The following is a 107488-nucleotide window of genomic DNA, read 5'->3' as shown; positions in this document are numbered from 1 at the left end:
TAGATTTTTCATAGCTGTTCAGCTGTTTCCTATCTTGATGAGATGCTACATTTTTTGGTTTCTTCCCTCAACTGCCCACCCCCACCCCAATGCCACCTTATCCTGTTCCAGGCCACAGACAGCTTTAAAAAAATCACAGGTAGAGGACAAAAGTAAACTTTACCTCTCGTTATCATGCTTCACTATGGGCAAAATGAAGGCTTATGCTGTGCAGATAGATCTGGTTCCATTTATTTATTTATTTTAATGTTCATTTAAGAGTTGTGAAAAGCTTGTGTTTAGCTATACAGAAATTCTGATGCATAGGTCTTGTGCAAGATCTTGTATTATTATTTTTAAAGACCTGATGTATGTGTTGTGATTGCAGTCCTCAAGGGACTCCCTCACATGCACTGAGATCTTGGGAAAACAGCTCCTCCAAACTGGGCTGTTGAAAATTTTGACATGCCTTCGGCATGTGGTCATTGGCAGAAGTAGATGGGGAAACTGAACTTGAAAATGTAAAATAAAATAAAATTGGGTCATGGGAAACAAAATCGCCAAGTTGTGCTCAGGTGAGGAGCAGATAGAAGCAGGAGTGTGGCAATGGGGACAACCTACTAAAACATTTACCACGCATGTGACAAACAGCCCCCCCCCGCCCCCCATCTGCTGGCAAGCTTCTGCTCCAGTAGTCACTGCAGGTATATAATGGGTTATTTGTACTGAACAGCTTTTTTACAGGAGATATGGATTAAATGTAAAAAAAGAGAAAGAGAGACTTTGTGCCACCATTTTGGTGGCAAGAATGGTCATATGAACGGTGCAAAAACCTTGCATGTGTGAACAGCAACAATTCCACAATAAACTTTCACCTGGAAGTCATGTAAGGCTGCTATGCTATATCCATTTACTAGAAAGTAGACCCCAATGAACTCAGTGGGACTTACATCTGAGTAAAAAGGTAAAGGTACCCCTGCCCGTACGGGCCAGTCTTGCCAGACTCTAGGGTTGTGCGCCCATCTCACTCAAGAGGCCGGGGGCCAGCGCTGTCCGGAGACACTTCCGGGTCACGTGGCCAGCGTGACATCGCTGCTCTGGCGAGCCAGAGCCGCACACGGAAACGCCGTTTACCTTCCCGCTTGTAAGCGGTCCCTATTTATCTCCTTGCACCCGGGGGTGCTTTCGAACTGCTAGGTTGGCAGGTGCTCGGACCAAACGACGGGAGCGCACCCCGCCGCGGGGATTCGAACCGCCGACCTTTCAATTGGCAAGCCCTAGGTGCTAAGGCTTTTACCCACAGCGCCACCCGCGTCCCCTTACATCTGAGTAGATGTAACCAATTGAGCTGTAGATTTCTTATTAACAGTTGCCCTCTCATTTGGATTGGCCTCTTGGTGCCTGAGTTTTCCTTTCCAATGGAAAGCGGGGAAGATAATGGAATTTCCCCAGCTTTAAAGAACAACTGCCCCAAAGGCCTGCTTGTGATTATTTGTGTTTGTGATTGTTCAGGGAGTCTGGAAGATCCCCAAAGCTACACAGGTTGGGGATGAAGGAGCCCTTAAAGCCCAGGACTAGCAGGTGGGGGGGGTGTTAAATAGATTCTTTCCACACTAATTCTGTGCAAGGTTTTGGGAGCAATCACCATGGCGGGAAGAGTGCTCCGCAGAGGCCAAATGTTTAGGGTCAGCCTGATCCTGATCCTGGAATAATCCAAGCCTGCTGCAAATGATTTTTCAAATCCTGACATTAGATCACGGGTGTCAAACACAAGGCCCGCGGGCCGAATCCGGCCCGCCAGACCTCATCATGTGGCCCGTGTAGCGGCCGCCAGCCTTCACCTTTTATTCTCGCTTTTTTTTTTTTTGACACAAGAAAGCCGCCTCTTTAGCGCATGCGCGGCAGCCTACAAGCCAGAGAACGTCTGCCCTCTAGCGGCGCCAGCCGTTCTACACAGGAAACCTCCACTTTACATGCATTCAGGAAACCTATGTTTCTGCTTTCAGAGCTAGTTATTACTTACATTATTACAAAAAACAGTAATAATTGAATGCAGTGACAATAATTTATGATAATAAAGAGTGGACACATAGTCCTACAGATACAACCGGCCCTTTGAGGGTGACCAAACTGCTGATGTGGCCCCCGATGAATTTGAGCTTGACACCCCTGCATTAGATGATTGCATGTGGCATCAAACCTAAAATGCTTTTTGAGCATTATGCCCCACTGGTCTTGGGCTGGGTGGCAAAGATACATGCACTGAGAAGGCGAGAAGAAAGAGCTGAGGGCCAAATGCAGCCTCTCTAGCTGGCCCTCGGAGCTCTCCTTAGGCTGCCATGGCCTGCTGGAAAACATCCTTGAATCTGGATATCTCTTGCTTGCCAGAGTGGATGGAGGACAGCAACATGTTTGTCTAAGTAGAAACTAGCCAACTGTACAAGGGGGAAATTGACATTTGTTGCTCCACCTACTTTTGTCTCTGGCTCCACCCACCACTGACATGTGGCCCTCAGAAGGTTGCCCAGGGGAATGTGGCCCTTGGTTCCCTGCCCCTGCTGTAGATGAAGCCAGTGGCGAAGCTACATGCTCTGGCACGGGGGGGGGGGGGACGGAGAGCAGGCTGGGGGGTGGCATGCGTCCCGAGGGCGTGGGGCCCGGCACAGTGTGGGGGGGTGCGGCGCATGTCCAGGGGTGTGGCTGTGTTGGTACCCCCCTCCCCGATGATGCGGGCGGGGGGGCGCTTCCCCACCCCCCCCATTCCTCCACCAGTGGATGAAGCACAATGGGGAATTTAAGAGCCAATACAGAATGCAGTGCACCAGAATGACATAGGTAAGGCTGCAAGCCTTTGCTCACTCACCAGGGAATTAGTTTCAGTGAACTGACTGGAAATTAATTCCTAATAATAATAATAATAATAATAATAACAATAATACCTTTATTATCAATGTACAACCTGTGTACAATGAAATTAACTGAGCCTCCCTCCCCGCCCCCCACAAACACTCAATCTCACTGCACTCATTGCACCTTAAACATGCAGAGATCAGGCCTACCACCAAGATTTCTCCCATTGAACTTAGTGGAACTTTTTCTTAGTGAAAATATTTGAGACTGGAATGTCAGGATGCAAACAACAAACATAAATACTGCTCCTTTTTCAGTCGATTCTATGGTGCTATACTGCGGGTTTAGCAATCTTGCAAGGTGTGGGATTGGAGGACTCTAGGCCAGTGTTTCCTAAACTTCGGATAGCTGAGGCACAAAATCTATCTGAATTGAAAAGGGAAACGCAACACTCTTAGATCTGCAAAGACTAAAAAGAAACATACCCCAAATAGTAACTCATGCAGAGATGCGACAGGCAACCTCCTATGAGGGCTGGTAATTCTGGTGCATTTGTTCATCAGGTATGATTGAATTGTTTGCATATTTCAGGGGTGGGACCTGGCACTAATAGTATGTTCAGAAGCTGAGCCCTGGCTCAAATCAAGCTTTTCACAGAGCTTCATTTGAGCTAAAATATGGCATCTGTTTTCACCACTTCAGCTAATAGCTGCTCTTGTGGGGTGGGAGGGTTTGCATCAGGGAACGGATGTGGGGGAAAGGGGAGAAAGGGTTAAACCTCTTCACTTTGCTTCCTTGATCCAAAGCTCTCTCTTCTCTCTCATGTGTACACACACAAAGAACAGCTGTTTTTCAAAAGAGAAAGTGATTTTGGAGATGCACTCCTGGCTCTCCACCATCATGTATAGTTTGGGTATGTTTCCCTGGTGCAGGGAAAAGAGTGCTGGGGTCAGTCGCCAGCAGTTGCACTATCCCTCTGTATAATAGTAGCTAGTAATCACAAGTGTGGGGGACGCGGGTGGCGCTGTGGGTTAAGCCACAGAGCCTAGGACTTGCCGATCAGAAGGTCGGCGGTTCGAATCCTCACGACGGGGTGAGCTCCCGTTGCTCGGTCCCTGCTCCTGCCAACCTAGCAGTTCGAAAGCACGTCAAAGTGAAAGTAGAGGGGTGAGCTCCCGTTGCTCGGTCCCTGCTCCTGCCAACCTAGCAGTTCGAAAGCACGTCAAAGTGAAAGTAGATAAATAGGTACCGCTCCGGCAGGAAGGTAATCGGCGTTTCTGTGCGCTGCTCTGGTTCGCCAGAAGCGGCTTAATAATGCTGATCACATGACCCGGAAGCTGTATACAGTGGTACCTAGCAAGACGAATGCCTCGCAAGATGGAAAACTCGCAAGACGAAAGGGTTTTTGGTTTTTTGAGTTGCTTCGCAAGACGAATTTCCCTATGGGCTTGCTTCGCAAGACGGAAACGTCTTGCAAGTTTGTTTCCTTTTTCTTAAAACTGTTAATACAGTTGCGACTTGACTTCGAGGAGCAACTCATAGCATGCGGTGTGGTAGCCTTTTATGAGGTTTTTGAAGACTTTGGTGATTTTTGAAGCTTTTCCAAAACTTTTCCGAAACCGTGCTTCGCAAGACGAAAAAATTGCAAGACGAAAAAACTCACGGAACGAATTAATTTCGTCTTGCGAGGCACCACTGTACTGGCTCCCTCAGCCAATAAAGCAAGATGAGCGCCACAACCCCAGAGTCGGTCACGACTGGACCTAATGGTCAGGGGTCCCTTTACCTTAATCACAAGTGTGCTGCTGCACTCATGTGCTCCTCGTGGGTTTCCCACAGGCACCTGAGAGACAGCAGATCCAGGAAGGCTCTTGTTACATTCAGTCCCCCTAGCACAGGGGTCCTGAAACTAAGGCCCGCGGGCCGGATAAGGTCCAAGGGACTCGTTTATCCAGCGCACAGTAACCCCCGCCGCCTGCTCTTATCAGCGCCACGCTGCCCACTTCCAGGTCGGAGGAGCACTGGAAATAGCTTGTGCACATGCGCAAGCATTATTTGTGCATGCGCAAGTGTTATTTGTGCATGCACAAGTGTTATTTCCAGTGCACATCCGGGTTGGAAGAGGCCCGTGCACATGCACACAAGCTATTTCCAGTGCTCCTCCGACCCGGAAGTTCGCCGGAAATAGCGTGCGCGCACGTGTATGGGCACACGCATCCCCACCCTCTGGCCCGCTGTGAGATTGGCGCTGGAGACACTGGCCCGAGGCGCGGTAAGTTTGCTGACCCCTGCCTAGCACAAGCAACCAGGATCTGCCACCTAAGGGACTTTCTTTCTTTGGAATCTTTCCTTGCCATGCATAGCGACACAGGCTCGCTCCCCATCTTCCGTCGCCTCCTATTCCAAACAGTGGCGCAGCTCTGTTGCATTATGCAGCTACTGCATCTCTCCCCTCCTCTGTAGAGAGGCCTGCGTCCCACTCCTGAGCCGGGAAATCACGGCCACGTGCAATTTGCCAGCTCAGTTTGCAGAGCTTGGTGAGGTTAATTATTACAACAGCTCCCCCCCCTTTTCCGTTTCTTTCTTTTTGCTGGGAGATTCCAGAGCAGCGATAAGAAGAACCCGGCCAACACATCTCAGAGGGCTTAACGTTCATTAACTGAACGCCACAGTCTGCCATGATGAAGCAAGCTGAACCAATTCTCCTGTGTCAAGGAAGGGAGACTGAGGCTGGGAAAACGGGGTGGGAGAGTTACCCAAGGTCACAGAGTGATTTATCAGGCAAGACAGGAACAGAAAGGTTTGCCAGAATCACCATGTTTTTAAAGGGACTGTCCCTATTACCCCAGAACATTTCAGAACGCTACAGCACTAGAGAACAGACACCACAACTTATTTTTAATGCTCCCCCCCTCCCTCACTCCCTTAGCAGCACTTAGGTCCTGGCCTCTAGCCATCTGTTTTTCTTCCTTGTAATTTAGGTCTTCTGACATGGAATTCTCCACACTGAGACTCAATTCTGGAATCTGGAGTTAAATGAATGTGTCACATCACATGTAAGCATTGCTGTTTAGCTGTGGAACCATTCTCCGTGCTTCCCCTTACAGTTCTACAATGCAGTGGTGCCCCAGAATGAGAGAATAATGGACAGCTGAAGCAAAGTGCTGGGCTTCTACAGACATAAACCAGTTCCATAGCCTTTCCCTCTTCCTAGGAACTTTTAATTCTGAGGCAGTGAACAATGGATCAATTCAAATGCAGACAACAATCTGGTGTGCAAAAGAAGTTAGCCATCCCTGTACTAGATATGAAAACAATATATTGTGGTGTTGGAACAGGATTGTGCACATGCAGTCGGTTGATAAGGTTGGGATAAAGGTGGCAGCCCTAAACGCTCCCCCCCCTTTTAAAAATAGGTCCCCCAATGTGATTCTGTGATGCACCAAGAAGTGTGGTGGGTTGTGATCCCACTCCCCACCCCCCGCAAAGGTACATAGGAGAAGAAGATAAGGTCCCATCACACAAGGAAAATCTCCAACATTTCCTAGGCAAAAACTGGGACATTTGTAAACTGTCCTCACCCAAAGTAACATAAGGCACACCTCATTTCATTCCGTAAGATGCCCTTTTTTGAATACCATATATATTTAACTTGCTATAGCCTGACTTACAATGTGTGTTAAATACCCCCTTTAAAAAACAAATCCCAAACCTTTAGAACAGGCATAGGCAAACTCTGTCCCTCCAAATGTTTGGGACTACAATTCCCATCATCCCTAGCTAACAGGTCAGGGATGATGGGAATTGTAGTCCCAAACATCTGGCAGGCTGGAGTTTGCCTATGCCTGCTTCAGAATATATATTATTCAATTTATTCATTCAGACCAAGAAAGCCTCATTTCACAGGGTCTGAAATGGTTTGTTTAATCTAACAATGTGTCTGGTTGTACTTATGATGGGACAACTGCAGTTCAAGCACATCAGCAACATGCTGTGAGTGGTGGTGGTGAATGGGCAGCTAGGACACGCCTGAAGATGCTGCAAACATTTTGAAAAAGGCTTCCCACAAAGGCGTGTGACTTACTTGGGACATGTACCAAAAAAGACAGACTGTTCCTGGTAAATAGAAACAGGGAGCGTATGTGAATGTTGGGTGCTGGGGACACACAGAAGGGGAAGGAGTGCTGTCCTTGTGCTCTGCTCAGAAACTTCCCAGAGGCAAATCTGGCTTGGCTGCTGTGGGAACAGAATGCTGGACGAGGGGGACCTTTCATCTGATCCAGCGAGCCTTTACACCATAAAGCCTTTCGTTTGAGGTTCCTGGAAGGGTTGGCGTTAGGAGAGCTGCCGTGATTTAGGCAGTACCCAGCTTGGACTTGCTTTCTGCAAATTTCTGATGGCAGAGGGCAGCTCTGAATTCTGCCCCCTAATGAGCGGAGGTCACAGCCTTCTGGCTAGTCTCTCATTCCATTAGAGAGAATTAAGAGGGAGACCAAAAGTCATGGAATGAGGCTTTGACCCTGGGCTGGCCTGCGCTGCATTCCCACCCTGAGCGATCTGATCTAAGGGGGCTTCAGACTTCCCTGAAAGGCTTCTGTGTAGAGGAGCAGAGGTCAGAAGTGACTTCTTCCCAACTCCCGTTCGCAGTGCGTTTGTGCCAAGCTTTAAAACAGCAGCAGCTGAAGCAGGAAACGGGCCGCTTGAACAATAGCCCTTTGCAAATCCATGTCCCCAAGGGTTTCAATCCGAGATGGAGCCAACCCGGAACTCTCCAGGCTTAAACCATCGGGGACTTCAGGGGATGAGGGTGGGGGAGGGAGGAGAGTGGGAGAGAGAATCCAGCCCTGATTGGAATCTTGAAAGATGAATCATGTTAAGATTTTGAAGAAACTTTCTCTTCTCCACTCCTCCCACGCCAGACGCTTTCCTGCGTTTTACTGAAAGGAGGATTCATGGCCTCTCCTCTCACCCCCACCCAAAAGTGACTGCTGGTGTAGTTTACTCCTCTTATGCTCAAGTCCTTGGAAATTCATGCGGCGAGAAGCCCACAAGCCCACGGAAATAGTGCTGAACTGGCTCCACTGAGGAGCGGAAGGGAGATGTCGGCACGTGAGAATGAGAACCAAAGTATGCAGGGAATCAAAAATAAAATAAAATCTGCCCAACAGCCCAGTGAGCTAAGCATGGAGTGCAGAACAATTTCAGTTAGAAAGCTGAAATGGAAAACATGGTTTCTCTATAAGGGAAAAGGCAGTCTGGAGTGCTCCTTTCAGGTGAGAAGGGTATACAGCATCGTTTAGTATATAAAACGTATTAACTGTATCTTCAGAAGACAGCACATACATGTGTGGCTCCCAGGCAAACAACCTTCCAGACTGCCAAAACAGCAGACAGATCTTTATTTTTCTTCTAAAGAGAGAGCTGTAGGCAATTTGGAAAAGAGTGCATGCACCACTTTTGTGCATGCACCACTTTTGCCTACAGAAAGCATATTTTTGTGCCTTCTCAAAAATATGCAAATACACAAAACCTGTTCAGCCAAAGGAAGCAAAATGCACGAGGGCAAAGCATACCATGGAAAGTGAAGAGTTTCTGTGTTCACCACAGTGCCCTCCATCGGGATTGACTAATAATTCAGTCCCTTGTGGCGCCCACCAGCCCAAGTGCTTGGGGAAAGGCTTCCTGGCTTCTCTTGCAAAGTCACCATGCCTGAAGGGGCTAACCCTGCTCCCAAAGCAAACCTCCCCAACTTGGAGGACAGGGAAGAGCCAACACCAAGGATCCACAGGCATCCAGGGCTTCTGGTCGCCTAGCAACCGGCCCCATGCCTGCTCAGCTTGGGATTCCATTGATCCAAATTACGCTGTCAACAAAGTTGCTGTGGCAACCGGTGGAGGGGGTGAAAGTTGGTGGAGGACATCTTGTTTCAAGAAGGGCTGAAGGCCCCCCAGCACAGGGGGAGAAAGAACGGAAATCCAGAGAACCAATCAGATGCAGATCACTCTGAGATCTATGAATGAAGGACAATATACAAATTCAATCAATAATAATAATAGTCCGTGGAAACCCTCAGGGGCAACCAAGCCTCTCATGTTCTCCATGGCCTTTGCACATTTGCATCTATCACTCCATGGGAAAGGAGTCCATGGGGGTGATTATGATGGGGAGAAGTCTTTGGTTCTGTCTTGGGCCCGGTCTTATTCAACATCTTTATCAACGACTTGGATGATGGACTCAAGGGCATCCTGATCAAATTTGCAGATGACACCAAACTGGGAGGGGTGGCTAACACCCCAGAGGACAGGATCACACTTCAAAACGACCTTGACAGATTAGAGAACTGGGCCAAAACAAACAAGATGAACTTTAACAGGGAGAAATGTAAAGTATTGCACTTGGGCAAAAAAAATGAGAGGCACAAATACAAGATGGGTGACACCTGGCTTGAGAGCAGTACATGTGAAAAGGATCTAGGAGTCTTGGTTGACCACAAACTTGACATGAGCCAACAGTGTGACACGGCAGCTAAAAAAGCCAATGCAATTCTGGGCTGCAACAATAGGAGTATAGCATCTAGATCAAGGGAAGTAATAGTGCCACTGTATTCTGCTCTGGTCAGACCTCACCTGGAGTACTGTGTCCAGTTCTGGGCACCACAGTTCAAGAAGGACACTGACAAACTGGAACGTGTCCAGAGGAGGGCAGCCAAAATGGTCAAAGGCCTGGAAATGATGCCTTATGAGGAACGGCTAAGGGAGCTGGGCATGTTTAGCCTGGAGAAGAGGAGGTTAAGGGGTGATATGATAGCCATGTTCAAATATATAAAAGGATGTCATATAGAGGAGGGAGAAAGGTTGTTTTCTGCTGCTCCAGAGAAGCGGACACGGAGCAATGGATCCAAACTACAAGAAAGAAGATTCCACCTAAACATTAGGAAGAACTTCCTGACAGTAAGAGCTGTTCGACAGTGGAATTTGCTGCCAAGGAGTGTGGTGGAGTCTCCTTCTTTGGAGGTCTTTAAGCAGAGGCTTGACAACCATATGTCAGGAGTGCTCTGATGGTGTTTCCTGCTTGGCAGGGGGTTGGACTCGATGGCCCTTGTGGTCTATTCCAACTATGATTCTATGATTCTATGATTCTATGAATGGACTATGGCAGGATTATATCTAACCCTCGTGTGGGTTCAGGAGGTGATGGGAGTGAAGGCAAAAGAGGCTAGCCTTGGTCTAATCCAGGGGCGGGGAACCTGTAAACGAAGAATCAGGATGAATGGTTCAGGCACCAGGAAGAAGGGCTGTGGAGTGTAGCCATACTGCTGCTGAAATTCCATGCTCTTGCTGCTCAGATAGACTGCTCTTGCTCGGAAAGCCTTTGGGTGAAAAAACCTGCTAACTGTTACTGTACAGGGTCTCTCCCCACTTCTCCAAACAATAGCTGGATGTCTTTTTATGGGCTAGACTGCACGCACTTGGCCAATGGAAACATGCCAATCAGTCTGGTCTGCTGCCCTCACTAAGCCTCCGAGCAAGGGAACACCGCATTATTTAGCATTCATTTAATACCTGTCAATATATTGCATTATCTTGGATGTTCAATATGGCCCATCACCATATTGGGTTGCACCTATGGCAGGTGCACCTATTGCTCTAACCAAACGCTTTAGTTAATTACTGAATCCTGCTGTGGGTGTTTACAAGTGTCTATATATGAATGTTTGGTTGTGTGGGAGTGCCTACATGTTTGTAAGTGGATTTGTACATTTGCACATCAAATTCCAGAAGTGGTCCAGCCCAGGTAAGGCTTAGCTCAGTAACCTACATTTTACTTATTCATTTATTGCATTTTTATCCCATTTTTCCTCGAAGGACCTCGAGGTCGAGTACTTGGTTCTCCGCTCCTCATTTTACCCCCTGTGTGGTAGGATAGGCTGAGATACAGTGACTGGCCCCAGATCACCCAGTGACATTCATGGCTGAGTGGGGATTCAAACCCTGGTTTCCCAGGTCACAGTCCAGCACTCTAACCACTACACCATGCCCTTTGCCATGCAATGTTGCCAACTTTCCCCCTGGGCACTGCAGCTGTGTTTTTCCAAAGCAGCTTGATGCACAAACATTATCTTCACCTGATTCTTCCCATTGAGCTGTCTTTTCTTTTTCAGGCACAGGAGCGGGCCTGTCGGGATCATTTTCTGATCAGTTGGCAACCTGATTGCCGGGGAACCTTTGCACGAACATTGTGTTGAGTCAGAAACTCCAGCCCTGAGCCCGCCTATTAAGTTGCCTGTAAAATGGAGGTATTGTTCGTTGCCAAGTGAAATTCTTTCCACTGAGCATAGCCATGCACTGTGGGAACAATCACACACAGGAAAGCTTGATCCCAAAATTAACATGTGCAGTCATCACATTACTGGATGCCATAAAAACAAATAAGCTAATGATTTATATATGCTTTCTTCCCAGCCATTGTGGGTATATTTCGGTAAATGACAAGCAGGGCTGAGCAGGCAGCAAGTAGGCAGGACTCCATGGCTGAGTTTGCTAAAAGTCACAAGGAAACTTCCTCGCCATTGAATAACCATTGTGTACAGCCAGTACACAAGGACTTAGATGTTTACACTAGATTTGAAAACAATCCCTTTACCTGTGTACTCTGGCTTAGACATTCCTCAAACACATTTTTTCAGACAGGCTTCCAGGTCCTTCTGAAAAGCTTCTCAAGTTTTGCCAGTTAAGTTGCACAATCAGATAAGCCCAATGATAGCAAAACTCCCAGAGCCTCTAAACTCAGGCTGCCATTTTTAAAACCACTGTTGCTTTTGGCTATAAGAGTTTGCCTAGTGGTAGAGCAGATGTTATTAGTGCAGAAGGTCCCAGATTCAATTGCCAGCATCTTTAGTTGGAGAGGGGGGGGAGACCCCTGTTTGAAACCCTGAAGAGCGTTGGCAGGCTAGATGAGCCAATGGTTTTACTCAGTGTAAGGCAGCTTCCTACGTTCCTGTGATCCTGATCCAGCCCCTCTGCAGACAACGGTCAACTGCTGAAGTTTCACAAAATGTGTAGAAGAAGTTTGATTGCTCAGAAGTGTGAACACGGCCAACACCCAAGGCCTGGACCAGTAGAGAAGATTCAGATAGGCAGCATTTGTGTATGGAGTCCAGGCTAAACAGATGCAGTGGCCTAGTAGCACAAGTGCTCCTCTTGACAGTCCCGCTTTGCCACCCCAACTCCCCGAGAAGAGTCAATAGCCAAGTCCCCAGCGAGAGTCCAACAGTGTAGGCAGCTGTGTCGATCCATTATGATTACATGCATAGACAAACGACACACACACACACACCAAAGGGGAGCAGTACATAGCACAATACCCATTTAACAGGATCATCATGACTGCAATCCTATACATGGTTTCCTGGGAGTTGTTAGCTTCTGTCTGTCTTGAGAGGCAATGGAGAGCACTCCCGAGGATGAAGACCTCCCTGTACCATAGGGACCTCCCTGGGGCACAATCCTGGGCAGTGTGTATGGAGGTCCTGGGCTGTCCGGACAACAAGACCCCTCCACCTTGGCCTTGCTGCGGTGGTCCAAAGCAGAGCAATACGTTTGGCACCAGCTTGGCTGCAGGAGTTGCAGGAAGGAGGCAGACAAGGCACCATCCAATCATCTGAGGGACTCCACTCTGGATTTGTGTAGGGTTTGCTCCTTCGCCTTTTCTTCTCCTGAAGATCTCCTGCAAGGCAGTGGAGGTTTAGGATCAGAGTTCTTCTCCCTGATGGCCTACCTTCCCAGGTGGATGAGCCCCACTTGCTCCTCACAGCATGTGCAGAATCTGCCTTCTTGACAGTTGGACCCACGACTGGTCTCATCTGCTCAGTCTGCCGGAGCCTGTCTTCACATGCTGGGGAATAAGCTCCATTAAATCCAGGGGTGTTTACTACTGACTGCATAGATTCAACTCACAAAACACATTTGAGAAGGGGTGGGGGAATTGTGTCCCTTCAGGTGTTCATGGAATTCCTATCAGACAGGCTGACCAGTGGTCAAGGTTGATGGGGGCTGAGGTCTAGCAACCCCTGGAAGGCCACAGGCTCCCCACCCCAGCATTTAACAAAAGACAGTCTGCCAAATGCAACCTCTAGCTTTCAACTAGAAATGCCTACAAACCAGCAAATAGGTATTACGGCTTAAATTTTCTGCCTTCCTCTATGCCAGGCATGGCCAAACTTGGCCCACCAGCTGTTTTGGGACTACAGTTCCCATCATCCCTGACCACTGGTCCTGTTAGCTAGGGATGATGGGAGTTGTATTACCAAAACAGCTGGAGGGCCAAGTCTGGCCATGCCTGCTCTATGCTGCTCAGTCACAAACAAACTTCAAAGCCACATTACCACCTCATTCACTTTCCAGGGCAAAGAGGGTCCATCAATGGCCCTGCCACTCCTTCTGATTCTGAAAAACAGTCCTGGATATGTGCTCTCTTGCATTCACCTTCCTCTACACCTCTGGGAAAGCTAAGGCTAGGACTTGATGCAACTCACAAGACAGAGCAAAGAATTGAGCTCAACTGAAAGCCAGGAGGGATGTAGTAGTGGTTAGAGTGTCAGGCTAGCAGAGAAGATGTGCTCCGGTTCTGCTTGCAGTGGTTGTCCACTGTGAGAACAAGATGTTGGAGTAGATGGACCATTGGCCTGATCCATCAGAGCTCTCTTCTCGGGTTCTTATGACAAGAGTCACATCTGGTTGGTCTGCCTGCTATTACATCCTCTGGAAAGCTGCCCAAGAGGGAATGTGATCCATGGGCTCAAAGAGCCTCGCGCATCCCCATCTCTGCTGTGCCCACAATGCTAGAGTGGGTGCCCTTCAAGCAATGCAAGCACCCATCTAGCAGGAGGAAGGAACTGAGCCACAAGGAAAGAAACAGTTTTGGTGTGAAGATCTCAACTGTACGTGCCATAGTTCCGATAACCACAACAAAACGCTGCTCTTGGGATTTCATCTCAAGTTGTGCAGATGAGATCAAAGGTATGGAAATATGTTACTGTGGTATGAAATTGCCCAGGAACCGTTGCCAGGCTACCTTGGTGTTACTCTTGGTAGAACGCCTACCTCTCCACAGCACATTAAGCAGGTGAGCAATGCAATCAACTCCTGTGTGAAAGTGATCCAGGGGCTGACAGGTGCAAGGAAAACGGGGAACATCTATGAAGGTGCCTTTCTACTGAGTCAGACCATTGGGCCTCCAGCTCAGTGCTGAAGTGCCGGGGCTTGAACATGGGGGCTTTTACACAAATGTGCTTTTCCTGGTGAGCTAAAGCCTCATTCCTGCGGTGCCTGGGCATTAGTGCTCGTCACCAGCAATTTTATGGCTAGACAACATCAATGCTCATTTGCAGCCATGCCTGGTTTAAGGTCGTACTGTGCTGTCCCCTGCACTCCCAAAATTGCCTGTGTGTGGGAGGGGGAGTCAGGAGAGCCCCCAGAACAGCATAGGGGAGGAGGACAGGGCAGATAGTTCCCTCAGGCAAGCACTGATGGAGCAATTTGCTCAGTGCTGTGTTGCAACTTCTCGCAATATTTAGAGCTGGCATAGGCAATGTGGTTCTCAGTGGTTCTCAGGCTCCAACTCCCACCAGCCCCCACCAGCAAGGACAATGGTCAGGGGTGATGAGATTTGTGCTCCAGCAGCATCTGAAGGCACCCCTAATTTGTAGCCTTCTGGATCGATATGAGAGAGAGAAGCTTGCCGGCTTTGGGGGGAAATCTAGAAAGGGCTCTCTCTCTGATAAGTATAAGGATTCCTCTGAGCGTAGGGTGACCGGGTGCAGGAGAGGGCAGGGCTCTTGCACTTTCATCGTTGCATGGAAAAGGGGAATGCACCTGCTGATATTCCCTCTTCTGCACAGATATCAGAAGATGCAGGATCCCTGCCCTCTTTTGCAGCTGAGCACTCTGTCTGTGTGCAAGTTAATAAAGTGATTCCTGCATTGCAGGGGGGGGGGACTAGATGACCCTACACAACGTTGTAATTCTATGATTCTGTGATTCATGAATTAATGCCATCTCGGTGACCCATAGCCTCTTGCTCCTTTGTGACAGAATGTGACTATTAATCACATTAAGTCATCAAATGGCAGATGCGGCTATGAAGTTGCACAATGAGCTTGAAGAAACCCTGTTGTGTGAGCGAGGAAAACCCTCCAAGTCCCCTACCTGCCCGCGCACTGTCTCGCCAGAGTGGTTGCATGCTCTAGTTATCTCTCACTTGGACTACTGCAATGCGCTCTATGTGGGGCTACATTTGAAGGTGACCCGGAAACTACAACTAATCCAGAATGCGGCAGCTAGACTGGTGACTGGGGGCGGCCGCCGAGACCACATAACACCGGTCTTGAAAGATCTGCATTGGCTCCGAGTACGTTTCCAAGCACAATTCAAAGTGTTGGTGCTGACCTTTAAAGCCCTAAACGGCCTTGGCCCAGTATACCTGAAGGAGCGTCTCCATCCCCATCGTTCTGCCTGGACACTGAGGTCCAGCTCCGAGGGCCTTCTGGCGGTTCCCTCACTTTGAGAAGCAAAGCTACAGGGAACCAGGCAGAGGGCCTTCTCAGTAGTGGCACCCGCCCTGTGGAACCCCCTCCCTTCAGATGTCAAAGAGATAAACAACTACGTATCTGACATTTAGAAGGCAGCCCTGTTTAGGGAAGCTTTTAATGTTTAACAGACTATTGTATTTTAATATTTTGTTGGAAGCTGCCCATAGTGGCTGGGGAAACCCAGCCAGATGGGCAGGGTATAAATAATAAATTATTATCATCATTATTATTAAGTCAACCACAGCAGAGCAGCAGCTCAACAGAGGCCTTCCTGACCCTGTCCTATCTGAAGCTGTGGAAGTTTCCGCTCACAGCATATAGGGTTCCCAACTTTTTTAAAGATTGTCCCTCCCCATTCCTGTGCCTCTTCCAACTAGGTGTGCAGTCATTTGTACAGGGTCTACTGACCTCCTCAGACTTGTGGGCACACCCCCTGGATCACTACTCTCCTCCTGCCCCCCCAAAAGACAGAAAGCATGTCACACAAATTTTGCTTCTCCGTTTGATACAGTTGGAACCAGATGTATGCTTAATCTGAGTCTTATCAAGCATCTAGAGCTGAAAAAGGAAGTGGGAGAGAGCATCACTCTTTCAACTTCCCTCTTTGGCTCGATATACATTTCAAGAGAAAGAAAGGACACCATCCTTACCACCTGATGACCAAAGGGAGGTGGTGCTGGTGAGCTCAGAAACTTAGTGAGTGAAGAGGGAAAGCTCTCAAGGGCACCTTTGCACCCACTGGGAACACATTAGCAGCTAGTAATGTTAAAAGACGCCTGCTTCTTGGGAGAAAAGCAATGACAAACCTAAACAGCATCTTAAAAATCAGAGACATCACCTTGCCAACAAAGGTCCGTATAGTAAAAGCTATGGTTTTCCCAGTAGTGATGTATGGAAGTGAAAGCTAGACCATAAAGAAGGCTGATGGCTAAAGAATTGATGCTTTTGAATTCTGGTGCTGGAGGAGACTCTTGAGAGTCCCATGGACTGCAAGAAGATCAAACCTATCCATTCTGAAGGAAATCAGCCCTGAGTGCTCACTGGAAGGACAGATCCTGAAGTTGAGGCTCCAATACTTTGGCCACCTCATGAGAAGACTCCCTGGAAAAGACCCTGATGTTGGGAAAGATGGAGGGCACAAGGAGAAGGGGACAACAGAGGACGAGATGGTTGGATAGTGTTCTCGAAGCTACCAGCATGAGTTTGACCAAACTGCGGGAGGCAGTGGAAGACAGGAGTGTCTGGCGTGCTCCGGTCCAGGGGGTCACGAAGTGTCGGACACGACTAAACGACTAAACAACAACAACAATGTTAATTTCCATGCCGCAAAACAAAACCTTCCCCAGCTTACTGCTGCACAGCAATATTCAGAGCATCAGAGCGGGGCATGCTGTCTTGTCTTTTGAGAGCAACTGGCCTCCTGCCCATTATGGCTTCCATGGGATTTCCCCATAGCAAACTGTAAGAGACAGGTGTATTTTGCTTTATAATTACAGATTCTGACTAAGCGTCAGGTAGAACTTTCTGACCTTAGGAGCTGTTTGACAGCAGAAGAGACTCCCACGAGAGGTGGCACACTCTCCTTCCTTGGCGGTTTTTAAGCAGAGGTTGGATGGCCATCTGTTCTGTGTGATCCAGATCAGATTGCAAGGGGGTTGGACTTGATGACCCCTGGAGTCCCCCCAACTCCACAATTCTGTGATTCTATATTGTTCCTGAGCTGTCCTGTCTGGAGGCACCTGCCGCCACCTCCCTCCTGCCTCAGGTCAGGTGATCTGAGGTGAGCCATGACAGCAACCCTGCTATCCAAAGGCACTTGGGCTGAGGGCTAGCTTTTGCAGTTAGATCTTAGGGGACAATTTGCCCGGTTGGGATCAAAGCAGCAACCGCCTTTTCACACTTCTAAGGCAGCAGCGCCTCCTCGTGGAATAGTTGTGCATTGACTCAGTGCTTCATAAAAGCACGGAAGGCGGGGCTGGAAACGGCTTGAGCCCTGGCCAGTCTCAGCGATGGATGGACCGCATCGGTTACGTGAGGCAGGAAACGCCCTGTTTTCTGTGTTTTAAAAGAGCTTGTGGGCCTATGCATGCAGGTTTGGGTGTGCATACTGCAGTTGCAGCCTGTGGGTCTGAGACGGCAAGAGAGCTTGGTGTTCTGGGTGAAGTGACGCATTTTTCCCACACGGGGGCGCCCTCCGCCCTCCTTTTCCTGGCTGATGAGCTCCAGCTGGGGAATCCTCCCCCGAACATTCCAGAGATCCTACAGGGCTTTAACAAAACCGGTTGCTCAGCACAAGCGCAAGGCAGTGGCCAGAAGTAGCATTGTATTCAGACAAAGTGGTTGTGGGGCTACTGTAAGCATCACTGGGCAGGAGTCTTGCTGCTGCCTGTCCTGGGTTCCCCTTCCAGAACGCGGCAGCTAGACTGGTGACTGGGAGCGGCCGCCGAGACCACATAACACCAGTCCTGAAAGACCTACATTGGCTCCCAGTACGTTTCCGAGCACAATTCAAAGTGTTGGTGTTGACCTTTAAAGCCCTAAACGGCCTCGGCCCAGTATACCTGAAGGAGCATCTCCACCCCCATCGTTCTGACCGGACGCTGAGGTCCAGCGCCAAGGGCCTTCTGGCGGTTCTCTCGCTACGAGAAGCCAAGTTACAGGGAACCAGGCAGAGGGCCTTCTCGGTAGTGGCGCCTGCCCTGTGGAACGCCCTCCCACCAGATGTCAAAGAGAACAACAACCAGACTTTTAGAAGAGATCTGAAGGCAGCCCTGTTTAGGGAAGTTTTTAATGTTTGATGTATTATAGTATTTTAATATTTTTTTGGAAGCCGCCTCGAGTGGCTGGGGAAGCCCAGCCAGATGGGCGGGGTATAAATAATAAATTATTATTATTATTATTATTATTTACATCCCCAGCCCCACCTGTGGTCTGAGTAGGGCTGACTGGCTGGATCTGGTCACCATTTAAACTTCCCAAAATGGCACCGACAATGCACACACAGTCCCACATCCGCTCCAACATTACTTCCACGAAAATAAAAAGGTAAAGGTCAAGGACCCCTGACCATTAGGTCCAGTCGCGAACGACTCTGGGATTTAAGGCGCTCATCTCGCTTTATTGGCCGAGGAAGCCAACGTTTGTCCGCAGCCAGTTTTTCTGGGTCATGTGGCCAGCATGACTAAGCCGCTTCTGGTGAACCAGAGCAACACACAGAAACGCTGTTTACCTTCCCGCCGGAGTGGTACCTATTTATCTACTTGCACTTTGACGTGCTTTTGAACTGCTAGGTTGGCAGGAGCTGGGACCGAGCAACGGGAGCTCACCCCGTCGCGGGGATGCAAACTGCTGACCTTCTGATCGGCAAGCCCAAGGCTCAGTGGTTTACACCACAGTGAAAATAGGGACATCCTATTCTATTCTTATTCTGTTTATACCCCACCCATCTGACTGGGTTGCCCCAGCTACTCTAGGCGGCTTCCAACATATATAAAAACAATAAAACATTAAACAGGAACAAAACTTCCCTCTACAGGGCTCGCTTCAGATGCCTTCCAAAGGTTGTATAGTTACTTACCTCCTTGGCTCGGGGAATGCATAACTCCATACCCTCCAACATTTCTCGAATGAAAATAGGGACTTCCTACGGAAAAACGGGAGATTATGGGATCAAATCGGAAACTGGGATGGCTTCTGGGACTGTCCCTGGAAAATACGAACATTTGGAGGGGCTGCTCCTGTCCACTCCCAGAGTATTCCTACTGCTGGTTTGTGTATGCACAACTTTTGCCAAACCTCTATCCTGCTGTTTCTCCACTCTCCTAAGAGGTTTTTCATTCTGAAAAGGGCCCATCATGTTGCAGTTATATGTGCATTTGTGTACCCTGTGTGGTTTGGCTCCCAATGGAGTCCCCTCTCTTGGGTATTTGTGCACCTGGAGCTGGAGGAGGAGAGGACAGAAGGGTGAAGATAGAGCTGGGAGTGGAGGGACCCCCTTTCCCCATGGTTTGGACCCCTGGGAAGCTCAACAAACCTGCTGCCCCTGGAACTGGGTGTGCAGAGTGCACCTGTGGGCAGCCTGAGGAACTGCCCTCCACCTTGGCCCTGTCGATAAAAAGTGAGACTAGAATGAGAGACCAGGGTGATCGCTGCTGTTTCCAGCAGCTCTTCTTATTGTGAGACTTCTGTGGGTTCATTGAAGGTTTGGACCCTGGGTGAAAACGTGGTGGCTGAGAGGGAGGGTATGTCAGAAGAAAAACGTATTGATATATATATATAGCTTTGTATTAATGTAACATTTTTACATGCAACTGTGTTTTTTTGTAATGCTTTGTTTCAGTTGTCTGTTGTTGCTTCTTTTTTGTACACCACTTAGAGATATTTCTAATGAATTAAGCCATATATAAATTAAATAATCAACCAGTATAATCACAGAAAGGGTGTTTGGCTTTGTTGAACTGTAGGGACACTCCACTTCTGGGTGGTATTGCAACTGTTGTTGTTGTTGTTGTTGTTGTTGTTGTTGTTGTTGTGCCAGCCACCTTGGGCTCCTTCAGGAGGAAGGGTTGGATATAAATTCAAATAATAATAATTTTGTTGCAGGTTTCACTAGTTCCTTCTGTTAGCGTGCTAAGTGGCCTGATGTCAATCAGTGAAATGGGTGACTGCCCTAAAAAAAAAAAAAAAAAGGCAGGGTGGGTGGTGGGTGGTAATTCTGTATATACAGGAAAATATTGCTATATTGTTTTTACAAGGAAGGTGGATGCTACATTGTTTTAAACCAAGCAGGTGGATGCTACATATGCATAAAGTACCTGGCACCTGGTCAGGAACCAGAGTCAGGTGTAGGTCAGCAATAAAGAAGACCAGTGTCAGTGAAGTTAACTCTTTATTGAAAGAAACCGAAACAGTGCAGGCCTAGTGATCACAGCAACCCTTCCCAGTAGGTCTTGCCCCAATGAGGCTGTTGCAAGGAGGCCTGAAGGTCCCCACCTTCCCACCATGCTCTAAGGCAGTGTTTCCCAACCTTGGGCCTCCAGCTGTTTTTGAACTACAATTCCCATCATCCCTGACCACTGGTCTTGCTAGCTAGGGTTGATGGGAGTTGTAGTCCAAAAACAGCTGGAGGCCCAAGGTTGGGAAACACTGCTCTAAGGATCCTCCCCTCCAGGGTCTTTCCCCAGCAACCTAAAACTCTGTTGCCTCGTATCTCATTGCTCCGCCCTCTTCATGTTTGGGGAGACCAGGGGAGAGGGGAGCCAACAGTGTGACACGGCAGCTAAAAAAGCCAATGCAATTCTGGGCTGCATCAATAGGAGTATAGCATCTAGATCAAGGGAAGTAATAGTGCCACTGTATTCTGCTCTGGTCAGACCTCACCTGGAGTACTGTGTCCAGTTCTGGGCACCACAGTTCAAGAAAGACACTGACAAACTGGAACGTGTCTAGAGGAGGGCAACCAAAATGGTCAAAGGCCTGGAAACGATGCCTTATGAGGAACAGCTAAGGGAGCTGGGCATGTTTAGCCTGGAGAAGAGGAGGTTAAGGGGTGATATGATAGCCATGTTCAAATATATAAAAGGATGTCACATAGAGGAGGGAGAAAGGTTGTTTTCTGCTGCTCCAGAGAAGCGGACACGGAGCAATGGATCCAAACTACAAGAAAGAAGATTCCACCTAAACATTAGGAAGAACTTCCTGACAGTAAGAGCTGTTCGACAGTGGAATTTGCTGCCAAGGAGTGTAGTGGAGTCTCCGTCTTTGGAGGTCTTTAAGCAGAGGCTTGACAACCATATGTCAGGAGTGCTCTGATGGTGTTTCCTGCTTGGCAGGGGGTTGGACTCGATGGCCCTTGTGGTCTATTCCAACTCTATGATTCTATGATTCTATGGTCTCAGGAGGGTGAGAAGACTCCCTAGAATCTTCTGCAGCCTGCCTCATCTCCATCTCCTGTCTCCGATTCTGGACTGCTCTCTGCCACAGACTCTTCTTGCTCACTAAGTCCTGTTAGCTCTTCAGCTTCTGACACCTCCTCCTCCTCCCAGTCTGCTGCCTCTTCTCCCTCTGACCGCTCATTCTCACCCCACCACCAGCCCCCTGGCTCTGAGCCTTCTTCTCCTGGGGATTCCTTTTGGGGTTCCCCATCTGGTGCCTCCCACCTCTCCTCTGCATCCCTATAGACTGGGGATAGTCAACGTAGTGCCCTGCAGATGGCTTGGATTCTAGCTGCCTCCATCCCTGATGATTGGGCATTTTGCCTTGGAGTCCAACAACATATGCAGAGCACAACCTTGGCTCCCTCTGCTGTGAACGGTTGCAAATTGTGGCAATGGCAAAATGGAGAGATGGGCGATTTCCTCCACCTACTTCCCTTCAGAGAAAAAAAACAATAAGGGGGAAGGGGGAGATCTGGGGCCAAATTCTCCCCCCTGCACACACTTCAACAACTGCTCTGCAGCTATCGGGAAGGGGGGGCAGGAGGCAGCCAGGTGCCCCTCCATTGTTCCTGCATTCGGCTCCAGCTGAGAACCTCCCTCAGCTGCATATTGTGTTGGATAATTGCTGCAAGTTGCTTGGGGAGCCAATTTTTGGCTGAAAAGCAGGATAAAAATATAACAAACAGAGCGGGGGGACGGACGACTCTCTCAGACATAGTGGGGTAGAGGAGCAGGAGGAGGCGGCAACCCACCCTGAAAAACCACCCACCCCTCATCCCCTCCCCTCCTATATGGCTCAAAGTGGGGGTTGGCTATGAGGCCTCCTGTTCTAACACACCTCAGGAGGGTCAGGGCTGGTGTCTTCTGGTGGCAGCACGATTCACCTAAGCTCCATGATGAACCTTGTAAGTGGGTGGGGGCTGCCCCCCTGCTGCTCTCCCCCCTCCCCATTATTGCTTTGGAGAAGGAGGAGAAAGTAAGTTTGCTGCTGTGAGAGCCATTGTTTTTACCCCTATGCAAATTTAATCAAGAGTTTAATTAACTGCATCAACGGGAAAACCCCCCATTGTGCAATTCAATGGCTAAGATCTCTTTTAATGGGGTGTCAGACCTTGCTTGAGCCCATGGGAAACAGTCCTTGGAGGGGTTCTAGCAGATCCTCCACCATTTATCTGAGTCCAGATCTAGTCTGCACAGCGAATTGCCAACTGATTTTTGCTCCCCCGGTCTCTTTAACAGAGGTTTTGAACTGCAGGAATCAGAAGGGGAAGCTTTTCCCAGCACACAACTTGCTATCTGCTGTATCGTCTGCTAATGTCCGTGCCTTAAGTTGCTATTAGACTTCAGAGTCAATTTGAAACACTGGCTGGCCCCCCTACCCCATGACACAATCATATGGGGGTTGAATGCAAGGCCACTATTAATCAGGGTGGTCACGCACCCTACTTTACAGGGGACGGTGCTCTGAAGGCATGTCTGGTCAAGAAGCAGGGGGGAGCAGGGAAGGGGGCCATGAAGCTGCCCCCCAGCAGTGAGTGCCTAGGCAGAAGCCTGAGCAGCTTCACCCAGGGGGACACCCAGGTCACAGCCTCCCACCCCAACACCCCAATGGGAAGATACATCACCTGCCAACAAAGGTCTGTATAGTTAAAGCTCTGGTTTTCCCAGTAGTGATGTATGGAAGTGAGAGCTGGACCATAAAGAAGGCTGATTGCCGAAGAACTGATGCTTTTGAATTATGGTGCTGGAGGAGACTCTTGAGAGTCCCATGGACTGCAAGAAGATCAAACCTCTCCATTCTGAAGGAAATCAGCCCTGAGTGCTCACTGGAAGGACAGATCCTGAAGCTGAGGCTCCAATACTTTGGCCACCTCATGAGAAGAGAAGACTCCCTGGAAAAGACCCTGATGTTGGGAAAGATGGAGGGCACAAGGAGAAGGGGATGACGGAGGACGAGATGGTGGGACAGTGTTCTCGAAGCTACCAGCATGATTTTGACCAAACTGCGGGAGGCAGTGGAAGACAGGAGTGCCTGGGGTGCTCTGGTCCAGGGGGTCACGAAGAGGCGGACATGACTAAACAACATGGTCTTCCTATTTAAACTACAGTAATTATTTCAAAATTTACATCTGACCAGAACACTTAGCATCTGCAAGTTTCAGCAGTGTGTTGCCTTTATTTCACAGAATCATAGAATTGTAGAGTTGGGGTCCTGAGGGCCATCTAGTCCAACCCCTGCAATGCAGGAATCTCAACTAGATCATACATGTCAGGTGACCATCCAATCTCCGCTTAAAAACCTCCAAGGAAGCAGGTTTGGTTAGTTATTTAGTTATTTATTTTGGGTGAAGCATAAGTGACCACCCTCCTTTAAACAGGAAGCCTAGATGCAATACTCTTAGTGCTCCTCTGCAGCTACAGATTCTAGGTAATAGTTAGTGACAGTGGAAGTTGTGTCAGCCCTTGCAGTGATGATGACAAAGAAGTCTCTACGAAAGTCCTGAGGAACACCTGAGTTCACCTGACACAAAGTGTGAAAAACCACTTGTTGGCAGTTAGTATCTGTTTATCAGGGGCGCCTTCTCCCCTTCCCTCAAGGCTGGCCTCCCATGGTATATGTGATCCAATTTTATCCTTGTGACGGTTCTTGTGAAGTAGGTTGTTTTGAGAGAGAAAGGAATTCACTCAAGGAACTTCATGGCTGGGCAGAGATTTGAACCCAGGTCTCCCCAGTCCTAGTCCAATACTCTGTCTGAGGCAGCAGACACCCCATGAGTTCTAGCTGCCCTGAGGCACAAGCTAGTTGAAGCCTGGCACTCTGATGCCCTGGGGACAGCAATGGCAGGAGGGTGACTTTGTGCTCATGGAGCAAGGAGCCAGCTAGTCTCTGGGTGCTGCTGTGGCCTCTTGCCTGTTGCCACAACATGTTTTTTTAAAAAATAAAGTTTTTTATTGATACAACAAGAAAAACGGGAAAAAACCACAAATACCAAATTACACACAAGAATAACCATAGACACATAATTTTCTTAGCGAACAATAAAACATCTATTGGTCTTAACACTAAAGACCCAACCTCCCGTCTATTCCATATTTCAAATTCATATTACTTATTGCCAATAAACACTTCTATCATAATTAAACTTATTCTTAATAAATCTAATTTCTTATATCTACCTTGCAACTATTACTGAAGTTCCTCAAATGCTGCAACAGAATTTAAACTACTATATTTATTTTTCAGATATTCTTTGAAAACCTCCCATTTTGAAACAAATTCCTGTTTTGATTTATTCTTTATTTTTTCTGATAAACCATCTAATTCAGCATATTCTGTCAGCTTTTGGATCCAATCTTGTATAGAGGGGATTTCATTACTCTTCCATTTTGCTGCGATCAAAACTCTTGCTGCCGCCGTCGCATATAAAAAGATACCCTTCCTCTTTTGCCACAACATGTTAAAGGCAGTTGCTCTCTCTTCGCTGCGCAGGTGAAGAATGTGCCGTTTGAGTGAATGCTGAAGCCCAAGTGGGTGATTCTGTCCATATCCATTTCTCATTTTTCCAATTTCGAAGTTCAGTTCTTCACTTTTCCATGTTAGTTGGTGGTGGTTTGTTTTTAAAGTCCTCATGAAAAGTCGCCAGCAATTTTTGTACAGGTTTTTCCTCTATAGACACATTTTTGTATGCAATTTTGCCAAATATGCACATTTTTACAAAGCACTGTTCCCTAATATAATGCACCTTATAGGTTATGTTCACAAATAGATGCATCTCTGTGCACATTTTAACCTTAGCAGACACGTTTTTGTACCAGAGAACTGCATTGTAAAATTCAGAGTCATGTGAATCTCAAAGGAAGGCTGTGTGTCTGCTTGCAAATTGTTTCTGAAAGTGAAAAGTCAGTAGATTCGCCTTTAAATTGCAAACTGAAATGAAATTCTCTCCCATCCCATCCCGGCTGGATACACAGTCCAGGAAGGAAGCAGACCATCTGGATCTAACATGCGGAGTGGTTGTACAAATTGGCCCTAACATGGCCAGTCTTCTGGAATTCGCCTCTGGGCTTGCGAGCCAACAAGCGGCTCGTCTCCCTCCATTTCTTGAGGGCCAGCTGCTTCTGGTACTCAATATGGCCTCAGCTCAGTGGCAAAGCACATGCTTTGCACGGAAGTCCACAGGAGCCGGTGATGAGAAAAGTCTTTCTCTGCTGAGACCCTGCAAAGCCGCTGCTTGCCAACTGGCTGCATTCATTTAGATGAACAAACAGCCTTCTCTGGTATCTGTGCGGGGTGTGTGTGTGTGTGTGTGCAGATTGTGGCTCTTTTCTGGCGAGATTCACCCCCATGCCGACAAACTCAGGTTGCAAGGTTAGAGTTGATGGGGGGGGGGTCACGCGCAACAAATCCACTTCCCCAACTGATCTGACTTTTTGCGATAAGGAAAAATGGCAGCAAAGATTCGCGGGAGGGTGTGGGCTCACACATGCTTTGACCCAACGTCCTCTGGCCTACCCAGTGAGAATGAATGCTCAGTAAACTGGTCGTCCAGAAGCAACCTACTGTATTTTTCGCTCTATAAGACGCACCAGACCACAAGACGCACCTAGTTTTTGGAGGAGGAAAACAAGGAAAAAAATATTCTGAATCCCAGAAGCCAGAACAGCAAGAGGGATCGCTGCGCAGTTAAAGCAGCAATCCCTCTTGCTGTTCTGGCTTCTGGGATAGCTGCGCAGCCTGCATTCGCTCCATAAGACGCACACACATTTCCCCTTACTTTTTAGGAGGGAAAAAGTGAGTCTTATAGAGCAAAAAATACGGTACATTACAGAACTCATCTGGATGGATTGAGCAGGCCTGGCATGCCATTAAAAGTCACAGCGCCCCCTACAGTCTCTCTGTAGCATCTCGATATCCCAAAAACGTCACTGTGATGTCACCGCGCTCTGGCTTTCCCAGCTCCATGTTACATTCAACTGACTGCTGATTGCAGGGAAACTCGCCGTGCGATGACATCACCACCCCACCTCGCAGCTGCTGTTGCTGTGTTACAAGATGATACTGTGAGAATGGAGGGGAAGATGCAGTTGTCCTGCTGCTTCTGGCACAAGCCCAGGACACATTAGGGCCTGATGGGAGTTGTAGCTCAATGACCACAACATTGGCTATCTCTGTAAGCTGACGAGAAATGAGCTGGGCAAGCCACATGCTGTGACGCGTCTCCTTTCCCTCCCTGTGGTCACTTCTGCCATAATCTGTGTGGCCGCCAGTCCACAGGACTAATCTGCTCTTGACTTTGGCTTTTCAGGTCTGCTTTCCAGCTACAATACTTCTCAAGTACTGCTTGCTCTCTCCATCACTACCCAAAATGCCCATCTTATGACACTCTCAACCAGCTCCCACCCGTCCTTTCTCTAGAACAGACAGTCTGGAGCCAGGGCTAGCTCAAGCTATTTTGCTGACGTTGGCAAAAATTGATTATTATTTTTTTAATTGCTGCTCCGCACCTGCATCTAGTTTTATCTAGCAAAGGGTGGGAGGAGGTGGGAAGGTAATTCTGTTTCTTCTACAAGGGTCTTCCTGAGAGCAGTTCCCATAATTTCATTTAGGAATTGCTGCTTAGGAAGCCCCGCAAAGCAATTTCACTGCACAATAAAAACACATACAAAACAAATCGCCTCTATAACGTCAATTAAACCGACTGCATCCATCAAAGCAAATTAAAATGAGTGAACAGATATATGATCAAAAATAGAAAAAAATTGCTTCCAAATGGGAGGGCCTTTTCTCACAACCATCCCTACACAGCTCAGACTGGGTAGTTCCAAAGGCCTGGATTAGTGGGAGCAGGGCGGAGTGGGGCAGAGATCACTTGTGATTCCCCGGCAGAACTTTTCCAGATTATCTTAGAGTCTCTGGAATTCTGCCACCAAGAAAGCTGCTTGGAGACTGATGTGGTCGGGCCGCAGAGCGCCCTGCACATTGGGGCTCTTCTCAGCCCTGCCAGCTGCATCCTAATGCTCCCCACCCATCCTATTCTGCCCAGATTCTCTCCCCGGCCCCACCCGGCCCTGCTGTGCAACCCCCTAGCCTGCTTCCGCCTGCATTCTTTCCCAAACCACCTGGCAGACTTCTTTTTCTCTACAGTCCTCAATAATTCATACGCTGCCGAAGCTGTTTTGCAAGATGTCCTAATTTTTGAGACTGTCTTGGCTTGGGGAGCTGCTCCTCCCCACTCCTCCCCCCCTCTCTCCCCACTCCCCCCCCCCCACAACAGAGAGAATTCAGGAGACACTGGAATGCAATGAAATATTAGGGAGACTAGAAGGGGAATGATCACACACACACACACACACACACACACGGCTTGTCATTTCTACATTGGGCTTTGGTGCCTTGGGGCAAGAGTTAGACAGACCTGCCATGGTGTTTATTGCATGGGCCTTAAACCAGAACATTTAACTCTACAGTGCGAAGGATGTCTAATTAAATATATTTCACCCCAGATGTCCAATTAGTCAGTGGCCTACTGAAAGTGGAAGGAAAGCAAAAGAAGGGATTTATTTTGGAATGTGAGGAAGCTCTGTTATTGGCCTGTTGAAGCTGAGCTAGGGGTTTAAACTAGGGCTGCCAACTTTGCAACTGGTCATTGTTGGTCAGGACTGTAGTTCAGTGGCAGAGCTTGTGCCTTGCAGGCAGAAGGCCCCGGGTTCAGTCCCCGGCATTTCCAAGTGTGGCAAGGAGAAAACCCCTGGAGAGCTGCTGCCAGTCAGTGTGGGTGATCTTGAGGTAGATGTTACACGGTTGTTTCCTATGTTCTGCTAGCTAAGATCTTCACAAAACAGTTCCAATGGTTCCTTGCAGAGATGGATTGACTATTAAAACCAGATGCACAGGGCAAGCCTATATAGCTCTTCTACTAAAAAATCAGCCTTGTTGAATTCCACAGGATTTGCTTTCAAGTGAGTCTAGGATTGCAGCTGGGTAAGTAAATCTTTAGTGCAGATGTTCCTGTGTCTGCTCCACTTAGATGCTAGTATCCAGACTAGAACCCATCTTCTCAGCAGATTCCCTCCACCTTTCTTTTCTAAAGCATCTTTTGTTTGGAGATGCAGGAGGTGCTTTCATCACATTTTTTTAGCTGTTTATTTCATTTACAGCCCACCTTTTTCTCTAAGGAACTCAAGGAGGCATACATGGTTCTCCTCCTCCTCACTGAGTCCCCACAACAACCCTGTGAGGTAGGTTAGGCTGAGAGGCAGTGACTGGCCCAAGCTTCATGGCCAAGTGTGGATTTGAACCCTAGTCTCGAGGTCTTAGCCTGACACTCTGACCACTAAACTACACTGCCCTCCTTGTTTACCCTGGAATCCTCTGGTCGTTAATATTGGCTGCACATGCTGTCACCTAGCGAAGGTTTGCTTTTATAACTGGAATGGTAATGCAGTTTTTAATTATTTTTATTGCTATGCTTTGTTTTGTTTTCATAAGGTTGTGGACCACTTTGGATACCTTGTACATAAAGCAGTATAACATTTTCTATAAAAATAAATCGCCTGCTCCTTGGGAGAAAGGCGATGGCAAACCTAGACAGCATCTTAAAACGCAGAGACATCACCTTGCCAACAAAGGTCCGTATAGTTAAAGCCATGGTTTTCCCAGTAGCGATGTATGGAAGTGAGAGCTGGACCATAAAGAAGGCTGATCGCCGAAGAATTGATGCTTTTGAATTATGGTGCTGGAGGAGACTCTTGAGAGTCCCATGGACTGCAAGAAGATCAAACGTATCCATTCTTGAGGAAATCAGCCCTGAGTGCTCACTGGAAGGACAGATCGTGAAGCTGAGACTCCAAGACTTTGGCCACCTCATGAGAAGAGAAGACTCCCTGGAAAAGACCCTGATGGTGGGAAAGATGGAGGGCACAAAAAGAAGGGGAAGACAGAGGACGAGATGGTTGGACAGTGTTCTCGAAGCTACCAGCATGAGTTTGACCAAACTGCGGGAGGCAGTTAGCGTGCTCTGGACTAAACAACAACAACAAATAAAAATAAATAGGTAGACATTGTGAATTTGCAGCAGTTCTTGCTTTTTGGATCACAGGGAATATTGGGCCATGATCCAAACTGGCAGCAACTCTCCCCCTCCCCCACAAAAACCCCCCACACCTTTAGTTTCTTCCTAACCTTGCTCTGCAGGATGATGAAGAAACGTCAGAAGTTGCTGGAGTCTCCAGGGGCATAAAACTCTGTGGTGTACTCCCATCACCTGCTGTTCTTACATGCACTCTTTAATTTCCAGCTGCCCTCCATATCCAGTATGCTAGGACGTGGGTGGGGGACCCTCCAGATGCTGTGCTTGGACTCCCATCAGCCAGCATGGCTCTGTAGCCAGGGATCATGGGAACTGTAATCCAGCAACTTTTGCCAAGGTTAGAGCATCCTCATCCCTGAGGTTGCAAAAGCAGAAGCAACCTCTGAGCTCCCACTCATCTCTTTTTAACTTGCTAAAGCTGTTTGGAGTCAAACGCCCCCACGAAGACTCCATTGTGATGGTGACACTGAAGGAGACCACGGTGAGGCCTCTGGAATATCAGCCAGGAAGGGGCCAGCGTTGACTTTGCTAAGCACATGGCGGAGCCACGGAGGACTTTTGTGGCATCCGTCAAAGCTTGTGAGAGTCAGCAGGAAGCATGCCGGCCAGATAGCGCTGCCTGGATCTGTCTTGCTATTTTTATATCTAGCAAATGCTGTGTCAGAGGACAGCATCCGGAGCTGCTGAGCCTTCTGAAATACCAGCTGGCAGGGTGACAAGGTGGGCAGTTGCGCTCAGCCCAGCTGGAGACAAAGGAGGGAGGTGCGTGTGGAGCCCAGGCTGAACCTCCCAGCTAACAATCCAAATGCCGCCATTTGATGGTGACGGTGGGGGAGCATGTTGGAATGTTTAGTCACAGTGTGCCTTCTGAGCACCGGTGGAGTTCTTGCGGGTTGTTTTAGCACATTTGGTGAAACGTTAAAGCGATACTTCCTCCCTTGCACCACGCATCAGAAGTTGCCTTGGACTGAGTCAGAACACCAGTCCATCTAAGCTGCATCCCTACCCCACTTACTGGGAGTAAGTCCCATAGAAATCAGTGGGATTTGCTTATGTGTTTTTGCTTTTGGGCAGGTATACATAAGATTGCACTGTTAGCCCCTTATTCTAACTGGCAAGAGCTCTCCAGCCCATCAGGTTTGAGTCTTTTGGGCCCCTAAATCCCAGGATGCCAGGGAAAATTAACCTTGCCTTGCTCTGTAATACAACCCAGAATGAGAAGAAGGTGGACGGGTTCCGCTGGTAGATCTCTGAGTAATCTGAAGTAGATCAACAAGGGCTTTAGACTCCTAATGTTAGCAGGAACAAAAAGCCTTTCCCCTCTCCTAAATTAGGCTGGTGCAGTCAAGCAGGAGAAGATTTGTATAAAAGGTAAAAGGGTTTGTGTTTAAGCTCCAGTCCTGGTACCCAAAACTAATTTTGGGGTTAAGTGTTTTGGGGAGCTTAGATGACATTCTGTTGAAATAAGTGCCATTCCAAACTTCCCAGTGCATTGCCCCATATCATTTCCCTTATCACAAAAGCCTGTTCCTTTGAGGAAGCAGGTTTGTTGTTCAAGACCCCGCAAAACGGCAGTCTGAAAGTGCCTCGCGTCTGCCCTCTTGAACCACCATTTTGCATTCAGCTTCACTTGATGCATCTCAGGGCTCTATTGAGGGGGGAAAGTCGATCCTGCAGGCCTACAATCTGCCCCTGCCCGATATCCCACAACTGGGAATTCCTTGTTCTAGTGGTCCATGTCACCACTGTGTCCTTTGAATCCAGAAGGGGCCACCTTCACAGAACAATTTACCCTGGGGAAAGGCTGTCGCTTAGTGGTGCAGCATCTGGTGGGCCTGCAGGAGTCCCAGGCTCAGTTTCTGGCAACTCCAAGTAGAACTGGGAATGCCCCTCTCTCATTCCCTTGAGTCCCGTATGTTAGGCTCCCCGGCTCCTCCCACTAGGCTAGCCTGCTGTCCCCAAGTGTGATGAGCCACTGCTTGTGTAGAAGTAACATTCATCTGTCAGTCCAGCCTGATTCTATAACAGGGGTCAGCAACCTTTTTCAGCCATGGGCTGGTCCACCGTCCCTCAGACCTTGGGGGGGGGGGCGGACTATATTTTGGAAAAAAAGATGAACAAATTCTTATACCCCACGCTGATTCCTGGACCATTCGCGGGATGGATTGAGAAGGCAATTGGGCCACATCCGGCCCCTGGGCCTTAGGTTGCCTACCCCTGTTCTATAATGTAGAACAGGAAGGCGCCATCTTGTACCCGGCAGCAAAATGTGTTGGGCAGGTCCTGAAAGACCGGTGAATCTGACACAGCTGCTTAGGAGGAACAGTCCTATAATTTGGAACAAAAGCAGGGAAATACTCTCCCTAAATGGCCCTCCTGCATAAGCACAATCTCTGGCTTAAGATCTGGCAGCACTAGGACATTAAAAAGAAGAATGGCTGAGTGTTTCTCAGCAGAGAGGTTATTTTTGGTAGGGCCCATTTGGCCAAGAACCCCAAAGCCCTAATGGGGCTGCCGGTATAAGTTGTCCACAAACAGGGTTGGGGGCTGGGGAGCCACCGGTTGTGTACGCGGTTCGATATGGATCCCTGACAAAAGTGAACTCAGGATCTGTCCTCCCTCCCCCAAATGCAACGGGAGGGAGCGAAGGGCCCCCCCCCACTGCCTCCCCTCCTCCCCACATTCCCTTCCCCTCTTCTCCTTCTCCTGGAAAGTGAAGATGCTTCTTGCATCCCCAGGGCCTGCCTTGGCATAGGAGAGCATCCATTAGCAGGCCACTCTGAGGGCCCCTCCCCCGCCCTGCCTGGCTTTGTGTTTTCTTATTTATGAAGCTGCTCTGAGGCAGCCAAATGGAAGGATTCTCCACACACACAACACACACTTCCAGCCCTGCCTCCCCCACTCTTCTAAGCGGAGTGACTCACAGTGTGTGAGGGGGGGGGCGCAAATAATTTAGATCCAGGCTCCTTATCCTTTTACGCCTTCAGGGTATAACTGAGCACAAGTCCCCCAATGCTGTCACACTGGGGCAGAAGAGGAAGGGTCCCTTAGGAGGAGATGGAGGAGGCTTTCTCAGGCACCTGAGATGGCCTGAGTTTTCTGCTGCTGGGGTGGAGTTCTTCATGCCTGGAGCACCACCACCTTCACCCACCAAGTGCCTCCAGATGCCCTCCAGTGCCAGCTGGGAGGTGATGGGAGTTGTATACCAAAACATTTGGAGGGCACCAAGTTGGGGAGTCCCATGGACTTCAAGAAGATCAAACCAATCCATTCTTAAGGAAATCAGCCCTGAGTGCTCACTGGAAGGACAGATCCTGAAGCTGAGGCTCCAAGACTTTGGCCACCTCAGGAGAAGAGAAGACTCCCTGGAAAAGACCCTGATGTTGGGAAAGATGGAGGGCACAAGGAGAAGGGGACGACAGAGGACGAGATGGTTGGACAGTGTTCCTGAAGCTACCAGCATGAGTTTGACCAAACTGCGGGAGGCAGTGGGAGACAGGAGGGCCTGGCATGCTCTGGTCCAGGGGGCCACGAAGAGTCGGACACAACTAAACGACTAAACAACAACAAAGGTTGGGGGAGCCTGCCCTACTGAATCCGTGGGTTTTCTCAGTAAGGTGCCATCCCATGAAAGAGCTGCAAGGCTTCCCAGCAATCCCTCAGTGGTTCAGAAACCATTTCACTGGGAAAATAAATTGCTCAACCTGTCAAATGGGGCGGGGGTCTTTACTTAGGCCAAAATCAGCCAGAATAAAGCAGAAGTTGTCGAATATGGTGAGGGGGGTGGGGGGAGGACCTCAGTATTTCTGGTCTCGTGTGCTGTAGGGAAAGGGGGGGGGGGTCTCAGTTGCAGACCAGCATGCAGTTGCTTCTGGCTCACCAGCAAAGTGCAGAAGAGCGGTTGCCTTGAAAGGATGCAGGAGTGAAGGAGCGCTCCCCCTCCCCACCACGCTGTCCACAATATTCCCAAAGGCCTTTTGCTCATCTTTCATATAAAAGGCAACTTGGATCTTCTGTTGGGTGGTTACAAGGGACAGCTGGTATCTGGGAAGAAGTACTGTGACTCTGGGCTCTTCCAGATATTCATTGAGCATGCACCCTGATTTGTTTGCAGGGATGTTAGAGAATGCATTTTCCATCTTCACTTTCCAGATTGCAAAGTCTGATCTTTTGGGGGAAGCGAGCTTGTTGTGCAAGACCGCCCAATCCACTACAACCCGTGTGTGATTGAATACCAGCCCAAAGCAGCACCAGCCCGGAAGCTCCCCTTGGCTGCAAGCCTTCAGTGGTGATAGCCTGGAGGAGTCCTGGAAGGAATGGCAATGGAGAGAGCAAAGGAGCCTCCTCTTGCTCTCACATTCTATCTGACGGGTTCCCAATATGCCTCAGTGATCCATGCGACAGTCATCTCCAGGCTTGACTACTGTAATTCGCTCTACGCGGGGCTGCCCTTGAAGCTGTCCCAGAAACTCCAGCGGGTGCAGAATGCTGCAGCGAGGCTCCTCACGGGGTCTTTGCCATGGGAGCATATTCACCCAGTGCTTTTCAAGCTGCACTGGCTCCCGGTGGAGTACAGGGTCAGATTTAAGGTGCTGCTTTTGACCTTTAAAGCCCTTCACGGCCTAGGACCCTCGTACCTACGGGACCGCCTCTCCTGGTATGCCCCACGGAGAGCCTCAAGGTCCATAAATAACAACACCCTAGTGGTCCCAGGCCCTAAGGAAGTTAGATTGGCTTCAACCAGAGCCAGGGCCTTTTCAACTCTGGCTCCAGCCTGGTGGAACGCTCTGCCTCATGAGACCAGGGCCCTGCAGGATCTGATTTCTTTCCGCAGGGCCTGTAAGATAGAGTTGTTCCGCCTGGCCTTTGGCTTGGAGCCAATTTGATTCCCTCTCTCTCTTTCTTTTTTCTTTTCCTTCTCCTCCTGCGATGAGGCTGCATTTTAATATTTTAATGTTTCAATATTTTAATGTTGTATTTTAATCTTGTTTTTAAGTTGTAATCATTCTTCTTGTTTTTATTATTGCTTGTAAGCCGCTCCCGGCCTTGGCTGGGGAGGGCGGGGTATAAATAAAAAATTATTATTATTATTATTATTAATTGCTGAACATGTACTGAAGATAAATATCAGTCCAGCTGAGGGTGATTTGAGAGCCCATCCGTGGTCTAGAAACTGAGCCAATGGTGGGAAGAAGCCACAGCTGGAAGAGAAATTCCAGCAAGGTGAGGGGAACTAATGCCGACCAACGTGGGTGCTGCTGTGTTGGGTGGCTTGCTGATGATGTACCATCTTATAGCAGTTTTACAATTTAGAGGGATCTCTCAGGAAGGTTTAGGCCAGGGTTTCCCAAACTTGGGTCTCCAGCTATTTTTGGACTACAGTTCCCATAATCCCTGACCACTGGTCCTGCTTAGCTAAGGATGGTCCAAGTTTGGGAAGCCCTGGTTTAGGCTTTTATTGGGCACTTGTTGGCATCTTGGGAGACAGTGGAGGAGTGCTCCTTTGGGAGTAAAGTCAAACTGTTGGAAGGGAAACCAATTCAAGAGAGACATGTTTTGTTGCAGCTGGGGCAGGTGAAGGCGTCCAATTGTGCTGCTGCAGATGCACCATGGCGTTTCTCCTCTCTGCGCTCCTCCCATCAGTCATGCCTCCTCTGATCTGTCTCCACTGCAGTCATATGGGGCTCACTTACCAGTTTCAACAATTGATCCAGAAGTGATTATTAGACGGCATCATTTCTCAGTAGCCACTTTTGACAGCCCAGAGACCCATGGCGCTGAGATCCTGCCAAGCGACTGCCTCCACCCTGTGAGAATCTTTGTCATGAGAGCCATTTGCACTATAGGCCCGCGATAGTCATGGGCTGCCACCGAACTGCTCCTGTTGGGACCCACAAGAGGCTGTGAGCTGATAAGCTGCAAGCTGATGCCTGAAGCCAGCGTCATGTTTAAATGCATTGCTGCGGCTGGTGCGCTGTTTGTGCTTGGTGCTAAAAGATGATGGTCCACAAAGCTGGCTTTGTGATGCGCACTCCCACACCCATCCACACCCACAGTGTCCCACAAGAGCTTGGGAGCCAATGGGATGCTTGCATACGGCGCCACAAGACAACAGTGTGCACGGGGGTGGGGTGGACCTGTAATGCTCGTGCACCGTTGCACAATTTGCTCGTGCCCCTGAGCTTGCAGGCTGCTGGCTCTCCATCCCACGAGAGAGTCCCTGTGGGCAGGGCTTCCTGTCTGCCCCGTGAGCTGGGCTGGGTTCATGTGAGGAAGGTAGAGGAGGTGTGTGAGCCAGGCAGAGTCAGCTACAGTCCAGCAAAGCAGACACTCTGCATGTCTCTCTCCAACTCCAGTGTCTTCCTGCTCAACGAGGTAAAGTGGCGCCATCCTTGTCTCTTGGGGGGCGGGCTGGGAAAAGAGGAGCGGGTGAGAAGGGGGTGAGGGAGCAGCCTGGCGAGTGGGCCGCCTGGGTGGCAGAACTGCAGCAGAAGAAAGTGGAGTCAGGTGCAGGAGATGGGGGTTGAGAGGCTCGTCAGAGCTGTCAAGAAGAGTTAGGTTTTCCCAGGTAGGCAGATGGCACCAGCTGCTGCAGCGATTCAAAGGTGTGTTTGAGCTCTGCTGTGCCCCTTTCCCCCTTGCCCTGAACTCAAGGCCTGTGCCCTATAGTGCCCCTGCTGAGTGAAGACCACCAAGGCAGGAGCACTGCCTGCCCCCTATACAGAAGAGTCCAGCAGCTGAATATTTTCTGCTTTAACTCTTATAATAACTAAAATATTCCTCCTCCATCTGTGCTCTCTGCAGATTTCATCCCATACACAGCATAGTCAGAAGCTTCCCCTCCACAATACCTAAAACTATTGACCCTCAATCCATAGTGCCCCCTGCAGGGCCGGAACTACAAAGGCTCCATTCTAAAATGTTATTTTCACAGGCTTATTCTGAACAATTTCCCATTGCACTGACCAGGGTGGCACCAAAGTTTGTTTTGCCCTCCTTTCGCTCCTCACCAGTGGCGTAGCGTGGGTTGTCAGCACCCGGGGCAAGGCAAGTAATTTGCGCCCCCGAACCCGTGGATTTTAGTAGGGGCAGAGAGCTGCGAGTGCGAGCGCCCCCCCAGATGTTGCGCCCGGTGCGGCTGGCCCCCCCACACCCGCACGCTACGCCACTGCTCCTCACCCCCTGGGCTTCCTTCCCTCCCCAAGTTAAGAGTGGTGGTCCTGCCCAGGTTGAGCTAAGCTTTTCAGTGATTTGTGTCCCATCGCCCACCCTCAGTAAGAGGGTCCAGTGGCAGAGCTGATCTTCCCTCTGCCTCCCTTCTCAAATCCAGCTGTTGTTTCATACTGTAAATAAATATGGGGTTTTATTTATTTATGACCGGCATTTGCACGCCAGTCTTCCTGGCCGAAGCCTGTCTTCCCTGATGACAAAAGCCTCGAACTGAGATTAAAATAGGAATCTGCTTTATTAATCCTGTTTTAAACGCACCAAATATTCCCTAGCAAGGGAAGTCGAACCCCGATTGTCCTCTTATCTCCACCAGGGGGCGCCCCAAGGAGCTGGGGCAAGGGACTAGATGCAGCCACATTGAAATCCCTGGAAACGGGGCGGGAAGGGTCTGGAGCAGCCGAGAGAGAATAATGTGCCTTGATGTGCCTTGCTTTTTAACGGTCGGGGGTGGCGTCCGCGGGAAATGGCAAAGCTTAAGTTCTAACGCAAGAGATGCTATAGGGCCGGAGGGCCTTCAGACACAACTCTCCGGCGGTGGCTGATTTCTGGCAATTATCTGCAGCCACTCCGCGGAAATGCACTCTGCTCCTGCTCTGGGGTCCTTTCCACTGTTCCCTTTCCCCCAGGGATGAGCCTCTGCCGTGCCAGGGCCGGCTGAAACCCCGGGGAAAGGCGTGGTATACGGGCAGGGGAGAAGGGCGGCGGGCGAGCGGCTTCGCCCATCTCCAGCTTCTCGGATTTGCAATGCCATCGACGGGCGGGGGAGCGGGAGCGATGGCCTTAAAACCCCGGGAAGCTGGAGATCTCTCTATCTGCTGGATGAGCATCTGGAGCTGGTCGACGGCTGGAGCGAGGCGCATCCTGCACGCCAGCGCGCCCCCCTTCTTCCTCAGCCCAGAAGCGCCCCACCCGGGCGAGAGGGGGAGAGGGGAGCCCCGAGCTGTGCGCGCGGAGAGGGCGCCATCGGAGAGGCTCTCGCTTGGCAGGGCGCATCCTCGCCCCCCCCCCCCCCCCGTGATTATATAGCGCCTGGCACGTCCCCGAGCCCAGCCTGGGAAGGGCGCGTGGAGCGCGGCGGGAGGAGGGCCGGGAGGCGCGGCGGCGCGCACCGCGCTCGTCGGCAGGAGGAGGAGGAGAGCGCGGGCGAGCGGACGAGCGCAGGCAGCCAGAGCCGGGCAGGCGCTTCGGAAGCGGCGCAGCGGGGCCGGGGGGGCGCCTCCCTCCCTCCTCCTTCCTTCTCCCCAGCGGGCAGCGCACCCCGGGCCCGCCCGCCCGCCGGCCGGCCGGCTCCCTCCCCCGCCGTCTATGTCTTTTTCTGACTCCAGCGCAACCTTCCTGCTCAACGAGGTAACCGACCAGGCAGCGCGCCGCCGCCGCCGCCCCCCGCCCCATGGCAGCCCCGGCGCCAGGCCCGCCCCGCTCGTCTCGCGCGCCTCTCCCGCGCCAAGCGGCAGCTTCCTCGCGCGCCCCAGGCATCCCTCCCCACCCCCACGCGCGCCATACAGCAACTCCGGGAGGATCCCGGGAGCCCGCCAGGGAGAAGGGGCGGGCGGCTGCGCGCCTCGCCCGCCCCTTCGCCGGGCTCCTCGCCTCTCTCTCTCCCGCGCCTTCAGTCCCGTTGCGCTTCCTAGATTCGCGGCTGGGGTGTCAGGATTGGTGCTGCGTCCTCGCTGGCAAAGGGCGGAGGGGTTTCTTTCTGCAGGGGCTGCCCAACTTCCGTGGGACGGGGTGGGGGTCCAGCCTGCACCCCTGGCACCGGGCTTGGAGAGGCATCTGGAGGCGCAGCTTGGGGGAATGGCAGGGGGAACCCCACCGGGCCCCATTTCCGGCAGAGCCGGAGGACCGAGTCCAGATCAGCGGGCAGCAGCACCTGCACCGAAGTTAACGGGGGGGGGGGGAGGCGAACGTCCCCATCTGCCCTTTAGGGATGGAGCTGTGAGACCGTCTGGGTGGGCAATCCGGAGCGTAGAGCCGGAGGAGAGACCCCCCTTGATGCCTTAGGGAGAGGCGCTGCATCAGGGAAGCTGGAGGGAGGCAGAGGGTGGCATTGCCAGGGGTCGCGCGGAGAAGCACCCAGTTGGTCCTGGTTATCCAGTGACCTGCAGGCAGTTAGGCAGCCGGGGCTAGGAAAACAGGGGCACTCAAGGAACAGGGTGGGGCGCACGTCGTGCCGTGGTGGTGGCCTGGACTTCTCACCCTTTCACTGCCCACATTCCTTCGCTTGCCCGCTCTTGGTGCCCGGACCTCTCCTGGCCCAAGCAGGAAGGCTGTGTCTCCCCAACCCCCAAATCCATTTTGTTTGGCTGCGTATCCAGCAAGGCATCCTTCTCTGCCCTCCCTGTCTCTGGAGCCAGAATAAAGGGCAGAGCTTGGTGGGCACCAAGAATGCACTGACAACGACCCCTGCCCCCCAAAAACCCACATCACATGCCCTCCGGTCGTGTCTTCCCTCTCCCCACCCTGTTGTTCCCCTTCTGCTCTCTGCACCGCGCCCCTTGGCACCCCGCTTTGGTCTTGCCCCAGGTGGGTGCAGACGCATCCGGACAGTTCAGGAGCTGCCGCCTGCCCCACTTCTCTCTTCTCTCTCTCTTTCTCTCTGCCCGCCCCCCACCTCCCCGCTTCCTTCCGTGCTTGCCTGTCTCAATGCCTGCCCCCAGGGGAGGGCTGGTGGGTGGGCGCTATTGTTTTTGCCGTCGTTGCTGAGCGGAGAGAGCGAGCGAGCGAGCGAGCGCATCCAGGGTGGGGAATCTTTCTCGGGGAGCAGACAGCAGCTCTGCCATTGCGTGCCATCCGCTGCCCCCAACCCAGCTTGGGGCAGGGGGCACAGCGCTGGGCATCCCTCCGATTGGAAGAGCTGCCCCCTTTCACCCCCCCCCCCACCTTCACCCTGCTGCTGCTGCCACCACCACCACCTCTGTCTTGGTTCCTGAGCGATTCTTTCATCCCCCATGTATGACGACTCGTGTCTCCATGGATTCGAAGACTCCGAGGTGGTGAGTCTGGCAGAAGCCAGGGGCTATTTTCAGCAGGGGAACCGCCCACTTACAAGAACCTGGCACCGTCCTGGTTCGCTGGGTGCGGGGCTGGATGGCAGGGGGTAAGGTGGGGTGAGCTCTGGGGCTATGGACTAGGTGTTAGAAAGTTGGGGCAGAGGACCCATGAGGGCGCTGGGGGGTTGTGGCCGGGGGTGGGGAGACAGTGGAGTAGGCGACTGAGCTCAGGGCACAATCACAGATGCCACGAGGGTTTAACTGGGCACCTTTGGTGGAGGAGGACCAAGGCATGTTAAGGGTACCCCTTAGTTATGGGGTGGTGGTAAGTTGCTTTCCTTGGCTTCTGTTTGGCTCAGGGCTGGAAGACACTTGGAGGCTTGGTCATCTCCAAGGAGTGGAGGAAAATGCTTCTGGATAGATGGGGGTGCTCTAAATATGTCCGGGTGCAAGCGGGCAGGAGGTTGGTTGCCCTGGCATTCTAGGGAAGTGGTGTTCTTTCCCCTAACAGCTCCCCCTGCTGGTGGGTGAATCCAGCACGCAGGAACATGGGGCGCTTCCTTGCATACCTAGTCAGACCATTGCTTCATCTAGCTCAGTCTTGCAGGGTTTCACTCTCTCCCAACCATGCCCAGAGATGCCCTGGCATGGTGTTCCTTGTCAGCAGCTGGTTCTTGGGAAGGGCTTGTGCTTTCCTGAGCCAGGAGCGGCGGGAGCGAGTGCAGAGTCCCTCAGACCACACACCTGTTTTGGGGTAGATCCTTGGTTGGAGGTCCTCCTACATGGCTTGGGTAAGGGGTGGAGAAAGTCTCACGTCTCCCTTCAAGTGGGATCCCAAAAATAACTCCTTCCTGAAAGAGGAGGAGGAGGTGTTTCTCTTCTGCACTTTCCCTGGCTGTTGTCACCCAGGCATTAGAGCTCGAAAGAGGAGTTGCGGAAATCCTGGATGGAGAGTTTGTGGAGGGCTTTGGCTGGAGGATGTGGGCATAAAGGAACCTGCTTTGTACAGAGCCAGACCATTGGGTCCACCTGGCTCATTACTGGCTGCGCTAACTAGCAGTGAGACTCTCCAGGAATTCAGGCGGGGATCTTCCTCTTAGCTGGGGATGCTGAGGATGGGACCTGGAGCCTTTTGCATGCAAAAGAGATGCTCTAGCCACTGGACAATGGCCCTTCACCTAACATGTGTAAGCAAACAGGGGCTATAATCTAGATAGATGACAAGGGAAGAGGACACATGGCTAGGAAAATCTCCACCCAGTAGGCTAGTTCAGCAGGTCTGGAACGAGCCTCTTTGTCAACCTCTGTAGGAGCCCATCAATTATAAGTCAGGTGTGGGGGCTCCCCTGTGTGATGCCAGCACAGTTTTTATCATGCCCGGTCCTTGGGCTTCCTGCCCACCTGGTTGGGGTTAGGCATCCACAGCAGGCACAGCTGCTCCGCTTTGAAATGTGTGGGTGGGTGTCGGCAGGAGGAGGTGGATGATCAGCTGACATGACGGAACTGGGCTTTGGAGGGGGGAGGGGGCTGGCATTTCCTAGTGTCTGCCTGAGCTGGGGGGGGGGGGAGAGAAGAGAGACGCTGCATGCTGTAAGTGCGAGATGTTCACCTCTCCCCCCGCCTCCATTTCTAGCACCTCTTACCTAAGTCATAAAAGCACTTTTTAAAGACTGTTGCAAAGTATTTTCTTCTTCTTGGTGTCTGTTGATCACACTCCATGTGCAGAGGGAGGGGAGGAGAGTGAAGGTGCAGAATGGCGGGTGGTAGCATAGGGCTGCGAGTTATTAGAGGCCTTCACCTTTCCATTCGCATTCCAAATTCTTGGGAACCAGAATCAAGTTGTGCCCAGAAATCCTCGCTCCTGGTTCATACCATCTCCAATCTTACTTCTTGGTTTATGGGAGCTGGATTATTTACATTTATTTTTGCAGGGGCGGGGGACCAAATTTGGCTCAGTGGCAGAGCATCTGTTTTGCGTGCAAAAGGTCGTGGGTTCAATCCCTGGCATCTCCAGAGAGGACTGAGATTGTCCCCTGTCTGAAACCCTGGAGAGCCCCTGCCCAAGAGACTCTGTATAAGGCAGCTTCCTATGTTCCTGTGTTACACTTGTAATCTGACTTTCTCAAGCTCAGGTTGGCATACATGGTTCTCCTTCCCTGCATTGCATCCTCACAAGAACCCTGTGAGGTGAGTTAGGCTGAGAGAGAGTGACTGAACCCAAGGTTTCCTGGTGATCTCAATGTGGCTGAGTAGTGATTTGAACGCGGGTGGCGCTGTGGGTTAAACCACTGAGCCTAGGACTTGCCGGTCAGAAGGTTGGCGGTTCGAATCCCCGCAACAGGGTGAGCTCCCGTTGCTCGGTCCCTGCTCCTGCCAACCTAACAGTTTGAAAGCACGTCAAAGTGCAAGTAGATAAATAGGTACCGCTCCAGCGGGAAGGTAAACAGTGTTTCCATGTGCTGCTCTGGTTCGCCAGAAGCGGCTTAGTCATGCTGGCCACATGACCCGGAAGCTGTACGCCGGCTCCCTCGGCCTATAAAGCGAGATGAGCGCCACAACCCCAGAGTCGGCCACGACTGGACCTAATGGTCAGGGGGTCCCTTTACCTTTACCTATCTCCCGTTCCAGGCTGGTGCTCTTAATGACTACACAACATGCTAACTCTGGTTTTCAAAGGGCAAGGTAGGAATGGGGTGGACAGCAAGGCTGAACTGGATCTGAATTGGCGGCAAAGGGAGAGGAGGAAGTGGGGTCCAGACAATAGCCAGCTTTGGTCTTCAGGCTATTCTGAATCCTCCAATTCTTGTAATGGTAATCTGATTCAACGGTCTGGAAAGGGAGCAGAAGATGGACTGCTTTCTTATTTAGCTCATCATCATCAAATTTATTGTTCAAGTTTAAAATTCAGAATTAAAAACAAATTACTGTCACAAGGATCAGGTGTGTTGTGAAAACACACATTTCTGGTGTCGCAGGCCAGGGTGAAGAGGGGCAGACTCAGCATTCGCTGAAAGCTGTAAAGGGAGGCGGTCAGACTGAGGCTGGGGAGGGAATGCCAAAACCTAGGGCAGGGGTAGGCAACCTAAGGCCCGTGGGCCAGATGCTGCCCAATCACCTTCTCAATCCGGCCCACAGATGGTCCGGGAATCAGCATGTTTTTACATGAGTAGAATGTGTCCTTTTATTTAAAATGCATCTCTGGATTATTTGTGGGGCATAGGAATTTGTTCATATTTTTTTTCAAAATATACCGTAGTCTGGTCCACCACATGGTCTGAGAGACGATGGACCGGCCCACGGCTGAAAAGGCTTGCTGACCCCTGACCTAGGGGCTGTCACAGAGAATGCCTTATCCCAAGCCACAGACACACACCCCAATTCCCAAGGGAGGGAGAACTACCAAGACGGTTCCCTCTGCAGACCTTAACACCTGGGAGGGTCTGCAGGGAAAGAGGAAATCTTTCAGATATTTGGGGGCCTGGGTTGTTTAAGGCTCTGGTATCTGAGAGGCAGAATACCAGGGATTGTCACTGTGGCACTTTCTGTTTGTTGTTGGACTCCAACTCCCATAATTCCCACGATGGGTGTTGCAGTCTGGCAATATCTGGAAGGCACTGCACTGGTCCTCTTCCTTCTCCCTTTCTCGTGCCCTTCCTTGGTGTAGGAGTAGCGAGTTGACAGTGCAACCCGTCTCCCTTCGCATTGATCTCCCAGGGTGGGTGTTTCCCCCCTGCAAAAAGGAGAGGCAGACAGAGAAGGGAGCTGGGTGAAGTGGTGGAGCTTTTCGTTGGGGAGAGGAGAGGAGAGAGAGCGAGGCACTGTTGCTCACTGACAGCTTGGATCTTAAGCTCTTTGGCCGAGATTCATCCTCCTCTCAGGGGGGGACTGTGGTTGCAGCTGTGACAACACAGATTGGGCCAGAAAGAGCCTCTCTCTCTTCCGCCATAGCAGAGAGGGTGACATTTTAAGGATTTTCCATTTTGTGCCTCCAAGTCCAGTTCCTTTCAGCCTGTCTGGAGAATGCCATGTCAGTACATAGGCGCTCATCTTTTGGGTGTCTGTAAAGTGGGAAGCCCCTCCAAATCTTAGGACTACAACTCCCATCATCCCTGACCACTGGGCCATGCTGGCTGGGGCTGCTGGAAGCTGGAGCCCAGCAGCACTGGCTCTCTTAGGGAACAGTTCTCAAAACTGTTGGATCACTTGATAAACTTTCTCCCCATTCAGCCTCTGCTTCAAAACCAGTGCTGCTTTATACAAATTGTTTGGCCTAGGCCAGATGGTTGAGGAGGGCCACTTTTATGGGTCAGTTTTAAGGGGCGAAATCCATTGTGAACAAACATAATAAAAATAAAAATATAATAATAATAAAAAAATTTAAAAATTATTCATACCCCGCCCTCCCCGACCGAGACCGGGCTCAGGGTAAGGTAAAGGTAAAGGTACCCCTGCCCGTACGGGCCAGTCTTGCCAGACTCTGGGGTTGTGCGCCCATCTCACTCTGTAGGCCGGGGGCCAGCGCTGTCCAGAGACACTTCCGGGTCACGTGGCCAGCGTGACAAAGCTGCATCTGGCGAGCCAGCGCAGCACATGGAAACGCCATTTACCTTCCCACTGGTAAGCGGTACCTATTTATCTACTTGCACCCGGGGGTGCTTTCGAACTGCTAGGTTGGCAGGCGCCGGGACCGAACGACGGGAGCACACCCCGCCGCGGGGATTCGAACCGCCGACCATGCGATCGGCAAGTCCTAGGCGCTGAGGTTTTACCCACAGCGCCACCCGCGTCCCTTCAGGCTCAGGGTGGCTAACACCAAATATATAATATACATTGAAAAACAAAATCAAATGATTAGATTAAAATACAATTCGAATCACATTTAAAATCAAAATAAAATTAAGTGGGAACCCATGAATCATAACCGTAGGGGTAAGGAATCAAAAGTTCACCAGGCCCGCCCACCCATGCTGGTCCCATATGGGCCGATAGAAAGAGCCATGGAGGCCACTTACATACAGTGTCCCATAGAAAGAAGGGGGTCAGACTGGGCCTGGACCAAAGGCCTGGTGGAACAGCTCTGTCTTGCAGGCCCTGCGGAAAGATGTCAAATCCCGCAGGGCCCTGGTCTCTGGTGACAGAGCGTTCCACCAGACTGGGGCCAGGGCTGAAAAGGCTCTGGCCCTGGTCGAGGCCAGTAGAGAGATTTGTGATTGTTTTGCAATATTTTTGTGGACTGCCTGAATGGAGCTTGCAGGTCACCAGAGATCACAATTTCAGAGCCTCCGCTCTAAGGCTTACTTTGGGCAAGGACTCCAGGGTAGGGGATCTTAAGGTAGTAGTGAATGAAGGAGACACGTTTCTTAGCCACATGCAATGTGCCTTTCTCTCGCCACTGATTAAAATATACGCTTTGGATGCATTTGACCTGACATTAGGATGACTGGCATCCAGGGCAATGGGCAAGAATTCTGACTAGGACCTGGCACAACTGTTTTGTTTTGCTTTAGCTGTGATTGATGAAGCACAAAATATCACCCTGCTGTTTCTAGACTCTAGAGCAGCGGTCCTCAACCTGTGGGTCCCCAGATGTTGTTGAACTACAACTCCCATCACCCCTAGCTAGCAAGGCCGGAGCTCAGGGATGATGGGAGTTGTAGTCCAACAACATCTGGGGACCCACAGGTTGAGAACCGCTGCTCTAGAGTCACTCCTCTCCCTCTGTCCTTTCCCTGGCCAATGTTGAGGTTCAGATATCAGTAGAATGGAGGCTTGATTCTCTACGCCTTGGGTTGTGTTCAACTAAGTTTTCCTCAGAGTACTGTACTAGAAATTAATGGACCCAACTTTTTCATGGTTATTAATTTCAGTGAGTCTTACTGAATGTGAATCGAAACATAATAGATGTTTTTCATGTCTTGTTTCACCCCACCCCACTCCCTCTCATTTCCCAGACAGTCAGAGTTCCATAAAGCAACCTTTGCACAAGGATAGGGAATTTGTGACCCTCTGAGTTGCTTTGGACTACAGTTCCCATCATCTCTGACCCTTGTCTGTGCTGGCAGGGGCTGATGGGAGTTGTAGTCCAGCAACATTTGGCAGACCCGGTTTTACAAGGTCCATTTTCTTTGGAGGAGAGAGCATTGGAGACTTAACAGTCTCTTCATCATGCTGCATTTATGCACGGATAGGTTGAGCAAGCATTACAAAGCACACAGGCAGATAAAAGTCCCAAAGGAAACATCGGCACACGAGAAGCCCAAAAAGTATTCCTTGAATACCTGTCCAAACTGTTGGTTTTTAGCTGTCCAGGCACATGGCACATGCAAATGTATGTGACAATTTCCTGAGTTTTTAAATAAATGAAATGAGGTTTGGGGAAGCTGCGGTTTTGTGGGGGAAAACAGCAGCAGGAGGGGCTGATTAACCGTTTCATCACCAGTCATTTTCTGCTCAAAATCATGCCCCCCAGGAGTAAAGGGGAACAGCTTAAGCAGCCCCTCACCACTGTTTCTGCAACTCAGAAGTGGGGATGATTATGATAATAATAATAATAATTTTGTTATTTATACCCCACCCCCATCTGGCTGGGTTTCCCCAGCCACTCTGTGTGGCTTACAGCATATCTAAGAACATAATAAAACACCTTCTAAAAGGTGTGTAATTGTTTATCTCCTTGACATCTGAAGGGAGGGCGTTCCACAGGGAGGGCGCTACTGTCGAGAAGGCCCTCTGCCTGGTTCCCTGTAACTTCACTTCTTGCAGTGAAGGAACCAGCAGAAGACCCTTGAAGAAGGACCTCAGTGTCTGAGCTAAGCGATGAGGGTGGAGACGCTCCTTCAGGTATACCTGAAACCGCTTTAATTTAGCGAAGCAGAACAAAAGCTCTGAGGGCTCCATCACATCCATTTGCACACAACTGTGCATTTGCTGCTTAGGCAGTCCTAGTTTGAAGCCCCCCCCCCCTTACTGGAGGCTGAAAATCACATTCTGGATGCTTGGAACAGCAATTATGGTGTCCTATTATCACTGATCTGATGCCAGTGCAAAATGGGGCTTTGAATCTGAAACTCCTTCAGCTCGTGATGATCTCTTATGGGCTTCAGAGCGGGTACACAGACCTCAACTTGGGAGTCTTCCTGTAGCCCAAAATGTTCTGTGTCAGGGTGGATGAAATGCAAGAAGAAGAGCGGGTTGTAATAACCCCTTTCCGCTAGCAGTAGCACCCGATCACTTTGGACTTTCTGCTCTCTTTGTTAAATCTGAAAGGGTGCATTTACAGCTTTTGTTCCTGCTGCCATGGCCCGCTTTTGTTAACCGAGCTAGCTGATGCAAATTTGCTATGCGCTCTGTTCCCTCACTCGCTTCTGGAGCTCCTCTTGCTTAGCAGTGCATCCCAGTAGCATCACAACAAGCTGCCATATGCATCCCTGCTCCCCACTAGTCAGCTCTTCCAGGCGTCCTTGATGGGCCCCATCGCATCCTTGTCTTTGAACAAGTCTTGCCCAGATGCCTCCTCTGGACGTTCAAATGCTGTTTACCTTTTCCCGCCTCACCTTTGGAAACTGGCCCACTCCCTGCTTCATTTTATTCATTGCACTTATGTTCCACCTTTCTTCCAGAGTGGATCTCAAGATGGCATAGGTGAGGTTCCTAGATGGTCTTGTAGAATCATCCCCCCCAAACGGCATCTAGTCCAATCCCTGCAATGCTGCTATCCTGCCCACAGCTGTCTCTGGGTGGCCTTGAACCACCAACCTTCTGGTTAACAGCCAGACACACTGGCCCACTGTACATGTCAGGCTCCAGGTTTGCTTAGCTTCACTGTGAGGCTGCTGCATCATGTGGCTTTAGACCAACAGTGGAGAGATGGTGTTGGACTACAGCTCCCTTCATCCCTGACCACTGGCCGCGCCGGTTGGGGCTGATGGGAACTGAGGTCCAGCAATTTCTGGAGGACCACAGAGTTTGCCACACCCTTGCCTTGCTTTGCTTGACTTTGCTTGGAAAGGCTTAATTTGAGTCAGGGTTTAGGCCTAAAACTATTTTTGAATACTGTATAATAATATTTTCTTGGGACATGTAATAAAAAAGGCAGGGAAATCCATAACATAAACCAGTCTTCTTAAAAGTGTGAAAAGAACAATAATGGTTTAATAAGTGCTAGATTACTGGGGGTTTGCTCATGAGTTTTTGAAATGAGCAGTGTCTGGCACCAGTCTGACAGTCATTGTAAATATGCTGTAGATGCTTGAATTTGAACCTGTATTGAGAAATCAAAGTGCATTTATTATACCGTACTAGCAGAAGGTGACATATGCATTTGACATTTCATTTAACAAAATTATATACTGCCTTATTGTAAGAAAATGTTGAAGCGGTTTACAAAAATATAAAATAAAGCATGACAATTTGAGTTAAACACAGGTATTTTAAAACATTCAAAAGATGATTAAATCCAACAGTAATGAAAAAGAAATAAAACACATGTAACTTTTACATGTCTGGATAAGCTTGCCTAAACAAAATACGTTTTAAGCAGGTGCTGAAAAGTGAAGGCACTTGCCTGGTGTCAATAGGCAGGGAGTTCCAGGTTGCAGGTGCTGCCACACTAAAAGATGGATTTCTTACAAGTGCAGAACAATGCCAGTTCTGCAGATTGAAGCTGTCAAAGCATTTGTATTTAATCTGGTGGTTATTTATTGATTTAAAGCATTTTTACCCTGATCTTCAGCTGAAAAGGTCCCTAGAGCAATAAAAAAATAACACTGTGTCATTAGGCAAATAATCTGAAACACACAACACAAAAGGAAAAGGGGAGGGAGAGGGAGGATGATAAAAGCAAACTCAGCCACCAGTTCTGAAAGTTACTCATAGGAAGCAAGAATATGAAATATTTCAAAAATCTTGTGTTATCTCTCTCTATCTCTCTGCCCGCCATTTAAACTGGCCAACTGTACACAAGAAACATAATCCAAAATGTAGCTGACCTGAATGTACTTCGGAAAACCCACCTAAATTACTGATTTCCATTTCTTCCCTTCATCAACACTCTCCCATGTTAATTTAACGTTGTTTCCCAAGTCTGGTGCTGAGTTTCCTGCTTAGCACTTCGGAGTGTTTTAAAGCGCTTCACATCCCCATGCACAACAACCTTGCAAGGTAGGCCAGGATTACTAGCCCCATGACGTAAAGCCCAGAGGAAGCGGCTTGCCTTCGGCCACCGAGTGAGTTCACAGCAGAGGTGAAATTCGAACTTGGCACAACTGGAGTTGCACGTCAGCCTTTCGTCCTTGCACCACACCGTTATTCTCAAGCAAATGAAAACCCATAATAAATTAGGGGCTGGGGTGGAAGAGGAGCGCCAGCACGCATGTGCAAAATGTCAAATGCCTTTTCAACCCATTTGGCTTTTTGGGGAAAGATTTCAAGGCAGATGCGTGTCTCCTTTTGTCAATTAACCCTGGGAAACGAAGCCCCTTTGGATCCCCCTGTGCTTCGCAGGCCCGATTCCCCTCCCCAGTTTATCTACGTCGCAGGCGGTTCACTGCAACGCCAAGCTCGGGAACAGGCAGGGCATCGAGGATGCGCGAAGAAGCATCTTCTCTCTCACCCACGCGCGCCTTGCCAGACTCCCGCGTTGCGGAAGAACCGTGGGCCGCCGAGCTCCAGCCAGCAGAAACGCACGCGTCGTACACGTGTGGGGCGGGCAGGAGAGGAGAGGGTCTGAAGGCTGAACACGGGGGCGCCTAGACGCAAAGGCTCCTTTCCCGTTTGCACCAGAGACCCCCACTTCCACGCGTGATCTAAGCTCCGTCGCGGGCCCCTCTTGCGCGCGGCTTCTGCCACGTGCCTCTTGGGCCGTGTGGACGCGCGACACACGCCTGGTGGTGGCAGCTCCCTGTGGAATCTACAGGCAGAGACACGCGTGGGCGATTGGTGCGCATCCTTACCAAAGGGGCTGGGCGCGCAGCAGCAGCTCTGAGCCAGCCAGCGCGGCGTGTTTTTAAAACGGTGCCCCACTCCTCCTCCATCGCCCTCGCCCCTGCCCGGCTTCGCTTCTTCTCCTGCGTTCACACAGGCCCTCGTGCTGCCACCTCCCCGTGGCGTTGCGCGTTGCTGTGGTGCTAGCAATCCCAATTCCCTTCTCCCTCTTCGTCTCTCTCTGTCGCTCCTTCCCCGGGGAGGGACGCCACCTTCCCCGCAGTCGAGACGAGGGAAGATCGGAGGCTGCTGTTCTGCCCCTGCACCGGTTCAGCATGGCGGTTTTTTCGTGGCATTTTTGGTGCCACGCTGTTGGGCGTGGGAAGGGAGGGCAGAGAAGATGGCTTCCGGGAGAGGTGAGGTGAGGGGGTACCCATCCTCCTCCTCCCACTGGAATCTTAGAGAGTCACACTTAGGTATTCATGTTGTTGTTGTTTAGTCGTGTCCGACTCTTCATGACCCCATGGACCAGAGCACGCCAGGCACTCCTGTCTTCCACTGCCTCCCGCAGTTTGGTCAGACTCATGCATGCTGGTAGCTTCGAGAACACTGTCCAACCATCTCGTCCTCTGTCCTCCCCTTCTTCTTGTGCCCTCCATATTTCCCAACATCAGGGTCTTTTCCAGAGAGTCTTCTCTTCTCATGAGGTGGCCAAAGTATTGGAGCCTCAGCTTCAGGATCTGTCCTTCCAGTGAGCACTCAGGGCTGTTTTCCTTAAGAATGGATGTGTTTGATCTTCCTGCAGTCCATGGGACTCTCAAGAGTCTCCTCCAGCACCAGAATTCAAAAGCATCAATTCTTCAGCAATCAGCCTTCTTGATGGTCCAGCTCTCACTTCCATACATCACTACTGGGAAAACCAGAGCTTGAACTATGGAATTGTAGAGTTGGAGGGATCTCCAAGAGTCATCTATTCCAACTCCTGCAATTCATGAATCCTGCCCACAGCCGTCCCTGGGTGGGCTCGAACCACCAACCTTCTGGTTTACAGCCAGACACACTGACCCATTGCGTATTTTACAATATTGTAAAATACCAAAATAATAAATACACATTTTATGTGTGTAAGGGGTCAGCAACCTTTTTCAGCTGTGGGCTGGAAGAAGAAAAAAGAACGAATTCCTCTGCCCCACAAATAACCCAGAGATGCATTTTAAATAAAAGCACACATTCTGCTCATGTAAAAACATGCTGATTCCCAGACTGTCCATAGGCCAGATTGAGAAGGTGATTGGGCCGGATCCAGCCCACGGGCCTTAGGTTGCCTACCCCTGGTGTAAGGTATCCTTCTGGAAGCAGTTGGCGCCAAAACCAGGCATAGGCTGCTGCTATGTTTTCCTTGCAGCTTAGGTTGCAGCCCTAGTTTCACTTTCCTGGGAGTAAGCCCCATTGAATTCCACAGGGTTTGCTTCTGAGTAGACATGCCTACTATCAGTGGCGTAGCGTGGGTTGTCAGCACCCGGGGCAAGGCAAGTAATTTGCGCCCCCTAACCCGTGGATTTGCACCCCCTAACCCGTGGATTTGCACCCCCTAACCCGTGGATTTGCCCTAACCCCAGATGTTGCGCCTGGTGCGGCCGGCCCCCCCTGCACCCCTCACGCTATGCCACTGCCTACTATTAATCTGTGAAAACGGAAGCGGAAGGGGGATTAAAAGTGCAAACCCCACTGATGAACTACCTCTTTTCTTTTAAAGTTAATGGGGGAAGCAGCCAGGACTTTCAGATTCCCATTTTTTTAAGGGAGGGGGGAATTCCTGCATCTCTTACATTGCTGGGCAGAATGGAGAATTTTGGGAAATGGAGCTTGACTTACTAGAAGCTTCCCTGCTTGTGTCACAACTCCCCCTTCTCCGGTGCAACTGTTATAGAAGTACACATCACACACACACACACACACCACATTTAATGTAGCAGAGGGCGGTGGGGACTTGAGAGAGGTTTGGTCTAGTCAAGTGATGGGGAACCTTGAGTCTAACAGCAATTGGACGGCCACAGATTTCCTACACCGATGTAGCCCTTTGAACTGTGCTGATGGGACCTTCTTGGGATCTTTCAGAGTCACCAACTCATCCATCTTTTTATTCCCAGAGCTGCTGCTCCACTTATAGCCCACCTTACACGGCTGTTGTGGAGGATTGCTGGCATAATGTACACAAAGTGTTGGGACATTTCAAATACGCAGTATTAATAATAATTTATTATTTGTACCCCGCCCATCTGGCTGGGTTTCCCTAGCCACTCTGGGCGGCTTCCAACAAAGATTAAAAATACATTAAAATGTCACACATTAAAAACTTCCCTAAACAGGGCTGCCTTCAGATGTCTTCTAAATGTCAGGTAGTTGTTTATCTCTTTGACATCTGGTGGGAGGGTGTTCCACAGGGCGGGTGCCACTACCGAGAAGGCCCTCTGCCTGGTTCCCTGTAGCTTTGCTTCTTGCAGTGAGGGAACTGCCAGAAAGCCCTCAGTGCTGGACCTCGGTGTCCGGGCAGAATGATGGGGGTGGAGACGTTCCTTCAGGTATACTGGGCATTAATAATGGTGGCGGCTGTTTTTGACTTCCAATAGGATGGCATTCCAAGTTGCTTCCCTAGTGACATTGCTGTTGGTGTATCACTTGTTAGATAGACTGAGAAACCCCACCTCCACCTTTAAGGACAAAGCAGTCAGGTTGTCAGTGGCTGCCCAGGTCACTTCCTCATGCCTTCTTTATCTGAACCCCCTCTGTTTTCCTTCTCTGAATTCCCACCTTGCTTAGATTGTAAGCTGTTTGGCGGGATGGTGGGGCAGCAGCACCTCCGGCAGCCTTTTCTTGTTCAGTATTGTATGCACAGAATTTGTTAAGCTGATATAGGCAGGCCCCTTCCCTCAAGGAATTTGCACGTGAAAACCAGCCAAGGAGAAGATAAGACAAGGCAGAGAGAAGTGGGAGCAAGGAAGGGATGTGGGCAAAGGCAACTGACGTGATTGAAGCTAGAAATGGGGACTCATCTGGGTTTCCTAAGGGGAAAGTAGGATTTGAGGAGGGATTTGAAGGAAGGAAGATAAAATATATGAAGTGCCGTGGAGAAATGGGAAAGGAGAGCTTGGCTGCCATAGGAATAAGATTTTAGGCAAACCAATAAATACCAACAGCACCAATGATGTAATTTAGCATTTATGTAGCACGTGTCTGGTTTCTAAGGGCTTCTCTGAGAAATTCTTACAATAACAGCCCTGTAGGGGATGCCAGTATTATTGTCCTCGTATTGCAGATGGGGGGGGGGAGCAGGCTTCACCTGTCTGGAGGGCGCTAGGTTGGCAAAAGCTGACTTAGCGAATATGTGACGGAGGAGAGAAGGGCCTGAGGAATGAGGGACTTTTGCCCTCTTTTTGTGGTGGGCCCTGCTCCTGTACCTTTAAGGACAGTCGGATACCCAAACATGTAGAGTTGGTGGGTTCCTGGGATCAAGGTGCACGGTGGGAAAAGCTTCACCCTATTGAGTTGGATGGGACCTCTGAGGGTCATCTGGTCCAACCCTCTGCAATGAAGGAATCTTTGGCTCAACATGGGGCTCGAACCCACGATCATGAGATTAAGAGTCTCATGCTCTACTAACTGAGCTATCACAGCAGTTCTGGTGAAAGTATAGGAGCAGTCCTGGTGCAAAGTAAACAACACAGCTGCCACCCTGACCACTGAGCTATTCTATACTAGAACAGAACTTGCTCTGACTTTGGGACGTAGGAAACAGTCTTACACTGAGAAAGACCACTATTCCACCAACTCAGTACTGTCTGCCCTGACTGGCAGGGGCTCTTTAAGATGTCACCAGGGTTATCTGCCATCCCTACTCGGAGATGATGGGATTGAAGCCACAAGGCAGATGCTCTACCACTGGCCCTTATATGCTCCAGCTTTCCCTATTTACTTGTCCCTGGGACCTTGGCTGCCTGCATTTTGCCTTTGGGGAGATTTGGGGATCTAAAGAATTTCCCCACAAGCCACGTTAGGCTTCTTGCACAGTGCACAAGCTTCCTTTGCACCTCAGCCATGCTGTGAACATTTCCTTGAATGCATCTGAGTTGCAGCCGTTCCACAAGTCTGACTATATATCTTGTGAAAATAAATGCTATAAAATATTGTTTAGGTTGCTGTTTTAAAAAAGGATATATTATTATTTTTTTGCTTTACTAATAAGCTTTCATCCAAAACCAGCACAAAGCAGGTGATTGCACAGGAAATAAATATAGCATACAGCTAAGAGCCTTCAGCAGTGTATAATAGTGTGTGTGTATTGGGGTGTGGGGAAGCGGGTAGCCTTCTGGCAGTGATTTTTAGTTCAAAGACAAGTGTGCTGTAATTATACAAGAGTGTCCTCTTTTTCCGGAGAGCTGTTGGAGGGTATCTAATTTGAATATTAAGGCTGCAGTCTTATATACTTCTGAGGAAATGTTAGCTGAGGAACAAGCTTTAAGAATTCTGATTTAACATCTCCACCATTGGCGTTGTAAAGCATCTACCAATTGTACCAGCCTTCCCCCAACCTGCTACTTTCCAGATCTTTTGGACTATGACTCCCATCAGCCCCACTATTTGATCCTGGAGCTGATGGGGTCACAGCTGCGCTGGCTGGGGCTGATGGAGTCGTAGTCCAAAACATCTGATAGGCATCACGTTGGCGAAGGCTGGACTATAGGCTATTACACCTTGAACAGAACAGTGCCTTAAGGCGCTATAGTTTAGCACTGTAGCTTCTGATATGGCTGGCCCACTGTATTGACCCTGCCAGGGAAACCTCAAACATCACAGGGGTGGGGGAGAGGTTAATAAGTTTTTTATCCTCTCTTTCTTCCATCATGGAATTGGAGGACATATGCATGTGGTTTCCCATCTGGTCTCCCATCCAGGCACACATCAGATCCACCCTTGCCTAGCTTGGCAACTTGCAAGGCTCTCAACCTAAAAGTGTGTGGAGTCCAAATGCACAGGTTTTCAGAATTCAGTGTGAAACTGTGCGGCTGAGGTACCTCTCCTTTCAGCAGCCATTACAGAAAGAAAAGTCCCATCTCAGAGAGAAGCTCTGGCAGGCCTCCTCAAATCAGGCTGCATCCTGACTTCCAGTATGGCCAAATCCCTCACCTCACTCGAGCTTTGAACCTTCTCCTCAGGGCTCCGCTGATTCGTACACCAGCCGCCCATCGCTGGACTCCGACGTGTCGCTCGAGGAGGAGCGCGAGGGGGTGAAGCGCGAAGTGGAGAACCAGGCCCAGCAGCAACTCGAGAAAGCCAAGGTACTGGCAGGGGAGGGTACGCCAGCCTTGGTTTCAGCTAAGCAGATGTTGGGTGAGGACCTCTTTGTCCATGAAACAGCTTCCCTTGGTCCCCAGCAGCTCTGAATGCAGGGAGGGAGGCAACCTGTGGCCTCCCATATATTTCCTTACCACAAGTCCCATCGTCTCCAACCACTGGCCATGCCGGCTGGGGCTGATGGGAGTGGGAGTCCAAGACAACATCTGAGGAGCCACAGATTCCCCAGCCCTGCCCTGGGCCAGGAGGGGTGGACTGTAAGGAGCAGAAAATAATCTTTAAGTTTTATGTAAACATCATACTGCTTTCTCATGAACATTCTGGAAAGGACTAGTGCATTCCCAATCTGCCTTCAGGATAACGGTGCCTCAGCCCTCCCCCAAACAGTGACATCAAAATGATCCATGATGACGGGGGTGGGCTGCTCTTCAATGACTTCTTGGTGGCCCCACATCTGCCCTTCATTTTGGCTTCTGAAGACCACAGAGAGCAGGGGAGCGAGCAATTTCTGGCCTTCTGCTCACTGGTTTCCATGACTGCGGTTTCTTCTCCTTTCTGTAGATTACAATTGATGTAATCCTCACCCGTGTGTTCCAAAGGCATCATACACAACACGCACAAGCCAATGGGGTGGCATTTATTAGTGAATAAAAGAGAAACGGGCTACAATCCCGTATGGGAGGGAGCACATCTGGGCTGCCCTGCGTGTTCTGTTGCTGCAGCTAATGACCACACTAAGGGCCAAGCTAAATATTACAAAGCAGATTCAGACAATATTTTCCTGATCGTGGTTGTTGTGTATTTTTTTAATAAATAAAAAGCACTGTGTGAGGCTGTGGGTTTGATCTGAGGAGTGGGGGAGGGAGGGGTTGCTTTGGCCTTTCTACTCCTGCCATTCTCTTGCTCAAATTTGCTTCCCACAACTGTTTTCATCACTTGCGCGAAGGAAGCATGGGAGTCTGAAGACTGTTAAATGTAATACTGGATTTGGCCTCATAAATCACTTTTCTATATAATCCATATTACATTAGTTGTGATACATGTATGATATCATGGCAATATAGGTTGCTCTCGGTTCAAGCCTTGCTGCAGCCATGAACTCACTGTGGGAATGTCCAGGGAGGCAGGAGAGGATATATTGTTTGTTTATATCCTTCCCAACTTGTGTTAACAAGTTCTACAATTTAGCAGAGTAACATTCCCCTTTTAAACTTTCACAGCGGATAGGTTTGCACGGCTTGTATAAGCCTCTAAAATAAGTTTCCTGGTAATTCCCCTTTGTTCCCTCTTAAAAAGAATAGATATGACACAATCTTGTATAAAAATATAAGAGTTTACTCACACGTTCTGTTCACAGATGGATCCCAGAAGGCAGACTTAAGTTACAAGATATATACACGTGGAATCTATCCCATAAGGAGATAGTTCCTTTCTCCTCTCTTGGCTGGAAGCCAAGAGAGCATCTCAGGCTAAGGAGATGTTGCTTATTTGAGGAGTGGAGTCAGAGAGAGAGATGGCTGCATCCCCTGTGCTATTTTGTTACCTGCACAGGTGAGGTCACGCCCACCTCTGGTCACATGTAGAGGAAGTCTGTCCCAGCCCAGGAGGAAACAGGAAGTTCCAACTGGCTGGTCCAGACATCCCCCTTTTTATGTCTACTCTAGGAATGCTGTATTTGACTGCTCTGTGTTTCACACCCCACACTCACGAGACAACCCAACAACCAAGTCAAACCTTGTTCAGTCTAGAAAATTTTCTAAAGAACTAACAAACCTCATTAAGGGGAACTTTTCCTTGTCTAGCTTCCTCAGTGGACGGCTCCATGGTCCTTGGCCCTTGCCCCATCAACTGCCCTCGCTACCCTTTGGAACTGGGCATAATCCCGAGAGTGACGGATCCTGCACATTTGTTCTTGAGAGGGAAGTGACGAGGTCCCATCTGACCTGGCGCTGACAGGCTCCCTCTCTGATTTCTTTTCCTCCTCAGAACAAGCCGGTCGCATTTGCTGTTCGTACCAATGTCAGCTACTGTGGGACGCTGGATGAGGAATGTCCTGTGCGTGACTCTGCCATCAACTTTGAAGCCAAAGACTTCTTGCACATCAAAGAGGTGGGGCCTGGGTGGAGATGGGGAGAGGGAGAAGAGTTGTCAGCAACAGCTTGCAATTGTAGTACCTCTTTGTCCTGGAGGTACGATGCCACGTGCTGAATCAGGGGAGATTCAGGGCAGACAAAATCAGTACTATTCACACAGCGCATAGACAAACAATGGAATTTGCTGCCAAGAGATGTAGTCATGGCTGTCAAAAAGGACAGCTTTAAAAAGGAATTTGACAAATTCATGGAGCATAATGGCTACTAGTCTTGATGATTGTGTACTAGCGCCAAAATCAGAGTTGACATGGCCACTGTGGTCCAGGATAATGGACCAGATGGGGCAAATTTAGATTGGATTAGTGCTGTTTTTGTTGGTATCTATCTGACTTGGGAGACAATGGATTGAGCCTCTGGGGGGCGAAGTTAATAGCACCGAAGTGACCTCCCTGGTGCATATTGTGGTGTATGGTGGTCCTGGGCTGCACAGATGACAAGGACTGCCCCCCCCCCACTGTCGTCCAGACAGAAAGCAAAGCAAGACATTCGGCACCAGCAAGGCGGAAGGAGGCTCACAGGGCATTTTAGGAACTTCACTCTGGATTTGTGTAGGGTACCATTCTTCTTCTTCCAGAGATATCCCCCAAGGCAGCGAAGGTTTAATTTGAGTTTTCCTTCTCCTAGATGGGATGCCTTTCCAGGTGAAGGAGCCCCATCTGCTCCCCACTTCCTCTGCAGTGCTAGCTTCTCATCTATTAAATCCTGCCGATTCTCTGATTGCTACAGCCAGTGGTCCTTCTATCTGATATGTGACTTGAAATCTGGTCATAGCCTTCTGGTACTGAAGGGTCAGATCTTTAGCTACTGCAAGATTTATAGATGTTGGCTTGGTTTTTGGTTTTTTAAAATTAACATATTGTTACTCATCTTGAGGATTCAAAAATAGTAAAAAATATATAAGTTCTAACGTCAGTTGTTTACATGAGTAGTTTAATAAGTGAGAGATACTTCTCATTCCCTTCCTCTTTTTCTATACAGTGGTACCTCAGGTTACAGATGCTTCGGGTTACATACGCTTCAGGTTACAGACTCCACTAACGCAGAAATATTACCTCGGGTTAAGAACTTTGCTTCAGGATGAGAACAGAAATTGTGCTCCGGCGGCCCGGTGGCAGCAGGGGGCACCATTAGCTAAAGTGGTGCTTCAGGTTAAGAACAGTTTCAGGTTAAGAACAGACCTCCAGAACGAATTAAGTTCTTAACCCGAGGTACCACTGTATATGGTAGGAAGGTGTCTTTAAAGGGTCTATGGCCCTACAGATCTGTGAAGCCTTAAGTCTAATTCATGACCCTCTACCATGATGTCTCTGCAGAAGTACAGCAATGACTGGTGGATCGGGCGGCTAGTGAAGGAGGGGGGAGACATCGCTTTCATCCCCAGCCCACAGCGGCTGGAGGCCATTCGGCTGAAGCAGGAGCAGAAAGCCAGGTAAGAGGGCCTTCAGTGGGTGGGATGGCACATAACTCTGGCTTAGTCAGCCCCACCAGCAAGAGAAAGGGGTATGATACTTTTCTGTGGGGTGGGAGGCAGGTTGTAAAACTGGCAGTAGTACTGTGTACCTCCCCCCCCCCCATCTAAGTTCTTTGGTAGCTAAACTCAAACCGCTGTGTGATACTGTGCATGGTTCTTAATATACCGTATTTTCCGCTCTATAAGACGCACCAGACCACAAGATGCACCTAGTTTTTGGAGGAGGAAAACAGGGGGAAAAAATTCTGAATCTCAGAAGCCAGAACAGCAAGAGGGATCGCTGCGCAGTGAAAGCAGCAATCCCTCTTGATGTTCTGGCTTCTGGGATAGCTGTGCAACCTGCATTCGCTCCATAAGACGCACACACATTTCCCCTTACTTTTTAGGAGGGGAAAAGTGAGTCTTATAGAGCACAAAATACGGTACATGTTCAGGGACACTGATGCTAATTCTAAGTTTAGCATCAATGAAGAGCTGCATGAGATGCTAACTTAGGTCCTGTGAGCCACCTTCAGTATACAGCACTGGCCCTTGTTCCACTGAGAAAACTGGACTGTGGGAGGGCGTGCTTTCTTTAGGCAGCTGCTGAAGCTTCCAGACTTTGCTTTCCTCTTCGGAACAAGCACATCCACACAAGCTTGAGCTCCACATTTCTCTCTCTGACTTTCTCTTTTCTTCCTCAATTAGGCAGTCTGGTAATCCCGCCATCAGCAACAGGCGATCGCCTCCCCCATCACTAGGTAAAACCTTAAACAGGGTTGGGTATCTGCTGTGTTTCTGTGGGAGTGCCGAATGCAACCGCCTGAGAACCTTAGCTTTTATTAAACCACAGAAGCAAGATCTTAGCCCTTACGGCTGCAATGATGCGCTTGAAAACGACTGGTGAAATCTTAGCATGTTTTTGCAGGCAGAAAAGCAAAGCAAAAACACCCACCCGCACTTTTGTTTAAAACAATTCTGGTTTGGTTTATTTATTTCTTAAATTTGATATACTACTTGTTTGTAAGGGAAAAAACCTCAAAGAAATTTACACAAAGAACAAAACAATAAAATTATCAATATAAACAGTTCGAAACAGCTATTTGAAACATTCAGAAAATAATTAAAATCAACAATAAGCTAAAAGCAGATTAAAATACGTATCAGCATTCTACATATTTGGGCAGACTTGCCTAAACATAAATGTTTTTAGCAGTCACCAAAAAGTGAAGGTACTCGCCAGGTGAAAAATTTCTGACTAAATAAACTGCGCTGAAGCCAGATCCTAGTGTCAAATTGCACCACCTGCTGGAGCCAAAAAGATTTTTTATTGTCTTGAGAATTTCAGGTGTGGCAAGGGGAAGGCTCCTTGAGAAATTGTAGTAGAAGAGGCATTTCACCTCTGCCAGCTCTTTCTCCCCCTTGAGAAACAGAGAGAGACCAAAAAGATACTGCTGGAGGGGTGGTTAGACAGGCAGTGCCAAAAGGGAAGAGCTGCCTCTCCCTGCCTGAACCTACCCAGACCTTGCATTTGTCAGCCCAGGCCAGGGGTCGGCAAACTAAGGCCCGGGGGCCAGATCAGGCCCAATTGCCTTCAGGATCCGGCCCACGGACCGTCAGTGGATCGGCATGGGGATTCTGTTTGTTCGGGCTGCACTATCCCCCCCCCCCGCGCCATTCCATCCTGCCCCCTCTCCCTCACACACCCCATGGCGGCGCCTCCTCCCTCCCTCCTCCTGGCTTCTCCCTGCCCTGCCTAGAGGAGGAAGGGAGCTGGGCTGAGCTGGCTGGGCGGCATTTTAAGCAGCCCCTCTCCGGAGCCAGCCCTTTCGCGCCGCTCATCTCCCCTCCGCCACTGCCCTGGTGCTCCTATGGGCCAGAGAGCTGAGCGGAGAAGCTCCTTCTGCCTACTCACGAGAAGTAGCAGTGGTGGTGGTGGCAGCCCTTGGGAAGATAAGCGCAGCGGCTGGGGTTGGGGGGTTGGGAGGAGGACTACTTGCCCCCCTCGCCTCTTCTTCCAGCTCCCCCCCCCCCCCAGTGCTGCTTCTCCAGCCCACCTCAAGGTCTGAGGGACAGTGGACCGGCCCACGGCTAAAACGTTTTGCTGACCCCCTTATTTGTGTGCCCCCTCCCTCGGAGGGAAGTGTAGAGGGCAGCAACAGGAGAATGGTCCTTCTCAGTGGTGGATCCCTGACCGTAGAATGTTCTCCCTAGAGAGATGCACCTGGTGACATCACTATCAGCTTTTTTGGTGCCAGGCAAAGAGGGGGACTTCTTGGCTGGTTGGTTCTTGTTCTGGTTTTTATCATGTATTTTCTGCTTTTATATTTTATTTTTATGTTGTGAACTGCCCTGAGATCTGTGGATGAAGGGTAGTATACAAATTTAATAATTAAAAAAAATAAAATTCCTCTTCATCCAGACATTTAGCTTTGAATTGGGCTTATACGGTGTGATGATTCCCCTAGCCTGCATTGGGGCTATCTTTTAATAGGGTGGAGTGGGAGATGTCCTTTTTTATGCAATTTCAGGACAGGCTCTTTTAGTCAGTAATGTTCATTAAGCTTTTTGGTGTGTTTGAACTTTTGTATTCTTTTGTGCTTTTATCATTGTAAGTCGCTTTGAGACATGTAGTAAGCGATGAATAAATGCAAAAATTAAATAATGCCAAGTAAAACAAGAGCGCCGGATTCTCAGTGCAGGCGGGGAAAGATAGATAGTGTTGCCAACCACATTGGAAGCTGAAAGAACAGAGAATTGCAGTCAAAGAGGGAAACACAGCAATGCATCCAGTTGTCTGGATTTCACTTTCCTTAGCACAAAATTTGGATGCAATGCCCTGAGCACCAAATGTTAAATGCTTTTAATGTCATACGTGCAAAAGCCACTGCTGACTTCAAATGTATCCCTTTAAGACCTAGGCCAGCGATGGCCAAACTTGGCCCTCCAGCTCTTTTGGGACTACAGTTCCCATCATCCCTGACCACTGGTCCTGTTAGCTAGGGATGATGGGAGTTGTAGTCCCAAAACAGCTGGAGGGACAAGTTTGGCCATGCCTGGCCTAGGCTTATTTTGTGCCTGCCCTGTCACATGATTTGGCAAATCAGAGGTTGTTTTAGGGTTGCACAACCGGCGCCACACTGGGTGCCGTGCTTCAGGGGGTGCCACAACAGTGAGGCCACAGATGCCTTGCGAGAGTGAGGCCGGGGGAGAAGGGGAAACAGGAAGGCAGCCACCCCCCACCCCAATTCCAACTCCCAAGGGATTAAAGTTCTTAAACTGCAGGGCCCCTTGTCCTCTGTGTAGTCTTGTTCATTTGCTGATACTTCACTGTTGACAACCCCGTATTTTCTTTTCCCCCCAACAAGCCAAACAGAAGCAAAAGCAGGTAAGGACTCAATGCTGGGATGACCCTCTTCTCTGCTGTGTCTTTTCCCCGCTAGCCAGTCCTACAAGCGGAAGACGGGGTGAACTGTGAGGCCATCCTGTCCAAGGCTGCATTTCCAGTATGCCTCTAAACCACATTCGAAACACATTTCCCCCCTCAGAGAATTCTGGGCACTGTAGTTCACCACTGAGTTACAATTCCCAGCGATCCTTGACAAACTACAGTGCCCAGAATTCTTTGAGGGCCCCCCGCGGAACGTGCTTCCAATGTGCTTTGCACATACGTGTGTATGCAACCTAACTTTGAACAGAGTGGATTTCATGCTAGAATGGCATCCGAGGTGGAGCTGCCTTTGGCTGGAGCAGCCTGCAGTGATGGGGGTCTTCCCCCCTTACAGGGCCACCTCAGTGTGTGCTGGGGGGCATTTTGCCCCATGTAGACCAGGATGCAAAGGCAGCAGGCTTTTTAATCAGTTTTCATTGGGCTTCCTCCCCATGCTCAGCATAGAAATGTGAGAGGAGGGGAAGGCTGGTGGGCCGGGTGTCCACAGGAAGGAGGGACAATTGCTGACCCTAGTTTAGCCATAATTCCTTGATTCCCAGCTTTCATTTAAAAGAGGGAGGGGGGAGTACAGGTTCTATTCTTCCCATTTTTTGGTGAGAAACTAGCTTGCTCTCCCCTTTCAGTGTTTTACTCCCTGCCACCCAGAAAAATGCCCACATGTAGCGGTTTGGGTGGCTGCTGTGGGCGCAGTAGGAGGTGGCAGTGTAGGGCAGAGAAGAGGGGCTGGGGCTGAGCAGGTGAGGCCATTACCTGTTGGGGGGAGTTCGTAGCTTGTTGATACTGATATGATATTGTAGCAAAGCAAAAGGGATATAAGGGTGGGATCTGATCCCTCATCATCCATTGGGATTGCGTATATGCGTTTCCGATTGAAATAGAGAGAGCCCCCACTTTGTCATTACTGCTCTCCTTTCTCCTACTTTCTGGGCTGCAGAGGAGGGGGAAAAGCCATTTTGTGACACACCCTCCTTTTTACAGACAGAGCACATCCCACCTTACGATGTCGTGCCCTCCATGAGGCCGGTGGTGCTGGTGGGGCCATCCCTGAAAGGATATGAGGTATGGGAACGTGGAAGGGACAAACCCACATTCTGAAATATGGCTGTAGCCAGTGCCTTTTTGGTAGGGGCGGGGGGGGGGGGGGAGACGAGCTGCCAGTACTCGTATATTCCTAAAAGTGTTGCGGGTACCAGCACAAAATAGCTCCCATGTCACAAAAGAATTCCTGGCTGTGGTAGTCATTTGACCAGCACCGCTGCTCTCTTGCCCTCTGTCCTTTCTTTTCAGGTGACAGACATGATGCAGAAAGCTCTCTTTGACTTTCTCAAGCACAGATTCGATGGCAGGTAAGGCACTATTCTGAAATGAAGAGCAATTTCGACCCCCACCTGTTGCCTGGTTCCCGTGCCGCTAGTGAGTGTTGGGTAATGGTCTTGTCGCCTGCCATCCTGTCTTTCAGAATCTCCATCACACGGGTCACAGCTGACTTGTCACTGGCCAAGCGCTCAGTGCTGAACAACCCAGGCAAGCGGGCCATCATTGAGCGATCCACTACCCGGTCCAGTATCGGTGAGTCCCAGCAGGTCCCACAAGGTCAATGGGAGTTGATGCTCCAGGCATCAACCCCTGGCATCTCCAGGTGGGGCTAAGAATTACCGTATTTTTTGCTATATAGGACACACTGGACCATAGGACACACCGGACCATAGGAGGGGGAGAACAGCAGGGGAAAAATTCTCCCCCTCTCTGTTCAGCGCCCCTTCAGTGAAGCGGCAGGAGAAACAGAGCCCCTTCCATTTCTCCTCCCACTTCGCTGAAGGGGCGCTGTGCAAAGAGGGAAAACTGTGCAGCGCCTCTCCAGTGAAGCGAAGCCTGGAGAGCAAGAGGGATAGGTGTGCACCGACCCCTCTCGCTCTCCAGGCTTCAGGCGGCTATCTGCAAGCCTTCGGAGCGTGGCGGGAACTCCTGCTGCGCTCCGAAGGCTTGCAGATAGCTGCCTGAAGCCCCCTGAGCACAGCAGGAATTCCCTGCGCTCCGGGGGCTTCAGGCGGCTTCAGCGAAAGCAACGCTAAGCCTCTGGAGCGCGGGGGGAGCTCTTCCTCTGCGCTTCGGAGGCTTCGGGTTGCTATCGCTGAAGCCAAGGAGCCTGCATTCGCTCCATAGGGCGCACACACATTTCCCCTTCATTTTTGGAGGGGGAAAAGTGCGTCCTATAGAGCGAAAAATACGGTGTCTGAAACCCTGGAGAGCCACTGTCAGTCAATGCAGACGGTACTGAGCTAGATTATCTGTTCTTGTAAACATACAGTTTCATGTGGGGTGAAAAGTTATAGACGGCACAATTGAGTGAAGTGCCCTAATGCTGTTTTCTTGCACGATATCTGTGCAGTTATAGTTGCACATGTGGGAATGCGCAGAATGCAGACGCAGTGCGAAAGCGTCACGTGGCTGCATCTCAGTGTCACCCTGTAAAAATGAGTAACATTAGCAGAATTAAAGGTGGTTTTTTCCTCCTTACGTTGACATTGTACTATAAAACTGGATCCTGTCAGTTCACCTGAAGCAGCCTCCTCATTCTCCTTGAATGTACCCGGTGTCTTGCATTTCACCGCTTCCTGCAGGAGGCAACACACTGTTGTTATTTATATACCTCTCACAGCATTTTCAGAATGGGTTCCTGCCTACAGTAAAAACTGCAGTTTCAAAGGTGGTGAGGAGCTGTGGAGGTGAGACTCCAGTGTGTGTGGATGCCAGAGAGATGCCTGAGGCAGGAGGCAGACAGAGCCTTCTTTCCTGCCTATTCAAAGGGGCATCCAGCCAACTGTCCTTCTGTTTCCTTCGCAGCTGAAGTCCAGAGCGAGATCGAGCGAATTTTTGAACTGGCCAAGTCGCTGCAGCTGGTTGTGTTGGATGCGGACACCATCAACCACCCAGCACAACTGGCCAAAACTTCGCTGGCCCCAATCATCGTCTACGTCAAGGTCTCTTCCCCCAAGGTAAGCAGGGGAGGAAAAGGCTCCTCAGAGACAAAGGGGATTCCTCTGAATCATTCTCAGTTTTTCTGAAGCATTTTCAGCTCTCCCAGCTGTGTTTTCTGCTATCCCCTAGTTTTGCAGTGGGAGGTGGATTCCTCCCGTCTCTAGGTTGTTCCCCAACTCACTAGGTAAGCTGGTTTCTGTTTAGTTTAATTTATGCACACCCCACGTTTTCCTGAATGGGCAGGACCATGTTCAGAACAGGGATAGGCGCTTAGGGCCCCCCGGATGTCGAATATTAAGCTCCCCCCATCCCTGACTGTAATGGTTCTAGGGGTTGCTCGTGCGTAAGCTTGTCCCAACACCTGGCTGGGTTGCCTGAGTGAACCTTTTCTGTCCGAGCAGCCACTCACCCGTGGCTGTCTCAATCGCTGGCAAAATCCGTCAGTGGGCATTTCTTAAACTTCTTCCAGCAAAGAAGCTCTTTGATGCCTAGTCTCCTCCTACTCTCCCTGCGCGGAAGCCTTCTGCGCAAGGAGGGCGTAGGCAGCGGAGGACCCTTCCTCCCCCCGCTGGTCCCCGGCAAGGAGTCATGGGACCGCCTCGCCAATTCCCCCATCTGCCCCCCTTCTCCACTGGAGCTACGCTGATTCCCTTCCCCAGAAGATGGGCTGCCTCTCCCACTCCCGGGACGCTCTCTGGGACCCCTTTGGAGCTTGCTCTCTCCCTCGGACACTGATGGCAGTTCCCTGACACTGACTATTGGGCATGCTGGCTGGAGCTGATGGGAGCTGAAGTCCAGCAATGTTTGGAGGACAGCAGGTCCCACAGTCCTGTTTTAAAACCTTACCAAAAGAGTTATATATACCCGCTCCCTGAAATCCCCACTTTGCAAAGTTAGCATTTCAGCTCAGGGTTTGGTTTCCTCTAGGACAGCCAGATTGCAACCCAGAGATTCACCACCGCTGCACCCAGTTACCTTGAAACCCAACTCTGACTCTGCATGTTGTTGAGAAGGAATCCAGGTGTGCTGCCCAACAGGTGCCAGCAGGGGAACCGGGCAGTGAAGTAGCAGCAGCACTCGATTTAAGACTGTGTGGCTGGTTCCCCCACACAGGGCGCTGAACTGAGGGGTGCAAAATTATCATCATCATCATCATCATTAATATACCTATATTTATACTGGTACCTACTCAAAGTACCAAAAGGAATTATTGTGAAAATAAGAAACTTGAGGTGGGGGCACCACATTTTCTCCTCACACAGGACGCCATATTACCAAAGTCCACTCCTGGTGGCAGGTGAGGAGAGAAAGTTGCTGCTCTCTTACTCTGGAGATTTGAAGATACAGGGGAGGTCTCTGGGTGAAGACCTGGCCACTCTAATTCCAGCTGCTGGGCCAAAGAAAAACACAAGGTTGGCTCACTTTCCACACAGGCGCACAACCCTTTTACCTTTACTATACACAGAAGGTCTTCTCTTTAGCCAAGCTGGTTGCCCAGGTCAAGCTTCGTGCTGTGGGGGACGGCAGCAATAGTACGTGGGAAATGTGTGCTTGGATTTCTTGGTGTTTGCTTTTTCCCCCATATGAGGTTCAGTTGTTGGGTGGCTGTGGCAGCAGCAAGAACTTTCTCACTGAAAATGTCAGTGTCAGGTGCCCCATGTAGCATGCAGTCTTCCCATGAGAGTGTGTGGGATTAATGGTACTCCCATAAACCATTTAGGATATAGGATTACAGGAAGTGTAATCTGCTCAGTGGGAGAGCAGCTGCTCTGCATGCAGAAGGTTCCTGGTTCAATTCCACGCATCTCCCTGTCTGAAACGCTGGAGATCTGCTGCCAGTCAGTGTAGACCATACTGAGCTAGATGGACCAGTGGTCTGGCTCAATATAAGGCCCCTTCCTGCACACCCCCTTCTCCGAAGCAACGCTGTAAAGAGGAGGCACTAATTATCTGCAATGGTGCCCTCTCAAAGCCTGGGCTTCCCTGCTGCCTCTTCTAGCCCCATGGCTCTGCCAGTCGGTGGCTTCATAAGTTTTAGGAGCTGCAGAGGTGGAGAGAGGAGGCTGAGAGAGACCATGTGATGGTTTCATAGTAAATTCTGCTTCACAGCTCAGTCATCTCAGCCAATGCACCCCTCCTGCCCGCTTTAGGTGGCCTGCTGGGAGCCTTCCGGCTCTGTAGCTGTGTCCTCTTCTAATTTTATTTTTTTCTGGAAGGTGCTGCAGAGGCTTATCAAGTCCAGAGGGAAGTCACAAGTGAAGCATCTCAACGTGCAGATGATGGCAGCTGACAAGCTTGTGCAGTGTCCTCCAGTGAGTTTCTCTGTCTGCCTCTCTCTCTGTGTGTGACATGCCTCTGCCTTGCCCTGGGCTCTGTCTGGCTCTTCACTTTCCTTCTGTGCCTCCTGTAACTTGACTTCCTCCACTCAGCACCTCCTGGTCCTCTCTTAATGGCAGAAGGAACCCCAGGCAAGTGCTTTCGCCAGAGATGGCCACACTCTGTCTTTTAAGAAACTGATGTGAAGTCGTCTCATATGGTAAAACGTGCCTCTGAGCATGTGCAGAGCGCCTTTCCCACGCCCCTGAGCAAACTGAATCTGCCCTTATGTGTTTAGAATTCAGGAACATCCTTCCAGGACAAGTGGCAGAGATTCCTTTGCAGAGCTTTTTCGTCTAGAAATTAAGAAGTGCTCCTGCCTCGTTTAACAGACAACCTTAAGATTGCAGTCCCCCATCCTCAAATTTGGGGGAAAACATTTAAAGGTTGGAGCTGATGGTGGCACTTCTGTGCCTCTGCTATACACCATGCCAGGCCGCCCAGTACTTGCTTACGTTCTCCACGCAACACTACAAGCCTCATCTTCTGCCCTGCCCTGCCCTCTGTGCCTGGGTCTCTGAGGAACTGATCCCTTTCCCTCCCTCTTCTCACCCTTGCGCCTCATCCCTTTCCCCCAAGGAACTCTTTGATGTGATCCTGGACGAGAACCAGCTGGAGGATGCTTGCGAACACCTGGCAGACTACCTGGAAGTATACTGGCGGGCAACTCACCACCCTGCGCATGCTGCCGGCGGCCAAAACCTCACCACACCTTCAACTGCCATTCCAGGCCTACAGGTACAAATAACCTAACAATTGGGGCAGGGAGCTGTGGTCCTCCAGGTGTTGGGACTGCAAGTCCCATAATCTCTGACTGTTGACTCTGATGGGGAAAATTGCTGGGAGGGGGCGGGTTAGTGCAGAAGCCTCAACCTTATGGCAGGCCCAATAAAATAAGTCACCCTTAAGTGCCACTGGAACTAGCTGTGCGAGATGCAACACAATTCCATGCATGACTACCATACCCAGTGGGAATTGCTTCCTGGTACGTTGGCTCAGGGGACGCGGGTGGCGCTGTGGGTTAAAGCCTCAGTGCCTAGGACTTGCCGATCGAAAGGTCAGCGGTTCGAATCCCCGCGGCGGGGTGCGCTCCCGTTGCTCGGTCCCAGCGCCTGCCAACCTAGCAGTTCGAAAGCACCCCCGGGTGCAAGTAGATAAATAGGGACCGCTTACCAGCGGGAAGGTAAACGGCGTTCCGTGTGCTGCGCTGGCTCGCCAGATGCAGCTTGTCACGCTGGCCACGTGACCCGGAAGTGTCTGCGGACAGCACTGGCCCCCGGCCTATAGAGTGAGATGGGCGCACAACCCTAGAGTCTGTCAAGACTGGCCCGTACGGGCAGGGGTACCTTTACCTTTACCTTTACGTTGGCTCAAGGTTGCCATTTTTAGTTTGAATTGTTTCAGTGGGATTTAAGTGTGAGTGACTGTAACTGTCTCATGGGCCCTGCCCAGACGCGCTATGCTCCCCCAGATGGCGCTGTGTCCTTGGGTGCTTTTTGTGACCCGCTTTACGGTTCCCCACTCCAGAACCAGGCCTCGCTGGGCGAGCGCGGCAACGAACGCTCCCCGGTGGAGCATGACAGCCTGATGCAGTCGGACGAGGCGAGCGATGCCTCCCGCAAGACTTGGACGGCGGCCTCTCAGCGCAGCTCCCGGCACCTGGAGGAAGAGTACTCGGATGCCTACACTGACCTGTACCAACCTCACCGCAACCACAACAGCGGCCTCCACAGCACCAACGGCCACGACTCCCAGGACCGCCTCCTGGAGCGCGAGACAGAGCACAACCACAACGAGAGGAACTGGCAGCGCAACCGGCCCTGGGCTAAGGACAGCTACTGAGGCCTCCTGGCCAGGCTCCTCCCGACCTTCCCTGGGCTGGGCAGCCAGGGAAACGGGATAAGGCCTCCTTCTCCTCTCGAGTCACGACAATTGCCTGGTATTAAGCCTTCCTCTCTTCCTCCCCTCCCAGCTCAGCCCCACAGTATACAGGTCCTGCCCTGGTATACAGGTGCTATCCATGGAACCCCAGACACAGCCACAGCTGCCTGATTCCTAGACCCAGGACGGGTGGAATCTCTCGCTCACCTTTGCTTTGGGTTAATGAGGGCCACAATAACGTCCTTGCAGGGTAAATTCCATTGGTAGCTTCTCATCCCAGGTCCATTGTTTTTTGGGGGAGGGATTTGGGCTTCGGGCATCTCCAGGAGAGAGGCGATTGCGTGTGTGTGCACACACAAAAGGGGGTGGAGAAAGGGCTGCGATTCTCTTTTTCTGACTCCAGGTGAGCAGGGCTAGTGTTAGGACAAAGGAGGCTTAGCAGGGAGCAACACCAGGATCAGTTTTCCTGGTAAGACGGAGTAGATGGATTACAAGCGGAAAGACAAGATTGTGGGCTTTTGCTGAAAGGACTTGGGGGTCATTCTCATGCTTTGCTGTTGGCCAGTTCAGAAGTAATATGATTGGGGTTGCTGAGGAACACGGATGTCTGCTGTGGGAATGGGTGTGGTCAGATTTGCAGTTGCAGCGGGTGAAGTCATGACACCTGAGCTTTGTGGCATTGGCGACTGTTTGTGCAGGTGCTTTGATGCATCACACACAGCCATATGCAGCAGTTGGGGGGGGGGCAGGTCTAACTGTCCCCTGGGCTGATCCACTTCAAGTTGCAGGGGTAGAAGAATTGCATAGTTAAACATACTGGAAAGGAATTTCCCTCATATAGAAAATTAGTGTGGAGAAGGCTAGACTAAGATGCTTCTTCTTCATGTTTAGTTTCTGTATGCAGGGAGATATATGTATTCAGCAATGTGATTCCCTTACCTGTAGCTTAAAGTAGCAGTCTAGAAACAGTTCTTCCATCTTTCCCTCCTCTTCCATTCATGGCAGTGGGAAAATGTGGCATAATCCAAGAGGTGAATGATGGGTTGTGAAATGTCAGACAGCATCCACATGCAGTCATAGAGGCCACCCCACAGCGGCTTTTCCACCTGGAGATATTCTCCTGATAAGTGGGGTGCTTGTTTTTTCAGCATCATCACTCACAGGTGTGGCTAAGGCCAATAGGAGAGGCCTACATGGCCTTTTGCCTGACATTGCTCCTCTGAGACCATGAGATTTGATGCCGCTATGAGCAAAGTCATGCTCCAAAGTAACCGTAAGAACTGCCCCAAATTCCTTCCTCCTTCTTCCACAGAGCCAGTGTGGTGTAGTGGTTAGGAGCGGTAGTCTCGTAATCTGGGGAACCAGGTTCGCATCTCTGCTCCTCCACATGCAGCTGCTGGGTGACCTTGGGCTAGTCACACTTCTCTGAAGTCTCTCAGCCTCACTCACCTCACAGAGTGTTTGTTGTGGGGGAGGAAGGGAAAGGAGAATGTTAGCCGCTTTCAGACTCCTTAAAGGGAGTGAAAGGCGGGATATCAAATCCAAACTCTTCTTCTTCTTCTCTCCCAGTTTGGCTTCTGTGAAGGGGAAGCCCTCCTAATTCCTAGGAACATGAGAGGTAAACTGCACATTTTACACAAACATGTGTAATAAAGTCCTGATATAGTAGAATCATGTCTTGCACACGGGTTAATTTCCAGGGGGTAGCACATAAAGCCGAAATTGTGTCTCGTCAAAACAACCCCCTGGAAACGCCATCACGCAAGCAATTTTACCTTCAGGAGATGGTGCGAGATCTTGTGGGGCTGTCCAGGATCTCACAAGACCTTCTCAGAACCCAATGAGAAAGTCTGAGAGCTTAAAAGCATTTTCTGCCTTTTGTGCGTTTAATTTGTACGATATCAGCTGGCCAGCTGCCAAGTGCATAAAGCTGCGATCGTTCAAGTTAAATGTGTGCAAGTTGCAATCCTACTGCACTTCAGATATATATATTTAAAGCAGATTTGGGACGGTATGATTTTGGATAGGGGAGCAGCAGGTTTGCACAATCATTTGCAAATTGGCTGCACTAAAAATGCTATTGCAGTGATGGGGGTACCAGATCCACAGGAGACGGGTGGAGGGGGCAGGTGGAGGAAACATGTTTTTCGGTGGGAGGAGAGTACAATTTTGAGTAGGGAACAGGCAATGGAGAAAAGATGAAGCACTCCTTTCCACCCTTCTGCTGTTGAAAAAGTTGCAGCCTCCGGAGACCAGGGGATATAATATTCAACTATTTCCCTGGCACAGAAGAGAAGCCTGTAACGAATGAGCAATGCATCTCCTTAGAGATCCACAGTCCAGGCGTCTGCTTGCACTGGACCCCTTCTTCCCCTCACAGAGACTCTTCGCCTCCATTCAGTGCACAGCCACTCCTCCTCTGTCGAGGAGCTGGTGGGATAACAATCAGTTGTAAAGCCACAATGTGATAATTTCTTCTTCTTCTTCTTCTTCACCCTCCCTGGAGTTCTCTGCTATAATTGCATGAGGCCTTGATCTTCCATAGTCTGTCTGGGAGGGGTGGGCGAGTACCAGCCAGCGTTGCTGCTTGGCAGTGATGCTCACCTGAATCACTCACAGATTCTGTTTTGAGGAGGGAGGCATAGGGCTACAGCCAACCCCACCCCATTTCCTGCTTCCTATCTCATGCACAAGCCCCCTTCCTACCCCAAAGGCCCAGCTGACCTGCCTTCGGTTCTCCCGCCGCCCCTTGCTCCAGGCTCCTCCAGCACTTCACTGGGCAGCGGATGGCAGCTCCCTGCCTTTAAAAACCACGTACACACCTATCAGAAATCAGCCTGTAAATACTGCATGCTACCATCGGGGAGTTGTTTCGAGTGTGTGTCCTACGCCCTGGGCTGGCCGGAGGAACTGAGGCGGCTCCAGGGGCCAGGGATATCCGGGTTCTGTCCCTGCAATTGCCGGTCAGTCGGCCATGGCAAGAGCTTTGTTACTATTCTTTTGTAGAGAGCACTTATTTCCCTGACTTGTAAGCGGTTTGAAACAACAAGCGTTTGCTGTTTATAAAACATGGCTGGTCTGTCTTTTTTTAAATGGAATATGATGGGTAAAGAACAGTGGCGCTCAGTGGGTAATCAGTGAGCAGAAATTAATGTTTTGTATGGTTTATGCACTCTTAAAGGCAACGTGGGTAGGGCCTGCTGTGAACTGGGTTAGGTGTGTTCAGTGTTGACTCACAAACACAATACTTCTTGCAAAAACCTTCAAAGAGGCTTAACAGCTCTTTGCCGCATTGTTTAGTTCTTTGAGGCAGAGCCTAGGACAGCAGAGGATTGGGGGAAACCTCAGACCCAGGAGGCAAGCTTTTCACAGTCCTCAGGACTCTCCCTAGGCACCCAGCCCGAGTTGCTTTTGCCAGGCTGGACATTGCCAGACTGGAATGTGTCTTTGAACTGCAACGATGCCACTCGCTTGCCTGAATAGAGACAGGCCTGTGGGTTTTTGTGGAGCAGGAACATAACCTGCCATACAAGGGGAAAAGTTGCATCTGTTGCTCCACACATTTTTTACTTCTGCCCCACCACCCACCACCAACACGCTGCCCCAGGAAGGCTGCACAGAAGTGCATGTGGCTCTCAGGACAAAAAGTGTTCCTATCCCTGGAAATAAGGCTCTCTGCTGTGCCACACAAAACCATAGTTCCTAAGGATTCCTTAAGGGAATCTATGGCAGTTAATGTGGTATATAACACATAAATCAAATGGAAAATCTCAAGAGCTTAGCTGCAGCCCAAAGAAGTTCAGTTGGCTGTAGCTGGACTTGACAAGGCCACACACACACACATGAAGCAATTGTCATTTGTGAAAAAGCCGGGCAGGGAGGGAGGCCGTTGACATTTGACTCGTGTGCTGATAATTCAATGTGCATTTCCCACCGAGCCTTAAATTGGAGCTACCAATTCAGCAGCATACACCCTGCCCTCCGTCAGCACTACCTGAAGCACAGCACAAAGTGCACTTTAGCCAAAAGGAACGTTTGAGTCTGCACATCAAGAGTCCTTTCGCATTTCAGGTGTTAATACTCCTACTGGGTTAAACAAGCAAAGCAAGGTATGTGAATGGCTGCGTGTCACTTTTGCTTCCAATGTATGTGTGTCCTGGTTTTCAGAGATGTATACCAGGAGCAAAAGGGGAATTTGCGTAATTATTTAGTTCCCCTCACAATAAACTATCACATGAAGTGCCTTCTCTCCTACCCACCCCTGCAACCTCCCCTCTCCCATGCACAACACTGAGGACTCTGCAGTCCAGCACCTGCTGTGAGGACGCTTTCAAAAAGTCTTTTAAAGAGCACATTTGAAGAATTTAGTCTGCAGATATGCAGATGAAGCTGTGGAAGTGGCTACCCAGTCCCAGAGAACAAAGATGGTTCAATAACACACTGTCCTCAAAGTCCACGTGGTACAGTCCTAAGCATCGGTAAGACAGGCCTTCCTGCTTTCAATGAACCAGACTCCATAGTTAGTGAACTCAGCACTGCAGCTTTCTACCATAAATGTCTTCATCTCTGCATTATCACAATTCCTGGTGGAAATGCAAATTTATTGGTGGAAAATCCATACTCTTTGCCCTGGGCACTTAATTTACATTTCAGATTATGCAATATTGCATCACTTGTTCCAGTTGCAGCAGAGTAAGAGAGCTTTTCAACATGCAGCCCTTGCCTTATCCAGTGCTGAGCAGGCCAGCAAATAAAGGTAAAGTCACCCCAAAGCATGGAGGGCTACACAAACTGAATGGGGTGCTGTCCAGTCACATTACAGTCATATCTCGGGTTAAAGACGCTTCAGGTTAAATCTTTTCAGGTTGTGTCCCACGGCGACCCAGAAGTACTGGAATGGGTTATTTCCGGGTTTCGCCGCTCACGCAGATGCTCAAAATGACGTCATGTGCATGTGCAGAAGCGGTGAATTGCGACCCACGCACACACGGGTTACATTCTACTCAGGTTGTGAATGAGGCTCCAGAATGGATCCCGTTCGCAACCAGAGGTACCACTGTATGTTAAATTTCATTTGGGGCACTCTTGCCAAAAACGACCACCTCTGGGTTGCAACAGGAGTGTAGGGCTGCAGCTCACTGGACATAGAGCTACTCGCTTGCAAAAATACATGTGCCTCATGGTGTCTGCAAATGGTTCACTTTTACGGCAACACAAATGAGGTCCCACTTCTCTTCAAACATCTACTTGTGCACACTTTTGATGAGACATTCAGCAGTAACATCAAGACATGCCAGGTTTTATCCCAGGCATCTTCAGATAGGACAAGAAAAGGCTTCTGTTTGAAACCCCTGGAGAGCAGTGTAGAGGATATTGAGCTAGAAATATTTTGTTTGTTTTAAGTCCAACATGCCATCAACCTTTTGGATTAGGGACATAAAGAACAAACAATTTCTACACATTTTGTTTTTAACAAAAATAAGTTGCCCTTTTATTCTAGACCTCCAGCTGTCATCTTCAAACACTGCTTTGTTCCAACTACTGCTACTGTCCTCACACACACAAGATTTACTATATCAGTAGTGCAAAACTGGTTATCTTGCTTCTAGCTCATAGTCTCAAAAATAGCTTGTAAGGGCAATTGCTACATTTAAAAGGCACAGAAGCAGGACACAGAGGAGTACAAGTTCTACAGAGGAGACACAGTTTGAACTTGCATCTGTGAAAAGGGAGGAGTAAAGGAAGAGACAGACCTGAGTAACATTTCACATGGATTTATAGAAGCACAGAAACATCATTGAAAAATATGCATGTCTTTCTGTACATCACCTGTCCCCTTCTACTGAAAGTAGCCGGTACTAACCTCTGAATAAATCAAGTTTTGTTAAGAAATTCACCCCACCCTTCCTCATGAAATTACCACCCTGAAACATGGTACTGGAAACAGGGTGATGTTCTCACCAGAGAAGGAAAGGAGGGCCCTGCAGCATCCCAGCCAGGGTGCCACAAGTTGTATCACCCCCCCCCCAAAAAGTCGGGAAAAACCTGAGAGTCTCGCTTGATCATGGAGTAGAGGAGGTGGCAGGCTTAAAGCCACCAAGTGGCACAAATCAGCAAGGCGAGTCTGCAGGCCTGGCCTATCTCAGCTTCCCAACTCAAATGTAAAGCAAGGCTCCAGGAAAATGGAAGTAGGGAGAATTGTCTAGCTGAGGATTCCCAAGGAGACATTATAACTTTTTAGATTGAAGTCTTCATTCTTTGGTCCTGAATTCTTTGCTGGGTGTCACATCAATGGCTCAAGGGCTGTACCTACTACGCTTGAAGGGGAGGGGGAAGCACATTAAAAGCCACTGCCTCTTTAAGGTCTAGGCAAGTGGGCCAGAAAGAGCCATTTCACCAGGAGGCTCTCAGTCTGCTCCAGGCTCCAGGCAGTGGCCCAGAGTGTCCCCTGGCTGCAATCACAGATGGGCCTCTTGAACAGCAACCCTACAGGACTCAGGCAAAGATAGTCTCTTCCCGCCGCTTCTTGGTAAGGATGGTTCCCGGCTTGTGCTGTGCATCTGGGTGGTTGGCCAGTTCTGGAGGGCATGAAGACACCGGACTCTCAAGGATAGCCTGCTTAAGGTCATAGAAGACAGCCGAGTCCTCCTTGGTGACAAAAGAGATGGCTACACCGCTCTTGCCAGCTCGTCCTGTTCGGCCAATGCGGTGAATATAATCTGTAAGCAAGGAGGAAGGAAGGTGTTAAAACGCGGCTAACCTTTGGTGCTGGATGGAAAATCTAAATGATGGCTCATACTACAGGGTCAAGGACAGAGACTAACCACTCCTTAACAGAAATACACACACACACGAAAGCTCATACCAAGAACAAACTTAGTTGCTCTCTAAGGTGCTACTAGACAATTTTTAAATTTTTAAAAATATATTTCTACTGCATCAGACCAACACGACTACCTGCCTGAATCTATCACCCCTTAACAGTTACAGAAAAGCCATTAAAGACGAAAATGAAGATGAGGTATTAGTATAGAATTTCAGTGTTCAAAGCACTTCATACATCACATTAATCCTTACAACAGTCCTAGAAAAAGGTAGGCCATTACTAACAACTCCACATTGCAGAGCAGCAGAGACAAGATTTGACCCAGACTTTCTAACTTGTGCACTTTGTGACTACACACTGCCAACTCCCAGACATGAAATTAGAAGGACCTACATCAACTTTGTGACTTCAGCAGCACAGCATGCCAAACACGGCCACCCTGCCTCTCCCGTTCGGTGGCCCAAATTGCTGAAGCCATGCCTCACAGGCACAGAGGTTTCTGTTCTAAGACCCAGGAAGTGCCCAGAAGATCTCTATAGAAAGGCAGAGAGCACTGGACAGCTCACCTTCAATGTTCTTGGCCATGTCATAGTTCACCACCATGGACACATCATGGATGTCGATACCACGTCCAGCCACATCTGTAGCCACCAGAATATCCTTGGCACCAGCCTTCAAGTTGGAGAGGGCAAACTCTCGCTGCTCCTGACCTTTGCCGCCATGAAGGGTACAGGCATTGTACTGCAGAGATGGGAGAGCAACGGGTTACATGTTTGTTTGGGCAATGAGGACAGTAACAAGAAGGCAATGAACAAGCAACAATTCCTCCAGAGACAAAGACAGCCAAATGTTTCAAGAGAAGACACTAGGGCAGAGTGCTCCATCATTCCCAGACATTCCTAGTGAATACCAAGAGATGTTGGATTACCTTGCAAGGGGCTTGTGGGGATGGCAACTGCCAGACCAAGAATGAGCATTGAATTCTGCCAATTCTGGGCTCAGCAGAGCCAGCCAGAAAATGTCTTACCAGCTGCCATAAGCTCAACAGCCACACCGCATTATTCTGATAATTTGCTGATAGTGTGAGAGGAAACACCTATGTATCTTCCTGAAGTTTGACAAAGGACACAAGGACGCCAATTCTGGGAGCCTCAAGATGGGCTGGCTAATCTCACATGGGCCTCAAATACTTTGACACAGGACCTGCAGTTCTTGAATTTACAGTTCCTGAGATTACCACTTACCCCCATCTTCTCCAGGGATTTAGCCAGCACATCACAGCCCTTCTTCTGGTTCACAAAGATGATGATGGGTGGGTCAAAGCCCTGCTCCAAAATGTTCAGCAGTTTCTTCCTGTACAGGGGGAAAGGAGAGGAGAAGCAAACAGGTGAGGCACGTTGGTGGGGTCTGAAGATGCAATCTGTTCAGCAGAAATGTTACGTTGCACCCCTGCCCTCTGGCACACATCTCTAACCGTCCGTGCCAAAGACATGCCTCATCTCTGTATTATCATTTGGAACAGTTCAGTACCATGACATCTAGAAACAACACTAATAACACAGGGGAAACCATGTGTACAGCCTTGAGCTTCTTGGCAGAAAGGAGGGCTAGAACTTGTAACACGTAACTAAAATGTGCACCCAGATTCAAGTAAGCATATGGGGGGGGGGGCTGGACTGAATGATATTCTGGGGTCCCTCTGCAACTCTAAGCCACATGCCACGTTCTCTTTTCTGCACTCACACCAAGGAAAGGATGCACTGGTTGTTATCCTGACCCACTGATCCCACCCCACAGGTAATTGCAAGACCATGTTTCTCTCCACACGTTTTAAGTCACTGGTATTTTCAGTTTCCCGACAGGAGGGTACATGGTTCCTTTGGACCTCCACCCACTCTGCTTGAGTAATGTGGGAACCGTTTCATGGTTCAAGTCATGAGGAATGCTGGCTCATTCCACGTAGCCCATCTCTGGAAATTACATTACGGCAGAAGCCCCATGTTTGGGTTGAGGCTTTACTTTATAGCCAGAAATGTGCTTATGCCACACTTTGGAAGGAGCGAAGATAAAGCATAAAATGGATGTGAATTGCCTCTGCAAAGGGTTCTCTTTTTAAGCACAGAGCCCTGTGCCAATCAAAACAAACACAGTTCTTTGTTCTATGCCTACCACACCTGAGGGCCCAAACCTCAAAGGCTCCCGTTACCTCGTTTGAACTAGACAAACCAAGCCCCTTGACGCCACCTCCCACACCAGCGGTTACCTCTTCTCCGACTCTGACATAAGGAAGACCTTCTGCTCCACACGCTCATGTGGCTTGCCAGCAGAGCCAATGTAGACCACTGCCGGGCGGCGGAGGTAACTGCGGGCCAGGCGCTCCACAGCAGGGGGCATGGTGGCAGTGAACATCACAGTCTGCGGGGGGGGGGGGGAGAAGAGAGAGCATGAGTGCAAGGCAGTCTGCCTCTCCTTCCACATAATGGAACTCCTCCAATTTAAGCAGAAAAGGGGAGGAATGCATTTTCACAAATATCACATTGCAGGAAATTATGTACAAAGCCACAAAGAGAGCTCTTTTATTAAGAGAGTTACCTCCAATCATAGCTAAAACAAGTCTCCACACTTCCATTTGCGGTATTTTAGCTAGAAATAAAGGAAATCAATGATCCCTTCACCCTGCAAAGGGCATCTAATCCTACCATTTTATCACTTCTGGCTGGTAAGTTTTTTTTACTGTGAATGGTGCCCAAGCTTAAATGTTCTCCTTGTTCTGCCTCGCTCCCTCTAAAAGCACACTTTCAAGCACTCAGTATGTTCTACAGAAAAGGGAATGGCCACTAACATCAACCATCCTCTTAACCGCCTCTTCTTTTGTGCCTATGAATCTGAGCTCTGGGTGGAACCCAAGTGATCAGTTCCATTAGCACAAGGACTATTATTATTATTATTATTATTATTATTATTATTATTATTATTAATATACAGCCCTATACCTGAAGGTCTCAGGGCCTCCTCTCCCTACACTCCCTGTAAATCAGCTCTGGAGGATAGAGGGAACCTCCAGAACAGTTTTACAGTGCACACAGAGGGCATATGGGGAGAGAGGAGCAGACAGGGAAGCTCTATTGAACAACTAAAAGTCTTTGTGCTGTTTAGTGGGTTACTGCCCTCTGGAATGAACATGGTTTCCTAAGAAACAGCTTTCAGATAAAAGCATCTCCCTGCCCATAAGCAGCCACCAACCACACCCTCCATCCCTTCAAAGAAAGTGCCTTATTTCTCATGTGAATTTAAAAACATTGCTAACCAGGTCAGATTAAAGGGTGTTTGGGTCAAAGGGTGGAACTCAATGGTGGATTTGAACCCCAGTGCTTTACTTTTTACAAGTTAATACACCAGATGTGACAGCAAGGCATCCAAACCCTACTAACCTGCCGATATTTGTGCTTGCCCAACTCAAAGTTGGCCAACATCTTTTCAGGGTCTTCAGCCTCGTCCGTATCTGGTTTCTGGTTAGTGACAGGTATGTGCTCCAGGATCTTCTGCACATCAGGCTCGAAGCCCATGTCAATCATGCGGTCAGCCTCATCCAGTACTACATAGGTGCAGCGGCTCAGCACCAGGTAACGGTTCTCCAAAACGTCAATCAGACGGCCCGGTGTAGCAATCACAATCTGTGGCATTCAGCGAGAGAGAGCAGATACATGCAGGTGGAAATGATCCTTGCAACCTGTGTCCATACAGCTTTTCCCCATCCTTCCCTGATAAACTCAAGAAACAGTGCAACATTTCCCAATGTACTATCCAGGCAAGTTAAGAGGATATTAAGCTATGAATGGGTGTCATCATTTATCACTCACAGGAGCACTGTGCTAATGCACAAAGTGAACATTTAGGGTTGTAACCAACAATATGTAGCCAAGAGTGTTCTGCTGGTACAACAGGATTTCCATTTCCTCTCCTCCCACTGTGTACCCCTAAAATCTACTCTAATGTCTCCCCCTACCCTCTGCAACTGATTTTGAGGGTGTGCAGGGGGATATAGTAGAGGAAGAAGCAGCTCCATTGCAGGATGAGAAGTTGGTTGTGTCAGCAGCAGCAGCATTGACTGCGGCCCTTACAGACCACCCACCCTAACTTTTAAAGCAGAAGGGTGCCCCTCTCACCTCACAACCCATGCGCAGGCGGAAGCCTTGATCCTCACGCGAGATGCCACCAATAACAGCCACTGTGCGGATGCCCAGGGGCTTTCCAAATTTGATGGTCTCTTCCTCAATCTGCTGGGCCAGCTCACGGGTGGGAGCCAGGATGACGGCATAGGGTCCCTGATCCGACTCCTCAATCCTGCAGTGAACAGAAAACACACGCTGAGTTGAAGCAGACAGTGTGAAACCATCCCTCTCTGGCCTACAAGACTTCACAGCAAAGGCAGGCTCCCAACCAATGAACGCCCCAGGTTTCCGCCTGCTAGATTGGACTGTGAGAAATGTATACATTTGTGACCTCGATCTACTGACTACCACTGAAACAAAATTAAGTAAGGGTGGGCGCCATGTGATTTTTTTTGGCGGAGGGGAAACAAACCTCCCCCCCCCCCACAAAAGTGTCAACCCAGTGAAGTAAATGGGTTCCAACTGAACCAGATTATTTCAAGCTCATCTAGAAGCCACGGTTTCTGGGGAAGGGTCATCGGTTAGTGCAGGGGTCGGCAAGGTTTACCTCGCCTGGGCCGGTTCACTCCAGCGGAGATTCCTCCGTGCGCCGGATTGCATGCACACCCATGATTTCCGGCGTCTGCGTAGACGCGATTTTCAGCATCGCGGAAGCGAGTCCCTGCGCTGCGCCGTGCTAGTTTAGGGCAGCGTGTGGGGACTTGCCGAGTGGGCGGCTCAGTTCGGGGGTGGCTTGCGGGCTGGTTAAATGACCCCCATGGGCGGCTTGTGGCCCATGGGCCTTAGGTTGCCTACCCCTGGCTTAGCAGTGCAGCACATGCCTTGCATGCAGAAAGTCGCAGGTTCAATCCCTGGCATCTCCAGGTGGGGCTGGGAGAAACCTGCCCGAAACCCTGGAGAGCCACTGCCAGTCAGTGTAGGCAATGCTGAGGTAGATGGACCAATGGTTTGACTCTGAACAAGGCAGTTTTTCTATGTTCATAAGTTGACACCAGCCATTCAGGTCTTTACACAGCTGCAAGGAGGTCCTTGCAGTGCACACAGGGGCGGGGGGTGGGAGCCATCTAGCCACAGTGATTTGGCTTATCTCCAGCATGGTTAGTTTGTGAGCTTCCCAGAAGTCTCCAGGTAGCCACTGATGGAAACAGCATTGCTGGACAAGATTGACTTTTTTTTGTCAATTCTTATGTTTGTTATCAGGCCATGACTGTGGTCCTGCTCACTCAAAGCTGCACACCTGGAAGCAATGGCTTTACCATGGGAGAAAAATCCTCATCTCCCCACCTCTCACTCATTCTCACATACACACAAAAACAGGGGTGAGCAGTGACTAGCACAATTTTGAGCTTTGCCACCAAAAGTTACTGAAATATTAGGGGGGTTACAAAGGCTTCCCAAACAGATTACAGCGGTACCTTGGTTCCTGAACAAATTGGCTCCTGAACGCCACAAACCCGGAAGTAAGTGTTCCGGTTTGTGAATGCTTTTTGGAAGCCAAACATCCAATGCGGCTTCCGATTGAGTGCAGGAAGCTCCTGCAGCCAATCAGAAGCCGCACCTTGGTTTTCAAATGTTTTCGGGAGTTGAATGGACTCCCGGAAAGGATTAAGTTCAAGAACCAAGGTACAACTGTACTTGATGTGTGGTATTAGATAAATATCACTCCCTCACAGAAGAATGCCTGGCGGTTGAGAGCACCAGTGCAAACTGTGGTGCTGAAGAATCATTTGCATGTGAGCATTGGACCCAGTCCCAAACCAGGACCCTCCAATGTCCATTTCATTCCCCCCCCCCCCGGAAAAGAGGCCTAACCTGCCGCAGCACCCATCACTCCCTCCCTCACCTGTCAATCTTGGGAAGTGTTGTGATCCACACCAGCAATGGGATAAGGAAGGCAGCTGTTTTACCACTGCCAGTTTCTGCCACGCCAATGATGTCACGGTTCTGCAGACCAATAGGAATGGCTTGACGCTGAATAGGAGTTGGTTCCTGTGGAAAACGGGGCATAAAACCTATCAGGAAAGCACTAGACTTCTTGGGAGGAATCAAAGGGAATTCAAGCAGTCAGCAACAGAACCAGGAATCCTGACTCTTAGCCTTCCCCAACATCCAAAACAATATGGCCTTTCAAGAACAAAGCTGATCTCCAGAAGCCATGCTGCTCAGTCCCTGTTCAACAACACCCACCCCCATAAACTAAATGATCATTTTTTAAAAAATGATCATCTTAAAATATATACTTTTATACTTTAAAACAGGATTTAAAATATACACTATACAGTCTCTCAAAATAAACTGAAGTTTCAATGGTTAACAGAAGGGCCAATCCATCTTTATGAAGTGATCTGCATCTCACCTTGTAGCCGCATTTGTCAATGACCTCCAAGATGTGAGGGGGCAGCGAAGAGTCTTTCCAGGAACGAATAGGGTTGGGGATCTTGCCTCCTTTGGTGGTGATGCTGTAGTCCTCCCGGAAGATACGCCAATCCCTGTCTGTCATCTCATCCAGTTTCTTTTGAGACCAATGCCTGTCATCCCAGCGTTGCTTGGCCTCCTTTTTACGCAGCTTGCGCAGACGTGCCCTACGAAGAAGGAAGAGCCCAACAGGGTCAGAATAGGCAGGCCAAAATGGTAGAAGACAAAAGCAAAGAAAAACCCCAGCAAACTGGAAGAGGGCTGCTCTTATTTGCCCACATTCGCACAAAACTTTGCTTACTGCAACCTATTAACTATGCCTGGAATAGGATTGGGCAATATATTGAGATATCGTCCAAAACCGGTTAGACATTCACATCATGATAACTGTTTCATAATATTTTAGGTAAAGGTAAAGGTACCCCTGCCTGTACGGACCAGTCTTGACAGACTCTAGGGTTGTGCGCCCATCTCACTCAAGAGGCCGGGGGCCAGCGCTGTCCGGAGACACTTCCGGGTTACGTGGCCAGCGTGACAAAGCCGCATCTGGCGAGCCAGCGCAGCTCACGGAAACGCTGTTTACCTTCCCGCTGGTAAGCGGTCCCTATTTATCTACTTGCACCGGGGGTGCTTTCGAACTGCTAGGTTGGCAGGTGCTGGGACCGAGCAACGGGAGCGCACCCTGCCGCGGGGATTCGAACCGCCAACCTTTCGATCGGCAAGCCCTAGGCGCTGAGGCTTTTTACCCACAGCGCCACCCGCGTCCCTTCATAATATTTTACCTGGCAATATATCACGAATCACAGTATGTGTGAGGATTAGGCGATATCTGGTTTTCAACATTGCAATGTATCCCCAGCTAAACATTGCAATGTTATCACCAGCAAAACATCACAATCTACCACAATGTCTGAAATAAGCATGGAACTATGCAAAGGCAAAAATGACAATGTCCTGGCCACTGCTGCTACTTAGGGGTCTAAAACGGATAAATGATAATATTATCAATCACCTCATGGTCACTTCAATCACTGATTTAATCACTTTAATCAGTCAAGGCAAAATGCATCCAAACAGGACTTTTAGTTTTGGGTTTGACTACCCAATGGTGGTATTCAGGACAATCCACAGCACGGCAATGAGTCATAGTAAATACAAATAATCTGGGAGTGCCAGACTGCCAGCATGCCCACTAAGCAGCAGCAGTGGCAGCAGCCTGGCAGCAGTAGAATCAGCAAAGGCCGGGGGGCAGAAGTGGTGGCAGCCTGCAAAGGCCTTGTCATGGTAGTGGCAGTAATGGTTGCCTGCAAGGCCTTGCAGTGGCAGCAATAGTAGTGGCGGCCTGCAAGGCCTCACTGAGGCAGGCTGCCGCAGCTTCTGCCACTGCCTCCTACTACCGCCAGGAGAACTTGCAGACTGCCGCCACTTTTTGCCACCGTGGCGAGGTTTAGCAAGCCCCACTGCTAAAAGCACAAAACTCTAGCCAGAAAAGAAAACTGGTGAGCACAAGCTGGCTCAAGTAACCTATTCATTACTTCTGTAGATGCTGAATGGCATGTGTGGCTAAAAAACCCAACAATGGATTTGATCTATTAATAGAGTATGCATATAATTTGAACAATTTTCATGATTTACACTCCTCACAATGAACTCTTAGAGTCGGACTTTCCCTGTCAGAGAGTTTTGGTTGGTTGAATTGGAAACACCCCCCCCCAATCCTTGTATATGTGATGAAAGCACAGAATGTCTTCCCATATCCACCTGAACGCAAAACCACAAAAGTTAACTGTTCCCTCATCAGCTGGAGAAATGTCATCATGAACTTTGCAACACCAGCACCTGCCTCCCTTCCTTCCTGTAACTTACTCCTCTTGCTCTTTCTCCTCCAGCGTGCGCCGCTTCTCCATCAGGTCTCCATAAAAACGCGACTGCTCCCGCTTCTGCTGTTTCAAGTCAATGCCAGCAATGAAGCCACGTCCCAGAAGCTGAACCTGATGTCGCTCCTTGTACCTGTTGAACAGAATGTCAAATGGTACTGTATACACTCCAAACCGTAGGTGGTTAGAATCTGGTTAGGAACTCCCAGAACCCCATCTCAATTTTTTCCACAAGCCCACTCAATTTGCACAACTCACTGCCATGTGAGAATTTGTATTTTTAGGGTACAAGGATGTAGTTTTTTCTACAAATTCCAGACCTCTAGTCATCCTCCTCTCACAGGGCTGGGAATATTCCTGGTTCATTTGTGTCAGCTATACCGGCTAAGGAGGAAATGGGATTTTCAGATTGTTCCCAGGAGCAAGGATAGATATGTGGCTCTGCGGACACCCATAGCATCCCATACGGAACCTGCCTCCCACAGCAATACTCACAGGGGATTGTAGTCAATGGAAGTGTCTTCGGAAGCATCCCACTCAAAGACAAATTTGCGGTCGTTCAGATGCCGAGTACGTCTCCGCTTCTTGACCCCACCCAAGTACCGCTCCTAAGGGGACATGGGTATTTATTTATTTATTTATTTATTCAGTTCATGCCCTCTCAGACTTTTCCAAAGGAAAAACAAGACAACATTTCCCAATGAAACACAAAGGAAGTTTGCAAGGAAACTCTATGTGCCTCCCTTTGCAAGAATTCAGTCTGACCGTGAAGACACAAGGATTGTTGGTGAACATGCTAAGGAGCAAAATATACCTTAAAGCTTGCTATAATCCAATACACACACCGGTTGGATCAAAATTACAATAAACACGCATGCTGCTCTTTTTAAGTTTTCCAGACGCTTCATATATGACAGCCCTGTAAGGTGGGTCAGTATTATTATTCCTCATATTTCTGATACGTGCCTGAGGCTGACAAGACAAGAGTTTCCCTAAGGCCCTGTAGTGACAGAAGTGCAATCTGAACTAGGGACACCCCGGCTAACAGTTCAGACTCTGCATTGGTTCCCAAATCAGCTTTTTGCTCACTTGGGCTCATATCCAGATCATCCGTTTCATTCCCAGCCCAGAAAACATGTGTATCATCATTGGACCTTGGGAACAAAGACCCAGGAAAAAGCAGGAAGAATGAATTTGCATAGGTTCTGATCTCGGCTCAGTTTTGCCGCAGCAAAGCAAAGGGGGGGGAAAGCCTTCTATTCCAATGCTGAAAACTCCAAACAGCTGTGTCTGAAGATGTGTTCCTGTTAAGAACTGGGCTGTTGCTTTCTTCTTCAGGTGTACATTTCAAAAACTCAGGAACCCCCAAAGAAAAGTCATTATAGTAGCCTAGCCTTAAGGTTATGAAGTCATGTAAAGGACAAGAAATGAGTGATGAAAAGTGATCAAACAATTTTACGGACCATTTTCTAAAGCTGGCTTTTTGGGAGGTTGAAAGTACGTTGGCATTGTCAGGTTGATTTTGTGAGTGGGTCTACTGTGACAATCAACCCACACCAATAATATATTTTTCAGGACATAGAAAACTGTGATGATTCACTCAAAAAACTGGTATGATTGCATTAAATTGATCAATGAATTCAACTTCAGTCACTTGGATGCACATCAAAGACACTCTCCTATCCCAGTCCCCTTGCTCAAACCCATTAATCCTCATCTCTATACTTTTTACAGAGAGAAAATGAAATGGCCTAGCATTACCTTGATGGCATGAAGTTCCTTACTCTTATCTTTCTCCTCACGGATTTTTTGCCGCCCTTCCTCATCTTCATTGCCATTGGTCTCTCGTTCCATGCGCTCTCTCCGCTCACGCCGCTCCCTCTCCTGGGGGTCTTCTGTAGTAAATGGCAGAATGTCAGGAAACATGGCATCAGGACACAACCTCAGAGCAGGGAATCACATCATGCCCCTGAAGCTGAATACAGTTGTACCTTGGATCCTGAATGCCTTGCGAGTCGAACGCTTTGGCTCCTGAACACCACAAACCCGGAAGTGAGTGTTCCGGTTTGTGAATGTTCCTGGGAACCCGAATGTCCGACACAACTGCCGATTGGCTGCAGGAGCTTCCTGCAGCCAACTGGAAGCCGTGCCTTGGTTTCCAAATGTCTTGGAAGTCGAACGGACTTCTGGAACGGATTCTGTTCAACTTCCGAGGTACCACTGTACCTGATGATCTCCTGAGAGGTAATCTTTACCTAGCATCTTCCTCCCCATTTCTTGGAAATGTTTTCTCTTTTTCCTCTCCTCTTCTATGAGCCGCTGCCGCTCCTCCACCTCCTGCTGCCGTCGCTTCAAGGCCTCGGCCTCTCGTTCTGCCTTGGAAAGGAACTTCGGCTGCAAGAAATCAGAGCAAGATGTTGAGCGTGCAAGGAAACCTTGTGTACTTCCCTCATCAAGTATTGCTGGAGATGCCAGGAAGCAAAGCACAGCTTTAGACACACACAGCTTGCTATAATCCAATACACCCACCTGCTGGCCTCACCCGGGCAAAAATGGAATTGATAGGTGGGGGGAAAGAAAGTGGAGGCATGCCCCATGCTCTTACCTTGGCCTCAGCCTCTTCCTCAGCTTTCTTCTTGGCCAGCAGCTCCTCCAGAGAAAGTGGCTGGGCCTGTGAACAAAATAAGTGCACGTTAAAATCAGGGGTGGAGGTGAGTGGGGTGGGAGAGAGAAACCCAAAAAGTAGGAATTGCTATCACTGAAGCTGTGGGGTCTATACTTTTGGCTGTACGGAAAAAGTGCTATGCTATAAAGTTCCAAAGTAGCAAGGCTGAAAGAGAATGTGAAAAACTGTTTTTAAGTAGCCTGATTAATTGAGAAGAGCTGCCCTTTCATCTCACTTTCCAGAAATACTGCATAAAGAAGTAGAGAACAGAAACATACCAGAGATTTATAGTATAAGGCCTTTCAATCAACAAAAGGTTCTTATCTATGCCATCCTAGAAACACACTTTGAAAAATATACATGGACTTGGTGCTGTGGGGAATTCAAACCCACCCAGCTTAACTGTACACATTTCAGAGAACTGAACAAGCACTGGACATCTAGAAGGCACATGCAGTTACCTTCTCCTTCTTTGACAATGAATCATCATCATCATCTCCTCTGCGAGAATCTCTGTCCTTCCTGGATTTGGAGTCTTTGTTCCGACTTGGAGAAGAGCTCCTGTGCCAGAGGGATAGAAGAGACAGGAGTTGGGGTTACCGCATTTCACTGGGTGGATCTAGGTTCAGCTGGCCTCAACGAGGGACCATTCCCAGGAAAGCCAGGAGAAGCCGCAATCTCTTTAAAGGAGTTGCGCGGCTTCTGCGGGCTTTTGCGAGAGGTGAGGGAATCCCCCCACCTCCCAGGTAAGCCAGAAGAAGCCGTGCAGCCCTTTTAAAGTGCGCGCGGCTTCTGCCGGTTTTGCGGGAGGTGGGGGAATTCCATCCCGCCCCCTGCCCTGGCTTGCTCCATAGCTGCGCGCAACCCCTCCGGCAAAGAGAGGCCGCACGGGGCTATGGATTCTTTAGCCCTGCGCAGCGTCTCCCGGCAAGGAGAGGCTGCGTGGGGCTAAAGGGGAAGCCAAAACAGTGAGCGGGATCCATCCCGCCCCCTGCCTTGGCTTGCTCCATAGCTGCGCGCAACCCCTCCGGCAGGGAGAGGTTGTGCGCAGCCTGTACGCTGCTCTTTGGGGCTGGGGGAAAGATTTTTTTCTTGATATCCCCCCCTAAAAACTGGGTGCGCCCTATGGTCCGGTGCGCCCTATGGTGCGAAAAATACGGTATGTTACTCACCATTCTGATCTACTTCATGAAAGTATGGATTATAAATATTTAAATATATCCAAATCTAAATAAATCTATTGAACGAATCCTCAGCACCAGTCACTCATGGTAACTGTAGATGCTACTGCCCTTTCAACAACAACCTAGGCCTTGTACCTTGAGCCCAATTCCCATAATAGTAACCTGTTAACCCAAGAAGTTAGATGAAACTTCTCTTTAAATCCAAACATAAAGCTAAAATGGTGAAATTGTAGGTATCTTTTTCATCATGTTTCCACCCCAGCTACCCATGAAACAATGCTATATTCCACAACAGCTGCGACACCTCAGAAGTAACTGCATTCATTGTCTAGGAAACAGTGTTTTACCTGGACCGTTTACGGTCCTTGTCCCTCCGGTGCCCATCTTTCTCACGATCCCGGTCCTTCTTGCTGCGCTCCCGCTCTTTGTCTCGCTCCCGCTCTTTATATCGTCGCTCTCTACAAACAAATGGTTTACATGCGAATAACTGATTTCAATGCACACAGATCAAGCCACCCCCTTCCATCAGACAGCAGAAACCTGAATCAATAGAAATCAACCAACCAACTGTAGAAACTGTTCAATCCCACCAAATTAAATTAGCATCCTCCTATAGATATAGTCCCTTTATGTTTTGCTCACACCCATCAACTCAGCCTTTATATAAAGGGTACAGCTGTGGTTTATCTGTACAGCAGACCTGGAAAGGCATAGAAATTGACAATAAATGTAATCAAGACTGAGTGGATGTAACTCTGCAACAGGGCCTCTGAAGTGCTGAATTTGGCACAGAGCACTGAATTCAGCATCATAAGAACCTCCATTTTCTTTCTTAAAAATGAAACGGGGGGGAAAAAAAAGATTAGCCACAGCTCAAATTCAGGAGAGAATTAGGACAGAGCAACATTTTCATTGGTTGGGCTTCACTAACTTGCATTGTCTCACAAGCTCCCTTCCCCAAAGAAAGCAGATGCGTTATATTAAGTAAAGTGATACACTGTAATCTGTTTAGCATGCACAGTGTTTGCAAGTCTTAGAAAACAAGCTCTATCAGTGTAGTTTAGGAAAACTTTGTACCCATTTTTTATTTCAAAACCAACAATACCGACTACCTAGCCCCAGTGTAACAAGGGATGCAGAACAGTATGTCTACAAAGGACATGCACTGGGTGTCCTTGAACTTATGTAAGCACCATTTCTGTTGGGAATAGATTGTGACTCTGTTACTAAGTTCACCCCCAAAGCATTTGAAAGTAACTGCTCTGAGAAACTGGATGCTACCTCGGTAAATCGTTGGTTTGAGTCCAAAATCTAGTTCAGTGCTGGATTGTTGAATCCTACTAATAGCCAAATAAAAACAGCTGAAGCTAACAGCATTCCCTGCTTACTTAAGACACTCAAGGCTGACTAACCTTCATCATCCTTGCAGCAAACCAAATTGACCTATAATCTGGCCTTACCTCTCAGTCGATTTGGACCTAGATCGGGATCTTGATCGACTGCCTCTCCTTCTCTCACGGGAGCGGTGCCTTTTCCTGTCCTTTGTGACGGGGGAGCCTTTCCTGTCTCGCTCTCGTTCAGCTGAACGTGAGCGTCTCCGCTCTTCCTTGAGGGGTGAAGAATCTCTCTCTCTCTTTTCAACAGTTTCCCCAGCCATCTGGATTAAAAAAGTTTTGTTGATGGTATTAATATACAGAAGTTATTAGGAAGAGGAAGGGGGATTGGAGACCTGCTTCAGTATGGAATTGCCCCAACTATCTGTGGATATAGCTTAATTAAGAATCTGAAGTCTCACTCCTTGCATTATACACCAATTATGTCATTCTTAAGATCCTGAGCAAGTTTTCAAGGTGTGGAAGTTGGTGAGGGACCAACAGTTGGAGCCCCTGATTCCCAAGAGAAATGCCACCTGAACCCCTCCCAGTTACTGATTCAGACATAAAAAAGGAATGGCATCTCTGAAAGAGGATTTGCTGGCAGGCTATTTTGAGAAGGTGGCAGTCTTGGCATATTGCCTTCTACTCCATTCTCAACATGGTCCTCTTAGAATAAATACTGATTAAACAGGCTATTGCTCCCAGTTTTAACACAGCTGGCCTGTTTTTAGAGGAGAAGCCCCAAAATTGATCAGGACAAATTTATAAATGTCACATAGACTGAAATAAATTAAAGTCTGCCAATGAGCAATTGTTTCAAATTCATATATACTGGTAGTGGAAAAACACATGCGCACGCACACACAAAAATCATCATGTCCAACAACAAGTAGTTCTTCTGCATATAGGCATGATAAAAATTCATGATCAGGTGCATGCTGCATGTTCACAGCTGATGAGCCACATGCTGGTTCTATGACTGTATGGTATAGCAGCAAAAGTGTCTGACTGATGAAAAAGGGAGACCTGGGATCATATCTCCCCTCAGTCATGCACAGATTGGTTGTGAAGATAAAAGCTGGGAGAGGGAGGAAATACTACTATGAGCTCTTTGGAAGAAAAGTGGGATATAATAAAATGTAACAAATAAAACATATTTCAACATAAAAATAGAGCATAAAATAAAATTTTATGTTGGAAAAAGTGGCACACGATACACAATGACAATCACAGTTATTTCAGCACAAACTTTAACAGAACAATCAAGACTTCACTCTTCTCAAATTCTTGCACCCAGCTCACTCCCTAAAGCTGGAGGGAGAAACTTGTTCTTTGAGCTGGAGCAGGTTTGGTGTTGTAGAAGGTAAGACAGTGGAGCTCAGGTCAGGCTAGAAATGCCCCACTCTGCATGGGAGTCCACGTGGGGTAGTGGTTAGAGCAGGCATAGGCAAACTCCGGCCCTCCAGATGTTTGGGACTACAGTTCCCATCATCCCTGACCACTGGTCCTGTTAGCTAGGGATGGTGGGAATTGTAGTCCCAAACATCTGGAGGGCCGGAGTTTGCCTGTGCCTGGGTTAGAGTGCCAGACTGGGTCCTAGGAGGCTGGAGTTCAAATCCCCACTTGGTGATGAAGCTCACAGGGTGACCTTGGGCCAAGTCACACACTCTCGGCCTAGCCTACCTCACAGGGTTGTTGTGAGGATAAAATGGGGAGGAAAAGCAGGATACAAATTTAACAAACAAACAGCAACAACGTCTCTTCCTCCCACGAACCCGGGTGCACAAACCTCTGTGTTTATTCTGGCACCATCCCCGTCAGGGCTGAGCGTCTGGAAGCAAACCAAGGCGAGGGAAGCGACGCCGCGAGGCGCCCGCAACTACCGCTGACCTGAAGCCGGCAGCCCTTCTTCTTGGATAGCTTTCCCTCCTTGCAGTCGCTGGAAACACCGACGGTGGCCGGGGGACACGCGGGTGCGCCTCACCTGTAGCCCTTCCCGACGTTACCAGCAACTCACTGCGCCGCCAACATCGCCGCCATCTTACTAAAGCTGATTCCGGTCACAACAGCGGGTTTGCCGCGGAGCATCATGGGAAAGCAAGTCCACTCGGGCTATCCCTCCCGCCTCAGTGCCCAGGCTTAGGACTACAATTCCCACAGAAACCGCGAGGCAGGGACGAGAAAAAACGAAAACAAAAAAAAATCCCAGCATGCACCACACTCGGAAGGCGCACTGTTCGCCCGGCAAATAAGCTTCTCAGGGTACGCAGCCTGTGCGTTCTAAACGGAACGTAAGAAAACTACAATTCCCAGAGGGCGTTTCGGCGTCTTGACGGAAGATTAAGGCCGCCTTCCCCCCCATGGGGGCTACTGGGAAATGTTGTTCTGCCGGGTCCGTGGGACTTCGCTCAGGCTTGCGAGGGGATGGAGACGGGTTTCCTGCGAAGGAGTTTGCTGGAGCGGCTCCCCGCAAAGGCACCGCCGCCCTGCGTTCACACCGCTGTTCCTGATGCGGATCTTCGCTCACCCCTTTCCCCCTGGTGGGAAGGAAGGGCTTTCCTTTTGTGGTTCCCCCAGGTGCCAAAATGGGGCCAACCCTGCCTCCTCCCCCGCAAAACCATAACTACCACCAAAAAAACACCCCACCAGCCAGTGCAAAAGACAAACAAACCTGAATCACCACTTTGACTACTTGCTGGTTTGATTTTTATTGTGAATTCGTAATTATGTCTGAAATTGACTTGAATGATAGGTTGTTGTTGTTTAGTCGTTTAGTCATGTCCGCCTCTTCGTGACCCCATGGACCAGATCACGCCAGGCACTCCTGTCTTCCACTGCCTCCCGCAGTTTGGTCAAACTTATGTTCGTAGCTTCGAGAACAATGTCCAACCATCTCGTCCTCTGTCGTCCCCTTCTCCTTGCGCCCTCCATCTTTCCCAACATCAGGGTCTTTTCCAGGGAGTCTTCTCTTCTCGTGAGGTGGCCAAAGTATTGGAGACTCAACTTCACGATCTGTCCTTCCAGTGGGCTGATTTCCTTAAGAATGGATAGGTTTGATCTTCTTGCAGTCCATGGGACTCTCAAGAGTCTCCTCCAGCACCATAATTCAAAAGCATCAATTCTTCGGCGATCAGCCTTCTTTATGGTCCAGCTCTCACTTCCATACATCACTGCTGGGAAAACCATAGCTTTAACTATACGGACCTTTATAGATTTAATTATACGGATTGATAGGTTAAAAGGTTTTAAATAGCCAGCCAACCCGAGGTGCCACCTTTGGTTGGGAGTTCCAATTGATTTGTAGCTGCAGGTTGGTGCAGCAGGCATTAGAGGGCGCATCCAGCCTGTATCAAAGTTACGGGCACCAGCGGGTTCAAATTTATTTTATTTTTTGTTTATTGGAAGTTTTCCCATATTTTCCCCTTTAAACTCTTAAGGATTCACAAGGTGCCTGTCAGCATAAAGCAGAGCAAAAAAAAAAGCAATAAAAACATGGTGCACCACAAACTCTTGTGTGCCACCACGATTAATTTCATTCTTGGAGGTTTGCTGGCTTCTCAGCTAGTTGAAGGGCTGGTATTAGAAAGCATTTCGGCTTGTGGAGGTTGTGTTTGAGTGGAGGGAGAACTTGAGGGCCTCTAAGAGGCACAGGGTGTTATGGCGCTGGGGGATGGCAGATGGCCAGTGAAGGGCAGGCGTATCCAATGTATTAAGGCGGTTGCCTCTTCAGGGCCATCCCTCACCTGACAAGATTTGGGATGGCATGCCAACCTGCCATCTCTCACCTGCTGTTGTTAGAAGCCAAGTCAGTCCAAAATGCAAACAACTCTCACCCCCAGTTTGACTGTAGATGAGGTGGCTCACCTGGCATGTATCACCTGTGTGGATGGGCTGGGCAGGCTTGATCTGACCCAGTTTGCTCATCCTCCCGCCGTCCCGATACTTGAAGCAGCACCAACACTGGGGGTGCAGAGGCAGTTTTAGGGTAGTGTGACCAGTGTACCACAACAATGCTGTAGAACAGAGCACAAGAGAGGTGGGAGGGCACCAATTTTAGCATAAATTTGAGAGCCCAAAGCCCATCACTGGGTGCAGTGGAATTCATAGGAATTCTATCTAACTAGGAAGAAATGTGTCTGGAAGCTGGAATTGGATGTATTTTATTGACAATGGATCAGAGACTGAACAGGGATCTGGTTGGTGTAAAGCCTGCTCTGCTGCTCAACAGCCTTCCTTCCTGAGCTGATGCAGGTAGTCTTGGTGGTGGTTAGAGATGTGAAGGCCTGCGAGGGGGAATTCCACATTTTTTCCTAAGATTCTCCCCCCACCAGGCCTATACATCTCTAGAGATGCTGCTGGAGGAGGAGCTGGGAATGATCTGGTAATAAGTGAGGACTACAGGTCACCCCACCATTATGTATATATCACTTCCTGGTGAGATTCGGATTTGCAGTGGCTGTTATTCCATCTTGTGGTGTTAGGGGGACCATTTAATATTCCTGAATGCTTGGGATGGGCGTGTTCAATGGAAGCAATAGTACTGCTCTATTCTGCCTTGGTCAGACCACACCTGGAGTGCCGTGTCCAGTTCTGGGCAGTTTAAAGATTATTGACAAGCTGAAACATGTGCAAAGGAGGGTAACCAAGATGATAAGGGATTTGGAAACAAAGTCTTATGAGGAATGGTTGAGGGAGCTGGGGCTGTTTAGCCCGGTAGAGAAGACTAAGAGATGATAGCCATTTTCAAATATCTAAAGTGCTGTCACATGGAAGCTGGAGCAAACTTGTTTCCCCTTCTCTGGAGGGTAGGACCCAAACCAATGGATTAAAGTTACACACACACAAAAAGAGATTCTGACTAAATACCAGAAAGAACTTTGTGACAGCAAAAGCTGTTTGACAGTGGAATGGTCTTCTTCGGAAGGTGGTGGACCCTCTATTGGAGGTTTTCAAACAGAGGCTGGATGACCATCAGTCACGGATGCTTTAGCTGAGATGGGGTTGGACTAGATGACCCTTGGGACTCCTTCCAACTCTACATTTCTGTCATTCCAGTTGACATGACTTGACACACCTGTCAAGGCCCTAGTTTTGTTGCAGAATTGCAAGATGGAGAGGCATCATCTACACAGTTGCTCCTAAATCCCTTTAGCACTGTGGAGCCCAGCTGGCTCCCTCATTTTCTGTGGTCAATGAAATAAGTATGACAGTTGGATGACAAGTGGTGCAGTCCTGTAGTGAAGTTGACAGTCTAATGTATGGCAGTGATGACAGCGTATACAACTTATTCCATTACATCCACATTACATAGTGCCAGCCAGCGGAACAGGCAGGGATATCAGAATCTTGGGAGGCCTGCCATGATGGATTTGCAGCACAGTGCGAGAGGAAGTCACTCAACTCAGAGCTTGATGCCATGGGCATAGGGACAGGGCATAGGGAGGCTTCCAGAGTGCTGTTTTATGGAATGAGGTTCAGTTGTTGCAGCCTGAGCTTCTGAGTACACACTTGTGGTGGTCTAGCTAACTTTGCCCTCCCCCAGGTCAGCCTGTTTTCTCATCCTGCTGGATCAGTCCCAAGGCCTAGCTAGTCCAGCATTCTGAGTATTGTCTGTTCAAACCAACAGTGACTCACTGTGGTCAGAATCTTTCCCATTACCGACTAGCTGGTCCTTTCAGTTGAACCAAAAACCATAATTACTGTTAAAAGCAAAAATGAAAACCAGGGACCTTTCACCTCAGCAGCTAAGAGAGGGCACACCTGTGGAAGCTGTGACTCCTCTTTCCCATGACATAGTTCACTCCTGCAGTATCGCTGTTGCAACTAAGAGAGAATTAGTATGCCGGATATGATAGTAGGCCTTTATTTGCTGAGAGGGTAAAGTCCAGCACAGCATGAGATCCTGCTGGGCTACAGCCTTGCATAGTAAGACTAAGATATGTGGGAGAACCCTGGGTCAAGAGAGCTGGAGTGGGGTGTCTATCCTCCCTTCTGCCACCATTTCTCCCTCTCTCAGAAGGAAGGATCTCTGCCAGGTCTACCCAAGGGATTACTTAGGGCTTTGGATTTCAATAATTTTTATCCCTGTAACAGAATTAGGTTGCTACAGGATATTCATGAACCAACCACTTGGAAAGCAAAATGCTTAAAGCTTGCTCTAAACAGGATAAAACATGTAAAAACTAAGCAAATAATGATCAACAAGTGAAAAACAACTCTGCAAGTGTCAAGCTATTCAAATGTACTCTCTTGTTCAGGTACTCTAATTGTAGATATGCAGAGCCCTTTTAACAAACATTGGGTAGGGCATCATAAGGAGGGCTAGGACTCTTCAATCCTTTTGAGGAAAGCTGGAATTCAGGAGACTCTGGTAGGGCTCCTGCCCATTTCCCCAACAGCTGCAGTTGCAACACAAGCACAGCCAGGCAGTAACAGCAAGATCACAACTTATAGCTGGCCTCAGACATTCTCAAGTTAACTTCCAGCAGCAGGGGTCAGGTAGTCATGAGGCCTCAAGTGAGCTCTTTTGGGTCAAGAGAAGAGTACAGACAGCCTCGTGTGAGAAGCTTCTCTTACTCAAAGCACTCCATTCCACTTGAAACTACAGGATTAAAACTTCCATACTATATTCCACTAGCCAAATTTAGACATGGTGAAAGGATGCAGAATTCCAGCCCAGCTCAAACTAAGGCTTCTTGTAGTGCGGGTTAACTGTGGAACACAACCAGGTGAGGGCTTAGATAACCACTAAGAAGGGAGGCTATATACAATTTAACATCATTGTTACCTGCAACCACTTTGTACTGGAGTGCACTTCCATAGTTGATGCTTAAAAGGGAGCCACGACCTCCAGCATCCCAGCTTAATTGGATAGTGCTGGCATCATCTTACATTAACTTTAGCTAGAGTGATTGCAGAAGGTATGGCCCTCAATCAATATTATTCTAGCTGTATTCATTGTATTCCCCTCCACTCTAGAAGTATTGATAGGCTTTGGTATGAAGAAATTGTTTGGGGACTTGACCATTGTACTGGCAGAGAACCAAAACTGCTGCAGGAACTGTATCATTCCCTAATCAGAAGATCTGTAGCAGCAGACAACCTGTCCTAGAAATAAGCTATTCCTGAAACACACATTGTCACAGAGCATTGGGTATGTTCTAGAGTGCACTGAAGCATAGCACCAATGAGGCGGATTTGGCCAACTAACTGCTCACTTGAGAACATGCCCCAGAATCTATTGCAATGGACAGAGGCACCATAAGACATGTCAATGAGGAAAAGGATTCCCTAAAAGGCTCACTTTGGTTTGGACTTGGTATCTGCAAGTCAATCTCTCCCAGTTTCCTCCATGACCAGGAAAATCCAAGAATGATACTAACAAATAAGAATCCCCTCAAATGTGGATGTTAATCTGCATTATATTTTCATTAATAAATAGGTTTTTTTCTTTTAATAACACTGAACATTTAACAGATTTGCCCCATTTCCTTTCCTTCCCATACACAAAGAGACAATGTCTATAAAACAACCACTCCCTCGTCCTGCCCTCCACCCCCCTCCACCCGCAATTGCAGAGGCGAAGGAGAGGGTACCCGGACACCTCTCTGCTAGAGGGAGGAGGGTAAAAGGAAGGACACAATATTCGGCAGGCTTTGGGGGAGGGGAGAAGGGAGAAGTGATCTGCACTCGGCCTGCTTCACACAGGCAATGGAGACAAGCAGCTGATGGGAAGAGGTGATCAGGGCCAAACAAAGATATTAACTGTGCATCAGAAAGGGGGCGATTCTTTAGAACCTTCCAAATCTATGTGGAACGACCACCAGAGCCACTGCTGTCCACGATGTTGCTATGCCAAGGCCCAAGGCTTTCCGGAGCAGGGTTGGTCTTGGGCCAGCCTTCACCTTTGCAGTCCAGCCAAACTCCCCCTCCCCGCTTCATGTCTATCTGGAAGAAGCGCACACTGCAGCTGCATGGAGGGAAGCATTGCAATGCGGAAGGGGCGGCAGGCTTGCTCAAGCCGGCGAGGGAGTTGGGAATGGGATCCTTCTGGAGTCTCCAGGCCTGGCCCCTGGGAGCCAGGCAGCCCTCTCCCTTCCCCACCCCAGAAGGGCCAGCTGGAGGGCCCAGTGTCCGCAATGGTTCCACTGCCACCGCCACCCCCTGCTCCCCGGAAGTAGGCGGCCCCTTCACATGACAGAGCAGCTTTTCGCTTTCTCCTTCTTGAAAGTGGAAGAGATGAGCTCAGATCGGCTGGGAAAGCGGAGGAGTCTCTTGGGGAAACTTCGGGCTGGGCTCTTGGGGGGCTGGGGACCAGGCTTGCTCAGGCAGATGGACGCTGCTGTCCGGAAGATGCTGTGGATGCTTTTCTCCGATGTGAAGGCTGAACACTCCAGGTAGGTTTCTGCTCCTAGCTGCTTGGCCACAGCGCAACCCTGAAAAGGGAAAGAAAAAAAGAGGAGGGCATGAGGACTCAAGCCGAGGAGCAGAGCTAGTGCTCCAAATTAGGACACACATGTTGAGATGGTTGGCACATCATTGTTTTTGTTTGCTATATATTTTTGTGTTTTTATACTGCAAACTGTCCTGCAATGAAGGGTGGTATAGAACTGGGCTAAATAAAATTATTAAGCCATAGTTAGATGGAGCACTGTGGTTTACTATGAACATGCAGCGCACTGGCGCATGTTGATGAAAAGTACTCACTCCGCTCCTGCCCCACCGGGAAACAAGCCAGAGTCCGGATTGTCATTTGAAAGTAGGATCATGGTTTGCTTTCCCCAAAACAAACCACAAACAGTAAAGCCAAGATGCAGGTGCCAGAATGTAGTCTTCTGAAATGCATCACACTTGAGCAATTGGGCATTGGATTTGAAACAGTCCTATAGCCAGTGCAGCCAAAACACAGCCCAGGTGCCATGAAGCTGCCAATATCCATCTCAAGGAGGGATGTTCCTACGGTGGCTTGTTCCTCCCAAGACAGTTCCAACAAAAGGGCCATACTCCTAACATTCAAGATATCAAAGTTCTATTAAATTTCAAATTCCTCAGCGTATTTGTATTTCAGCAAGGCCACTTTATTATAGTTGGAGTAAGCCTTTGCAGAGAGGCTTGCAGTTTATATACCCAGTGGGTTTTAAAGAAATGTTTGTAGTTGGTATATGCAATTGGAGTGTTATTCTACCCAACCTAGGACTTCTAAGACTGCACAGATATATATCTATACTTATCTATAGATTGAAAATGTCATTCTTAGTTGGAATCCTTTTGTGAGGGTATGTTCAGAATGCCTTTTTAAGTTGTATACAAAGCTAATTTCAGTTTGCAAGGAAGCACATTCAAGCTCAAATTCCTTGAGGGATAACTTAAAACAAAAAAACCCCAACAACTTGAGGAAGGAATTTGAGCTTGAATTTAATCATCTGTGCCATCATATCTACAGGTGTAAGTAAAACCCTAAGCACAGAAGACTAAAAAAGAAGAAGACATCTACTGCTCAAGGAAGGGATTCATACTGGGGTGGGTGTGTAGGTGCAGACCTTACCTGTTCATAAGAGACAGGGGCTTGCTTTTGGTGGGACAATTCCATCAAGGTGCTGAGGTCGGTGCGCAGGTCTATCTTGCAGCCAATCAGCAACACACGGGTGCTAGGACAGTAGTCCAGGATTTCTGTCTTCCACTAGATAAACATAGAAGAGGAGGAGTTTGGATTTGATATCCCGCCTTTCACTCCCTTTAAGGAGTCTCAAAGCGGCTAACATTCTCCTTTCCCTTCCTCCCCCACAACAAACACTCTGTGAGGTGAGTAAGGCTGAGAGACTCCAGAGAAGTGTGACTAGCCCAAGGTCACCCAGCAGCTGCATGTGGAGGACCGGGGAAGCAAACCCGGTTCACCAGATTACAAGGCCACCGCTCTTAACCACTACACCACGCTGGCTCAATACCAAAGAGGAATTGAACCCTCTAGCATCCCAAGACTCAAAACGTGTCCCAGGTAGAGATATTGCCACATCACCATGAGGCAAGCTGTCCCGTCCTCTGGGGCTCACTTAACAAGCTGTTTTGCTAACTGGGAGAAGTCTAACATGGTGTTGCCATTGCTTAATTTCTGCAGTGGGCATGGGATTTTGAAAAACAGTGTCAAGAGTTCTGTGTGAAAATTCAAACGTGTGTTCTCTCTCTCTCTCTCACTCCCATAGACTGGGCACACCTGGAAGCAATCTCTATAGCCCCCTCACCATCCAACAGTTCTAACAGTTATGCATGACAAGAATTACAGAGCATTTGTGGAAATAAGAATAGAGAAGCAGCCCCAGAACCTAAAAATCCAGAATCACAGTCCTAAATAGCTAAAGGCAGATTTTAATTACCAGAAAAGAAACTGAAGGATAATATCTTTTATAGATCAGTTGGTTTGGTGTTATTAATATAGTCATATCTTAGGCCAAACCTCTTTCAAAAGACTTTAAAGACCTCCTCTCTTTCTTTGAGCAGGATAGGCTATGAAAAAAATGCAATTTCTAACAGAAGAAAGTAACACTAACTTTGGGATTAGCTGTCAGGCAGCGTATACTCTGCAGCTTCCTGAACAAGTGGATCAGCGCACATTTCCCCCTTAATAGCCACCCTATACTCCTTTGGCAATTGACTTCTCCGGATTTGTGCTTTTAATGTGTTTTAACCCACCAACGAATCCATTAGATGCTACCAATGAATTTGTGTCATATGGCTCACAAGTAATGGGACTCATCTAAAGGACTCATTGACTGCCTTACTATACAAGGAGTGCCAGCTTAGAATACTCTCCACATAGATTTAAAGCAGCAAGTATGTACAAACATGAAGGGATTGTGAACGGAGACGTTTCTAAATACAACGGCTCAAAGTGGCAAGAAATTCAAGTTGGAAACTAAGAACTGTTTTTTATATGTTAGGCTGATAGAGAGCAGGACTTTAGGGATACCTTGCTGGAGTATTTATTGAAGACCAGGGAGGAAAAGTTAAGTAAGGGGAACAGCAGCGCTATCCATTTGCAATTGTCCGTATGGCATGTAGAAATTGTGGGTGCTGGAGGCCTTTAAGGAGAGGCAGAAACGCATTTGTTTAGGGGGCTGAAAGGAGAGAATAACTAGATGATGTGGCAAGTCACTTTCAACTCTGGGGACACAGGATATTAGGCAGGGTCCTGGGCTCAGCAGTCCTGCTTTGCACGCAGAAGGTTCCAGGTTCAATCCACAGCAGCCCTAGGGTTAGGGTGAGACAACACTGGGCAAGGCAGCCTCTCATGCTGTGTTTTATGGCCTTTCAAAATATTGCCCCATAATTCTCCCAGACAACCTGGATCTCCAAGACCATCTGTAGTCTTGAAGGCCACTCTTCTTCAAACAGTGGTTGGGGAGGGGGGGGGAGAGACAGGGATGAGTTTTGCAGAATGGGCAGTCTCCATAAGAAAGTTGGGCACCTCGTTTATATTGTGCTTGTGTAAGCCCAGGCGTAAATAGCTCTCAGTATTGTGTATATCTGCATGTAAAGTTAAAACGGAAGAAATATTAACATGGAGCCAATTCCCCCTGTGTACCATACTTTGACAAAAGGGTCTCTGAGATCCGGATACAAGTACAGCTGGGATAGCTCAGCTGGTAGGGTATAAGGCTCTTAACCTCGGGGTCATGGGTTCGAGACCAAACTGGGCAAAAAGATTCCTGCATTGCAGAGGGTTGGGCTAGATGACCCTCATGCAGGCCCAGACAGAAGGGGGGGCCATATGGGCCACTTGGCCCGGGCCTCCGATTCCAAAGGGGGGCTCGGTCAGCATATTCACTATTGTATATCTATATTTCCCATTTTGTCTTTATATGCAGATACAGTTCAAGCCTTGAAATAAAATTATTTGTCAGCATAACTTTTGTGAAAATTATTTATATACTTACTTATTTGTAAGACTTCAGTTATCCACAGGGTAAAAAAAGGGGGACACATTATTTACCTGGCCTGGGCCACTCTGCAAGGCCCTGCCCTCATCATCCCTTCCAACTCTACAGTTCTATGAATCTACACTGGGGGACCTGCATTAGAGGTTCTTCCCCCCCCCCCCCCCGTATAACTATGCCTGGATGCTCATAGATTTCACAAGATCTGAGAGGAAGCATGAATGAATCATAGAATCATAGAGTTGGAAGAGACCACAAGGGCCATCGAGTCCAACCCCCTGCCAAGCAGGAAACACCATCAGAGCACTCCTGACATATGGTTGTCAAGCCTCTGCTTAAAGACCTCCAAAGAAGGAGACTCCACCACACTCCTTGGCAGCAAATTCCACTGTCAAACAGCTCTTACTGTCAGGAAGTTCTTCCTAATGTTTAGGTGGAATCTTCTTTCTTGTAGTTTGCATCCATTGCTCCGTGTCCGCTTCTCTGGAGCAGCAGAAAACAACCTTTCTCCCTCCTCTATGTGACATCCTTTTATATATTTGAACATGGCTATCATATCACCCCTTAACCTCCTCTTCTCCAGGCTAAACATGCCCAGCTCCCTTAGCCGTTCCTCATAAGGCATCGTTTCCAGGCCTTTGACCATTTTGGTTGCCCTCCTCTGGACACGTTCCAGTTTGTCAGTGTCCTTCTTGAACTGTGGTGCCCAGAACTGGACTTCTCATGTAGGTCAGGGACCAATGACCCCCTTAAGGATGCCTCTCTTACCAGGAGGCATATAAGTCTGGCTTGTGGAGCATTAAACTCCGTGCCAGCAGGTACCCCCAATCAGACTCTCAGGCCTTATTATAAGGGGGAGGCAGGGAATGGGGATGAGCACGCATCTCTCTCACCTTCTTCAGTGCGCTGTCCATGGTCTCAGGGCGGCTGACATCAAAGCAGAGCAGGACCGCATCTGAGTCGCTGTAGCACAGGGGGCGCACATTGTCATAGTATGGGGACCCTGTGCAGAGAGGAAGGTCATGAACCAGCTCAGGACACTCTCTCCCACCTCCACCAAAAATCAAAGCCAGTAAGCAGCATCTGATTCGAATAAGCCTTTTAGGTGAAAGTAAAAAGAACCCACCCACCCACCCTCCCCATTGCAGGGCTCTGCATGCTCACTCACACCCATTTTTATATTCAGCCTTCCCAAGGAATAGCTTCACCAGGGTTTATATAACCAAGGCCATCTTTCCACTACCCTTCTGCACAAGCCGTATTGAGGGCAGGAGGGGGGGTGCAGGGCTCCCGTTTTTCCCAGGGATTTTTTTTTTTGGGGGGGGAATGCAACATACAGGGAGGAACGGGTTGCTTAGCAACGCCACTCATCAGCGAGGACAGATAAAAAAAGGTTGCATATGTGCAAGGGATGTTAGGGATGCAAGAACTGGAGGTGGGGGTGGGGAACTGCTGCGTAGCGGCAAGGGGGTGGAAGAGGAGGAATAGGATCGCCCAGCACCCCCCTCTTCGAAGCAGCAGCAGCAGCAGCATCCAAAATGCTTCTGCAGCCCAGACGCTGCGTGCCCAGAATAGCAAGCAGCCCCTGGCTCCCTGCACCAGCACCATCACCATGGCAACAAGGGGGATCCGAGTAGCCAGGGACCCCCACCACCTCCAGCCCCCTTCAAAAGAGGGGATGCTGCAGCCATTCCCCATCCCCGGTTGCTAGGGCAACTCCACTACACCCCTCTCCACGCGCGCACACACAATACCCTTTGAGAGCCCCTTATTGTTAGTGCCCATTTCCTCCCAATTTCAAGACCAAAGTCCACACCAAGCCCCCTCTGCCCTGGGACCCCTCCTCCTTAACATGCACACAATGGACAAATCTCCTCCCTTCTGCATTCCACAGGAGGGGGGGGGGGATGAAATAATAGGCAAAGCTGGAAGACCACAGACCTTTCAGCAGCTTCCAAAGGCTGCAGGAGATGTGGGAACAAACGGGAGTGTTGGGGAAGCCGAGTGGGGGTGGCAGGAAAGAGGATTACTGCATTTTTACTTCAGCCCTGAGGGACTGGAGCCTCTCATTCTAACAGCCAGAAGGGCAGATTTAAGGTATTGCAGACAGCTGTCCAGCTGTGCACACACACAAACAAGTTGCTTTTTAGGGCAGCACCCCCTAAACACGGGGTCTTGGTTCTTTTTTGGCCAGGATTCCAACTCTAAGATGGTCTAAAGTCTTTGCCTCACCTACTCCTCCCTCCTTTGCAGGAGCCATCAGCTCTGCATACCAATGCTAGGTGTCCCCTTTTTCCAGCTCAGGACTGCAGTGCATAACACGTTCTCCCCCCCCCCCCCAAAGCTCTGAATTATGAAGAACCCCCCCACCCCTTCTAACTAACACACACACGATTCAAAGCCATTTACTAGGGCTAGCCAGATCCTTCCTTTAGATCTAGGTGGGTAGAACAGAATTTAATCCACACCCACAATTATCATTGTATTCTCCCGTACCCAAAGCTAAGGTAGACCAAGAGACAGAAACATCGACCGGACAGGATGCTCCCCACACTTCACCCCACACTGAGCCCTTGAGAAATCCTCACTTCCTCATCTATATCTGTTCTCAAAACTGATTCACTTGTATTGTTCACCTTTCTGGGATCTTATTAAAAGGGCGCTATACAAGTTGAATTATTATTATTATTATTGCCACAAGTTACCCCCTCTAGAATGGCCGCTTGACTGCAGCATAGCAGAAGGGTGTAGCTTGGTCCTTAGCAGTGGGGCAGAGTCCAGAAGGGGAAAGGGGGCCTCACCAGATGTGTCCCACAGACTGAGCTCCACCCGTTGCTCCTCCGTCTCCAGGCACGCCGTATAGTTCTCAAAAACCGTGGGCACGTATGTCTAGCAATGGAGACAAGATACACAAAGGCATTAGCTATAACTTTGTTGGTGGCGGGGTGGAAGAACTGTCAGCTACAGTGTCAAGCTCTGCCAGGAGAACGGTACCGATATCCAAGGATGCGAAGGGCAGGGAGGTCAGTACCTTCCAGTACCAACAGCGGTGGGGTCAGCCCCCGACGTTGTGGGTGTCCGGACACCCCATCCACGCATCATCAGACGCCGATTTGCAGAAGCCGGTTAGTGCGCAGCTATGTGCATCAAGCCCATTTCACAGAAAGGGGGGGGGGCGCCGAGGCCATATTGCCCGCTGTGCGAGCGGATGAGATACGACAGCAACGCGCGCGCCCCTTCCGAAAGAGCAAGCCCTCTCTGGCGCTCAGCTCCGCAGAAAAGAGGACAGGCAGGGAGAATCGGTGCCCAAGGCAGAACCCGAAGCGGGCCTGGAAAGGCGGGGAGGCAACGTCGCATCGTAGTCCCTGGAGGCGCGGGACGCCGTCACGTCGTCGAAGCTGAGTCGGTCTCCGCCGGATCGGGAGCCGCTGCGTCGCAGCTCCCCGAAAGTGAAAAGCAGGGCGCGGGCCGAAGAAAGATGGGGCGCTTTGGGCGATGCGACGTCTCCACCCCGACGATCCAGGCCAGCCCCAGGCCCGACCCCCGACGCCTCCTGCAAGCGGAGGCCCCGATCCCGGCTGGCCCACTTACCTCCGGGTAGCAGTCCTTGGCCAGCACTTGCAACATGGCAGTCTTCCCGCAGTGCACATCCCCGACGAGAACCAGCTTGCAGCGGGCCACCACCGGCTGAGGCGCTCTCCTCTCCCTCATGACGGCGTCGAGGGGCGAAGCGGGGCGCACCGGCCGACGTCTCTGCAGCGCAAAAGGGAACGGAGAAAATCCCTGCGCGACTCCCGGCTGCTGGCGCGCGCTGCCTCCCTCCCCGGCTGCAGGACTCTAACTAAGCCCGGCGGGGCGGGGGAGGCTACCTTTATAGATGACAGGAGACGCCAATGACCAGCGGAGGCGGGACTCGGCGCAGCCAACCAGGAGAGGCCGAGCTCCGACCTGGTGGCCAGTGATAGAGACCAAGGCGGCTGAGTCAGAGTTCCTTTCCCTCCTTCCTCCTCAGGTTAAAGCTACATCCCGGGGCCTGGAAGGATTTCTCCCCTTTCGGGCTCAGGGTACAATTGGGGGAGAGGCGGGTTACGGCAAAAGAAGAGCGTTCAAGGCACCGTGGGGCAAATCAAGTTGAGATCCCTGCGTTACAGGGGGTCGGACTAGATGCCTCTGGGGTTCCCTTCCAGGTCTAGAGGTTCTATGGTTCAAAGTGTAAATCATTTAAAGGGGGTCCTTGGTGTTTGCTTTTTCATGTGGCTAGAGCTGGAGCAGGCTTGAAGGTTAGGTTTTGGAAAGAGAGTTAGAATCATAGAATTGTAGAGTTGGAAGGGACTACGAGGGTCATCTAGTCTTGCATGTAGGAATCTTTTTGCCCACCATGGGGTTCAAACCCATGATCCTGAGGTTAAGAGTCTCCTGCTCTATTGACTGAGCTGTCCTAGGAGTTGTCAGGATTTTTTTTAATCAACCAGTGACTAAGTGTGTTGGTTTAATGACCAAACAATTTTTTTTTTGTTTCAGTGTCACACGTAGGAGGAAATGGACAACATCCTGCCAAATAGTCTTGCTCCCCAAACAAGTGTCATTCAAATGCTCAACTTTGAAATCACTTACACAGATCCCGAAATCTGTCCTAATTCGGGCCTGGGTTTTTTTTTTTATAGCAAGTTAATAATTCATTTGCTGCCAGCTTCCAGGTTAAAAATAGCTCAACAATAGGAAGAGGCAGACGCAGAATCAGCTGGTTGGTAGTTTTCAGAGGGTATGGCTGTTTTGCTGGCTGGAAAACATACTAGTTTTGTATGTTGCAGGTGAAGGAACTGGGAGCACAAAACATTTTTATGATATAGGTTTATTCTGTATGTCGATGAGGCAGAGGCAGAGCAAACCCCAACCCAGACATACAGAAGGCTTGGGCTTGATTTAATTTGATTAGGTGGGATGAGAAGGGAAGGAAGAAAAGGAAGGGGATGGGGAAGGAATGGATATCTTAATGCCAGGTGTTTCCCCACAATATTGTAAGAAGGCTTTGATGATTTGCCTTGCTTTGTACAACAACAAATCACACTTTTGTCAATGTACATCTTTTCCTGGGAGGTATTGTCTTGAGTACTGTTTTGTATGTTTTGTTTCTTTTTCTTCTTTCAAAACCACCCCTAAATCTAGAAATCTCAATGTCTGCATTTGTATTTTCATTTTTTACATGTAAGCCTCAAGTACAGTCTTTGAGATATGTGCTTTGAGACACTTGGTGAGTCTGCATGTGTGGGTCTGTTTGATCTCACCTCAATGATAGAATTATAAGGTAAAGGTAAAGAGACCCCTGACCATTAGGTCTAGTCGTGGCTGACTGGGGTTGCGGCGCTCATCTTGCTTTACTGGCTGAGGGAGCCGGCGTACAGCTTCCGGGTCATGTGGCCAGCATGACTAAGCCGCTTCTGGCGAACCAGAGCAGCGCATGGAAACACTTGTTTACCTTCCCACTGGAGCAGTACCTATTTCAGTGTTTCCCAACCTTTTTTGGGCAAAGGCACACTTGTTTGATGAAAAAAATCTTGAGGCACACCACCATTACAGCCCCGTGACGTCAGCGCGCAGCGTCACGCCGGGAGGGAAGGGAGCCGGGGCGCTGCTGCTGCTGCTGCTGCTGCTGCCGCCGCCGCTCCCGGCAGGCATGGGCCCAGCTGAGGCGGCGGCGGCTGTTGTGGTGGTGGCGGCGATAGCGGGCGGAGGAGGGGGCGGCGGCGGGGCCGAGGTGGCCGGCGGCGGCGGGGGAGGCGGCGGCGGGTGGAGCAGGAGGGCAGCCGAGGCCGGTG

The 107488-nt window shown here is 49.4% G+C and overlaps 3 protein-coding genes and 1 long non-coding RNA gene across 6 annotated transcripts; 2 read left to right on the top strand and 2 right to left on the bottom strand.

The window, feature by feature from the left end:
- Positions 1 to 5072: 5072 nt before the first annotated feature.
- LOC114592700 (uncharacterized) lies at positions 5073 to 11699 on the top strand. The gene is made up of 3 exons (XR_003705513.2): positions 5073 to 5101; positions 5811 to 5885; positions 10991 to 11699. It is a non-coding gene; the product is annotated as an uncharacterized LOC114592700 (long non-coding RNA).
- A 26000-nt stretch (positions 11700 to 37699) lies between these two features.
- On the top strand, positions 37700 to 72295 carry CACNB3 (calcium voltage-gated channel auxiliary subunit beta 3). Of its 2 annotated transcripts, none has more exons than XM_028721381.2 (13): positions 37700 to 38021; positions 54799 to 54921; positions 56924 to 57046; positions 58404 to 58519; positions 59249 to 59301; positions 61909 to 61928; positions 62970 to 63050; positions 63279 to 63337; positions 63451 to 63560; positions 64836 to 64987; positions 67187 to 67282; positions 67926 to 68084; positions 68874 to 72295. In XM_028721381.2, exons 1-13 carry the CDS (start codon positions 37980 to 37982, stop codon positions 69186 to 69188), a joined length of 1449 nt encoding a protein of 482 aa, XP_028577214.1. In that variant the 5' UTR covers positions 37700 to 37979; the 3' UTR covers positions 69189 to 72295. The 2 variants fall into 2 exon arrangements, with proteins under 2 accessions (XP_028577214.1, XP_028577213.1); XM_028721380.2 differs by lacking the exon at positions 37700 to 38021 and adding an exon at positions 39565 to 39667.
- A 2690-nt stretch (positions 72296 to 74985) lies between these two features.
- DDX23 (DEAD-box helicase 23) lies at positions 74986 to 91817 on the bottom strand. 2 transcript variants are annotated; one of them, XM_028721379.2, is made up of 17 exons: positions 91727 to 91817; positions 89827 to 90023; positions 88714 to 88824; positions 87644 to 87743; positions 87123 to 87188; positions 86773 to 86911; positions 86279 to 86412; positions 85013 to 85125; positions 84507 to 84650; positions 82582 to 82807; positions 82069 to 82214; positions 80220 to 80397; positions 79485 to 79727; positions 78317 to 78468; positions 77298 to 77406; positions 76620 to 76794; positions 74986 to 75946 (listed from the first exon to the last, which is right to left on the bottom strand). In XM_028721379.2, exons 2-17 carry the CDS (start codon positions 90021 to 90023, stop codon positions 75723 to 75725), a joined length of 2457 nt encoding a protein of 818 aa, XP_028577212.1. In that variant the 5' UTR covers positions 91727 to 91817; the 3' UTR covers positions 74986 to 75722. The 2 variants fall into 2 exon arrangements, with proteins under 2 accessions (XP_028577212.1, XP_028577211.1); XM_028721378.2 differs by having other exon boundaries at positions 91532 to 91810.
- A 5328-nt stretch (positions 91818 to 97145) lies between these two features.
- On the bottom strand, positions 97146 to 105520 carry RND1 (Rho family GTPase 1). Its single transcript, XM_028721377.2, has 5 exons — positions 105264 to 105520; positions 104474 to 104561; positions 102566 to 102675; positions 99287 to 99421; positions 97146 to 98177 (listed from the first exon to the last, which is right to left on the bottom strand). The coding sequence occupies exons 1-5, from the start codon at positions 105381 to 105383 to the stop codon at positions 97932 to 97934; spliced, it is 699 nt and encodes a 232-aa protein (XP_028577210.2). The 5' UTR covers positions 105384 to 105520; the 3' UTR covers positions 97146 to 97931.
- Positions 105521 to 107488: the final 1968 nt, after the last annotated feature.

Source organism: Podarcis muralis, chromosome 2 (assembly GCF_964188315.1).
Source record: "Podarcis muralis chromosome 2, rPodMur119.hap1.1, whole genome shotgun sequence".
NCBI lineage: Eukaryota > Metazoa > Chordata > Lepidosauria > Squamata > Lacertidae > Podarcis > Podarcis muralis.
The sequence above is the reverse complement of the archived record's forward strand: the minus strand, read 5'-3'. Positions and strand labels throughout refer to the sequence as shown.

What these genes read in the sequence shown, in the direction of transcription:
- CACNB3 (XM_028721380.2), top strand. Translation starts at nt 39,623, where the DNA reads ATGTATGACGACTCGTGTCTCCATGGATTCGAAGACTCCGAGGTG. An exon ending in AAGCACAGATTCGATGGCAG is followed by an intron (nt 63,338 to 63,450) that starts GTAAGGCACTAT and finishes CCTGTCTTTCAG; the next exon opens with AATCTCCATCACACGGGTCA. An exon ending in AGCTTGTGCAGTGTCCTCCA is followed by an intron (nt 67,283 to 67,925) that starts GTGAGTTTCTCT and finishes CTTTCCCCCAAG; the next exon opens with GAACTCTTTGATGTGATCCT.
- DDX23 (XM_028721379.2), bottom strand. Translation starts at nt 90,023, where the DNA reads ATGGCTGGGGAAACTGTTGAAAAGAGAGAGAGAGATTCTTCACCCCTC. An exon ending in AATGGGGAGGAAGATGCTAG is followed by an intron (nt 86,413 to 86,772) that starts GTAAAGATTACC and finishes CATTTACTACAG; the next exon opens with AAGACCCCCAGGAGAGGGAG. An exon ending in AGGAACTTCATGCCATCAAG is followed by an intron (nt 85,126 to 86,278) that starts GTAATGCTAGGC and finishes ATGTCCCCTTAG; the next exon opens with GAGCGGTACTTGGGTGGGGT.
- RND1 (XM_028721377.2), bottom strand. Translation starts at nt 105,383, where the DNA reads ATGAGGGAGAGGAGAGCGCCTCAGCCGGTGGTGGCCCGCTGCAAGCTG. An exon ending in CCAAGGACTGCTACCCGGAG is followed by an intron (nt 104,562 to 105,263) that starts GTAAGTGGGCCA and finishes CTCCATTGCTAG; the next exon opens with ACATACGTGCCCACGGTTTT. An exon ending in TGGACAGCGCACTGAAGAAG is followed by an intron (nt 99,422 to 102,565) that starts GTGAGAGAGATG and finishes ATGTTTATCTAG; the next exon opens with TGGAAGACAGAAATCCTGGA.